The 128537-nt window shown below is 39.3% G+C and overlaps 6 protein-coding genes across 6 annotated transcripts in view; 3 read left to right on the plus strand and 3 right to left on the minus strand.

The window, feature by feature from the left end:
- Positions 1–1930, plus strand: part of LOC125228858 (polyprenol reductase) — a 6902-nt gene extending 4972 nt beyond the window's left edge. Inside the window, exons 4-5 of the mRNA XM_048133556.1 lie at positions 726–886; positions 1498–1930. Of these exons, the coding sequence (XP_047989513.1) occupies positions 726–886; positions 1498–1590 (254 nt within the window). The 3' untranslated portion in view covers positions 1591–1930. The remainder of the gene's footprint in view (positions 1–725; positions 887–1497) is intronic.
- A 6381-nt stretch (positions 1931–8311) lies between these two features.
- Positions 8312–16728, minus strand: LOC125229199 (tumor suppressor candidate 3). The gene is made up of 6 exons (XM_048133993.1): positions 16571–16728; positions 16214–16495; positions 15404–15544; positions 14079–14367; positions 8980–9172; positions 8312–8469 (listed from the first exon to the last, which is right to left on the minus strand). The coding sequence occupies exons 1-6, from the start codon at positions 16646–16648 to the stop codon at positions 8454–8456; spliced, it is 999 nt and encodes a 332-aa protein (XP_047989950.1). The 5' UTR covers positions 16649–16728; the 3' UTR covers positions 8312–8453.
- Positions 16729–16992: 264 nt separating this feature from the next.
- Positions 16993–18397, plus strand: LOC125229200. Its single transcript, XM_048133994.1, has 2 exons — positions 16993–17442; positions 17565–18397. Exons 1-2 carry the CDS (start codon positions 17155–17157, stop codon positions 17757–17759), a joined length of 483 nt encoding a protein of 160 aa, XP_047989951.1. The 5' UTR covers positions 16993–17154; the 3' UTR covers positions 17760–18397.
- An 8937-nt stretch (positions 18398–27334) lies between these two features.
- LOC125228842 (V-type proton ATPase 16 kDa proteolipid subunit c) lies at positions 27335–32734 on the minus strand. Its single transcript, XM_048133533.1, has 3 exons — positions 32536–32734; positions 30855–31047; positions 27335–28270 (listed from the first exon to the last, which is right to left on the minus strand). Exons 1-3 carry the CDS (start codon positions 32606–32608, stop codon positions 28063–28065), a joined length of 474 nt encoding a protein of 157 aa, XP_047989490.1. The 5' UTR covers positions 32609–32734; the 3' UTR covers positions 27335–28062.
- Positions 32735–38542: 5808 nt separating this feature from the next.
- On the plus strand, positions 38543–88046 carry LOC125228974 (periodic tryptophan protein 2 homolog). Its single transcript, XM_048133719.1, has 20 exons — positions 38543–38683; positions 38938–39050; positions 40094–40188; positions 40514–40642; positions 48860–49077; positions 49769–49981; positions 53965–54139; positions 55652–55730; positions 55900–55970; positions 56959–57062; positions 57637–57785; positions 63863–64010; positions 65466–65657; positions 74345–74490; positions 75280–75427; positions 76617–76760; positions 77290–77399; positions 78296–78444; positions 84433–84637; positions 87895–88046. Exons 1-20 carry the CDS (start codon positions 38666–38668, stop codon positions 88025–88027), a joined length of 2739 nt encoding a protein of 912 aa, XP_047989676.1. The 5' UTR covers positions 38543–38665; the 3' UTR covers positions 88028–88046.
- A 1037-nt stretch (positions 88047–89083) lies between these two features.
- On the minus strand, positions 89084–116358 carry LOC125228975 (sensory neuron membrane protein 2-like). The gene is made up of 10 exons (XM_048133720.1): positions 115935–116358; positions 105585–105742; positions 100251–100399; positions 96548–96712; positions 95646–95737; positions 93383–93597; positions 91347–91472; positions 90751–90937; positions 90259–90384; positions 89084–89320 (listed from the first exon to the last, which is right to left on the minus strand). Exons 1-10 carry the CDS (start codon positions 116046–116048, stop codon positions 89096–89098), a joined length of 1557 nt encoding a protein of 518 aa, XP_047989677.1. The 5' UTR covers positions 116049–116358; the 3' UTR covers positions 89084–89095.
- Between the last annotated feature and the right edge of the window lie 12179 nt (positions 116359–128537).

A 128537-nucleotide genomic window follows, 5' to 3' on the forward strand; every position in this document is an offset into this window, starting at 1 on the left:
GTTGCGCTTAAACCAATGTCGTGGCTGAGCCGTAATGCTCACCAATTTTTAGCTACTATTACAATCAGTATTCTGTTTTCAATTCTTTCTGCTTGTAATATAAGTTGTAAACTGGTCTAATATTATTTTTTTGGCAGACGAGACACTATTGACACCTAGTATCGAGTAGTGGTACTAGTGGTACTAATAATTCACGCTTTTTTGACGCGTGACGACTCGCATTTACCATCATTTACTGATGTATAGAGTTACAACTCTGCCCTTACTTATTCCTCTATGTCTTAAACAAAGGATACTATAGACTAGACAGCCAAATAATAATACCACTACCGAACGAGATGGTCACATACAAATTATAATAAGAGTGACAGAGAGCAAAATGCTATTTTTTGTCTTTGTCATAGTTTCACTTTTCCGCCGTTGCCACAAACGAGTTTGTGGCAAACAATAAGGACGTGACTTGTCAAGCTTATTATCCGCCCAAATTACGTAGGTTGTTTATGGTAAACTGTCAGCCATTTTTAAAGTGATTCTTAAATTCGCTCCATTATTCTATATCTGTCCCTTACGGGTGTACGCTTGCGTCAAGTCTATAGTATCCTTCGTCTGAGCTCTATGTTCATACTAACGAGCGATTTTTGCTCGGCCAGAGCCGACGTGCCTCTTTTATTTCAGTTATGGTGTTAAATAATTGTATTTCTATTCTATTTTATCCATAATTTCAGGCAAAGTAGTAACGGAGGACCACGGGATTCCGCACGGCAGAGCGTTCGAGCAGGTATCCAGCCCTCACCGCATGTGTGAGGTGATCATGTACACGGTGCTACTGCTCCTGGTGCCGACGAAAACATACTTCTGCATCTATCTGTGGGTGCTTGGCAATCAGGTCAGTTGTATGTTAGCAGACGGTTTGCAACTCGCCCTTAGCGTCCATTTAGAAGGCGAACTCGCATGCGATTTAGTTACACTGCGGACAGTTGAGGCTACATACGATTTGGCAAATCAAATACCGCAATGTAAGGAAGCTCACATGCGTGCTTTCGCATCATGTAAATGGGCCCTATACTTTGTATTACCTAAGCATTTTCTCAAGTACAAAACGGTTTTTTGTGCGGAAAAAATATGTAATCACTGAGTTCTCTCTAGTATTGATTATGTCTAAAAATCGGTTAGAAGCAGTTTCACATTTTCGGATTTTGCGGAATTTGTTATAATACTAGAAGTGCGTTTTGGATACTTAAATCGCTGATGTCTCTCACCGAGAAAAGCCTCAAAATTGGTAGTTTACTAATTTAAATGGTATTCAAATTCATAAAAGCCAGCAGCGGCTGGTCCATATAAGCCGATTCCCACCGGCTTGCCTAAAATTGATTACTAGTAACGTACCTAATGTTAAGTTAGGTAGTTAGGTTATGCTCAGTGTTGCCTACCAGAAATTTTCACCCGCCGCCACTGAAAAAGCACACTTGAAAATGAAAATATGTCTCTATTTTTCAGATTCAAACTGCGATCCAAGCCAACGAGTGGTACAAGACGACATTCAAAACATATCCAAAGGAGAGGAAAGCCATTTTCCCTTATGTATTCTAAGACTGAACCAATTCTGACTAATTATAAAAAGGCTAAACTAACCGCCGTGTAGGCTATAAGAAACGTACTCGAAACATTCGTAGTGTATAATTCGTTACTAACTCAAATATTTATTTAAATTATTTGAATTGGAACATTCCAATTACCTTAGCAAAGAATTATATTTAGTGAATACCTACTTAAGCATGTTATTCCGTCTTAATATGAGAAGCTACTTTAAAATTTTAATGTTGTTAGGTTAGGTAGTAAAAATATTATTTATGATTTATAATTTATTGTATAATTAAATTATTGTGCCTTGTTAAGAAATACATATACTGAAATAAATGACTGAGAACTACACGCGGTGTTATTAAAATCTATTTAATTTGGCGTACATGGATAAGTACACGCTTGAAAGGGTTTAGTCAATTTTCAGATAAAACTCGGATATCTGAAAACGGAAAATTGTGAATTTAATTACGAGGATACCACACCACGGACACTGGCGATCAAATATATGAAAGCGTTCCTAGCACACTTTCTAAGCTCGTGTAGGTGAACGCCTAATACCATGCTTGTGTGAGTGAGATATGACAGGTCGACTGTTCGCGTTTTTGACAGGCGGTAACTGTGAGGAATCCGAACGAGAGCGGATGGGGGGCACTTTCAGCGGGGAGCAGAAGTGGCCATACTGCACAATAATACTCTTTATTATACTGTGTTCATACCATGCACTTTTTAACACGTAGTAAGACAAATAAGTTTTGAAAAGACTGATGTAAAATCTTATTTTCATAATACTTATAACCTTTAGTTTAGACCATGAATAATGTTTTAATATAAAACGCAATAATACATTCTACAGCATACTGTGGCCACTGTGGCGTTCAAAAGATACGTAAAATAAAATAGAAGTTTGTATATAAGGGTGTAGAAAACATTAAGAATTAAAGTCAGTCGAATTAAACTTTGCACTCACTTGAACAAAATTGAAGAAATTATTTTACCTACTTCATATACACTTGGCTATTGCGAATGTCTGTTAGATTGGTCCGACTCGGTTTTGCTTAAGTTAATACTAAGATAATACAGTAAAATAAATACATTTTTGTGGAATACATAGTGCGCCTTTGTTACCATGCAACCCCGCTCGACGCAGCAATTAATTTAGAAACTGAAAAAAAAGTATCTTATTAGAGTTATTAGACCGGATAACGACAGACAGGTTATTTTGTCAATCAGCTTACTTGCATGTGGTGTCGGTTTAAGAATTTGAACCCCCTTTCCTCACGTCTGTGCCGTAGTAGTCGATTGTGGGATATGTGTTCAATTGTAGTGTAGGGGATTATCTAGCGGGTAACCTATCGATGTTTCGAAAATCCTTTGTCCGATTATCACTTGTCCGAAAACGGTTGACAGAATTTTTATAATCCAAATACATTGTTTACCATATTTCCAAAATGTCGCTAGTTTGCTATCCCACATTATCGTTTTCCCGAAACTAAATAACCAGAAGAACGGTTGCCAACTTTATCATTTGACAACCGATTTGTTACCCACCTTTTCATAAATCCGATGCTACGTGACATCGAAATGTCATTTTCCCTAATATCATTTTATAGAAACTCAATAACCAGAAGAACTGTTGCCAATCTTATCATTTGACGACCGTTTCTTTAACCACCTTTTCATAAATCCGATGCTACGCGACATCGAAATGTAATTTTACCTAATATCATTTTACAGAAAAATTAAAAATGGGTTAGGTTAGGTTAGAACTGCTACCATACAGAAAAAAACTTGTGCTAGAGAAGTGGGTTAGGTTAGTTTAGAACGGCGACGCTCACAGAAACATACATTTGCTATAAAAATGGGTTAGGTTAGGTTAGAACTGCGACCATACAGAACCAAAATTGTGCTAGAAAAGTGGGTTAGGTTAGGTTAGAACTGCGACTCTACAGAAACAAACATTTGCTAGAAAAGTGGGTTAGGTTAGGTTAGAACTGCGACCATACAGAAACAAACATTGGCTAGAAAAGTGGGTTAGGTTAGGTTAGAACTGCGATCCTCACGGAAACAAACATTTGCAAGTAAAGTGGGTTAGGTTAGGTTAGAACTGCGACCCTACAGAAATAAAACTTTGCCATAAACTCTTATGGCAAGGACTCTTAGGTCAAGTAAGAACTGCGACCGTGAGGGTCGGGAACAAACTTTTGTTAGAAAATTAAGGATTTATTGAACTTTTGATATAGCGGCTTATTAATATTTCGAATTATAAAACTATATTACGCCATACAACATAGCTGTCAAATGATACTTAGGAATTTTAATAAGTGTTCATTCGAATTTCGAACTTTTGATATAGCGGCTAAATAATATTTCGGAATAAAAACTTTACGCGATAAAAAGTAGTTGTCAAATGATTCTTAGGAATTTTAATAAGTGTTGATTCGAATCATAAGCGAAACAAAATTACAGGGAAATAAAAATGGGGAAAATAATAATAGGGGAAAAGTACTTTCGGGCAAATAAAACTTAGGCCAATTAATAAAATGGGAAGCGTTTTCGGGCTACTAATATTCGACATTGCAATTTTCGACTTTTTGATAGGTAACCTATCTAGCGACTTGCATTACCACAATTTCGTTCTCTTTCAACCACTTCATTGCTAATAATTTTTAAAAAAAAAAACCGCCTTTCTTTGGGGTTCTGGTGATAAATAGTTTCAAATGTTGGATTATGTTATCAATTCGTCTGTATATTTTTTAATGTTTGTTATTCGATATCTCCGTCGTGATTTCTGAACCAATTTTGAAACTTGGATGATTCTGAAGTACTTACAGATGAGATTGATTATCAGAACGGAACTCTAACCAGGGGCGGCTCACTTTTCATCAGCAGTTCCACTGCACCAAATGTCACTGTTCTGGACGTAAGTGCATGCTGTTCTTATAAAAATACCAAAGTCACTATAAGTGTGCCGTTCAGATTTGAGGAGTTCCGTTCTAACCATCATCAGCAGTTCCACTGCACCAAATGTCACTGTTCTGGACGTAAGTGTATGCTGTTCTTATAAAAATATCAAAGTCACTATAAGTGTGCCGTTCAGATTTGAGGAGTTCCATTCTGACCATCATCAGGAGTTCCACTGCACCAAATGTCACTGTTCCGTACGTAAATGCATGCTGTTCCTTTAAAAACATAAAAATCACCATATATATACCTTTCAGATTTGGGGAGTTCCCTCGATTTCTTCAGGATCCCACCACCAGAACTGAGTTCTGAGAAAAATGGGACCAATCTGTATGCATACACATTCAATCAAAAAAAAATTTTCAAAATCGGTCCAGTAACGACGGAGATATCGAGGAACAAACATTAAAAAAAAAAAAAAACATACAGACGAATTGAGAACCCCTTCCCTTGAGATTTGGAAGGCGGTTAAAAATGGCACTGAATCTGTCTAGGTACCTTTGCCGTAGCCGAATGGCATTTCTGCGACGAGAAACAAAAACGAAACGCCGCGAAAGGTGTTCTGGCTCTATCGCGCCAATACGCAAGAGCGATAGAGAGAGATATCTACGAGCGTTTCGTTTCGTGAGCGTTTGTGCCATACGGCTACGTATACCTAGGCGTGTGTATGCATATGCAATAAGTTAAGAAATATTTACCCATAAGGATACCATGGTCTCTTGATTCTAAACACAGCCACAATAACGGCGAAGGACGCAGTCGTCAGCCCGGATCCCGCCAGCATTAGTATATTCCGTCTCCTTTTACCGCTTCCGTCTCTTTCTGTCCTCACTCCACCTGCCCCTTCTATGGTCAGTATCATGCCTAGCACTGCAACGCAATCTGTTAGATGTGCCTAGTCAAGGAATCATTTATAGTTAATAAGAGCGTGTCAAAGTAATTCTGAACACCTCGTCCGTTTGGCAACTTCTACTGTAGATACATACTATGGTTGGCTCAGTCGGTAGTGACCCTGCCTGCTAAGCCGCGGTCTTGGGTTCGAATCCCGGTAAGGGCATTTATTTGTGTGATGAGGACAGATATTTGTTCCTGAGTCATGGATGTTTTCTATGTATATAAGTATGTATTTATCTATTTAAGTATGTATATCATCGCTTAGCACCCATAGTACAAGCTTTGCTTAGTTTGGGGATAAGTTGATCTGTGTAGGTAAGGTGTCCCCAATATTTATTTATTTATTGCTTCATCCCCGGCGCTGTGGTGGAATAATCTCGATCCTGATGCGCTCTCAAGAACAGCAATGAGGCGGAAACACCAGAGTGAGTTTAGTGGGTAAGGCAAGGCTAAGTGCAAATTGCAATTCCACTCTCTGTTAGTACCACAGAATATATTATAATAGTACAAGTACAGAAGGCTCACACCCTTGATGTTCACAATATGCCGCCATTCTAAATTCTTACCTACATTAACAAACGGACTGCACGCGAGCAGCCGACATTGAATTCTATTGCGCCGCGCGAAGGTCGTCACCGCTGAATGGGCCGCGAACTCGCGGCCGCCGGCATGTACTTGTAGCGCGGCGATAGAATCGCGGAGTGAGCCGCTCCTGGCCAAGTTCAAATTGCAGTCCCACTCTCTTATCTGTTAATACTACTTAATTGTAAAGCAAAATCAACAAATAAAGTCCAACAAAAGAAAAAGGATGCCGCGCTTATAAAGTATTTAAAGGATACTCAATACAGCCATAATATAACTCTCGGCCAAGTACTGCTTTTTCTGTCCATTACTAATAAGAACCGGGCCTTCGTTGGCCTCGTAGCAAAATATAGGTTTTCTCATCTTATTCCACATCTGGCCTGACATCATACTGAAACAGAGCAGCATCGCGACCACAGCCCAAGTGTCCTTCTTGTGGAGAAGGTACAGAATTTGACGGCGATAGTAATATGCTAGGAGAACAAGGGGAACCACTCCCCAGTATCGTAAAACCATTTTGTGAATCTGCAAAATATTGAAATGTATACTCAATAGGTATTTATTGCATTTCATGTGTTCACATAAGGTCTTAAGCTAAGTATAGTCTCAACATGAACCCTGTGAGGGCATAGTAACATAAACAATGTTTTAACATAGTCTTTAAAACTATAGTATTAGGAAGAAATGTTGGAAAACATGTTGATTTTTGAACAAACATGGTCAGTGCCGCAGAGAAGCGTGATGTTCAGAATTGATATCAATCAGCTAAAAACAGTCCGACACATAATCGTCATCGTTCTAATTTCAAAATTTGTTTAGTAGGTAAGTACTTACCAAGAATATAACGTCCATAACTACGTCCCACTTGTGATTATAGCTTTTAAAGGTATTTAATTATTTGATACCTATTATTCTAGAGTTCAAATAGTACCTATGTTGCTATACGATTGAACTGAGGCTATAAAAATGCGTAAATGAACGAATATTTAATGGTTATAAGAAAATTTAATGTTTTGTAACATAATTATAATATAGCCAGGTGTATTTCCTGTTTATTTAAGAAAAAGTAAAAAATCTCCTAGAATCCGTCTTTCCACTCAAATGTCGTCCCCGCTCTCCTCTTTGGATATTAACATGCCGTCTACAACGTTCATAATAGTACATTACGAGTACGATACAAGTGCGTAAAAAAGGAAGTTCGAAACGAGTGGCGATAATTAAAACACGACCGAAGGGAGTGTTTTAAATCGACACGAGTTACGAATTTCCTTTTCGCACTTCTATCGTACGACGTTTTTCAGTACAGATGGCCCTCCGAAGTTTCGACCTGGCATTTAATGAACCACTTCTCGCACTAGTGCGTAAAAAAACAACATCTGTACTGAAAAGGTTTTATAACTGGAAGTATTATCTAGATATGATGGGCTGGCTATTTTAAAAATAATAACATCAAATATTATACTGTTTTTTTTTTCCTTCTTTCATTATATCTCATCTCAAAGAACCTCAAACACTTGAGCACACGCTGCCGTAAACAGGTGACGACACCTTAATTATTGCCGGTTATAGAAATTACGCCCTAATATATATTCCATTAAAAACAAAAGAGCAGACCGCTGTTTAATATACCATCATCAAATCGAGTCGAACCGATTCCGTCCTTTCGATATGCAGGAGGAAACTGAGGATTATGTTTTAATTAATAGAAGTGACCAGCCCTTTTCCTCTTAATAATTGTGGTCGTTACAAACTTATACCAACCTGAACCGACAGCATGGTCGCGCGATAAACGATAAAACAGCAGGCCTTTCGCACTTACAAATAGTCGATAGGGACTGCCTTATACGCCTAGTCTGGTAGTCGGCGTTATACGAGAATTTTACCCTAACACAAGACGCCGATGGCCGATCATAGTACAGTACAATCTCGATAATCCGGCACTGTTCCTGACACGGAGGTGCCGATTAGTGGAAAATTTGGATTACTGCAAATTAGAGCAATTCCATATATTTTCATATTTTTTATGTATGTCGTATAAAAAGACTGTGGTAAAATAATAAGTTCAAAAAACAGTCGACTATTAGGTATCTGGTATTTAACCACTTTTGAAGTGAAGTCAGATGAAACTGATAATTTACGCATAGATGGTAAACTTGCACTTGAAATTATCACAAGTTGCATCTCTAATTTAGTGCCGGAGTACTGGACGTTTCTGACTTCGGTGCCGGACTGCCGGATTATCGAGTCTGTATTGTGCTTAATATGCTGGAGTTTAAATAAAACAATTAAGTATTATATTTCTATACACTGTATTTCATCACGACAAAGTCCCAATTTACATACTTAGATAAAGAAAATTGTTAAATAAAAAAACTTTTCACTCACATATTATTGCAATCGACTTGCGTTACTTAGCCTTCCTACTTGCCTTCTTACTTGAACAGGAAACTGAAACAATACAATTTTAAAATTTACCCAGTTTCACTAAAATTATATTAAATCCTGGGGTCCGCTTTGACAACTAATCCCAAGATTTGGCCTAGACACTATGTTCACTAAATCGACGGCCATCTGACCTTCCATCCCGAAGGGTAACTAGGCCTTATTGGAGTCCGGTTTCCTCACAATGTTTTCCTTCACCGAAAAGCGACTGGCAAATATCAAATGACATTTCGCGCAAGTTCCGAAAAATCGAACACTGAACTCGCGACCTCCGGATTGAAAGTCGCCTTTACCGCTAGGCCACCAGCGTTTTCTGAGGGGTAAAACTTTAAAATTCATGCACGAAAGAAAGTCTCTAAGGCCTAAAACTGTAACTGTAACCGACCCGAAGTCTGCAATCGCGACTAACACCTATAACCGCTCGTTACAGCTGCATAGGTCGATTTTTTCCCTATACATGCAATTTCTTAAATGGCTTGTGGCGTCCTCCGCCATGCCTTTTATAATAGGACTCACCTGTAGGGGTACCCTTGCGTCTTCGCTCTAAACACAGACAGCAGCAGAGAGAAGAACACGCACACCAGCACAAGCCCAACGACAGACTGGAACCGCCGCCGCTTCCCCTCCGCGGCCGTGCGCGCTGGCTCCGCGTTCTTCGCGCCCCCCGCCGCCTCTATCATGAGGATCATGCCCACTACTACTGCAGCATCTGGTTTATGAGTTAAGGATTTTATACACTAAGGGCCGGTTGCATCAAATCGTCTGTCACTGTTAAAGCGTTCGTTAAATTTTATTGTATCGCGAGTTCCATAGACGTCTGCTGCTGCGTGACGATGATGTGGCTGGCCCTAACACTGCGTGAATGGTCCCATACCGGAACCCTTGTTTTTGGCAACATTTTACATAAGAATGTTTTTGGTGGGGAAATAATTAAGAAATAAAATCTAACGGAAACTTTATAAAATGGTCCGTATGTATTGCCGTTTTTATTTGCTCGCAGAAGCGCGTTCGAACCCACAATAAGCTAGTTTCCTGTACTTAAAATAATTTTATGCAGTGCACGAAATAAAGCACCACATAATTAATTAGTAGAAAAATGTGGACAGTGGTTTTGTTTAAACATAATTTATATTTAATAAGTCACAGAGAAAGATATAAAGTAAATGAATTGACCGTGACGTCACTCCTCAGTATTTCATAGTAATTCCATATTAGCAAATCGTTTTGACAGTTCTTAATAAATTTAATAATTTTTAAGAAAAAAAAACCGCCTTCCTTTGGGATTCTGGTGATAAATAGTTTCAAATGTTGGATTATGTTATCAATTCGTCTGTATATTTTTTAATGTTTGTTATTCGATATCTCCGTCATTTCTGAACCAATTTTGCAATTTGGATGATTCTGAAGTACTTACAGATGAGAATGATTATCCGAACGGAACTCTAACCAGGGGCGGCTCACTCTCATCAGCAGTTCCACTGCACCAAATGTCACTGTTCTGGACGTAAGTTCATGCTGTTCTTATAAAAATACCAAAGTCACTATAAGTGTGCCGTTCAGATTTGAGGAGTTCCGTTCTGACCATCATCAGCAGTTCCACTGCACCAAATGTCACTGTTCTGGATGTAAGTGCATGCTGTTCTTATAAAAATACCAAAGTCACTATAAGTGTGCCGTTCAGATTTGAGGAGTTCCATTCTGACCACCATCAGGAGTTCCACTGCACCAAATGTCACTGTTCCGTACGTAAATGCATGCTGTTCCTATAAAAACACATAAATCACCATATGTATGCCTTTCAGATTTGAGGAGTTCCCTCGATTTCTCCAAGATCCCATCATCAGAACTGGGTTCTGAGAAAAATGGGACCAATCTGTATGCATATACATTCAATCAAAAAAAAAAATTTTACAAAATCGGTCCAGTAACGAGACGGAGATATCGAACAACAATCATTAAAAAAAAATAAAAAAAAAAAAAAAATACAGACGAATTGAGAACCCCTTCCCTTGAGATTTGGAAGGCGGTTAAAAGGAAACTAGCCTATTTATCCGTTTTTATTACGTTTACCTGAAGAGTCCGGATCTGCTAACTTTGATCCAAGTTTAAATGAACAAATTGAAAGGGAGTCTTTATAAATGTGACCATTTTCAATTAAAATACTGCACCACTTTGTCATTGCATTCCTTGTATTTCATTGAGAAGCTATTTGCTACAGCTGTATTTGCAGTTTTTGTGACGCTACAGCGGGATCTTTATCAAATACAAGGAAAGACTCACAATCCATGAAAATGAACTTGCTAGAGACCTACTAAATGAAAACAGTAACAACACAAGACTCAAAAGGTGGAAGATCTTGGAACTAGACCAGAGAGAATAACGCCCCCCTCTCTCCACATAAAATGAATGGTGGTTAATGGACCACCACCGGGAAAATGTTATTAATAGTACCATACAATCTGATTATGGCTAAGAAAGCCGATGGCAGATGAAACTTCAAAAAAAAAACTTTGTCATTGCAAATACCATACAAAATTAACTTCCGAATGTATAAATAGTAGTAAAAATTTGAGAAAAGTGCGTAGGCAACGTTGTAGGTTATATAGGTAAACCCGGGCTTGAAATCGACGTCATAAGTTTGGGCCTATTTATGCGTGATAGGTTGCGGCACTATTCCTGCCAACTTAACTCTACCAGAAAGTCTAGCAGGCCCTTTATGTTGCCGACGACTTCTGGGAGACACACCGGCGACCCAAGGTGTTGTGCCCGGTATTCGGCTGCGGCGTGACGGCTGTTTCTTCTGCCTGCATGCATGCTCTGCAGAGGGGCAAAGCTACATTACAATTGTTTACACTCCATAGCAAATGAAACGCAACAGATTCCGTGGCACTAATACTGAAGAAACTTTTTTTTAACCGCCGCCCCACATGAGAGGGGTTCTCAATACGTCTGTATTTTTTTTTAATGTTTGTTATTCGATATCTCCGTCGTTAGGTACTGGACCGTCGTTAGGTTTTGAATTATTTTTTTTTTGATTGAATGTATATACATACAGATTGGTCCCATTTTTATCAGGTTATTATCATTAAGCTCATATTTGCAACAATTCAATGTTCAGTTTTTTTTTTTTTTTTTTTTTTTTTTTTTTAATTGCTGTTTAACTATGTTTACAACAATTTAATGACCAGATAAATATATCTGCCTTAACCAAGGTAAGTATGTTTTTTTTTCATTTATTTTACATGACAATTAAATGTCCAGATTCAGTAATCTGCTGGTTCCACATATATCTATATTTATCCTCGTAAGGCTAAAGTCATGTCAAATTACTGACCAGATACATTTTATCTGCTTTGAATGAGCCGTGCACACTGTACAGGTCAGATCATTGTTATTCTGTTACCAGTAGGTTTTTTTTTCCATGACAATTTAATGTCCAGATTCGGTAATCTGCTGTATTAACTAGCTTAATAACCAGAATTTCTATTATCCAATTCACACACATGACAATTAAATGTCCAGATTCTGTAATCTGCTGGCAATTTAATGCCTTATTTTCAGCCACAAATGGCATAAAATTTCATAGTATTTAGATGCCATTTAAATGGTCGATACTAAACAATACAATTGAATGTACAGAGTGCACCTCCATGTGCTGTTTCCAAATTCGCAATTTAATGCCTTATTTTCAGCCACAAATGGCATAAAATTTCATAGTACTTAGGTGCCAATTAAATGTTCGATACAATTGAATGTACAGAGTTGCATATCCGTTTAATGCCTCTTTTTTTCTGCCGACTTTACTGACAAAGTAATTTAATACTTAGATGGAAACTGCTTATCATAAGTGCTTCAAAAATGTATTTTTTTTTGTTCTATACCGTGTTTTTTTTCGTTAAATTTGACACGTCGTTAGGTTCATTATCAGAACCATCCTGTATATCACTTTTAGGTAAATATGCAATAAAAAATGTTCATCCTTTTCATACATAATAAATTAATTTATTATTGTGAGAGACCCTTAAGAATAACATTCAGAGTCAAGTGATTGCATATGTCAAAACAAATAACATTAGGAATTGTTATATTCAGCACTTTTTTTAACTCGATAACCCAAGAATTACGACGCTAGTTTCATAGACAAATTAATTGTATTTGATTTAATGAATCTCTTTTTTTTTTTAAGTTTCGATATCTCCGTCGTTAGAAATTATTGTAATGATTCCGGGCTGTGATTTATGGAACCGTCGTTAGGTTTTGAATTATTTTTTTTTTTGATTGAATGTATATACATACAGATTGGTCCCATTTTTATCAGAACCCAGTTCTGGAGAAAACGAGGGAACTCCTCAAATCTTAAAGGCATAGGTACATATAGTGATTTTTAGGGTTCCGTAGTCAACTAGGAACCCTTATAGTTTCGCCATGTCTGTCTGTCCGTCCGTCCGTCCGTCCGTCCGTCCGCGATAATCTCAGTAACCGTTAGCACTAGAAAGCTGAAATTTGGTACCAATATGTATATCAATCACACCAACAAAGTGCAAAAATAAAAAATGGAAAAAAATGTTTTATTAGGGTACCCCCCCTACATGTAAAGTGGGGGCTGATATTTTTTTTCATTATAACCCCAACATGTGATATATTTTTGGATAGGTATTTAAAAATGAATCAAGGTTTACTAAGATCGTTTTTTGATAATATTGTATTAATATTTTCGGAAATAATCGCTCCTAAAGGAAAAAAAAGTGCTTCACCCCCCCTCTAACTTTTGAACCATGTGTTTAAAAAATATGGAAAAAATCACAAAAGTAGAACTTTATAAAGACTTTCTAGGAAAATTGTTGTGAACTTGATAGGTTCAGTAGTTTTTGAGAAAAATACTGAAAACTACGGAACCCTACACTGAGCGTGGCCCGACCCGACACGCTCTTGGCCGGTTTTATTGTGTTTTTATAAGAACAGCATCCATTTACGTTCGGAACAGTCAGCAGTTGCTGATGATGACCATGATGGTCAGATCGGAACTCCTCAAATTAATCTGAACGTCACACTTATAGTGTCTTTGGTATTTTTAATAGAAAACCAACAAAGCACTTACCTACATGAACTATTTGGCATTTGATGAAGTGGAACTTTTGGTGATGATCAGAACGAAACTCCTCAGCGACGCATAGCTCATGTTAAATAGGACATTTGTTATGTTTGCTAAGCATATTGAGTTTTCAAGACAAATTTTGTCAAGCTCGATCTCTTATGATTGGATATTGGATTCATGAGGAATTGAGGCAACTCCTCAAACCTCAACGGTATACGTATCGTATACTCATTTGTATTTCCATTAAATAATCAAATACATACATTAAAAGCAATTTTTTTTAAATACAAATTTCTACATATTTAATTCCACATTCGCAAGTAGGTTTCACCAGAACCCCAAAAGCGGCGGTTTTTTTTTTTTAATTATTAATGTCCTGATTGGCGATTGACCCTTTAGTCACACTTCATGGAAGAGAGGAAGACAAGAGTCTACGACGTGACTACTATACGCTATGGTGCCTGAACGATTGGCACGTTGGCCTAGCCACGACATCCAGGCATGACTTTAAAAAGGATACTCAAAATAGCTACAATATAGCTCTCCAACACAAACTGCCCATGCGATCCTCCATTAATGTACACCGGTCCATTCTTGCTCCTATGGAAGAACGGCGGGCCTCGGATCTGGTTCCACATCTGTCCAGACACCATGGCGAAGCAGAAGAACACAGCGGCGACCGCCCACATCTGCTTGTTGTATAGGAACTCAAGGTTGTTCCGCCTGAGGTACAGGAACCCGGCGACTAGGACAAACAACATGAGGAATGCGACCGCTCCAGAGTAGTTTGGTGGGCGGAACACGCGGATCTGTAATGATTTATTTAGATTATATAAGCAAAATGCCAAAGCGTTATGGCTCGTCGATTTTTAGTGACAAGATATTCTTGACTGTCTTTATTGTGTATTTATTTCCATTAAGCTTGTGTAGTACATGTACTAATAGTACATAAGAGACGATTCCCTTCACTGTACTAGACCAAACTACTCCCAAATGATTCTGCTCTCTAGTATGTACATTTAGTACACTCAAACACGCGCAGCAGAATGGAAGCGAAGAGCCGAGGAGTGACAATGACAGCAAAGCGATCCGTGTGACCGACCGTAACCGAACTAGAACCGACTGACTCGGACCGAGCGCGAAAACGGCCGATCAGCTCTCGGCTAGTACGAGCGAGCGTCACTGTACGCCATTATGCACAATTTGTCTCTCGCTCTCTCGGTGTACTCCTGTACTAAATGTCCTAAAAGAACGAACTAGTACACTTTGGAGATTGTACTATTGTAGTTGGGAGCGATCTTTTCAGTGAACGAGCAGGCACAACTCTAATTTCCATCTCCTCTAGTGTCACAGGTAATTGCTTGCCATGAGCACAGTATAAATAATAGTAAGGTGCAGTGGGGTAATTTCGAATCACAGAAATGCTTGGGTAATTTCGAAAGGGGAATCTTGATATGATGGAAGTAATGGTGATTTTTATCAAAATTACCTGACTGCACCTTACATACAGAAAGGCCACTTCATACAGAATCAATGTCAAAGAGCAGTTCATGGTCGAACTGTGTTGTCCTTCATGAATGGCACTATCCCTTTCGACTATTTAGGGTGATTAATAATCCATTAACTATTTAATCTGTGGTAGCATATGCAAAAGGATGTAAAGCTGTACTCTACATCCTTTTGCGAACTATACCAATACCCTACTGTACCCTAATAAATGATATGTAGCAATGAGACCTATATAGACCTTACAGGAATCACCCAATCGGGAGATTGTCCAACCACTACAAATGGGTTATCCATCTGCCCTTAAAATAAATTAAAAAATGAATAGTTAAGTGTTACCTGAACATCAGTCCTGTCTTGGATCCACTTGGCAATGGCCTCCGCATGTATGCCAGCCCTCTCGAAATCCATTGAGTCTGCAGGCTTGGGTTTCCCCTTGGCAGGGAAGTGCATGATGACAGGGGCTGTGTTAAGTCGTAACTGAAATATATGTTCAAGAGAATGTAGGTGAAAAAATATCAATAGCCTGGTCCAAACTGACTGAGCAGACTCGTAAGGTAATGCCTCACGCACAAAACGCCCATGCTTCATTTGAGCCAATTTGCTCAGTAAAAAAATTATCATGTTTGCATTTAGGGTCCCCCCACATCTAACGACTTGCGAGCGTCGCGTCGGGCCAACTGTATGGGCAAAGCCTGACATTTACTTGTTTTTTGTTAAACGATAAGGTCACATTTTCAATAATCAACATTGCCAATCTGCATTGCATACAAATGGTTAAGGTTATTCTTTCGATGGTAGCATTTAGACATGTATAGTATAATACAATTAACATATTACTGCCATCTCAATGCCTGGGGGCGTGGCCTAGGCTCAAACTTGTATAACAGTGAGTGTTAATAATGTTTAATACATGATGCTAGAACATTTTCACAAGACTAATATATGAGAACTGGAGTACAAAAATTATAAATATTTAATTCAATATGAAATGTTAAACTTTTTTCAATTATTCTCACCATTTCGTCATTACAACAACTATATAGGCACATATTAGTAGGATTATCTATATCAATCAATTCTTTAAAACCTAAATGTGATAAAAGTTGAAAAAATAACTGCCAAATGCCAATCAATTAATCAACTCACCATTTGGAAAATATCAGATCCTTCATCAAAATCAACCATTCCGAAGAACAGTTTGTTATTGTATGACGGCGAGAACCTGAAGGAGTTGGCGACGATCATGAACTCGTCGTAGACATGCTGGCAAATCGCACAGCGTCGTGAAGGGGCCATGGCAGTGAACATCACTATGAAAGAGTAATCCCTCGGAGGAGATCTCACGTAGTCTTTAAATTTGTTAACGTTCAAAGAAATAATAGACCGCTTTGCCGTCATATCAGTCAGCTGCTGCACCTTCTCTTCCAACTGGAAATAGAGGAAATTAAGTACTTAGTAACAATACAAGCCGGTTAAAATGTAAGTATCAAAAAAATTACCCACTCCTTTTGCCCGGGTCTGCGCCTCGCCCTGGTAATAAGTAAGTAATATCATGAAACATAATAATCCTTTATATTTCATTCTGAGTTTATATAAATATTCGAGTGTAGTCTAATTAAACTGCAGCCAGCCAACTCAAGAGTCAATAGAGCTGTCAAAAGTCAAATAAAATTAAACGTCAAAAAGTCTCTGACGTGTACTTGGCGTGCATTTATGAAGAGTGTTATTGTCATTTTTTTGCGTTATTGGAGGTTATTGGTATCACATTGGTATCTCGCTAAGAATATAGAGGAGTTAACACACGTCGTACAAAAACCCAGGTCTCTTTCTTGCTCTCATTTATGGATGACCAAGGACCAAAGTTTCTGACCAATTTCAGACTAGGCACGAGAAACCACAGAAAGCCGTTTTAGTATTCTATTCATTCTTAATTTCAAAAACCTCTCCTCTCTAGTAATATTCATTTGTTTGATTCTAAAGTTTAAAACAAAAATGTCAAATTAATATCAATCAAACCACTCCTGAACACCACCACCTACACAGCAAACTAAACCAAACATCTCAAAATTTTAGTCATTTAACATTTTATGTGTCTATCCAGATTATTCAGCGCTGCAAAGGTAGCGCTGCAAGGAGTTACACCAAGTTTTTTGACTTCTAAACGGAAGCCAGAGCCCCTGTTTCGGGTACCTGCTCGTCGAATTGGCGGCTTAATTCCTGAGAACCAGTATGAAAATAATAAAATACCGAAGAGGCTTCAACTCGGCTACGCAGCTCTACACTATTGGGAATGCATTCCACTGTTCTTTTGCGTGGCCTTTGATATGATCTGTGTCTTGGGCTATGTCGGATTATATGGAGGCATAATGCACAGGGTATGAATTGGTTTTATGTGTTAATCACCGTATCAGTATAATAGTAGATAAACCTAATAATCACGTCTTGTTCGTATTAGACCGGTAGACTAGACTTTAAACTTTACTTTCTTGCTCTTTAGGTAGATACCCAGTTTTCGAAGCACTGTTGGAACAATATCTCGCGAAATATGGATCTACGGAACCCATCAATCCACAAGTTCGTTGTCCTTTACCAACGCTACGAACCCTGGCCCGAGATGCAGAATGTCTTGGACAAAATGAAGCAGGCTGAGCACCGCAAGCAGGCGCGCCTGGACACCTGCGGAACCCCCTAGGCCTTAAAAACCTAGACTTTCTATATCCATCCTTTGCTGGGCGTTAAAAGGAAATTTCACTACTATCTGGCCCTATCGCTCTGCATAATTCAGTAGGGGCAAATCCTTCTGAAGCGAGAATGGTAAGAGATGGATATTTAAAAGGTGTAGTGATTCATATAAAAAAAGGAAAACGTAATTTTATAAGAAAACCTGTGATTCACTTTTTCCAATGTAGATAAGTGTAACTGTATGTCTATTTAGCATATTGGCATAAAATATTCGCTGTAGCATAGCAGTTCAAACTACTATGTCAACTTGCACTGTGCAGTGTTCTTTGATATGTATGTTTAGTACAAAAAACTTATTGTTTAATATAAATTTAATAAAGTTGTAGGTTTCATTGTACATTGGCTTAAAAAATAAAGCCTTCAAGGGCACAACTAAATTGCCAATCTACTTTGAACGGAACCATTGCCACGTTCCCCGTTTCTTCTAGGTACCGGAATTATATATGTATTTCATTTTGGAAAAAGAGTCAAGAATGTATTGGTTCCCTTAACTCTCATGTCATGACTCTTTTTCGCATAAACTTGTTGTTTCAGCAGTTCATTAAGATTCAACAGTTTTTAGATCGCAAATATATTTTTTTGCATGAAGTTTTTTATTTTATTTACTGGAAGATCAAATTTACACTAATACATATTATCGCTACGCTCAGGATTCAAATTACGCCCTCGCCGCAAATAACGTTGCTCATTGTGGCCACTTTCTACTGTTGTATCTCGAGCGTTAGCACCAGTCCCTCACTTCGCTCAGATTCCGGTTGGGGTGTTCCTAATACCCCTTCACTGGTCAGGATTTCATTTTAGGGGTTTGTTCCAGGTTCGTCGTATTCCTTTTTCGTCGTATTCCAGTTTCGTCGGATTCCTGATTCGTCGTATTGGTGTTTCATCGGAATAATCTATTAATATAATTATAAGTAAATTATATAGGTATATATTTAGAAACGGGGTTTTAACCATGTATAAAGTGTAATTATAGTAATTATATTTATAATTCCGACGAAACAGTAATACGACGAATCAGGAATCCGACGAAACTGGAATACGACGAACCTGGAACAAACCATTTTAGGCATAGCTGGGCATTAACTCGTTAATCCGTTAATTAACGAAGTTAACATTTCGATTAACGGATTAACTTTTAAGTTAACTTGAAAAAATGTTAACTTCCGTTACATTTCTCCGAGTCCGTTAATCGTTAATCTAGTAGGGCACAGGCGCCATCTGCGCTGCGAAAAACACGTTCTGAACGCTACTATAAAAGCCCTAGGTTTTAGGCTCCTCACAGACAGTCTTAAAAATTCATAATCTTAAAAAAAACTTGTATGCAATCTGACAGTTCAGATCTGTCAGTGTCTTGTCAGTGTCAGTTTGAACTGTCAGATTGCATACAAGTTTTTTTTAAGATTATGAATTTTTAAGACTGTCTGTGGGGAGCTTTACCGATGTCGATTGCTAAAAGTCCGAAATATTACCTAAAAAAGTATTCTTCACGTGGATTTGCTTTTACTAACTTTGATTCGGTGAATCCTAAGCTTTACCATGGCGACTGTTGTAGTGTAGTGATAGGGCAGCAAATTCGAGCCCTATTTACGAACGCATTCGCTTCCCTAGCCTCTACCGCCCAAAGTTCCACAACAGTCCCGTCACCGCCAGCATCTCTCCTGACACAGCTCTTGGCAGTAGCTCAGGCGATCACTGCCTTCCACGTGCAGCCTAGAGTTCAATAGGCTAGCTGTACTGCGGCCTTTTACGGAAATATAATACATTATAGTGGATACTGATGCAACTAAATATTTAAAGAAAAGTTCATTTTTTTTGAAGTGTTAACGAATTAACGATTAACTTTAACTTACGTTAAATTTGTCGAAATGTATCACTTTAACGATTAACGAAGTTAACTTTTTTAGTAACGGATTAGCGATTAACGAAGTTAACTATTTGATTAACGGTGCCCAGCTATGATTTTAGGGTACCAATAATAGAATAGTTTCATTCAGGATTCAGTCCTCGCAGTAAATTTATTTATTTATTTAAACTTTAATTATTGCACAAAAGACAAACTTAATGTACAAAAGGCGAACTTAATGCCATGTGGCATTCTCTACCAGTCAACCTTAAGGCAAAGCAGAGAAGATTGTAGGCGGTGCATTGAAAACAAAAGAACAGAAAAAGAAAATCAGAAATCTAAAACATACTTACATCAAATAATACATAAATACATATAATACATAAATATAATTTAATGATAAATAAATATACTCATATATACATAATTAATATATACATTTTAAACTTGTTAGATAGATACTTAATTCTACTTTGAACTACCAACTTGTACTATTTTATATTATGTGGAACTACCAGCAAAGAAATTACGCACAGATCTTTTGAATGTAGTCTTATTGGGTGCTTTCCTGATGCTAGGGGGAAGACCATTCCAGAGGCGGGCCACCTGAACAGCAAAGCAATTGGACATGAAGCCCGTACGATGAAGAGGGATTGAGAGAGAGAGATTGCCAGTGGAACGAAGATTACGATCACGAGAGGCACCAAAAAAGTGAAACAAGGACTTTAGATATTCAGGGGAGTGAGGGTCATTGAGAATGGAATAGAGTGTGCAGAGCATGCGAATATTCCGCCGTTGCCGAATAGGGACGAGCCAGCCGAGCTGTGTGCGAAATGAGGACACGTGGTCGTATTTCCGGAGGCAGAAGATAAAGCGAATACAATTATTAAGGAGCCGGTCCAAATTATTAAGAAGTTCTACGTTTAAGTCCAGGTAACACACATCACCATAATCGATAATGGGTAAAATCAAGGTGTTGACTAACAATATCTTGGTTTTTACTGGCAAGAAGTGTCTAAGCCGGTTGAGTGCATGAAGGGTGCCAGTAACCTTCCGACTAATCTCCGCAACCTGCGGTCTCCAACTCAGTGTGCAGTCCAAGTACACTCCCAGGTCCTTGACGCTCGGGCTAAAAGAAATAGGAGTGCCATTGAAGTGCACCGGCCTAACCGAATCTAGGTCCAGCTTGGCAAGTTGTCGCGAACTACCCAGGACAATAGCCTGACACTTTGCGGGATTCACAAATAAGCCAAACTTCTCCGACCATCGTTGAACATGTAGGAGATCCCCATTTAATTTATCAATGGCATTTGTTATGTCTGTTACATGGCATTTCTCGTAAAGTTGTAGATCATCCGCGTACAGATGGTATGCACAGCCTAACTCAGGGGTGATAAAGTTTATAAATGTAGAGAAGAGGAGAGAAGAGGAGAGGAGAGAGAATACCACCCTGAGGAACGCCGGTGACTAGGTCGCACCAGTCCGACAAGGACCGGTCAGCTCGGACGGCTTGCTTGCGTCCCCCAAGGTAGGCAGAAAACCATCTTAGAGCTTGGGGCGAAACATTTATATGGTTAAGAAGAGCAAGGAGAATGTCATGATCAACAGTATTAAATGCGTTAGAGAAATCAACTAAAATAAGGACTGTGACCATTTGATCCTCCATGCCCTGTCTTATGTCTTCAGTTACCTTAATCAAAGCACTACATGTACTATGGCTAGGTCGAAAACCAGACTGAAGCGGACTTAGCAATTTGTGTGTATGTATAAAGTTTGAGAGTTGTTTGTGGGCGACAGCTTCAGCGATCTTTGATAGGAAAGGAAGTATTGAAATTGGTCGAAAATTACTAAGCAAAGTGGGGTTTTTAGTTTTAGGAAGTGGGGAAGTTAGGAATTTAATGTTTTGCTTTCATAAAGTGCCCTCCACACCGCTTTTTCGGCCCGTGTCAAAGGAGACGCGAAGCTCGAACTTGCAAGGCTCCACGTTACACAGTAGGTATACTGCTCATGTGTGGAATGAAAATAATTATGATTTATACTGCACTAGATTTTGCCCGTAGCTTCGCTCGCGTTAGAAAGAGAAAAACTAGCCTATGTCACTCTCCATCCCTTCAACTATCTCCGCTTAAAAAATCACAACAATTCGTCGCTCCGTTTTGCCGTGAAGGACGGACAAACAAACAGACACACACACTTTCCCATTTATAATATTAGTAAGTATAAGTTTAGTATGGATTAGAATGTTATGTATGGAAAGATGTTAACGCAGACGCTGAAATAGCCAAAAATCGTGTATTATGGAGGAAAAGGACAAGAAAGGCCGACCCCACTTAAATGGGAAAAGGTCAAGGAAGAAGAAGAAGTTTAGTATGGATTAGGTGGCTTCTTTTTATGATTTAACCAAAGAGCATTGAATCACTACGTTTTAACAATAAAAACAAATGAAAAAAAAATTAAATTCAGTATGATGCCATCGCGCAGTCTGGAGCGGGCTTAAAGCGGGAAATACACACAAGCGACGTAAAGCTAGGAACATACTACGCGGACGTCCGTCGTAAAACGACCGCGACCGCGACCTATCAGTGTGCACGGAACAAAACATCCAGAGAGCCAGATTTCGATCGGACGTCCGTGCGCTCAAGGCCACGTCCGCGTCCGTCGACCGATAGTTTGCACGGTTATGTGTAATGTCATTGTCCAGATTCCCGTCCGCGGTCGATTCACGACGGACGTCCGCGTAGTGTGTTCCTAGCTTAAAGCAAGGAACACACTACGCGGACGTCCGTCGTGAATCGACCGCGGACGGGGATCTGGACAATGGAAATACACATAACCGTGCAAACTATCGGTCGACGAACGCGGACGTGGCCTTGAGCGCACGGACGTCCGATCGAAATCTGGCTCTCTGGATGTTTTGTTCCGTGCACACTGATAGGTCGCGGTCGTGGTCGTTTTACGACGGACGTCCGCGTAGTATGTTCCTAGCTTAAAACAAGTAACGGACGCGCTTGCGTGTGGGTCACGCCTTACCCTGGGCGCACACGGAGGCGACAGTTGCACGGCGACATTTTTTGTCTCTGTCGTTACTACATGCGTCCAAGACAGAGACAAAAAAAATTGTTTGTCTGTAAAGTCGGTTTACGGACGGTAGTTTAACGTGATAACGTCAAACATTACAGTAGTATAGACAGGGGCGGTCAGAGTATAGCAAAAGGGGCCCGATTCTGGGACTTTTTTCACGTTTTTTTATTTATTTATTTATTTATTAAAAATACACAAAAGTTAACAGTATTTCACCAAAGCACTTATGTGGTAATATAATTATGTACATGTTAAATTGACATAAATAAAAGCAAACACACTTAAAAGTTAAACTATGGTTATTACATTAATAACCTAAGGAGTGTAGAGTCTATGAACCTTAAGAGTTTTCTGTAAAACACACCAACACTATCAGCAAATATGTCAATATCGTCTGTCTCCAACATGATGCGGTTAAGAGCAGCTCGGGCTCGAGCGGTGCGCCGGCCGCCGCGAACAGGCGCCGCCGCCGCCGCGCCGGCACCGCGCCCGGCATGCCAACCACCACATTCGCTCTTGGCACTTGCAGCCCCATTCTCTCAAGCACGGATGCGTCATCTACTCTATGGTGAAACAGTTGGCGGTAATGCATAATATGCAGCAGTTTCCGTCTGGTTTCTAGAGTTTGAAGACCAACCATTCCTGTTACGAATAGAGATGGATACATATATGGGTAATATCCGTACAGTCGTTTGTAAATGTGCCTACAGAACTTCCTCTGCACTCTTTCTAGCATAGTGTCTTGTTCTTATTAGAAAGAATGCATTAAAATAAGCATCTTTTATAAATTAAAGTTTTTTTTAAAACCTACTAATTTAGGAGTTAGAGTGGTGCAAAGTTGCAAAATTTTCCCGTAGCATTACTAAGGCGCCAGAGACAGAAAGCGATATCGACGGAGCCCCGCTTATTACAGAAACTGCACAGAATAGGAGCCTTCGTCCGTTTGAAGATACCTAACGAACCTAACCTATACCTATATAAAAGTCGTCATTTTGTATCCTAGACCGTTTGCGAGACACGCGTTAATTTTATTAAAGTGCTAGTGCCATTTACTAATCTTAGAACCCTAATATCTCAGTAAATATTAATGGAGAAGAAAAAGTTTATATAACAAAACATCCTTATTTAAATTGGTTATATTGGTAAAAAAAATCTCTGGCGCCTTAGTAAATACTATGGGAAAATTCGCAACTTCGTACTGCTCTAACTCCTAAATAAGTAGGTTTTTCAAACAACTTCATTCTATAAAAGATGCTTATTTTAATGCAATCTTTCATGTTTTTAAATTACAAACACTCAAAAATAATAAACACGGGCGCGCCATCTGTCGCAGCTGTGGTGCTTTACTCAGGCCACACGCTACAACCATACCGACTTTTGTGTCAAAGTGACAGTCAGAAATGTCAGATTCCACATTGGTCATTAATTTTGGAATCAGCACCCCCTAAAACCTATTTTACGACACCCATGATGCCTTTTGTGTCAAAGTGACAGTCAGCAATGTCAGATTCCACATTGTTCATTAATTTTGGAATCAGCACCCTCTAAAACCCATTTTACGACACCCGTGACGACTTTTGTGTCAAAGTGACAGTCAGCAATGTCAGATTCCAAATTGGTTATTAATTTTGGAATCAGCACCCCTAAAACCTATTTTACGACACCCATGACGACTTTTGTGTCAAAGTGACAGTCAGCAATGTCAGATTCCACATTGTTCATTAATTTTGGAATCAGCACTCCCTAAAACCTATTTTACGACACCCATGACGACTTTTGTGTCAAAGTGACAGTCAGCAATGTCAGATTCCACATTGGTCATTAATTTTGTAATCAGCACCCCCTAAAACCTATTTTACGACACCCATGACGACTTTTGTGTCAAAGTGACAGTCAGCAATGTCAGATTCCACATTGTTCATTAATTTTGGAATCAGCACTCCCTAAAACCTATTTTACGACACCCATGACGACTTTTGTTGTAAAGTGACAGTCAGCAATGTCAGATTCCACATTGGTCATTCATTTTGGAATCAGCACCCCCTAAAACCTATTTTACGATACCCATGACGACTTTTGTGTCAAAGTGACAGTCAGCAATGTCAGATTCCAAATTGGTCATTAATTTTGGAATCAGCACCCCCTAAAACCTATTTTACGACACCCATGACGACTTTTGTGTCAAAGTGACAGTCAGCAATGTCAGATTCCACATTGTTCATTAATTTTGGAATCAGAACTCCCTAAAACCTATTTTACGACACCCATGACGACTTTTGTGTCAAAGTGACAGTCAGCAATGTCAGATTCCACATTGGTTATTCATTTTGGAATCAGCACCCCCTAAAACCTATTTTACGACACCCATGACGACTTTTGTGTCAAAGTGACAGTCAGCAATGTCAGATTCCAAATTGGTCATTAATTTTGGAATCAGCACCCCTAAAACCTATTTTACGACACCCATGATGACTTTTGTGTCAAAGTGACAGTCAGCAATCTGAGGTACTACATATTTGTAATCTGAAAGTAATCAAGTCAATAATTTCAGTTATTTTAAATCGACTATGATTCCGAATTATTGGTAATAGTAATTATTGTATAGATGATTAGTGATTCCTTTATATGTAATGGTAATTTACCGTTTCACTTGATTACATTACAAGTAATCTGACACCCAGTAGTGGATTACAAAGTAAAATCAAGTAATCGTGTAATCCGGAATCGATTACGATTTGCCCATCTCTGCGGCGCTGCTGCAAGTTTTGAGACAGAAGTATATGCTAGAAAGAGATGCAGATATTTGCCACTCACTCTTACCTATAGTTGCGTCTCAAAACTTGCAGCAATAACTTGCTTAACGAGAACAACACACGGGCGCGCCATCTGTCCCAGCTGTGGTGCTTTACTCAGGCCACACGCTATAACCATACCGAGCGCATCGATCAGCCGCTTAGTTCCAACGCGCGCCAATAGATGGCGCAAAAACTATATTGCGAAACGGGACAATGACGTCATCTTTTTCGTGCATGCTGCCCGTAGTAACGAGTTATTAGACGTTATCACGTCAAAATGTCGCCGTGCAACTGTCGCCTCCGTGTGCGCTCAGCCTGACGTATTGGCTAAGGGCCACTTGCACCAACCGCTTAACTCAAGGTTAGTGGGCAGTTAACTGTCAAATTCCATATATTAAAATGGTGGGTTAACCCTCCATTATCGACCCACTTGCACCTATTACTTAACTCGAGTGGGCTCTCATCTGTCAAATTCCATATAAAATGGAACGATGGTGGGTTAACCCTCCATTTTCGGTGTTGCAGGCCCTAAGGAGTTTACAAACACTGTTCTAAATCGGTAAAGATAAAATATTCTGATAACTTTGAAGCAGGCCACGTTTCCGACCAGACTGATTGCTCTTGTATCGATTATTTCATGCTCTCGTTTTAAAACATAGTGTCCCAAGAAAGCTTGGTTATTAGAGAGCACTGAACCTACTACCTACTAACTGTATAAATTAGGGATAGGCTAACCCCCTTATTCATAAACGTTCACTAAAGTTATCAAGCTGTATCAAGCCGATAAAGTTGGTTTGTCCTTTTCTATCACACCAATACGTCAGAAAGGGAAACAAACTTTTCACCACACCAACTGGTAAAGGCTTACTTTGCTATTCGAAAACAGAGCAAAATTGCATTTTATCCACAAGAGTGCAAAGTAATTTCATACAAATTTTAACTTGATATCTTGAGCTGGCTGGTATAATTTACGTGTAAATGATGATTTTCAATCATAAATATTGAATAAATTGATGGATTTGATTTAGTTTGACGTTTTAGTCTGTATTTTGTTCGTGTTGGTGGTGAAAAATTTTGTGTATCACTCGGTGGCAAAGTTTGTTTAACGTTCGTGCCTTGAAACCCTCGCAACGCTCAAGATTCCACTGTTGAACCACTCGCTATTATCGGCTTGATAACTAAATGTACGTTTATGAATAAGGGGGTAAGACTTCTTGAGAGGTGCAGGATTAATTGCATTTTACAGCGGAACCGTTCGACTTTTACAAGCTACTTTTCCGTTAGTTCTATTTCATTTCGCTACATTTCCAAATGAGAATGGGCGGCTCAGATTGGACTGGCCATTAAATATTTAAGAATTCAGTTTGTATAATTACGTCACGACTTATAAAAAGTTGTTATCAGAATATTGTGATCGTGTGTCATGTAAGAAACTAAAAACGGATTTAACAGAAACACTCCATTCATAATTTACAGTAGTTGTTTTCAAAATATTTTATTAACACAATTCATTCAATAACACCAAAGATTATAACATTCTTCTAACATGAACCTAAAATAAAATACAATTTCACCTAATCATATTTACTTACCAATTTATATCATTCAAACATCATTTTGACTATAAGGTATACAGAATAAATATCATATTTGAATGTTATTTCACATAAATTAGTCGTCAGAAGTGTATAATATTTTGCTAAATTTGATTATACGAGCAGCTAGTGTCATATTATATACCCTTCCTTATTCATTCGTTCGCGTAATAGAGAAAAGATCGAAAAGGAAAATAAAACACGTAAACAATTAAGTAGAAACAAAATAATATGGAATGTACAAATCATGTTTATTAACTGATTCCTGGCGTTACAATATTTGTGACTCGCTTTTGAATAAAATTGTCAGTGGTCACTCTCGAGTTAACAATGATAAGCCCAACAGTATAATATAAGGATACATAACACCCAGTATAACACTGAAAGCCAAGCAAGTTCCAAGCCAGGTTTAACCTTAACATTCTCAGCAGACGCGGTACACAGTACCTCGGGGGTTTTAACGGTTTATAAATTATTTTTAAGATAACTCGTTTGGACTTAAATTTCTATTCTAACTGTACATTAGTTTCGCCTTAACGCTAACATAATCTAAACTCGATATCGTCAGTGGAACCGTGATATCCCTAGGATGGTAGGACCGTTCGCGATGGAAGGAACGTGCAAATAATAGTTGATATGTCGAGTGGTGGAACGAAATTCTCCTGTCACCGAAATATAGATCGAGCCGGCAAAGAAATAAATTATATTGTCGTCGCGCGGTAGCGGGCTCCATGATTAACATTTAGATAGTTTCAAAAATATGAATAGAAAATACTGAAGAGTCCTCGTTCGAGGCGACGCAGCCGCAGCATCGGAGCCGCGCCGCCGGAACTATGCAGAGTGCCTCGGGGCTCTATGCTCCGTGCGCGCTACCGGCGACGACTCGCGCGACCAGCATAGCGCCTCGAAGCACGGGCGACGGGAGACGAGCGTGCAGATTTACTGTTTCGTGTAAAGGTAGATGGCTACGATGAGACCGTATAGACCCAACACTTCGGCGAAAATGAGGATGAGGATCATGCCGACGAATAATCTGGGCTGTTGCGCCGTGCCGCGGACACCGGCGTCACCCACGATGCCGATGGCGAAGCCGGCCGCCAGACCCGAGAAACCCACGGCCAGACCGGCGCCCAGGTGGATGAACCCTCTGTAAACAACAAAACACAACATTAATCAACCTGACATCATTTAATACTATTCAAGTTTTACAAACACTTGTTAGTGTTAACTCCTATCATTGCATAATATGATTTGATATGTTTGAATATTTTCATGTTTAAGAAGCCATATTTTACCGTTTAAGTTTAAAGCCTCCGCCACACAGTATAAAGCGTTTTGATAGCGTAGCGTTAGCGGAGCGCAATGATAGCGGTGCGCCGGACGAACGCTGGCGTTCTGCTCGCAATCCGCGCGCATTCCGCTCGCAATCCGCGCTGGTTAGTTCCCGCCGGCGTCCGCTGGGCGCAACGCCAGTGTTCGTCCAGCGCACTGCTATCATTGCGCTTCGCTCACGCTCTGCCAACGCTCTTAAAACGCGCATGTGTGGTCAAGCTTTAATGGTACTTTCTTTTAATACACCATGTTATCTTTGTCAACGTCTCTATGAGAATGTATAATACTACTACCACTATCGTAGGAAGACTTATTATTTCTCAGAATCCTATAAACACAATAACGAAACTTTATAATCCTGTGGTAAAATTATACAGTTGCTTATTGTTTACACAAATGTTATTGCACAGGGTGACCAATATACTGATGAATTCACATTAAATAAAAACAAACTATAAATAAATCTAGGGGAGATTATGTGGGTGAATCAATTTTTTCTTGTCTATTATTGCCATGGTTACGGATGTTACGGTCCCCTGCATGCAGTCCATGTTTGTAGGTGGCAAATTAAGGAAAGGGCTTGTTAACACCAGAAAAATGCATGTTTGCATAGTGTAAGTAGCATATTTTTGCATAAAACCGGCGTGACTCAGGAGACCGTAACCATGGCAATAACAGACAAGAAAAAGTTGATTCACCCATGTGACATTTTGAAGTACAATGTACGACACCATATGGATGAAATTTGCTTCTATATTTATTGAACATCCCTAAAGATATTTGTTATCACTTGTTCATTGATTGGCAGCTTATCAGAGCATTTGACAAGTGCCTGATATACTGAACATTTATATTAATAAAACCAAATGAATAAAAGTTTACAAAAATGACAAACTCAATAGAGGAGTGAAAAGATGTGTGGCACATTCATTAATTTGGATACTATGTATATGTAAAAAAATCTATTATTAAAAGTTGAAAATAATTTTAATTGCAAATTATTATTAAACTTGTTTTCGAGAAACTATGAACTCAGTTATAGTTATTATTATCGTTTATAAATGTGTTCCATTCATGCTAAGCAAGAATCTTGAATGATTGTTTAGATTTCATCATGGAAGCTTACGCACAGACTAGATTCACAAGATAACGGCAATTTACCGGTAATAGCATAAAAAGTGACCTTGAATTATGTCAGCCATAGTGGTTTGTCATGACCAAGGTCTCAGGATGTGAATGTGACATCAGACTCACTGAAGCATAGGAGTCGAGGGCACTTTAACTTTACATTTCCTTCTTACAGTAGATAAAAAGGTATTTCATATTTTTATGGACAAAGGAAAACAGAAATATTTGCATTTTTAACAGAATTTAAAAGAATGTGTTTAGAAGATAATTGTGTTATTTCTCTAAAGGCCACTTGCACCACCCTCTTAAAATCAAGGTTAGTGGGCTGTCAACTGTCAAATTCCATAGAAAATGGTAGGTTAACCTCGGGTTAACCCTCCATTTTCGGTGGTGCAAGTAAGACCATAAGATAACTTTCTAGGTAGCACCAATCACATTGATTTGGGACTCTGTAATAAGGTAGTGAAATTGACAACTGAAGAAACTTGTACTCAAAACTAATATTAATATTTAAAAATAAGTACTTTAAAATCTAACCCCCATATTCATAAAGTACTCTAAAGTTATCAAGCTGATAAAATTCGTTTGTCCCTTTCAGACATATTGGTGTGACAGAAAAGGACAAACGAACTTTATCGGCTTGATAACTTTAGAGTATGTTTATGAATAAGGGGGTAAAGGTTTACCAAGTATGCTGTACAAAATATATGGTACGTTTTCTGACATTAAGGCACAATTAAGTTTTATAATATCCGGTAGAATTTTTTTTTGTAGGTGGTTTGAATTTCATATATGAATGATATGCACTTATAGCTTGTTATTTAGGTTTGTTATTTTCCTCAATTCTATTTAAGTGAGAGAATATTTTATGTTTGGTATTTATTTTTTTATTATGATACACAGTATTTATTCTACTTTTCAATATCAGGTTGTAGAACAGTATAGTTTGGTGCTCATAGACATATTCAATCAATTTTGTCAACTTTAACAATATACCTGTATGTAAATTATGTTGTTGCCCTGAGACAGACATTTTGTCACTATTGAAATGCTTGGGCAAGCTTAAGTGCCATCTCAGTTTAAAAACTATCTGAATGTTACACAAGTAAAGTCAGACCTAGCTTACTCTGCATGTTAATTTTAATGACAAATTGTCATAAAAAATATGATTTTTTCTATAAAGTTGCACAAACTATGTTATGTCAAAGTTGATGCAGACAACTTAGCCAGACTCTTATTTACTCCTAATAAACTAAATAAACAGATCTTACTTGTAGAGGGTGTAACCCATTGTGGGAGACTCCAGGGAGCCAGCGATGAGCACAGCTACCACCAACCCGTAGATGGCAATGATACCCGCCATGACAACAGGAATGATGGACTTCATGATGAGCTCCGGCCTCATCACCGACATGGCGGCAATACCGGTTCCTGACTTGGCTGTGCCATAGGCAGCTCCCAGCGCTGGAATTAGACAAATAAATATTTCAGAACAAGTTTACTTTTCAGTCTTTTTCCTATTAGTTAATTCTCTCTCTGTCTCTTTGTCCTGCCCCTTCAAGAGTAAACAAACCCCTTTCAGTATGCACCACTTTACTGCAACCTGAAACCATTTCATCTCAGCAGTCCTATTGATTTCTAATTGGTGAATTTGACCAAATAATGCACTCATTATGTAAGAAAACATGATAATTCTAAATTTAAAGGTGTTCTTTGAATTCAAGATAAAACTATTAATCTGTTACTGGTATTAGAAACACCGTAATTCTAGATTAAGCTTCTTCACAGTAGTCTACACATGGAGGTTCATCCCTTAGTGCTTAACACTCCATTTCCAATGTTAAATTTACACACTGTACAAGTCCTTGTTAACAAATGTAACTGAGTAGGTACCTAATAAAATAGTCAATAAGTATTGACATGGCAAATTGATACCAATACAGTTGAAGTGAACAGTATCATATTGATATTGTTAAACTAGTAGAATGAATTAGGTATATGGTTCTGATTGGTTGATATAATTATTTCTGTAGTCACAAGACAACTACCTATCACCCTTGACAGCCTTATCAGACGGTATCACATGATGATAAACCATAAACTAAATTAAATATGTTAATGGTTATTATAAGCATTATAACTGTTATAAAGCTTATTGGACTATTGTAATAAGTCCATTAAGTTTATAGTTAACTTCATAAACATATGACTTGTCACATGACGTCCTTAAGTTAGGTCATGTGACATGGATGGTCACATTGTCCAGGATTTCAAGTCATGGGATTTCCTTAACATTAGTCATATGAGCATTAAGTAAGAACAGAATGATAAACAATAGTGTAGTCATTCAAGTACACTTTGAAAGAAAAATGGCTATTTAGTTTGAAATAAGTCATGTGCCTATTGTCCCTGCTGATAATCAAGTCTTATTTCCAAGAATAAAAGGTTGCATGACAAATTAACATTCATTAAGCAAACAGAAGTGATTTAACATGAGCTGGATAGTTGAAAGGAGGCTTTCCAGTCCTTGTACAATTTTGGTTATGTATGTACAGCTACCAACATGGCAAAACTTAATTGTCAATCACATGACCATACTTATGATTCATAATAATCATAACTTGTAATAAAGCAATGATACAATTAACTATTTCGGGAATACGCCCCTCGTTCGTTCCAGACATGCAACCCAGGCTGCGACACTCATCACGCATATTTTCGAATGTCTGTCTGTCGTATGGCACAAGGTGCGGCTATTCCTATAATTAGGACGCCTAAAATAACATCACTTCATATTTTTTATACTTAATCGGTATCTAGGACGGGTAACTATTGATGAGCCTTGTAAAGCATCCAATGATATCACCATGAGAAAGTAACACTTTTCGACAGATCGATAAAAACGAATCTAGACAACAGCCATTCTAAAACAAGTTACACAGAATCTCTTACCGCTAAAGATGATAGCGGACGCCGCCCCCATAACTCCAAAGAAGGGTCCATAGATGGGACTTTCAGCCGACATTTTGGATTAGTGTGGGAGTATTTACAGGTCCCAAAAACTGTGATGACTATCTGCACACACTCACTCCACGGAACTACTTTAGCACAGACAAATATGGCCCAAGCCTTACAGACTCGATAGAATGGGTCATATGACGATTGATGTTCAAGGCAGTGTTCGATATGCCCCAAGTTCTGATTGGCTTTCATACGTCATTTCCGAAATGCGCGTCCAATCCTGAGCTGAAGATTTTGCAGCGTTCTGACGTAGATCATCGATATGGATCGCTGGCCAGCAATATCCGTCTGCGCATGTACACTTTAACAAAATGCCATCTTTTTAAGTTATACACTATTCAATAGAAGCAAAATTTTTAACAAAAACCTATAAATAAAAAGAAAACTATATTTTAAATAGCATTTGTAATCAGAATAATAATTGAGAATATATTTTTAATTAATGAGATAATGTATTGAACTTAATGGTCTTACCATATAGAAATTGGCTACCATTTTGGTAGTTTTTTGGTGTTTCGAGTTTAGACTTGAAACCTAGTGTTTCGAGTCTAAGATAGAGTCTATAGGAGACTTTTGAGTCTAAATTAGAAGAACTCGATCCGTTTAAAAACGTAAGTTTTTAAACCTATGATGATAGCTTTAAATCAAATCCAATATCGTTTTATTAAATAAAATTGCAAGTTCTTTGAAAAGATCTTCGGATCTTCGGTCTCAATAGTCAAAATTATAATTTCAAAGATCTTCAGTCTCAACAGTCAAAATTATAATTTCTCTGTCTCTAAACAGAGTCCAGTCTTAAAAATAGTTAAAGACCCGAAGTGTCACACAATATTAGCAGTTACTGTACTATTCAAGTCAAGTCGTACAGTTAGCAGTTGGATATTATTCGGTCTTATAATGTCTTTGTACAAGATGGATTGAAGTAAACCGATTATTTAGGTAATTATTGAAGATATGATACGTGATGATTATTTTGAAATAAGTTATCAGAATTAGGTTCCCATGAAAGCTATAGCTACCCTTGTTTCGCTTTACCTGTTCCTTCGTTTGTTTTCTGTGCTCATGTTTTGCACAGTTTTATCAAAGTGTTGAAAATAAAAGACGATGAAGTGAATACCTAATTAAAAATACTAATTGACTTGTAAGCGTGAATGACGCTAATATGGATTATTGTAACATTAAGCGGGGGTTTGAATTTTCACTCTAATTTTCAGCCTGCAAATTTATATTAAGTAGGTAACTAAATAAACAATCTGTAGGGTTGTAAAACTATGAAAGATTTTGTATAATAATAATGAGGATGAATGAACTCCAAATATAAGGAAGTCTAATATAATCTAAAACGATTATACGTACATCTTCAGGAGTCCTTTTAATGCTGAGGATCCTGAGATCATGTCCTTCTATTGAATATCGGTTTCATGCTATGGGCTTTTGTTTCTCGCTATGCGCATGGCCTCGTGTTGTTTTAATTGCATAGGTGCAGTAATTTGAACACACCATCCAGCAGGGGAAGGGGGCTGAGGTCTCGTGCCTTCAATTTTGTCCGTCAGTATTATTCTTTCCAGGCAGGTTATCCGGTGGGTGACGTGAGAGGAGCCTGAACTGTGCAAGAAATTGGCCCTAGCATATTGTTTGACAACCGGCATTTTATGGGTAGCTCGTAGCTCCTCCAGTAAGATCAAAAAATCAAAATCAAAAATCAAAATAATTTATTCAGCAAATAGGCCACAGGGGCACTTTTACACGTCACATGTACATATTTAGAAAATATTTAAAATTGAATTGAAATTACAATTGATAGTTTAGTTTAGTTTAGTTTTATTTATTTCATAATGATAAATTACATTATAAATTATGCTATGTTAACCTATACGAATTTACATTATGATCGTCAATATAATTATTTCACATGCATTCATTCAATTGTATAATATCAATAATAATAATCAAAACAAAAGGAGTTAACATAAAATCGAATTCAAACTAAAAAAATTAATACATAATGGAATACATTTCAAATGAACAAATCTAATAGGTGGGTATAGATATCTCATAATAATGATCGTCATATTAAAACTAAGAGCATTAATTAAGAAAATCACAATGTCGAATAATATAAATTTGACATAACATAGGTAGTACTGTCAGTTAATACAGTTTTAATTATAAATTCATGTAATCATTCACTGAATATAACGGATTATTCAATAAAAAGTTCCTCAATTGACGTTCAAATGCTTCGTCAGATATTTCAGTTCGTATTTCGGCGGGTAGGCGTTCATAATAAGTTGGGCCTATTACACGGGGATTCTTACATGAAAGTGCCATGCGACGCGGCACTGTCCGCAGTCTTCCCGTCGATCTGATTTGTTTGCCCATAACTTCAACACGCTTGAACATAGGCAAGTTTTTTCTGACAAACATCAAGACTTGGAACATGTATAGCGAAAAGTGCGTCATTATACCAAACTTTTTAAAAAGTTCTTTACAGTGGTGCATTTGTTTTACCCCAGCCAGTAAACGGATTGCACGTTTTTGTAGAATCAGTACTCGCCCGGCATCTGTGGAATTTCCCCAAATCAATGTACCGTATGACATCAAGGAGTGAAAATGCGAAAAATAAACAGTTTTAAGTGACTTCCCTGATATCAGAGGTTGTAGTTTTTTCAATGCAAATATGGAACTACTTAACCTGTTACAGAGCTGATCGACATGGCACTTCCAATTCAGATTTGAGTCAAGTATAAAACCCAGAAATTTTGTTTCCTTACATAATGGCATTGGAACACTACTGATCCACGGCGGTATTGAGGTGCTGCGACCAGAGAACATCATCACATTGGATTTAGATATATTTAACAGTAGGCCATTTGACGAAAACCATGTCTTTAATTGGTCACAAGCTTCATGTATTTTCTCAGCTAACTGCTCGTGTGTTTTTGCCCTAACAACAACAGTGGTGTCGTCTGCAAATAACACCGATAGCCCATTTGTGATGGCAGAGGGTAGATCGTTGACAAACAATAAAAAGAGTGTATTTCCAGCTGCTGACCCTTGAGGGATACCTAAATTGATATTGCCAGTATCTGAAATATGTTTTTGGCCATTTAGTGACATTTGAACCACTTGTCGACGACCAGACAAGAATGATGCAAACAATCTGTGCGCGGACCCATTTATGCCATACATACTTAATTTATTCAAGAGCAGATTATGGCTAATGATGTCAAAAGCCTTAGACAAATCGCACAGTATGGCAGCCATCTTGTACCTATCATCTAGACCAGTCAAAATGCAGTCGACGATTTTGTGTGCTGCAGTAGTAGTGGAGCGTTTTTGTCTATAGGCATACTGGTTGTCGGTGAGTAAATCGTTCTGTTCTAAGTAGGTCATTAGGGACGATGACAAAATGGACTCCACAATTTTCGAAACCGTAGGTACGATAGTTATGGGCCTGTAGTTGTTTACGTCACTCCTATCACCCTTTCCTTTATAGACCGGACACACACGTGTATTTTTAAGCACATTCGGGTATATTCCAATTTGAAAAATGTCATTAACTAAAACTACTAATATGTCAGATAAAATAGGCCAAACACTTATTAAGATGTTTAAAGACATGTCATATATATCCAATGTGGTACTGGTCCTTAATATTGATTTTATAGTGTTATCCAGAAGCTCACGTGTAACAATAGGGAGTGCGAATGACGGCATATCAGTGCTGCCCAAGTGCCCACCGACGTACTGCTTGGACAAGTACTCATCACTGCTTATTGCATGTTTCTTAGCGATGTTCAAAAAGTGTCTATTGAATGCATTTGGAACCTCGCCATAGGACATATAAGTATCATCGTATTGATTTTTTATGCATACCGGCTGAGAAGTTGATTTTTTGCCTATCTCCTCATTTACAATCCTCCACAGTTCTTTTGAAGGGTTCGTGCTTTCTGCCAGTCTGGTTTCGATATGATTTTGACGGGCGCGGAGAGTCTCAGACTTAATGAGCCGAGAGTAATGGTCTATACAGTCCGATATGATTGTATTATTTGGATACTGACGTCGCAGTTCGTGAAGGTCACGGTGTTTTTGCATGTATTCAAACAGCTCGTCAGTTGCCCACGGAACAGGAGATTTATTTTTGGATCTTAATTTTTTAATAGGAAAATGCAAATCTATATAATAAGTCAACACATTAAATAATTTGTCAAATTTAGAATTAATGTCAATATTGCAATCATAAATAAAATTAAAATTATAATAAGAAATGTCCGTATAGAATGAATAAATAGATTCGGTATTAAATAATCGACGTTCAAATATTTGATTTGCTTCGGATTTTTGAACCTCACTTTCTAAAGTAAACACAAACCGCTGCGCGTTGTGATCGCTGATAGCAGTGTCCACTGGCGATACGGTTAGGCAGTCGCGCGCATAGTTCGCTAATCCGCAGTCGATGGATGACGCACTTTCGTCCGTTACGCGAGTGGGAAAAGTTACAGTGTTCAAACATCCAAAACAACCAAGTATATCGTCAACCTGCCGTTTTGAACTATTGTCAGATAAGTAATCCACATTTTGATCTCCGACTATGAGGAACTTTTTATTTTCGTCAGTTATCTTACTTAATAAAAATTCAAGTTTTTCCAAATAAATGTCGAAGTCGCCATTACATGTCCTATATAATACAATAATAATCAAACGGTAACAAGGTATTTCAACAGCAGTAAATTCTATGTGGTATGGGACACAAATACTATGAAGGTCGTTGCGAGGTATAAAGTGAACATCGTCCCGTAAGAAAACAGCTACCCCGCCGTGCGCAGCTGCGCGAGCGCGGCAGTAGCTGTTTGCGAGCGTGTACCCACTTAACTTAATGAATTCTAAATCACATTTACGACACCAAATTTCACTTAATCCAAGAACGTCTGGATTTTGATTACAACATAATATAACATATGTTTTCTACAAATCGATCGAACATTCTGGTGAATAATAGTAAAGTGCATGTTCTGGCGCGTTTACACGATGTTAAAATACGTACTCCAACCCCCGTCGATCGAACATTCTGGCACATCCAGACGGAACGATAGTAAATGACTACCAGCTGTTGTATACTAATTCTAAGATACTATTATATACTAATTCTAAGTTTTAACTAAAGTTAACTCTATACAATTAATTAGAGATGTAGAAGGTCTCTAAATGTCGAATTACAACCAAGAACTAATATAAAAAGTACAAATACAAAAAAAAGTCTAAAATTACTTTAGAGGTGCAAATGACTCTAAATGTTACAACTAAAGATAAAATGTATACTTACTTAATCTAATTCTCCTTAGAGATGTATATGGTCTCCAAGAGTCAAAATCATATATTTAAAATATTCACTAAAAGAAAGGAAACAAACGAGAACCGAACAGTGTCCTAATTTAATAAAAATTAGAATTAAAGTTACTAAGTTATAATAGCCCCAGTAAACTTAAACAGACCGGTCTTCACAGACGGCACCCGTTCACGAGTATAAGAACTAATTGGTACGTGTTGGTAAAAGCCGGCGCCAGCACCATATTTGAAACACGTTTACCTTAAATGTTTTAATTTATTTGACTATTTATAAGTACTTACAGAAAGAATAATCTTGCTTGTACTGAATTTTTACTTTATTTTAAGAGTTCCATTGCCAGTTTTGTCGTTGACTAAACTGGCACTGGCATTATTCGTTTATTAATAAATATGGTACTTTAATTAATTAATTTTAATCATTTTAATCAATCATGATCCTCCTTACGTTATCCCGGCATTTTGCCTCGTCTCATGGGAGCATGGGGTCCGCTTTGACAACTAATCCAATTTTAATTCAATGAGTATGAAATATTGAAATTAGTAGTTTTTGCTATTTTTTTCTGGCTACACTAACCACGTGCGTTTGACGACTGTCAACACTGACAGATGACAGCTCAAAAACATTGAATAGAACATGCTGCTTTTGCCGCATTTTAGCAAAACTTATGATTAAATGTTTATTTAATAACACAGAAAATATATCGAATACGAAATGAAATTTAATTACAAGGTTGGTTACTTTATTCTATCTCTTAACTTACAATTTGCTGGTAAACATTTAATGTTATACTTGTATTCTGTGTATTTGTTTTGACAAATCTACAAATATAGAGGACCCCATTTAGCTATTGATTATATTGGACTAATATTGGGTCATAATTTCATATATTTTTTAGCTACTCTCTCCCATGTAACTATAAAAACTCATGATTTATTTATTGGTAAACAAGACCATAACATAACCTATAATCTTTTTCATTTTAGTTTCAAAACCTTCTGGGCACGGTGTACCGGCGCGGCGACATCCTTTTCATGAACAATGGCAACTGTGTTGTCAGCCCAGTGGGAAACAAAATAACTATATACAACCTTGTACAGTAAGTATTGACTGATCAATTTTTAACCCCGACGCAAAAACGAAGGGGTGTTATAAGTTTGACGTGTCTGTCTGTCTGTCCGTCTGTCTGTCTGTCTGTCTGTCTGTCTGTTTGTCTGAAACGGAAGAACCGATTTAGATTTTGTTTTTTTTTGTCTGAAAGCTGAGTTACGGGAGTAACATGTTTCATGAAAATCGGTCCACTATGTTGAGGTCGGGGTTTTTTCAAAATTTTAATTTTTACAAATATACCCCAATGCATGCTGGTTTTTAACCCCCGACGCAAAAACGACGGGGTGTTATTAACAACCATGATGAATTTTGGTTTCCCATGCTAAATGATTACTGTGACTAGTACTGTAGCTTATTTTTTTGATATGTTTTTGTTTTGATTATATGTGACAAAATGTTGCTGTTGGAATTTAAGATGTACTCAAACACCCTTATTCCAGATAAAAAAACAGATAGTGGAACCAAGTGGATAGTGGAAACTGAAACTGATGAACTGTTATTATCGGACCTCATCAGTAGTTAGTAACTACTTCTTTTTTATTTTAGAAAAATGTTAGTATCAGTTCAAACTCCATTCTATTAGATATCTCAGACCTTTTTTTTAAACATTGGGGAAATGCATTTACGCCTGCCATCCAGTCCGGGACCAGGGGCGATGACGGACTAACCAGGAGGACTACCGTCTAAAACCACCAACAAATTCCATCTCCGCTCTTGGGTGGAGTGTCGCAGGGTCACTATAAGCATTCCATCACATACACCATGGGGGGCGGCCGCATTGTAGTTTGGGCGCCAGTTGGGCAGGCACCCCCATTCGCGTGGGCGTTTAGGCACGGGTTCTGCCCCGGAGCACCACGCAGCCCGTTACGGTGGAGGCATCAGGTGCGCATATGCGTGCGCCTGGCTCTGCCGTCGACGGCGGAGTGGGTGCGCGTCAGGGTCGTCTCAGACCTAGGAAATAAACCCGAAATTCACACCTGATTGTTTTAACATTTAATTCTTACTAAAGCAGAATGCTTTACTTTTTTACAGAAATAAAAGTGTGACCCTGCCCGTAGAGAGTCACTACAACTACACAGCATTAGATGTTTCTCCCAATGGTGCTATATTGTTGGCAGTTAATGAACGTAAGTTATCACTTATCAATAAAATTATATATCCTATGGCTATACAGGGTGGAACATTACAATGTACTATCCCTGAAATGGGATATAGTGTAGCCTTAGGACTACATTTTTCCACTGTAAACTATGCAATTTAGTTTAACTATTTTAAAGTTACAGCCTTTTTAAATGTATGGAAAAAAGAACTAGGTGCTATTTGGGTTAGCACTCAGTCCTATTTTATAAAGCTAAGCAAAAACAAACGTTCTTTTTACTAATGATTCAAATTCAATTGAAGATTGATGTATACTACAAGTACATAAATATATTATAAGCTGTTTTTTTTCAGAGGGTGAAGCACAAATGATAAGTCTTCAAACCTGCAATGTGGTACAAAGATACAAGTTTAAGCAAGAAGTTGCCGCAGTGCGGTTCAGCCCGGACGGGAAGTACTTTGCTGCTTGTTGTGCTGACACTGGTATGGTTTTTACTTTTAATTAACTTTTATGTATGTATTTATAAATCTATTCTAGTTATTGCGGATTCATTAAAACACATAAAGGGCCATCAACCACAGTTAACAGACACGTCAACATGTATAAATGAACTCCGCGGACAATAAACAATATTCAACAAAATAATTAATTTGACTTAACTGTGGAATGTTGTTCTATCTTTTTTACATGTAGAAGTGTTAGAAGACTTGCCAAACCACTTTATGCTGTAAGAGACCATTGTTTGCAACCAAAATTGATTATTTAAGATTTTTTCCCGAGCGGACACGGACACTGTTAGCGGGTCGTATACTTGGGCGCTACTGATCGGTGTCGCACGCGTTCAAACTTTTATAAACCTGATTTGTCGTATGCTTGGTGACCGCGAGTCGCCCTGTAAGGGCCATCTTGTTGTATTGATCTGTGCGTCAACATCATGCAGCATAAGTCTATGGAAATTCCCATATAAACAATCTGCGAATGCTTAATTTTTTATGGATTGGCAACTCACAGTACTCACAGTAAGTATTATTTTCCGATAAAGACAATATAAATTTCCAGTCATAAAGGTCAAGATGAATAATCACTATAAGAAATCAAAATGGTTAACAAAAGGAATACGTAAGTCTTGTAGTATTAAGAGAAATTTGTACTTGCGATATAAATTGTCAAAAACAAACAAATTATATAATAGAACTCAATTCAAAAATTATAGCAATGTATTAAAAAAATGTATTATTAAGTCACAAAAAATCAGCAACACGAATTATATATCTTGTAATAAAAATAAATGTAAGGCTACATGGGACATAATATCGGCCTTATCGAGTGCAAAAAGTCATAATGAAATTGACTCTTTGAATTTTAATAATATGACATTTAATAATCCAAAAGATATTTGTAATTTAATTAATGATTATTTTATTAACATCACCACAACAAAATCTAATGTGAATAGAAAGGCATTAAATGTAACTAATAATATTAATAATTATTCCTCTTCAATATTTTTAATACCTACTGATGCCAATGAAGTATTTAAAATCATACTGTCACTTAAAAGTAGTAGAAGTTCTGGGTATGATGACATTACAACATATATCCTTAAGCTGATTGCACCATGGATATGTCACCCTATGGCACATATTATTAATCTTTCATTCGAACAAGCGGTTTTTCCTGAGCAGCTTAAGCTGTCCGTAGTAAAGCCCCTATTTAAAAAAGGAGACCGTAAAGACCCAAATAATTATAGACCAATAACAATTGTTCCAGTTATTTCCAAAATAATTGAGAAAGCAATGTGTAAAAGACTAACTGGATTTTTAGAAAAAAACGGTCTAATACAGGCAGAACAATATGGCTTTAGAAGAGGACTCTCCACTGAGTTAGCTTGCTTTAATTTAGTCAAATATATATCTGAAAGTTTGAATAGCAAATGTCCAATATTGTCAATATTCTTAGACTTAAGCAAAGCGTTTGACTGTGTTGAACATGGTAAGCTCCTTGCAAAGCTTGAATGCTATGGGATCAGAGGCGTTGCACTCGAATGGATAAAAAGTTATTTATCACAAAGGAAACAGTGTACTGAAATAGTCAAATTAGAAAAAGTAGGTAGGAGTTATGTTAAAACCAAATACCGGTCAGATTTTCTTGATGTAAAACTGGGCGTCCCCCAGGGGAGTAACTTAGGTCCTCTATTGTTTTTGGTCTACATCAATGATTTGCCTCAAGCTATCTCGCATAAGTGTATACTATTTGCCGATGATACAACTTTATTAATAAAATAAATAATTAAAAAATTAAAAACACGACTGCGGTTTTAAAGCGAACTGAAAAGATGAAAATAATCTTTAGATATGCTGGTCAGTTAACTTGATTAATATAAATTAGAATAATGAGTGTTTAGTCAGGTACATAAATAGCTAAAGCAAAAGTTAATGCCCATGGAGGATATCGTGACCGTACCTGGATATTTTATTTCGATTGCAGTCGGGGGACAATGGACAAAAACCTAACAAGAAGGTCCCCCGACTGCAATCGAAATAAAATATCTAGGTACGGTCACGATATCCTCCATGAGCATTAACTTTTTCTTTAGCTTATTTATGTACCTGACTAAACACTCATTATTCTAATTTATATTAATCAAGTTAACTGACCAGCATATCTAAAGATTATTTTCATCTTTTCAGTTCGCTTTAAAACCGCAGTCGTGTTTTTAATTTTTTAATTATTTATTTTATTTCTTACATTTTAGTGACTACACAAACGAACCATAATTATTTTATTTAGGTCATAGTGTTGGCTCTTGATATTTTAGCATGAAAGGGTGTAGGTAACTTTATTTAACGGCATTCGCTTTTAGACGCTTGTACTTTTGTTCTGTGCTTTAAGCACTGACAACATACCTATTGCATAGCCATAAATCGGCTACGGAGGACAGAGAGAATGGCACACCGTAACAACAACACTCTTTCCCACACAAACAGATCCTTCACTTGCCCGCAAAACTACAAATACTTACGCTTTATTTAACTAATACCTAGTTACCACGTAAAACTCAGCAGAATAGTAGTGACGCAGCCCTGGCCCGGCGTTGGACCGCGTACTTGACCTCACTCGACTCTAACTATAAGGCCTTCAACCACGTGCGTCGGGCTTCGCCCGACTCTATGTATGAGGGCGGCTTGGGCGCGCGGCCTTCAACCGAGTGCGTCGGGCTTCGTCCGACTCTACGTATGAGCCTTGGGCGCCCGGCCTTCAACCGAGTGCATCGGGCTTCGTCCGACTCTACGTATGAGCCTTGGGCGCCCGGCCTTCAACCGAGTGCGTCGGGCTTCGTCCGACTCTACGTATGAGCCTTGGGCGCCCGGCCTTCAACCGAGTGCGTCGGGCTTCGTCCGACTCTACGTATGAGCCTTGGGCGCCCGGCCTTCAACCGAGTGCGTCGGGCTTCGCCCGACTCTATATATGAGGGCGCCTTGGGCGCTCGGCCTTCAACCGCGTGCGTCGGGCTTCGCCCGACTCTATATATGAGGGCGCCTTGGGCGCTCGACCTTCAACTGCGTGTGTTAGTTATAGTAAAAATAATAAGCTATAAAGTATAAATTATTGAAAGATGTTAAATGATAAATAAAAATAAAGTAATTATTATTGTGGTTTTATTGAAAATAAACATATGGGTATGTTTTTAAATTCGTATAACTGTATTTGTACCACCTTTGTACATAAAAACATTAACAATATTAACAACATGTCAAACATGTATACACCTGGTTCAACACAAATCAAAATAACGTAAACAAAGTAAATATATGAATATTCTTTAAAATAGTCTGATGGAAAGAGGATATAACAAAAACCAGGTTTATACACCTTAATTTATAAAATATCTCAATAAGCAGAATTACATTAATATTAAGCAACATTTAAATATTATTATTTTCTTTACTAAGCAATAAACCAATATGTTAATAAATAGCAAATCAATATCTACTATAAGAATAATTTCATTTCATTTAAATCACAGCAATATAGAAATCAATAAAATGAAGCATGATCGTACCTCTTGTTGTCTTGTCGCTTAACCAGAACAAAGTCTGCCCGAGAACCGAGCTACCTGGCCTTTTAAAGCCTTTAGAACAAGGAGCAACCATGCTAGTATGACCAGTTATCACTGTTATCAGTTAACCATCTTTTAAATTGATGGACAATACATTATGATCACAATTATCATCTTTACGAAACTTCAAATCACATAAGATATTTGTTTTCTTAGATTACATTACAGTAAAATACAATTAAATTATAGATAGGAATAATAAACACTAAACTGAAACATCAACGTCCAAGTAACCAAATTGTGATACTAATAATGAGGGTAGTTTACAATTCTGAAATGTTACTATGACACAATCTTTAAACATAATGAGGTTTTATAAATCTGTAAGTATGTGTAGGTGTTTGTATTGTATTGTATTATATTAGATAGAAAGCTATTGCAAATATAATCTATCACGTGCATCGGGCTTCGCCTGAATCTATGTATGAGAGCGCCTTGGGCGGCCGGCTCTTAACCGAGTGCGTCGGGCTTCGCCCGACTCTATATATGAGGGCGCCTTCGACCGCGTGCGTCGGGCTTCGCTCGACTCTATGTATGAGGGCGCCTATGGCGCCCGGCCTTCAACCGCGTGCGTCGGGCTTCGCCCGACTCTATGTATAAGGGCGCCTTGGGCGCCCGGCCTTCAACCGCGTGCGTCGGGCTTCGTCCGACTCTATGTATGAGAGCGCCTTGGGCGCCCGGCCTTCAACCACGTGCGTCGGGATTCGCCCGACTCTATGTATGAGGGCGCTTTGGGCGCCCGGCCTTCAACCGAGTGCTACGGGCTTCGTCCGACTCTATGTATCAGGGCGCCTTGGGCGCCCGGCCTTCAACCGCGTGCATCGGGCTTCGCCTGAATCTATGTGTGAGAGCGCCTTGGGCGGCCGGCTCTTAACCGAGTGCGTCGGGCTTCGCCCGACTCTATATATGAGGGCGCCTTCGACCGCGTGCGTCGGGCTTCGCTCGACTCTATGTATGAGGGGGCCTATGGCGCCCGGCCTTCAACCGCGTGCGTCGGGCTTCGCCCGACTCTATGTATAAGGGCGCCTTGGGCGCCCGGCCTTCAACCGCGTGCGTCGGGCTTCGCCCGACTCTATGTATAAGGGCGCCTTGGGCGCCCGGCCTTCAACCGCGTGCGTCGGGCTTCGTCCGACTCTATGTATGAGAGCGCCTTGGGCGCCCGGCCTTCAACCACGTGCGTCGGGATTCGCCCGATTCTATGTATGAGGGCGCTTTGGGCGCCCGGCCTTCAACCGAGTGCTACGGGCTTCGTCCGACTCTATGTATCAGGGCGCCTTGGGCGCCCGGCCTTCAACCGCGTGCGTCGGGCTTCGCCTGACTCTATGTATGAGAGCGTCTTGGGCGGCCGGCTCTTAACCGAGTACGTCGGGCTTCGCCCGACTCTATATATGAGGGCGCCTTCGACCGCGTGCGTCGGGCTTCGCCCGACTCTATGTATGAGGGCGCCTTGGTCGCCCGGCCTTCAACCGAGTGCGTCAGGCTTCGCCCGACTCTATGTATGAGGCGGCTTGGGCGCCCGGCCTTCAACCGAGTGCGTCAGGCTTCGCCCGACTCTATGTATGAGGGCGGCTTGGTCGCCCGGCCTTCAACCGAGTGCGTCAGGCTTCGCCCGACTCTATGTATGAGGGCGCCTTGGTCGCCCGGCCTTCAACCGAGTGCGTCAGGCTTCGCCCGACTCTATGTATGAGGGCGGCTTGGGCGCCCGGCCTTCAACCGCGTGCGTCGGGCTTCGCCCGATTCTATGTATGAGGGCGGCTTGGGCGCCCGGCCTTCAACCGCGTGCGTCGGGCTTCGCCCGATTCTATGTATGAGGGCGCCTTGGTCGCCCGGCCTTCAACCGCGTGCGTCGGGCTTCGCCCGACTCTATGTATGAGGGCGCCTTGGGCGCCCGGCCTTCAACCGCGTGCGTCGGACTTCGTCCGACTCTATGTATGAGGATGCCTTCAGCGCCCGGCCATGGACCGCGTGCGTCGGGCGTCGCCTGATTCTAAGTATGAGGGCGCCTTCGGCACCCGGTCTTGGACCTCGTCCGTCAGGCTGCGCTCGACTCTAAGTATGTGGGCGCCTTCCGGCCTTCGGCCTCATGAAATTGGTCAATATGCTATCTCAGGCTCGGAATAAATAGCTTTGAATAGGTAACTGTCAGATATATACAAACTTTTAAAAAAAGTTGAATCTATACACCAAATTATACGCGAGTCCCAGAAAACTACCAGTACCTAATGCCAAATGATCTACAACTACAGATGAATATTATACTATGCGTAATGAGATTCTTCTAATCGTTATTCGGCCAAAGAAGCCGTCGGCGAATCGCTGTTGGCGTGCCGAAAATGATTGTATTTTTTCTCGGAAAATCAGTCGGGCACCTGCTTTGATCTGTAAATCGACGCAGATTTCTTTTGTGTCTTTATGATCGTATTGCCTAATAAACAGACGTAAATGTACCTAGATTAAATTTTAACGTTTTCAACCCTATTTGCGCGATTCTTAGTCTATTAACTATTAGGTCCCCGAATAACACCTACTGTTATTCCGAATACCTATATTTTCTATTATCCTCTATCTAAAGTCTTTATTTTAATGTCTCATTCAATAATATTTGTTTTTATTAGATTTGTTTAAGTTACATATTTTGAAAACTCTTAATCTCTCAAAACAAGACATAAACGCATATAATGTGTATATATTATTAATCGCCTTTAAAAGCTCTTCATTTTGATACCCCACTCGATAGGTTTGCAAAAAATTGTTTTCTAAAGTTTGCGCATTATGACGTAATACGCCCGCCATATTGAATTTTAAGTGACGTCACATATCCTATGTTCATTGGGGTGACGTAAGGATTCCAATGATACATCATTCATTTAAATCGGTTAAGGCATACAGAAGTTATGGTGGAACAAAGAAACTCACATACATACATACTTACATACTTACAAACATGAACGCTGAAAACAATACACTCTTTTTTTTGGGGCAGTCGTGTAATAAGGGGTGATAACGCTGATACATACGAAACCGTCGTAAATAATGCATTAGTTGACATTAACAATTGGACATGTAAAAATAATTTAAATATCAATATGGCAAAGACATTTTTTATTCAATTCTACTCATATAATAGTGATCCAATTAAATTAAATATCAATTATAATAATTTATCAATATCCAAATGTGATAATATTAAGTTTTTAGGTTTATTCATTGACCAGCATCTCAACTGGAAGGTACATGTAAATGCTGTGTGTAGTAGACTAGATAGGTTTGTCTTTGCGCTAAGAAAATTAAGAAATACAGTAAATTTTGAAGCAGCGGTCACAGCCTATCACGGCGTGGTATCTTCAGTTCTAAATTATGGACTATTACTGTGGGGAAATTCTGTTGATTTCGAACGAGCATTTATATTGCAAAAGAAATGTGTCCGTGCAATAATGAAAGCCTGGGTAATGGATACCTGCCGGCCACTATTTCAGAAATTAAAAATATTACCACTGCCTTGCATGTATATTAAAAAAGCACTGTTGCTTGTAAAAAGCCGTCCAGACTTATTCCATATGAGATCGGAGTATTTCTCAAGCCAAAGAACCCAATACCAAAACCTTCTATACCAACCTCGGTGCAACTTGGATATATATAAGAAGAATGCGTACAACATGTGCATAGTTATTTATAATAGTCTTCCCGATACTATTAAGACACTAAATGCTCTAGAGTATAAGAAGAAAGTCACCAGTTTTCTTCTAGAACACTGTTTTTACAGCGTGAAAGAATATTTAGAATATGATAGTTGATAGAATTAGAATAATTAAAATTAAAATATTAAGCATGTATTACGTTGTGAATCTTTTATTATGAATTATGTTGTTGAAATGGAATTGTATAAATTTTGATGATTAAACATTGTTAGATGTTTGTGTTGTTAGACTCCTCTTTCACAAGCAGCCTGTTGATGCCTTCGTGCGTTCCGGTGACTACTGCGTTAGTCAGCAATGTTGGTTACAGTATACTTGTATTAGTGGTGCTTTGAAATCAAATAGAGCGATTGCTACGGCAGAAGGGTCAAGGAACTACCAAAAAAAGGAACAAATGAAAGTCTACGACATTTATCCCGTTGTAGTGCATAATCAACATTCAAGATCATACATGACTATTATGACTTACCTGAACTTAAGGACGTGTTTGTTATGAGTAAAAATCACCGTCTTAGAGGCCACAGCTTGAAAATTACTCGCGTTCCCAGCACAAGCAATCCTAGAAAGCACTTCCTATCAAACCGTGTCGTACGCGAGTGGAATAAACTACCAGAAACAGTGATAAGTGCTCCCTCAGTGAACAGTTTCAAAAACAGACTTGATAAACATTTAAAACTAAAATATAAACATTAACTATAGAACAACAAGTGCAGTGATATACACGCATCAGGTTAGGTTTTTTTATAATGTGTTTATATGTTTTTTTATATTGTTTTGTATGTGTTTTTGTATTTTACTTTTATATCCATATTATAAACAGCCTAGCCTAAGAAAGAAAATAAATACTGAGAATAATAATCATAAAATGTGTTTATATATTCCAGTGTTCATCATGACGGCCCCTTGCCACTTCACCGGCGAGTTCCGTTCGTTCGTGATGAAGCGAGTATTCCGGCACGCCCGGGACGACGTGACGTGTCTCGACTGGTCGGCGTGTTCTCGCCTTCTCGCCGTCGGCTCCAAAGATACCTCTACTAAAATATACACTGTGGATTACTTGGATAATCTGAATATGTACTCAATGGGCGGACATACAGACAAGGTACATTTTTGAAATTCCATAATCCATCCTGTATCAAACTTTATGTAAGGCCAGGGTAATGTGACGCGTCTGGAACGATCGGCGTGCTCCCGCCTTCTCGCCGTCGGCTCCAAAGATACCTCTACTAAGATATACCTGATATACACTTGATTACTTGGATAATCTGAATATGTACTCCATGGGTGGACACACAGGAAATGTACGTTTTTGAAATCCTATAATCCATCCTGTATCAAACTTTACGTAAGGCCAGGGTAATGTGACGCGTCTGGAATGATCGGCTTGCTCACGCCTTCTCGTCGGCTCTAAAGATATTTCCACTAAGTACATATTGAGGTCTCGTGTCGTATACATTTTTCCGTGACATATACGCTTTCGAGTGTTTTAAAACGTCTACAACTCACGGTAAGGGTTCTTATTTACACGTGTAACACGTGTACTTACGCGGTACCGCACTATTTACCATGTAACATGCAATTATAATATTTTAGGAGTGGAGTGTTAAGCCGGGTACTCACTAGCGAGCCTAGCTAGTAATTGACATACATACATACAATCACGCCTGTATCCCATGAAGGGGTAGGCAGAGCACATGAAACTACTCAAGTTTCAGTGCCACTCATGGCTAGTAACTTATACTTGTTAAAGTGAGTGTTTAAATAATAGGTGCTTATTTTTGTTTTAATTTCAGATAGTGGGTGTGTTTTTCGAAAAGAAAAGCCTGGACCTAATAACAGTGAGTCGCAACGGCCAAGTGTGCCTCTGGGAGGCGAATATAGACATGGATGACCTCCACACCTCCGATGTACAGATCTCGCATACGAAGAGAAGGAAGTTGGAGGATAGCGACGGAGAGGATGACGTGGACCGGGAGAAGATTGTTGAGAAAGATGACAAGGACCAGGTAAATAAGTTTAAACCTTATTGAGTAGTCGTGACCACAAGTAGTGGCACGTAAGTACTTAACGTACGTACGTAGTAAGTAGCGGCGCTGAGTGACATGTGGAGGAGATAGCTGCGCATGGGGACGCATGTAATCAATCAGAAGATTCCAGGTTCGAATTCTGGCAGTGTCGCCATGTAGCCGCGGAGTATCAATAAAATACGGGGAGCTCGATTACATGTGTTTATTGTTCAAACCCGACTTACAGACTACTCAATACATGGATGATACATGACATATATATCTATAGATACACTTATTACTTAGATTACGGGGAGACGGGCCTCGTTAGCATTGTGCTGCAATTCGTCTAGGAGAAGGAATACTCCAAAATATAACCCGGGGAGATGGCCTCGTCAGCATCGTGCTGCAACCTATCTAGGAGAAGGAAAACTCTGAAATAAAACCCCCAATCCAAGGTGTAAACCGACCCGTGCCGAGGGATGCGTGGCCAGAGGGAGTCTGGTTTATAACGGAGGGTGTCTGTGTTGGCGGTCACAGGACACTAGGTATACCCGCCTTACCTTAGTATAGGGCTCTGCTGGGGTGGACTTGTTATCCCTACTACTCGTGGGAACGCAATGGAGATTTTGAAAAACAATAATCATCCGCATGGCGGCGATGCGGTACGCCACCCATCACGTCTCGTTTCTTACGAGGGCGAGAAGCGGCTCACGGAGAGCCGTTTTGCTACATTGAATGTTGGAGGAGGAATGAATGAGAAATGTAATGAGGTTTTGCAGATGATGGAAGAAAGAAGGATCGATGTCCTTTGTGTGAATGAGACAAAGCGGAAGGGATGTGACACCACCACACATGGGGCTTACACGGCGTACTGGTCGGGGGTGCCAAGCTCAGATCGAGCCAGTAAGGGAGTCGGTGTCATACTCTCCGCTAGGATGGCTGAATGTGTAAATGAGTTTGAGTGCGTAAGTCCCAGGTTGATATGGATTAGAATGAAAGTGGGCATGATAAGGATATTTGTGCTCGGGGTTTACGCTCCTGTAGATCAGGGAGCGGGAAACTCCCAGCATACACAGGATGAAAGGCGAATGTTTTGGGACGAAGTGAGAGACGTTTTAAGAGTGTGCAAGGATAATGAGAGGATAATAATGTTAGGTGATTTTAATAGTTGGGTAGGAGTCAAGAGAGTTGGGTGTGAAAGGGTTCTAGGTATGCATGGCGACGATAGAGTGAATGAGAATGGAAGGAACTTGTTAGAGATTTGCCTCGAGTGGAACCTTTGTGTGGCAAACACAATGTTTTCTCACAAATGGATACATTTGTACACTCGAGAGGCAGTGAACGTGAGGAAAAGTATGATTGATTTTATAATCGTGGATGATAGAATGAAGAAGAATGTTCTGGACGCTAGGGTGTATCGTGGGTCAGGTATCCATACTGACCACTTCCTGGTAATGTGCCGAATAAGTGGTCTGTTCAAAGGGTGGCGATCACGACCTCGTGCGGCCCCTAGCGTTTTAGACCGAATAAAAGTGGAATGTTTGCAAGAAGAAAGCGCAAGTGAAGAGTACGTCAGTAAATTGAAGAATGAGTTTGAAAGTTTGGATGATATAGATGAGATTGATGAATTATGGAGCAACTTTAAAAATAAAGTTGTAAGTGTGGCTAGGGTAGTGTGTGGTGTGAGTAAAAGGAACAAAGGAGGAAAGGTGAAGAATGTGTGGTTCGATAAGGAAGTGCAAGAGGCGGTATGTGAGAAGAAGAAGCTATGGCGGGATTGGTTAGCAGCACGAGCTAATCAAAGAGCCCATAAAGCCTCTTTTGATGAGGTGAATGTAGCGAAGGATAACTATAGAAGTATGAAAGTGCGTGTGAAAGAATTAGTTAAAAGAAAGAAAGATGAACTTAATGATCAAATGGATGAAAGATTGTCGCAAGATTTTCAGACGAACATAAAGTTCTTCTGGAAATCCGTTCGCCTAGCCAGAGGTAAGAGTTCAGACTCTGAGCTAAAATCGGTGAAAGATTCGAATGGAAGTTTGCTGAATGGGGAAGAATGTATTCTAAAGAGATGGCAGGAGTATTTTGAAAGCTTGTTTGAAAGGGAGGAAGCAAATATGCTAACCTCAGGTTTGAATGGAAACTTATCAATGGATGAAATTAGCATGGATGAGATTGTGAAAGCATTGAAAGGTATGAAATCAGGTAAGGCTGCAGGATATGACAAGGTCTCCGCCGAGATGCTTAAGGCTGGACAGGGCATTGTAGCGAGTCAGTTGTATCGCCTTTTCAATTTGTGCTTCAGTACCGGCCGGGTACCTAAGGACTGGTGCAAGGCCGTCATCGTTCCTCTTTACAAGGGAAAAGGCTCACGACTGGACTGCAAAAACTACAGGGGCATTAGCTTACTCAGCATCGTCGGAAAACTGTATGCGAAAGTGTTGATTGAGAGAGTAGTGAGAGTAACCGACGAGAAAGTATGGGATGCACAGGCGGGATTTAGAAAGGGTATGGGATGTTCGGATCAAGTCTTTTCCTTACGATGCATAGCCGAAAAGTTTTTGGCCAAAGGTCAAAAGGTCTATTGCGCTTTCGTGGACTTGGAAAAGGCGTATGATAGAGTGATGAGGAATGAATTGTGGTCGGTAGTGTCCATGTATGGAGTAGGCAGTCAACTCGTTCAAGCACTGAAATCTCTTTATGAGGATTCCAGTGCTTGCGTGAGAATAAACGGGTCATACACTGAGTGGTTTAGCATCGAAAAGGGTGTTAGACAGGGATGTGTAGCGTCGCCGTGGCTGTTTAATTTATTCATGGATAGTTGTTTGCAAGATCTGAAAGATTATGATTGTGGGTTGAGAATGGAAGGGTTACTGGTCAAATGTCTCCTATATGCCGATGACCTAGTATTACTTGCGTCGTCGGCCGAGGAGTTACAACTGATGGTAACAAGAGTGCATGCATCCTTCGAGAGGAAAGGAATGAGAATGAATGTCAGTAAGACGAAAGTAATGGTATTTGAAAGAGATGAGATTATGACAGATTGCGAAATTGAGATCGATAATGAAAGTTTGGAACAAGTGAAAGAGTTTGTGTATTTGGGAACGTTGTTTACAAGGGACGGTAAACATGGAAAAGATATTGAAAGGAGAGTGAATACTGGGAATAGAGTGAATGGAGCACTAAACGCTTTTATGGGCAGCCAGAAAGTGTCGCAAAAAGCACGTCTGGCGGTGCATAGAGGAGTTTTGGTGCCTACACTTATGTATGGTAGTGAAAGTTGGGTGTGGGAGAAAAGACTTCAAAGTCAAGTGAATGCCGTAGAAATGCCGCCCCTCTGGGAAACAGGCGTGATTGTATGTATGTATGTAGATACACTTATACGCTACAGCCCCTTGTAATCCCCTGAGATACCTACCTGTTTTTGATTTCTGTGCAATAACGGTCAGCGCTAACCTTACGTGTACACTGACTATTATGGTACGGCTACACCATTAGCCGAATATTCGCGAATACTTCGGCACTTCACCCGAAGCCGCTGGCTCTTCGCCCGTTGTCGGTAATTTGCGCACATCAAAGGCGTATTTTAGTGCTCCGCTATGCAGCATTTCAGTGTGGCATGCACATTCGCCATTCGTTGGTCAGGGAGGAAGTTTTATCATGATAATTCTATAGCGATGTGTATAGCTCTGCCTTCTAATCTAGATTTTTGTACACCAACAATGGTTACACGAGTTATTGAAGTATTATTTTAAAACAATTTCTTGATTATTAAAACAGGATAATTAAGAAATTAGCGTTTCGCCATAAGGCGGGTTATACACGCGTGTGTTTTCCTCGGCAGAGCGTGGCCAAAGTACATACATACAAAGTACATTGGGTATTTGCTTGGGAATCGTCTAGGGATGCTGCTCGCTTTGTGTGGACCGTGTTTTTACTATAGTGCTTAGTTATATACTGATCGATGTTTGTCATTACAGGAAAGCGACAAAGACGAAGAAATGGAAGAGAAGGCAAAGAGCAACACATATGAAAAGCGGCTGCTATACAAGAAGCTAGGCCGGCACTACATCGGGGACGCCATCCGCAGCGCGCACCACAAAGTCAAGCTCTCCGCCGCACAATACCACAAGGAGAACAAACTGCTCGTCACAGGTAACTTACTAACCTATCTATTGTTGGTTTAAACAAAGAGCAACACATATGAAAAGCGGCTGCTATACAAGGAGCTAGGCCGGCACTACATCGAGGACGCCATCCGCAGCGCACACCACAAAGTCAAGCTCTCCGCCGCGCAGTACCACAAGGAGAACAAACTGCTCGTCACAGGTAACTTATTAACCTATCTATTGTTGGTTTAAACAAAGAGCAACACATATGAAAAGCGGCTGCTATACAAGGAGCTAGGCTGGCACTACATCAGGGACGCCATCCGCAGCGCACACCACAAAGTCAAGCTCTCCGCCGCGCAGTACCACAAGGAGAACAAACTGCTCGTCACAGGTAACTTATTAACCTATCTATTGTTGGTTTAAACAAAGAGCAACACATTTGAAAAGCGGCTGCTACACAAGGAGCTAGGCCGGCACTACATCGGGGACGCCATCCGCAGCGCACACCACAAAGTCAAGCTCTCCGCCGCGCAGTACCACAAGGAGAACAAACTGCTAGTCACAGGTAACTTATTAATCTATCTATTGTTGGTTTAAACAAAGAGCAACACACATAAAAAGCGGCTGCTATACAAGAAGCTAGGCCGGCACTACACCGGGGACGCCATCCGCAGCGCGCACCACAAAGTCAAGCTCTCCGCCGCACAATACCACAAGGAGAACAAACTGCTCGTCACAGGTAACTTACTAACCTATCTATTGTTTGTTTAAACAAAGAGCAACACATGAAAAGCGGCTGCTACACAAGGAGCTAGGCCGGCACTACATCGGGGACGCCATCCGCAGCGCACACCACAAAGTCAAGCTCTCCGCCGCGCAGTACCACAAGGAGAACAAACTGCTAGTCACAGGTAACTTATTAACCTATCTATTGTTGGTTTAAACAAAGAGCAACACACATGAAAAGCGGCTGCTAAGCTGCTATACAAGAAGCTAGGTCGGCACTACATCGGGGACGCCATCCGCAGCGCGCACCACAAAGTCAAGCTCTCCGCCGCAAGGAGAACAAACTGCTTGTCACAGGTAACTATTAGCAAATCAAAAACTACAAATCATTTATTCAGCAAAATGGCCACAGGGGCATACACGACAGCGTCGCCATTACACAAAAATATTAACAACTGAATATATTAGTTCTAAGCAAAGTGATACATCTCGTCTATCACATAAGTGTTTGTTAACATATAAAAACGTAACCAATGCAAAACTTCTATTAATGACTGGGCCGTCATTTGCAATAGTGGCAGTTACTACTTACCTTGACAGATTTTGTACTTTATCTTGCATAGTGAATACGGCTCGCAATACAGGCAATAGCCGAGCTGATCTCATGCCCTAGAACATAAAAGTTGATTTATGTCGCTTATACTAAGATTTAATGTCAATTTTCTGACCATCAGAAGCGAGATTAAAATCTTACATTGCCTACCCGTAGCCCTACCCAGGCTTAAGAAATATTAAGAGAAGATAAACCCTTATTGTTGTTGTTTGATAGGTTTCACAAACGGCGTGTTCTTCCTCCACGAGATGCCAGACCTGATCCACACGCTCAGCATATCGGAGCACAGAATAAGCAGCGTGGCCATATCTACACCGGGCGACTGATCCTAACATCGGCCAGCTGCTCGCTCAGACATATCAGAGACAGATGATCACAGAATCGGAGCACAGAATAAGCAGCGTGGCTGGCATCTTGCCCTAACACGGCCAGCTGCTCGCGACTAGAGGGTCGCTCAGCATATTCAGCGTGGCCATCTCTACACCTGGCGACTGGGTCGCTAACATCGGCCAGCTGCTCGTCTGGGAGTGGCAGAGTGAGTGACATATAGAGTGACAGAGACAGATGACACGCTCAGACGGGATGATACACCGGGCGACGCTCAGCCCTAACATCGGCCATCAGAGGAGCACAGAGAATGAAACAGCTGATCCAGCACGGGACGGCTGCGGGCGAGTATAACATCGCCAGCTGCTCGTCTGGGAGTGGCAGAGTGAGTGACATATTGAGGGACAGAGACAGATGATACACGCTCAGCATATCGGAGCACAGAATAAACAGCTGACCGTTGCAGAGTATCACGCGCCCTTTTTAGACCGTTTGCCTTAAAGGCACTATTCTATAAATTGCTGTCTACAGTATAGGAATAATAAAATACGAACAACGGATGGATCAAAAACAGAATTGTTTCGTAATATTGTCTTCGGTTACCGCGATAGTTACTCATGAAATAAAACTATGGAAACGGATTAAATCGCGTATAATGAATTTAAAATACATCCCGACGTTTCGAACTCTTTACAGCGTTCGTGGTCAATGGGTGACTGAGGAAAAATTACAATGTGCAAAAGCTACCCACATAGAAGAAATATTAACGAACCATGACCACAAATAATATAGATTTCTAAGGCAGGTTCACACACTATTAATAAAGCTAGTTATACAATATTCAAAAAATGTATCATTACTATGTTAAAAAATAATTAACCAATTAATCTACACAAAATTGACAAAGAACAAACTGCAAATGTCCAACACCATACAACACAAGAACAAGAATTCTATATTATTTGTGGTCATGGTTCGTTAATATTTCTTCTATGTGGGTAGCTTTTGCACATTGTAATTTTTCCTCAGTCACCCGTTGACCACGAACGCTGTAAAGAGTTCGAAACGTCGGGATGTATTTTAAATTCATTATACGCGATTTAATCCGTTTCCATAGTTTTATTTCAGAATTGTTTCGGCTTGGTTGCGCGATTTCTGGTCCATCTAAATGACAGTAACTTACATTGACATTGCAGGTGAACAATACGTGATGAAGCAGCAAGGACACTCCTTGGACATGACCTGTCTCGCTTACTCTCCCGACGGCCTGTACATAGTCACTGGCGGTTATGATGGAAAGGTATACAATAAATTTCATTTTTGGTGCAAGCTTCAATCACTCCCTGTACTTATTTTTCCACAGGTAATTCTAAAAATCTGAAACACATTTCCTTTACGTTGTCTTATCTGTCAAACATATAACGCCCCGTCGTTTTTGCGTCCTGGGTTAAAAACTAAGTCCTTGTGGTTCTGAATAGAAAGAAATATAACGTTCTGATAGAAAAGGTATTACTCTTTGATAGGTTATTCGTATACGAACATATAACGTCCTTATGGTAAATTACAATGTGGCACCTTTTACTTGAGAACGTCAACGCATTATAGCCTAGCGGTGCCATATGGCACCCAATTTTGTTTGGACAAATAAAAAAATGATAGAGCTTCAAATGAACTAAAATTCATTCAGGAAAAATATGATGATTCTTTTACAAATCCGAGACCTAAAAAAATTCGGGTTATAATGGATTAATTAATGGGTTGGTGGGGTGAGTTAATAATTTCGAAACATCTTATGTACGCATTTAGATAGCAGTTTATCACCCCACCAACGGAGCGGCAGCTGACGTCCACATTACAGTGACATTGCATTCCAGGTAAAAGTATGGAACACAACAACCGGGTTCTGTTTCGTCACGTTCAGTGAGCACACGTCGTCGGTGACGGGCATCGTGTTCAGCGCCAACAAGAAGTTCTTCGTGTCGAGCTCGCTCGACGGCACCGTACGCTGTTACGACCTCACCAGGTAACACTCGCACTTTTATTCAGCCTAGCATTTTCCCGGCGGCCGCTTTCCTGCTCAGGCTTCTCCACTTCGCCCGGACATCCTTACGGCCCAGCCACGATATTGGTCTAAGCGCGACAGCGGTGAGCGGCAGATGAAAAGTGTGTCTCGCTCCAATGTATGGCCGCCGCTTACCGCTGTCGCGCTTAGACCTATGTCGTGGCTGAGCCGTTAGCTGTGAGGTTGTTATCATATTTTTCGCTTTTTCTAATCTAACTAATAAAAAATTATATCAAAGTTCTGGAGTGGGGGCTTGTGACGTCACTTCTAAGTAAAAATTGTACCTAGGCGAGACGTCACGCGAAACTTTAACGCACTGTACCGTCGTCATTTTTCGTTTACGAGAAAAAAGAAAAAATATAATAATTTTACCTTCCAATAACATTGTTATTATTTTGCCTGGTATATCCGAGGTCTTTATAGAGAGTACGTCGTAGACGTCGCATCGGACCGGTAGATGGCGCCATCGTTCGTTGTAAGTCGCTCCGGCGTCACACCGCCGCGATGTTGGTAGTCCCGTTTTTCCCCACCTGCAACACAAGGCTCCCCGCGCCCCGACCCGCCACCAGCCACCCTCATTGTTGAGGAGAAGTGCCGACGGTATATTAAGCCTACCAGGAAGGCATCACTCAGACCTCGGATATACCAGGCAAAATAATAACAATTTTATTGGAAGGTAAAATTATTATATTATTTGTGCCGTTTGTATATCCGAGGTCTTTATAGAGACCTGTTTATTATCTCCTGGTGGCGAGTCAGCTGGCGCGCAAGCCTTTGGTAGCCCTATTGGCATAGCATAGAAGAATAAGTGAATCAGTTGTTGAACCGATTTGACAGATGTATCAGTCGAAATAGCCTTCGATCCGCGAATATCTCGGTGCCAGAAACGCCTAAAGAGATTTTCATGATGACGTTTAGCTTTAGTCAGCGAATAGTTAGAGAAATGACATTATTATACATCGCAGATCAAAACCAAAAAAGATGTAGGCGAGGCTGACTTGAACAAGATACAAAAACCTTAGATACACTATTATTATTAACAGACACGTTATTTTATCAGGTTATAAACCCAATTTCAGACACAGAGTGTGGAAATTAACTGTAAAAGTAGTGTAACTATCTGTACTGTAGCAGGGTAACGTAATTGATACTGCTTTTGTCAACCCTTCGTAAAAATTATCTAAATCAATATTAGCTTTGATATGACTATTTAAAGTCCAACGTCTTACGTCCATATCAAACACAGAAAAAGGTCATCACTCACGCGCCCAAGGGCTATTTGTTACAATACTGGTATTTTCGATCAGACTATTTCGCGTCAAGCGAGCGCGGTTGCAAGCGAGACTCCTGAACTCTGAGCTCTTTTTAGTGAGGGCATTTGAGGATACCGATCGCTCGGTAAAACTAGCCTAGAAGATGAAAAGTACGAGCGCTGTCGATTGCTACTACACTGGACGGAGGTATCAGTCGATTTCTTCAAGTCAGTCATTGACTCTTAGGGTAATCCATTACCTAATCCAAAACCCGATGCGACGGATTTCTACTTCGTGCAATGAAGGTCGACAGAGTAGACTGAGAGGTGGAGACGTCCGTGTCGCATCGCTGGTGGTTGCTGAACACGTCGTGGTAGCAGGTCAAGGGGTGAATTAAAACACCGCCACACATGCGCGCTTTAAGAGCGTAGGCGGAGCGCAATAATGGCGGTGCACCGCACAAACGCTGGCGTTGCGCCCAGTGGGCGCTAGCGGGAACTAACGAGCGCTGATTGCGAGCGCAACGCGCGCGGGACGCGAGCGGAATGCACGCGCATTCAGCGCGCTGATAGCGTAGCATTAGCGCTATGTGTGGCGGAGGCTTAATACGTACCGTTGTACGACGTAATGCAGGGCTCTCGCAGACGAAGAGGTACGATGACGGGCGAAGCAGAAGAAGGCGAGGTCACCGAAGGTCACTTACTTGGCTCCCAGGGGGTGCATACTGACCTCGTACGACAGTCTGTTGGAGTCAGCAGTTACTGTCGTAGTTACTCGTAACAGAAGAGATGTAATCCTGCCATCGTACAGCATAACATAACATACAACCGAACTGTGCATAGCATATAGTGCTATGCGAACCTTAATCCGGCTGCATGTCACTTCAGTCGCTAGCGCCACCGCCTGTTGAAGATTATTTTCCATCGGAAGAGCTTTACTTCGTACAATGTTCCGATTATTGAAGGTCTTATCGGGCTGCAGATACAAGCAAAACAGGGGCGATTGGCCTACAGCTATCGGCAGCTGTACGAGGTAATGCTGGAAACTGCAGCGGTGCAACCTTCCTCTGTAGACTACGAAAGTTGTGAAATTGATGAAATCAGGTTCAACGATCGAATCAAGCACTATATTAATTCAGTATAGTCGAGCCAGATGATAACTACTGAAGTCCTCCTGAGTTCCTGGCCCCTTTCGCTTTGAGCTGGAATCTCAAGTTCACTAAGGCGAAGCGGGTTTATTTTTCCCAATTTGTTTATTAGAGGCTCGGCGAATAAGTTAATCTCTCGAATGGACAGTGGGCGCCACAAGCCTCCGGGAAATCGTCGTGTACTTGGAACCCCCGCGGCCAGATTACCGATCGGTTTTGGTGTCCACCCGGTAAACAGACGCACGCTCAGGATGCAGGACGCTGGCTCGAATTCAGATCTGGACATTCTGAAAGAGTTTTTTTTTTAATTCCGCAAACCTTTACGATGTTTTTGACCTACACAATGAGCGATGTACAGGAATCACAGGGTCGTCTCGCGAGGCGCCTCTCCGATTAGATAGCTCGCGAACATCGTCAGGACACCCTCGCAGCAGTGCGGCTCCTCGTCCGGTTATTGACGTCTTACCTCGTTCAACTATGGGTGTCCAAACCACGTTAGGACGTAGCATCTTTAGAATTTATCTGTTCTCACTTCGGCGACGGAGGAGTCCTTGGTCAAAATAGAGTGTAAATACTGTCGTACTTCACGGGAACTGGAAAGAGAAGAGTGGATACCATAGTGTACGGGATGTCAGCTGATAGCGGCGCCCGGCGTCACATTGGAGGGTAGTATCAGCCTGGTCAGCAGCGATACCGTAGCAGACGGAGCCTGGATAGTCGTGGTCGTAGCACCATTGTAGGGGAAGACAGTGTTCGCGGTGAGCGTGACATCTTAGGCGCGACGGGCGTTATCAGCGTGGCGGCTAGCAGCACCAAGGGCCCACATCAGCAATCTTACCAGCTTGTCACTGCAGCAGACGCTGTTATGTTCGGCGGTGAGATTGAGACGGCCGTCGTCAGCTCGAAAGGCGTCTCGATGCCCTGTCGCGTCACGCAGTATCGTGCTCAGTGGCCCTCTCGAGGTCGCCGCCGTCAGCGCGGGAGGCACCGGCGCCAGCGTGGCAGTCAGCTACATCGGTGAACAGCATCAACAGAGTTCGCGGCGTCGTCACGGCAAACGCGGCAGGAAAATTAGCGACGCCTTCGCGGCAGCCGCAGTATTGCGCTCGGTGGCGCGATGAAGGTCGCCGCGTCTGCAATCTTACCTCGTGCGATCGAGGCGACATCAAGGCGCCAGCATCAGCGTGGCGGCCGACGACACCGGTGGAAAACTTCAAGTAGCTTGCGGCGTTGTCACGGCAGACGCAGCAGAAGGATTGCGACGCCTGTGCAGCGGTTAACAGTATTACGCTCCGCATCACCACTGAAGCGCCAGCATAAGCGTGGCGCCCAGCAATACTGGTGGACAGCTTCAGCAGGATCGCGGCGTTGTCATGGCAGATGAGCTCGCTGCATCACCATCGAGGCGCCAGCATAAGCGTGGCGGCCAGCGATACTGGTGGACAGTCAGCAGGATCGCGGCGTTGTCACGGCAGACGAACGCTCTGCATCACCATCGAGGCGCCAGCATAAGCGTGGCGGCCAGCGATACTGGTGGACAGCTACAGCAGGTGGACAGTCAGCAGGATCGCGGCGTTGTCACGGCAGACGAACGCTCTGCATCACCATCGAGGCGCCAGCATAAGCGTGGCGGCCAGCGATATTGGTGGACAGCTTCAGCAGGATCGCGGCGTTGTCAAGGCAGACGCACGCTCTGCATCACCATCGAGGCGCCAGCATAAGCGTGGCGGCCAGCGATACTGGTGGACAGCTTCAGCAGGATCGCGGCGTTGTCACGGCAGACGAACGCTCTGCATCACCATCGAGGCGCCAGCATAAGCGTGGCGGCCAGCGATATTGGTGGACAGCTTCAGCAGGCTCGCGGCGTTGTCAAGGCAGACGCACGCTCTGCATCACCATCGAGGCGCCAGCATAAGCGTGGCGGCCAGCGATACTGGTGGACAGCTTCAGCAGGATCGCGGCGTTGTCACGGCAGACGAACGCTCTGCATCACCATCGAGGCGCCAGCATAAGCGTGGCGGCCAGCGATACTGGTGGACAGCTTCAGCAGGATCGCGGCGTTGTCACGGCAGACGAACGCTCTGCATCACCATCGAGGCGCCAGCATAAGCGTGGCGGCCAGCGATACTGGTGGACAGCTTCAGCAGGATCGCGGCGTTGTCACGGCAGACGAACGCTCTGCATCACCATCGAGGCGCCAGCATAAGCGTGGCGGCCAGCGATACTGGTGGACAGCTTCAGCAGGATCGCGGCGTTGTCACGGCAGACGAACGCTCTGCATCACCATCGAGGCGCCAGCATAAGCGTGGCGGCCAGCGATATTGGTGGACAGCTTCAGCAGGCTCGCGGCGTTGTGGCGGGGGCAGAAGGTGGCCGCGCTGGTAGCCTGCGTATTGACGACTGATCACTAACGGCACGGCGCTCGCGTCGGGGCAGCAGCAGACATACTTACAGCGTCGCACGCGGCGCCTATGCGGCGGCCACAACGTTGTTCGGCGGCACCGCAGAGATGGCCATCGTTAACGAGGAGGCAACTTCTACGCAACCTCGGCGGCGCCGACGCGGCGGACAACACTGCCGCGGTCAGCGGCGCTATCGCAGCGCTACAGTAAGTTTCGGCGCCGACACGTGGCTTGGGGTCTCCGCACCGAATCGGAAACCGAACATGTTCTTTCTAAAATAATATGAATCTGCTCACCCATTCGTCGGAGAAATTCAAACCTCCTCGGAGCGCGGTATTCCTCCACCGCGCCCGCCGCCGCCGCCGCCGCAGCCCGCAGGTCGCGCAGCCCGCGGTCGCGAAGCACGTAGTCCCCGGAGCACGTGGTCCCAGGCGGAGCAACTTACCTACGTTACCGCTTATATTCTAGCGCGAAACTTTTAATACGCGGATAACACTTCCTACTTTAGTCTCGGAAATGCGAATAGTTTAAAAAGAAAACTGATTAACGGTAACGATTTTTGCAGCATGGAACTTTCTTACAAAAAAGTGGGTAGAATCATAAAGCACCGCTCGTTCATTTCTATAGTGAGAACCTCGAAAGACGAATAATGATCGCTAGCGAGGCATAATATATCTCATTATTCAAGACGAACGAGCGTAAATTAAAAGGGAAGAAAGAATTGACGGATGAAATTGAAAAATTTCATAATTCCGAAACGTTATAAGCCACTTTTTTAAATAAAAACACGAATAACTCTGGTTTGACCAGAAATAGAAACTAAAAGATTAATTTCGAGACACCATGCTGTAAAAATGTTCGAACGGAATACGCGACAACCGGTCACTTCGGCGTTCGACGAAACAATGTGGGTGGCTGGTGGCGGGTCGGGGCGCGGGGAGCCTTGTGTTGCAGGTGGGGAAAAACGGGACTACCAACATCGCGGCGGTGTGACGCCGGAGCGACTTACAACGAACGATGGCGCCATCTACCGGTCCGATGCGACGTCTACGACGTACTCTCTATAAAGACCTCGGATATACAAACGGCACAAATAATACGTGTTTAAAATTCTTTGATAATCTAACTGACGGACCAATTAGTTTTTTTTAGTCGTCTCGCCTATTGTTGGATCGGCGCATCTGATGTATTACCTAAATTGATTTTAAGCACTAACCAAATGAAATCTATTTTCAGATACCGAAATTTCCGCACACTGACGTCTCCTAGTCTTGTGCAGTTCAGCTGCGTTGCGTTGGACTCGAGTGGCGAGTTGTGCGCGGCCGGCGGTCAAGATGTCTTCGAGATATTCCTGTGGTCGGTCAAGTTTGGGAAACTGTTAGACGTAAGTATTTGATTTAATTCTTAATGAAATAGATCCGAAAAAATGCAATTACCGCACACTGACGTCTCCTAGTCTTGTGCAGTTCAGCTGCGTTGCGTTGGACTCGAGTAGCGAGTTGTGCGCGGCCGGCGGTGAAGATGTCTTCGAGATATTCCTGTGGTCGGTCAAGTTTGGGAAACTGTTAGACGTAAGTATTTGATTTAACTCTTAATGAAATAGATCCGAAAAAATGCAATTTCCGTACACTGACGTGTCCTTGCCTCGTGGAGTTCAGTTGCGTTGCGTTGGACTCCAGTAGGGAGTTGTGCGCGGCCGGCGGTCAAGATGTCTTCGAGATATTCCTGTGGTCGTGGGAAACTGTTAGACTTAAGTAGGTATTTGATTTAATTCTTAATGAAATAGTTCCGAAAAAATGCAATTTCCGCGCACTGACGTGTCTTAGCCCTCGTGGTGTTCAGTTGCGTTGCGCGTTGCGTTGGACTCGAGTAGCGAGTTGTGCACGGGCGGCGGTCAAGATGTCTTCGAGATATTCCTGTGGTCGGTCAAGTTTGGGAAACTGTTAGACGTAAGTATTTGATTTAATTCTTAATGAAATAGATCCGAAAAAATGCAATTTCCGCACACTGACGTCTCCTAGTCTTGTGCAGTTCAGCTGCGTTGCGTTGGACTCGAGTAGCGAGTTGTGCGCGGCCGGCGGTCAAGATGTCTTCGAGATATTCCTGTGGTCGGTCAAGTTTGGGAAACTGTTAGACGTAAGTATTTGATTTAATTCTTAATGAAATAGATCCGAAAAAATGCAATTTCTGCACACTGACGTCTCCTAGTCTTGTGCAGTTCAGCTGCGTTGCGTTGGACTCGAGTAGCGAGTTGTGCGCGGCCAGTGGTCAAGATGTCTTCGAGATATTCCTGTGGTCGGTCAAATTTGTGAAGCTGTTGGATGTAAGTAAAGTTTTTTGACGTTTTTGTTTAACCGTTGCACAAGGCAAGGCTATCAAAATCACTGTCAATTTAGCTTAGTATGTCTCTAGAAGTGTTTTTACCCGATATATATTGTGTTATTCTGTGCCCCACGTTGTGACGGGTTAGGAATTTCACTACCCCCTTTCTTCCCGTGGGTGTCGTAGAATTCGACTGTGGGATATGGGTTACATTGTGGCGTAGGCGAGAGGCTGGCAACCTGTCACTGCAATGTCACAATTTGGATTTCTTTCAACCTCTTTTTGCCAAGAGTGGCACTGAAACTTAGTAGTTCATGTGATCTGCTTACCCCTCTATGGGATACAGGCGTGATTATATGTATGTATGTATATATTGTACGCTTGTTTGTGTTTATATTTATATCGGTATCAGAAGGCGAATGATCAAAATGAAATGCAGATCCTCAAACTGTGTTTCAAGCATTTCCCTATGTTCTTGTTGCTTGGCCTATTTCACTAAAATAAAATTGTTCATCAGGTACTAGGAGGCCACGAGGCCCCCGTGTCGAGTCTGGCCTTCAACCCGGCGCTGGCCAGCTCCCGGCTCGCGTCGGCCAGCTGGGACAAGACCGTGCGCCTCTGGAACTGCATAGAGAACAGCTCCGACAGCGAAACTATACAGATGACTTCTGATGCACTACAAGTGGTGTTCAGACCTGACGGGGAACAGGTAAGGGAATTCAGATTTTATGTAACAGGCTAGTTTCCTACTAGTCAAATCAGCTTCTTTTTATGAACTGTCAAAACGATTTGCTAATATGGCATTACTATGAAATACTGAGGAGTGACGTCACGGTCAATTAATTTACTTTGTATTTCTTTCTTTGACTTATTAAATATAAATTATATTTAAACATAACTACTGTCCATATTTTTCTTCTAATTAGGCGGTGCTTTATTTGTGCAGGTGGCATTGTGATCGTTCGTCCAATTAGAAAATGTGCTGGACATAGAGGAATGAGATCGGAAGGATCTGAAGAAAGAGGAGTGAGAGGTCGAGAGTTAAGTATGCCCTCAATTTGAATTAAGGTTGAATTCATATTTTCGTAATCTAAATTAGTCATAGATAGAACGCGTTTTAAATGATGTTTCAAGGACTTGACTGACCCTTCCACGAGCCCGTTAAAATTTGGACTATAAGCTGGGGCGAATCTGAATTTGATTTCGTTTTGTGCAGAGTAGGTAGTTATGTCTTTACTATTTTCTTTTAAAAATTTAGCTAGTTCATTACATGATCCTACGTACTGAGTACCATTATCGGAAAATAATATTGCCGGCTTACCTCTGCGGGCAATAAATCGATTTAAAGCGGCAATGAAACCTTGAGACGTCAGATCGGTGACGAGCTCGAGGTGTACTGCTCTCACTGCCAGGCATACGAACACAACTATGTATGCCTTTATTAGTATAGCACCACGGCCTTTTCTGTTCGATATCAGGATAGGACCGGCATAATCTGTGGCTGTGTGTGTGAAAGGGTGATCAGCGTGCAACCTCTGCGCAGGAAGAGGGCTCATGATAGGCTGGTATGTACGACCTGAGAAACGAAGACAAGTTAAGCACTCATGTGTTGTCTTCCGGCAAAGGTTGCGACCGCTTATTATCCAGAACTTATGACGTAACGTAGATAATAGCAATTGGGGTCCTGCATGTAAGTATACAATGTGATAGTATCGAACTAATGTTTTAGTTATATAGTGAGATGCATGTAGCAAGATAGGATGTTTTGTATCATAATCATAGTTAGAGTTGGATAGACGACCTCCAACTCTGATAAGATTATCCTGGTCAATAAATGGATTTAATTTGATTAGTTTATCTTTTGGTGTGAGTGTGCCCTTAATGAGCAATGAAATTTGTTTATTGAACATTTCTGATTGTACCTTTTTACATAAGAAAATCAACGCTAATCTTAATTCTGAGATGCTTAATGGACCAACGTGTTTGTTTGCATTTTGACAATTATATTTGAATCTGTACATGTACGCTATGATGCGTAGCATTTTGCCAAAGTTTGAAAACTTATCAGTGAAATCGCTTTCACGTACATCTACAGCTGCTGCTGAAACATGACAATGAGATTTAATTTCAGGCAAATCAGAAATGTCCACACTTAGTGGCTGCAAGGGCCACTGAACGTCCCTTTGGTGTAGGAAATGAGGGCCTTGCCACCATAAAGTTGAATCTTTGAGTTGTGAAGCATTTAGACCTCTAGACCCTATGTCAGCAGGGTTCATATCTGTGGGAACATAGTGCCATGCTGATGGGTCAAAAGTGTTGGTGATTTCATTAACTCTATTGTGTACAAACTGTTTGAGTTGCTTTTTGCACGTTTTTAACCAACCAAGCACAATGGTTGAGTCACAGTGAAAATATAGTGAATCTACTTTTAGGCGTAATGAATTGACAACCCTTTTCATTAATTGTGTAGCTAATAGACTGCCACACAATTCCAATTTTGGAATACTTAGCCGCTGCCTCAGTGGGGCCAGTTTGCTTTTTGCAACGAGTAGATGTACACTTACATCACCGCTATTTGACTCAGTGCGTAAATATACGCAAGCAGCGTAAGCTTTCATAGATGCATCACTGAACGCATGCAATTGAACATTCACGTAATCGTCGCACAATGCTCTACGAGGAATTTCAATTTGAGATATATCTGGCAAATATTTGACAAACTGGTCCCATTGTGACTCAATTTCGGCTGGCAATTGAGAGTCCCATGGAATATTCTGAGACCAGAGAGATTGGAGAATGAGTTTTGCCTGTAACATGCAAGGGTTTATTAAGCCCAGAGGGTCAAACACTTGTGCTATAGTGGACAAAATTGTGCGTTTTGTTTTAGCTTGTTGTGTAGTGTTTGGCAATGAAAACAATAATGTGTCTCGTTTGCAAGCCCAGAGTAGGCCTAAAGTTTTGGCATAATCATCATCATTAAGATTTAGCAACTCATCATCATTGTTGTTTTCATTTGTGATCTGTGTCAGAATGGATGGTTTGTTAGAACGCCATTTACGTAAATGGAAATGAGCGGGTTCTAGCTCGTGAATGACCTTTTGACATGTATGTATTAGTGTTTGTTCATCATCATGACCAGTGATGTAGTCATCAACGTAAAAGTCATGCAAAATAGTTTCGCGTGCAAGTTCGTCCTTGCACTCTATACCTATCTGTTTGAGTGTTCTTGTCGCAAGCCAGGGAGCCGAGGCCGTGCCGTATGTAACTGTATTTAGTTTGTACTGTTTAATTTGTTGTGTCGGATCAGGCCGCCATAGAATTTGCTGCAAACTTCGTTGATCTTCTGTTACATAAATTTGCCTATACATTTTGGCTACATCGGAAGTTGCAACAAATCTATGTTGCCTGAATCTAATAAGGATACTTAACAAATCGTCTTGAACAACCGGGCCTATGTGCTGAATGTCATTGTATGACTTTCCTGAGCTCGTGGCAGCTGATCCGTCAAAGACAGATCTCAATTTCGTAGTGAGACTTTCTCTCAAAATTGCATGATGTGGGAGAAAGTATGAAAACTTATCATTTTCGGGGGTTGTATTCTCTGACATATGACCTAATTGGATGTATTCATTGATAAATTTAGTATATTGATCTTTGAATTCCGGTTCCCGTTTAAACTTGCGCTCTAATGAATGAAATCTGGTCAAAGCCTGTTCTTTAGAGTTACCTAATACCTCGGGGGATTCTTTAAGTGGTACTGTGACTATGAACTTGCCGTCCGAGTGTCGTGTGGTGGTGCTGGTAAAGATTCGTTCACATTCGCTATCAGATTTAGATTTAGTGGAAACCTTTTCAATGGTAGAGAAACCGTCGTTATCAAAAAAATAGTTTAGTTTGTGATCTAACTCAGCGTTAGAGAAATGACAGTGGACTGTATTTTGTTTAGTTTTGTTATTGTTTGGTAATTTAACTACTAGCCAACCTAGTCGTGATTCAACTAATAATGGTCGATTTTTGCCGAGGGATATCTTGTTCATGATAAGTACATCCCAAAATAAGTCGGCGCTCAGCAGCATCTGCACCTCTGACGGATCAGCAAATGAGGGGTCCGCGAGGTGGATGTGAGAGGGAATTTCGAATGAATTGCGATTGATATGGTCAGTGTGTATGACATCGGTGATCCGAGATAGTACAAAGCAGTCAACATCGGTTGTATAACTGCGATCGTATAGTGATGATATAGTGACGTCACATCTTTGTGTAGACGTTGATGATTTGTCCTCTAGTAATTTAACTGAGGTGAATGCGGGATAACTGGGTAACCCTAATTGGTTTCGTAATGATTCTGTGATGAATGAAATAGTGGATCCGTTATCCAGTAGAACACGGACCTTGTGTGTTTGACCAGTGTGGTCTTGAATATTGATTATAGCAGTGGAAAGAAGTGTTTGGCTGCGGCTCCGGCTGCGGTGTATAGAGTTTAGTGTGATATTGTCTTGTACAGGTTTAGATAGGTCCTGCACATGTGCGTTAGAAGTGCTAGCCAGAGGCTCTGTAGATTGAGTGTCAATGTGTAACATAGTGTTGTGACGTTTGGTACATAAACGACATGAACTAAGTCGACAGCGTTGTTCGTCATGCCCTGCACGAAGACAATTAGTACACAGATTCAACTGTTTAATTTTATCAATGCGAGATTCTATAGGTAACGCTTTGAACTTTGGACATTGGTATATTGTGTGATAGTTGGTGCATACAGGACATTTATGTTGTTTTTGTTTGTGTGAATCATTTGCAATAAATGTTCTTGGGCGGTTGTGCGTGACGTCACTGTGCCTGCGAGGAACCTTAAATTGCGTTTGAGCCTCCTCCATGGTTTCAAGCAGGTCAGCACGACCCTTTAAGAAAGTTATAAAGTCACTATACGTGGGAATACCTACAATTTTGTTACGTTCGGTTTCCCAATCGCGCATTGAGACTGAGTCAAGCTTGCTAGACATCATATGGATGATTAAAATATCCCAGTGTTCAGTAGGTAATTTTAATGTTTTTAAGGCTCTCAAGTTCTTATTTACCCAGTCTATCATACTACGCAAGGCTTTAGAAGACTCTTGAGTCACTGGCTTTATACTGAACAAAGCTTGAATATGGTTATTTACTAAAATACGATTGTTATTGAAACGCTCGCACAACAAATCCCAAGCAACGTCATAATTCTCAGTTGAAAACTCTAATGATTTAATAATTAATGACGCGCTGTCTTTTAAAGAATTCCTTAGATAGTGGAACTTATGAATTTTAGGTATGGATGTGTTATCGTGTATTAGTGACTTATAAGTGTCATGGTACTCTAGCCAATCCTGATATCGACCAGAGAAAGTTGGGAGATGGATAGTTGGAAGCTTAATGTTTGGCTTACTTGAGAATACAGCATCACCTGATCCCGTCACCGATCCGCTGTCGTGCACCGCAGAGGCAGGGCCGGCGGGCGCTGCATGCCTGCTGAGCAGGTCCTGCGCAGCAGCCATGACGCCGAAGTACCGGTTCTCGAAGGAAGTCCGTTCTGCGTATTCGTCATCTGGAATTTCCGTCATACTCTCTATATCGTTTTGTATGGAATCGAAATCGTTATACATTTCTGACATTTTTGCATGTCGCATGGTAAGCTCGTGCATTTGTATGCTATTAAGCTCACTGCTAGGCAATAAAGCATTTAAATAATCGTTAAAAACTGTCAGCTTTGCTTTAAAACTGGCTCGAGTTTTCTTTAGTGATTTTAAATTTTCCATTGTGAAGTTTAAATTAAAGAAAATTAATTATTTGATCAAGAAATATCAATGGAAATGATTGAAACTATCTTTAGATGATGTTCGAATGTGTGAACAAAAACGAAATCAATCTCAAACTGCCTTACAGCTGCAAAAAAAAAATGTTAAACACGCGAGAAAAATGAAATTAAAACTTTGCAATAAGTGAAAACTATTGGAACTATACTTAAATTTAATGCGAAGCGTGATTAAGCAGGCAGAAGAACAGTCAAGCAAACGTGCGAACAAGCCACGCCCGAGTGCAGGTAGGTGCTTGACACAGCGAGCGGTCACGTACACAGGCGGCCGGTAGCGGACTTTGACCCCGCCGGTTCTGGAATGTTCGAATAAAAATTAGCAAAATTTACAATTTTAATTCTGTATTGGCTCAAATTAGGGACAATACAGCACTCTAGACCTCTGAAAAGAAAAGGTTGAAGCTAATTTTGTGATAGTTTAGAAAGAAAAGATCGATTTGGTAACTTTCGATTGTAAAAGAAAGAAAATATTGACTAAAATGCAGGAGTTGACGGAAATAAATATAGCACTTAAAATGGGAGTTTTAGAAATTGAAACCTTTAGATAGTGGTTTCTTTGGAAAAGAGCACAACACTTTGTATGAGAGGAACATTTACTTTGTATGAGAGGAAAATATTGGAACGAACTTACACAAATGCCACTGTTACCCTTTTCCTGGTATATTTCGATGAAATCTTGTATATAGTGTAGACTCAGGTGTAGACGTGTCGAAATCCAAGAATATGTCGACTCCTTTGTTCAACTTCGACCGCGCCCATGGATTCCTTTGTTCTCCTTTTGTTCAGATCGTGGATTCCATCCGGCTCGAACTTGTTGGCGCAGGTTCTTCGGAAAATGATGAAGACGACAACTTGGATTTTAACAACTATTTAATGATTTGTAAGAAAATACATATTTATGGACGCGCGAGCTATCGTGGTGTCGGCGTCGAGTACGATCGGTGAGTGATGGCGGGGCGGGCTGCCGCCGGCCGCGGCCCCGCGGGTGTCGTGTCGATGTGTGCGCGGCGGCGCTCACGCACACATGGAAGGTGCGTTAACAAGATTCTAATTGAGTTAGGTCTAATTGAGATCATGCATTACATTACAGTTTCAAAGTTAGTATTATAATAATATACTTACATTTTAACTACATTTATGTCAATTCAGAGATTAGGTAGATTGTTCAGCAACATACTTTTATATGACTTTACTATTTGCTTATCTGTTCTATTTTCTATGATTGAATCATATGGAAATCTATTCAAAGCGCGTGGCAAGACACTTGTCCATACTCTTTTGCCATACTCATTTGTGCTGGTTGGTAATACAAAAGTTGGAATATTAGCTAAATTTCTCAGGTTTTCTGGTCTGCTTCTTTTTGTTAATTCAGGAAGTTTCCAAATATATTGATTTACAATAGCTAGGTTGACCTTGTCATAGACAGGTAAGACTCTGCAATATTTGAATAGATTTTCATATTTATTTCTATACTGGAATTTTATTTTTAAAGGTACAATGGTTTTTAACAATCTTATTTGTATTTTATATATATTGTCAAGGTATGATTTAAATGTCCTACCATAACTTGACAGGCCATAACTTATGATAGAGTCTGCAAGCGACATATAAAGCATTCTAAGTGTACTATAGGGCAACTTTGGCTTTAGTATAGATAATTTTGACAGAAGTGATCTTAGTTTGTTAGTTACATGGTTTAACTGTTGGCTCCAATTAAATTTGTTATCAATTATAAGTCCTAAATAAGTGTGATCAGTTACTATATCAAGACAGACACAATTGCAATGGGTAGTACTCGTGTGCATGCAATGATGGTCGTGTGCAATTACACTTGGGATGACAGGGGTTTTTATGTAAGGTGATCGGATATGCATTAATTTAGTCTTTTTGTAGTTAATCGACAACCCTACATCATGTGCCCACTTACACAATAGGTCAAAGTTATGCTGCATCATGTTTTGTGCTGTCAGTATATCTCTATGGGCCACTATTAGACAAGTATCATCAGCAAATTGGTACACAGAGCCCTGCTTGAATATGTTACACATGTCGTTGACATATATCAGATACTCAGTCGGCCCGAGTATCGATCCTGGGCGGTGCCATATATTGTGGGATTCATATTGCTCAGTTCACCGGCTATACTAACTGCATTATATCTATTATTGTGGTAATTTTTGAGTAAGTCCAGAGCCGGGCCCTGTATGCCATTCTGCCACATTTTTTTGAAAAGTGTGTCATAATTTAGAGTATCAAACGCTTTACTGAAATCTATGAATACCACTAAAACATGCTTCCTATTATTTAGGTGTTCATTAATTTCATCTGTGAATGAAGACAACAGCATCGAGGTACTTTTATTCCTTTGAAAACCAAACTGTTTTTCATGGATAATATTATTGTTGGATAAAAAGGTATTTATTACGTCACCCAGATATCTTTCTATTATTTTGTCTATACATGAAAAGATGGTAATCGGCCTATAATTGTTAGTATCAGAGTAACTCCCTTTTTTGTGTATGGGTCTTACAATACCTACTTTTAATTTATCTGGGTATTTGGACTGAGAAATGCATAGGTTGATAAGGTGCATTAGTACTGGAGTCATATATTCAGAGATGAATTTAATGTCTTTGGCTCTAACTTTATCATATCCGGGGCTTTTTTTGTCATCTATTTTTGAAATGATCTTATAAAGTGTATCTTCGTTAATTTTTTTTAAACGTAAAGTTACCCTAGGGGTGTTATTGTAAGTTTGATCACTAAGTAATGGCCTGTCACAAGTCACAAATACATTCTTAACATTATTTTCAAAGTCGCTAGCAAATTTGTCCGACAATTCCTTTGCCTTTAGTCTGAAGGACTTAAGGAGTACCTGTCAATCTGTTAATAATAGCCCACATTTTTTTAGGGTTTTTAAAATTATCACAAATTTCTTTTTTTGTGGATATGTTTTTGGCTTTACTTATCATTTTATTTGTCTTGTTCCTGGGTGCGTAGCCGAATGGCACTAACGCTCACGAAACGCTCACGAAACGAAACGCTAGTAGATATCTATCCCTGTCGCTCTTGCGTATTGGCGCGACAGAGCCGGACATTCGGCTACGTGCACTGCTTAAAATATTTTATTTTAAGTAGTATGTTCAGAAACTAAGTTGTCTGATATCCAGGTACTGACTTGCCATACCACTTGTCAATAATAAAGGTTAGCTTTTAGCTTTATATTGAAAAAGTACATTACGCTTCATACCACGGGTTAGCTTAGCAAAAGTACATTCGCTTCGGCCAGCCCTACTAGATTAGGAACACTGCGAAACTATACACATGACACTTTTCTGTTATTGTTCATTTATGAAATCGAAATGCATCAATTAGGCCGAAAGTACACTATCATATATATGATCATAAGTCTTCATGCCTCCCTTTTTCTCGAACGTGAAGAAAAAAGACAGCATGTTGCCTATGGTCATATTTCTAGTGTAATATCGGCCTAAGAAACAATCGCCCCGCAAAACGCGATCATACCTCATTTAACATAACGTTTATTTCAGATAGCGGTATCAACGCTCGACGGCAACATCACGTTCTTCGACGCGACGACTTGCGAGCAGACGGGCAGCGTCGAGGGCCGCGTGGACCTGGCGTCCGGCCGCGGCGACCGCGACCTGGTCACACCGCAGCAAATGCTGAAAACCAAGTTAGTAGCTTACATGGTTACCCTGGTTACCCGGTCCGCACTTTGTAATGACGTACTGTGTAGAATCTCGATTTTTATGAAAAAATCGCATGGTTTTGGCTACGTATACTTCGTATGAAAGTGCAAAGCGCGATAGTTGGCGCCATGGCACGATAACAAAATAGATCACTGACTGTCCTATAAAGCCTATGACGGACGATTCTATCGAAGCTTAATTTAGGGCACTTTCAAAAAAGACCACCCTGTATGACTATCTTTTTGTATTTTTTTCTTGTTCAGAATTTTTAGGACTACAGGATGGCGATGAGGTTTGAACTCACGATTTTTTTGAGTCTTGCCCGTTAAACCCCTTGCCCGTTTTTAACTTACCCTTAAGGTTACGCCGCCGATCGCTTTGAAAACGCTCGCAATCTGCTCCGTCCGGCGCACCGCCATCGTTGCGCTACGCTAATGCTGCGCTTTCAAAATGCGGATGTGTGGCCGAGCTTTTAGATATTTCAATATCAGCGTAATACAGCGTAACCGAATAAGCATAGAAATAGTTTTCTGACTAGGCCGGCCCTCACACAGCCATCAGCGTTCGCGCGTAATTGGACAATGTAGAATTGTAGATGTGCCTCTGCAGTGTCATCACGCCCGTTTTTACGGCCAATTTGCCTCGCGATGGCTGCCTCGAGAGGCATGGTCGCCCTGTGTGGAGCCACCTCAGCATCAGCATAAAGCGAACTTATTAGAGCATACGGTTTCGTAGTCCTCTGATAAGTGTTTGAGAAATATCTTACATTTCAGGGCGTTCACAACAATCTGCTATTCCGCGGACGGTTCCTGCGTCCTCGGTGCGGGCAACGCGAAGTACGTGTGTCTCTACAGCGTGAAGGAATCCATCCTCATTAGGAAGTTTACCATCACGCAGAACAGATCACTGGATGCGATCAATGTAAGTGCTTTTATTTACCACTACTGGTAAATGCTCTCTTGATTATCTAAAACTGATGAGAAAGTTGCAATTTATCTTTTTATACCATACGGGGTAAAGTATTCTGTCTGAATTTCGAGTTGTTGTCTTATGTTGGTAAGTAGAAGGGTTTGAATGACACGAACGGCAAGACCGTCACTTATCATAAACTAGCGTTTTCCTGCGGTTTCACTCGCGTTAAATTCGAAAATTGTGGAATGCTCCATATAAACTTTCACCCCCTATTTTACGGAAGTGGAGCGTTAGAAAGAGACAAAAGTAGCCTATGTCACTCTCCATCCCTTCAACTATATCCACTTAAAAAATCACGTCAATTCGTCGCTCCGTTTTGCCATGAAAGACGGACCAACAAACAGACACACACACTTTCCCATTTATAATATTAGTATGGATTAAAGGAAACAAAAAACTACGCGGCTGCTATAGCAGTCAACGTGTATGATATTTGTTGATATCCATTTGTAATTGTTAGATTGGTTTTATATTATAGAAACAGTATTTTAAAGAGCACGCAACTTTACTTTGCGCAACTTTTATTCGCGATCGGATCAATCCGCGGCAAGAGTAACACGAGTCACGATTTTACGGCATGTTCCATTTATTCATAATGCAAGTTCAAGTGATAATCTATCTGTAAATAAGTGTTACTTTCCCGATATAAGCATAGATCCTTTCATTTGCAGCTGTAGTTCAAATAAACACCCAATGAAGTAGTGACTCACGTTACTTTTACGTGGATTCACCCGATCCATTTTTTGTGAAAATATTGATGATTACACTGACTGTATTCTGAACTTATGGGCATTTTCAGAATTTGGGACCCCCCGGGAATCAGCGTAAGTTGTTAAATAAATTTACTCACTGTCAGTTTTGTGACGATAAGTATGAAATTTCAATAAAAAAATATTTTTGTGTTAATTACATAAAGTTTAAGCGATAATCTACATTCAGAATGTAAATATTTAGATAGATTTTATGCTTAATAATTGTCGTCACAAAACTGACAGCGAGTTAATTTTTGTTAACAATTTTTGCTAATTGAGGGACCCAAATTCTGAAAATGCTCTTATAAGTCACAATATATGCTCGATTTTGAATGCTTTCTTTTTCTGTTTGTGCCATATGTTATCCATAATTTGATTTTTATCAGGATTATATCAACCGGCGCCACCTGACAGAGTTCGGCAACATGGCGCTGGTGGAAGATCGGACGCAGCTCGAAGGAGGCGATGTTAACATCCGACTGCCGGGCGTCAAAGAGGGCGACATGGCCGACAGAAACGTCAAACCCGAGGTAACGTTACAGTGTATTCGTGATAACTGTCGTCAATGTCTACACAACAAGATAGAGGAATCCCAAAAGAGACGCATATATTTCTAGTTGATGGCTGGCAGTTTAAGGTGTCCCCAATAAAATAAAAAATGCGGACAAAGACTCTTTCCATTTAACACTTTCCGTTAAAAGCCATCAACGATTAAACCTGCACAGCGGCGCTTTTTCGCTTCAAGCGGTCGGCACTTACGTTGAAATATCAACTGAGGAGTGTCTTTCTAAAAGGGGTAGTAGAGGTCTTTATAAGAGGTTTTTTTTATATGGTTAACACACAGAACCAAGCCCGTTTGAAAATACTTCAACTAGTGTTTTAGTAATTGCCCGTCGCATTCGTACACTCGTTTTATAGCCGAGCGCCAAACTATCGAAACTACTTGTTTCACATTGCTCGCTAACTACTATGGATTAGCAAAGAAATATTACAAATTAACGAAATATCAATGTGTGATGTTGTGTTATATCGTATAGAATTGTTTTATATTTTCACCAGGTGCGCGTCCACTGCCTGCGATTCTCGCCTACTGGCGAGAGTTTTGCCTGCGCGGCCACTGAGGGCTTGTTCCTGTATAGTCAGAATGCCGGCATTGACGGAACTTTCAGGTTAGTAATCGAGTGAGGTGCACAGGCATATTTTCGACTAGGGGATTAAATTTCAATAATAGTTTAAACCGTGGGAAATAGAGTGCCATATGTGTCCACTGGTCACATATAGCGCGCCTGTTCAGTATACACACACGACTCTCTAGTTAATAGTTTAAAATATGGTAAACTAGCTGTTGCCTGCGGCTTCGCTCGCGTTAGAAACAGACAAAAAGTAGCCTATGTCACTCTCCATCCCTTCAACTATCTCCACCTAAAAAATCACGGCAATTTGTCGCTCCGTTTTGCCGTGAAAGACGGACAAACAAACAGACACGCACACTTTCCCATTTATAATATTAGTATGGATAAAATATATCGATTCGTTTTAGTGTCACGTGGACCGATCCGCATCAGACTACTATGTGCTATGTTAACTTCAGGGAGCGTTTTAAGCTGAGTTTAGACGTGCAAGTTTTTGCTGCAAGTTTTGAGACGCAACTATAGGATAAGAGTGAGTGGCAAATATCTTCATCTCTTTCTTGCATATAATTCTGTCTCAAAAGTTGCAGCAATAACTTGCACGTCTAAACTCAGCTTTAGAGTAAAGCGGATGGGTCCGCGCGAACGACAACATCAACTTCGTCCAAATTAGTCGTGCGGATCGGTCCGGAGCCAGCCTAAAACCTGACATAAAAAATCCCCATCATTTCTAATTTCGGGCTTATATGTCAGGTTATACATATTTAAAGTCACATACAGGTCGAACGCGATTAATTAACATTATTTTACCTTTTTTCCCAGGGAAAAAAGGTAAAATCGCGTTCGACCTGTATGTGACTTTAAATAAACAAAGCGCGAGAACTTAAAGTGTTATGTGAATGTCAGGTTATTATTGTGAATATATTTTTTTTTAGGCCATACCGGTTAGAAGCGGACTCGACGCCCGGCGCCGTGAAGCAGAAGCTGTGCGAGCGCTCGTGGGGCGCGGCGCTCGCGGGCGCGCTGCAGCTCAACGAGCACGGCCTCCTCCGCGAGTGTGTGGAGGCCGTGCCCGCCAGCGACAGTGAGTCTGCCCTTTACTCTTCTATTTTATTTATTGTCACTTAGCAACTATCCTTACAGGTAACCCTAATACAACAGTGCCTATTCATAGTAATTTACTTTTCACTACAGATGGTGTTTTTTTTACGCACTAGTGCGAGAAGTGGTTCATTATATGCTAGGTCGAAACTTTGGAAGCTCATCTGTACTGAAAAACGTCGTACGATACACGTGCGAAAAGGAACTTCCTTTTTTACGCACTTGTATCGTAATGTACTATAACCATCAGCAAACCTTATATAACAATTACATTATATTATAACACTTTTACAAATTCGGACATTGGACAACTAAACAAGTCAATCTGATCAGCCACTAAATTTGTTTCAAATATATTAGTTAACCAAAGTAGGAGTCAAAAGTTTGGATTTTTAATTGGACCAACATCATAACATCATAAGACAGTAACCAAAGAGGATCGAGTATTATAGAGAGTTACTGTCAAAGTAAAATGTGTAATCACAGTGCATAGACTGCCATCTCTCGACACAAGCTGAAAACTTGTGAACCTCAGTTTTGACAATTTGGCCCATATTCTTAGCTCGACATGTGTTAAAATGTCAAATATTAATATTAGCGCCATCTAGCCGATCGTCCTCCAAAGGTGTAACGCCATCTATAGCAGGGGGAAATTAGCTAAAATTACGGCATAATTAATGGAAGGTTTTTTTAAATTGAAATATGTACGTTATAGACCGAAGTTATTTTTCATCAACCCTCCCCACTCCTCCCTCCTCTGCGTCACCCCTCTACCCTCCCTTAAAGCGCCAAAAATGCGGTTTTTCTCGATTTCTGACAAAACTGTTGAAGATACAGAAAAAGCGCGTAGGAACGAAGTAATCCTTAATAAATTTACTACAAATCATTCATTAACACTTTGGTTCTAGCACTTATAGTTTACGCGTGATCCGTCACGAAAGTTGGTCCTTTGCTGCAATCTTCTTTAGTGAATGTTAAGGTGGCTCGCTTTCCATACAAAAAACATCTACCATTTATTTAGTCACCGCACACTACAACTAAATAAAAATATGCGCATACATCTACTATACATTATCCGTCGTCGCGGTAGTGAATGAAATACATTGTTTCATACAGAAATCATGGACAAATCCTTGTGAATTTTTATTAATTTTACGTAAATGTGCGTGCCAAATTTTGTGTACAGACACAGAGCCGTCATATTTCGCGCATTTTTAGTTGACATTGTCATCAGTGACATTTGGCTCTTGACAAGTAATTATTTAAAGATATTGGTTTAGTTAACTCAAGTAGACTCAGAAATAATGACGCATTTTGTCAACAAAGATACATATCGTGTATTTCGACACTGCTAATGTAAATCGAAATGGCGTCTCGGTCAAACGACTGACTATGATGCAGAAGATCGTGGGTTCGAATCCGAAGTTTTTTTTAATCATTTGAACTTTTATGGATTTATTAAGTATTTTTTATTTTTTTAATGGAATATTTGACTATTACTATATTGCTTTCCTATTTTTTATTTTCATACAAAAATACAATACAATCCTTTATTATGCCTTTTCTCAAACATGCAATGAAATATTGTCTTTACGTTCCTTAAAATGGGCTGGGAAGTATCGCTTTTTGGGCGCAACAACTCGAGAGGACTGTAAAGGGATTTCATATTATTTTTTAGGCCTAGGCCTGCAAAGTAACTTTTTTTCATAAAATATTGTCCTTTAGAGCATTTTTTTTTTATTTCATTGTATGTTTGAGAAAAGCACTATACATGCCTCGGCGTGAAAACGGATTCCCGGCCTCGTATCCCTATCCGGCCTCGCTCGCACGCTCGCTCGACCGTATATACCCACTTGGCCGGAAATCCTCATTTTCCCGGCCTCTGATGTAATGTACTATTGTTGATAAAATAAAATATTACACGTCTGGTATAATACATTATACATAGGTCATAGTGTGGGCATAGTATTAGTAAAGTATTGCATTTACTGAGCTGGTTGACCTATGTTATTGTTGTGTGAATGTTTTTCTTCAACAACTAAATGGTTATATACAAGAATATGGGTAGCTTTTGCACATTGTAATTTTTCCTCAGTCACCCGTTGACCACGAACGCTGTAAAGTGTTTGAAACATTGGGATGAATTTTAAACTCATTATACGCGATTTAATCCGTTTTCATAGTTTTTATTTCATGAGTAACTATCGCGGTAACTGAAGACAATATTAACTAAATGGTTACAAATAATAATTATCATCAATATAATCTGGTCCAGGCAGGCAATTATGGTCGCGTGATAAATGATAAAACATCTGGCCGTCCCTATAATCGCACTTACTAATAGTGCGACAGGGACGGCCTGATATTTTATCGTCTATCGCGCGACCATGCTACCCGTGCTGTACTAGCTTTTGCCCGCGGCTTCGCTTGCGTTAGAAAGAGACAAAAGTAGCATATGTCACTCTCCATCCCTTCAACTATCTCCACTTAAAAAACATGTCAATCCGTCGCTCCGTTTGGCCGTGAAAGACGGACAAACAAACAAACACACATTATCTTTGGTGAAACAACGAATTCCTCCACTTTAGATTATAGAGTAACCAGCTTTATACCGCTTTATACAGCTTTATACCGCTTTTGATAAACTAGCTTTTGACCGCGGCTTCGCTCACGTAAGAAAGAGATAAAAAGTAGCCTATGTCACTCTCCATCCCTTCAACTAAATCCCCTTAAATAATCACGTCAATTCGTCGCTCCGGTTTTGCCGTGAAAGACGGACAAACAAACAGACACACACCATTTCCCATTTGTAATATTAGTATGGATTTGACATTATTATTTATATTTAATTAATTATATATGTATAGCCCAATTTCGTCGGGAACAGCGTGTTATGTAATGGCGTCGTTGGTGTACAGTCGTCTGTCACGCCGTGAAGGTGCGTTCGATTCCCAGGATTCTATTAACTTTTTGTATTTTTTTGGATATAAATTTCGTATTTTTTATTGACCGAGCAAGAATGGAGAGCCGAAGGTATCAATTTTATCTTAGAGAACCTATTGATATTTTTATTGTCATTTTGATTTTCTATTTATTAAGTTGAGATATAAAACACAACTTTTAATACCCTCGCTAAATATAATATTTTATCGAAATTACTCCTTAGATAAAAAAAGTCCACTTGAGTTTTTAAAGCATTACGTTACTCAGTTAACTATTGCATTTTCATTTACTAATTTAAGATTTCAAAAGCGATTTGAATACCCTTGCTCCATCGAAAATAAACAATTAGAAAAAAAAAATCATTCGAATCGTAGTTTAGAAACTAAAATTTATCTATACTTTTTTGGAATTTAAAAAAAATATCAGATTAGGATAATTATGTTAGAAATTCTGAGATCGACGAACCCAAAAATTATTACCATGTAAGAGAATAGGTTTTTAATTTTTTTTGTGGTTAACGCTCAGTAACTACTGTACGAGTACATATACATTTATGTATAATAATAAAACAAAAAATAGTGTCTCATAGTGTTGTGTTCCTGCCGGTGAGTAAGGCTGCCAGAGCTCAACGAGGGTGTGGGGTGCTGACGACGGGAGGACTTACGGAACTAATTTGTTCCGTCTATTGTCCTTTGAGTCGTCGGCAACCCAAACCCTCCTTTGAACTTGTACACTCCTTTTTGCTGTGCACACGCAGCAAAGGGGAGTGTACAAGTTTCTAATGGGGCGGCAACGCGCATGCGACACTCTTTGAGTTGCAGGCGTCCATAGGTTACGGTGACCGCTTTCCATTAGGCGGACCGTATGCTTATTTGCCACCGACGTAGTATTAAAAAAAAAAGAGAAAAAGTCCTGGATTCGAACCCAGTACTTCCATGCAAATCATGCGATGGCACGTATTTACCGCAAGGCTATTTAAACAAGCTGTCGCCGCGTGAAATTATCGACTAGAAGGAATACAAAAACTCTGTTTGTATGTGTGAGTGGTACTTAGAAATAGTGTAAAATAGTAAATTTATCTACATTAAGGGGATTAATGTTACAATGAGAAGTTGAATGTTTGTTGTAATACGTCAATTTTAATATTAAATGTTCGCGAAGCATAATTGAAAGTATATAAATGCCTGTACGACTCCACAAAAAAAATAAGACTGGTAATTTGAAGATTAACGCCATCTAACGCAGCCTGAGCTTCGGGTAACCTAAGCGAGCCACCTTAAGTTTTCGCCCAAAATGCATACGAAATCGTCGAAATTTGTTTGATATAACTAAAATATTGTAACTCATGACTAAAATAAAATTAAGGGGGGAAAATCACTACCATGGGTGGAATTTCCAATATGTCTTGGAATTCCAGTAACTATTTAAGACGTAATATTTTCACGGTAGTAGTCGCTAGGAGTACCATTGATCTATATAGTGTATCTATAGACTGGGGATGAGCTTTTGGTAGCTGTTGGTAGAGCCCTGGAGTATCAATCCAGTAGCCGTGAGTTCAAGTCCCACCCATGGTAGTGATTTTTCCCCCTGAAATTCATTTTCAGTTTATAATATTTTAGTAATATCAAACAGATTTCGTAAGCAATTTGGGAGAAAACTTAACATTCACTAAAGAAAATTGCAGTAAAGGACCAACTTTCGTGATGGATCACGCGAAACCTATAAGTGCTAGAACCAAAGTGTCAATGAACGATTTGTAGTAAATATATCAAGGATTACTTTTTTCCTACACGCTTTTTCTGTATCTACAACGGTTTTGTCAGAAATCGCGAAAAACCGCATTTTCGGCTATTTAAGGGGGGGAAGAGGGGTGACGCAGAGGGGGGAGGGATGAGGAGGGTTGATGAAAAATAACTTCGGTCTGTAATGTACATATCCCAATCAAAAAAAATCTTCCATTAATTATGCCAACATTTTCATACATAACTTTCCAGAAGAAACGGACTACTAGGTCACCGTACCTTTTTCTGTATGGTTTTGAGGTACGTTTTTTTCTTAGACTTTAGCTGTCTATACAGAGTTACATAATATGTCTTTGCAGTAACTTTGACCTTATCAAGTACAGTAGTCGCAAACTTGGATTTTCATTGAACCAACGTCATAAATAAGTATGAAAAAGATCATAACTACCTGATTCGACGCAAGCCAGTAACTCGATTAGCAATTATTATAAATCCTACACTCAGTTCAGGCTTACTTGTCCAATATAGTAAACAAACACTGCTGGAAAACATTAACTCAATTTTCTCTGGAATTACACATTAACCATCACTTAAATGTTATTATACACTTAAATAAACTCACAAAGTATTGAAATCAATCAAAAAACCACTGAATAATATCATTTCTAGAACGATTTTCATCAATAATTGTAATTACGAACGGATGACATAAAAAACTCCTGACATTACGAAGTCTAGATTGTCTATGAGTCGCAATGTTGGGATGACAACTTATCGTTATGAACGATCGATATTAACGTTAGAGTTTGTATAGCTTGGAAAAAATGCGTTGATATTAACTACAATTATTTATCAGATTTTTAACCGACTTCTTTACGTAGAAGGAGGTGGTTCTGTATTCAGTTTCGTATTTATGTATATAAAAATATGTACTTATGTTCATCGATGACTCCGAGAGCCATGATCCGATTTTTTAATCATGTTTCTGAAGAAAGCGAAAGTGAGACAAGCCTTTTTCACAGGATTATTGCAAATGTGACGAAAAAGAATTAAATTTTGGTTTTAACATAGATATTGTGTGACGTAAAATTGAAAATCCTCTGATGACGTCAGCAGCGAAATTATCGTTAATACATCATTTTATCGACACTTCCAATCCCTAGTAATTGTCTTTGACCATATTTGACGTTTTGTTTGTTTACTATATTGGACAAGTAAGGCTGAACTGACTTTTACAGCATGACGATAAATGCATATAAAAATAAAACTATTCTTTTTCCGTACAGTCGAACTGACAGTGACGTCACTGGACGAGGACTACGCACACCGCCTCACTACCTCAATAGCGCGCCTCATCGAAGAGAGTCCACATCTGGAACACCTCTTAATATGGACCAAGTGTATCCTGACCGACAAGAGCAAATTCCCGCAGAGCGCACTACTGGCTCTTGAGAAGGCGCTGACTGTCAAATACTCTCAACTGAGCAAAATGTAAGTACATATACAGTTTTATTTAGGTCGTATAGTGCCCTACAGTTGAACGAAATGTGACGTCACTTATTGAAGAGCAAATTCCCTCAGAGCGCACTACTGGCTCTTGAGAAGGCGCTGACGGACGGTCAAGTACTCGCAACTGAGCAAAATGTAAGTACACAGTTTATTTAACTCTCATATCTACTGTATGACCTATTTTCAAACTGACAATAACACTACTTATCGAAGAGAACCCGCATCTTTAACACCAGCTAATATGGACCAAGTGTATCCTGACCGACAAGAGCAAATTCCCACAGAGCGCACTACTGGCTCTTGAGAAGGCGCTGACGGTCAAGTACTCGCAACTGAGCAAAATGTAAGTTTTATTTTGGTCTTATCCTCGTAAGGCCCACCATAGTTAGTTTCCCCATTTTGAATTTGAACCTTATTTTATAAGTAAATTGGTAAGAATTTCGTTTGATTTAAAAATCAACGTAACAATAGAAATTCTACTTTATTTGGTTCATGGAAGATTCAAATTAGATTTGTAGGGCCTCGTAAGGCCCAATGTACATTGTAATGTACATTGGGCCTTACGAGGTTATATCTATTTTGTTCTATAGTCGAATTGACAGTGACATCAGTTATGAAATAAAACTATGGAAATGGATTTTCAATACATCCCGACGTTTCGCACACTTTATAGCGTTCGTGCGAAAAGGGAATTCGTAACTATGGTCGATTTAAAACAATTTTTCCCCTCACTAGCTCGGAAACACGTGTTTTGTCCTTTAATACCAGCGGGTAAAAACGCATTTTATCCACTAGTGGGTAAAGTAATTTGACCTTGAATAAAGCCAAATTAACTGCTTTAAAATTGATAAAAGTAGGTGAATCTATTAATAAAAATGATTTACCACCTGCGGAACTACTGCAAGCAGTGATAAACGCATTTTTTGCGTTGTACTTTCCTCGCTATAGTGAGGGGAAAAGTTTTGTGTTACACTTGGGTGCAAATGTATTTTACTTCTCGTGTGTTAAAAAACTCGCAAGTTCAGGATTCTATTCTCGAACCACTCGCTTCGCTCGTGGTTCAACTATAGAATCCTTTCACTTGCTTGTTTTTCAATTCCACACTCGGCGTTAAAATACAACTTTGCCCCCTTGTATAACAAATAACTATTAATTTATCGCCACTCGTTTCGAATTCCCTCTTGGCCGCACTTGTATCGCAATGAACTATTGTGCAAAAATGAGCCACTTTAGGTATACATTTCTTCTTTTTTTTTTTTTATACTACGGGCGTGGTGGCAAACAAGCATACGGTCCGCCTGATGTAAAGCGGTCACCGTAACCTATGGACGCCAACCCATTAGAAACTTGTACAGTCCCTTTTGCTGTGTTACGTACACAGCAAAATGGAGTGTACAAGTTCCAAGAAGGGTTCGGGTTCCGACGACTCAAAGAACAATAGACGGAACAAGTTAGTTCCGTAGATCCTTCCGTCGCCATCACACCGCACACCCTCGTTGAGCTCTGGCAGCCTTACTCACCGGCAGGAACACAACACTATGAGTAGGGTCTAGTGCTATTTGGCTGCGGTCTTCTGTAAGGCGGAGATACTTCCCCAGTTGGGCTCTGCTCTAGATTCGAGCGAGATAATATCCGCTGTGCTGTGCCCTACCACACAAAGCGGAATATTATTCGCTACCTCCTAGCAACAGCATTTCTATAAATATGTGACCATCATTGAACCTAAATATATATTTGTACACTTTGGTGACCTAGTATAAATTCCTACGGTCGACGGAGATGAGACACAGTTCGTTATCGGGCATTATCAAGATGTACTTATCATTTGATTGATCGAGCACGCTATCAGTTGCCAAGGTTGAGGCATACCCGGTGAGGTGTGACTTAACTGGCCGGTTGGCGTGACAACGTTATATAATATAACTATTACAATTATTACATGGATACTAAAATTTGCACTGTTTCGTGTAGGTATAGTTTCTACACGTACACATAAATATGTAATATTTATCACGGGACTGTATGTCGTTTTCAACCAGTATCAATAAGATTGTTTTCATATTGAAGCTATTTTGGAAATAGCGCCTTATCATTATTGACAGCGGACAAGTAACGTATTTTTCAGTTCAGATGGTGTTTTTTTTACTCACTTGTGCGAGAAGTGGTTCATTATATGCCAGGTCGAAACTTCGGAGGGCCATCTGTACTGAAATCTGTATGAAAATCCCTTCGGTCGTGTTTTAATTTATCGCCACTCGTTTCGAACTTCCTTTTTTACGCACTTGTATCGTAATGTACTATATTACTACTATTAGATTTATAGATGACAATTATGAACCCAACAGACTTTAATAATAATACGGCTACCTATAATAGTATACGATACGTACAACAAAAGTAAACTCGTTTTGAATACAATTGTATGTGTAACTTGTTTTTGTTCCTTGTCACTAATACTCGTAAATAACGGATGGTGGAATCATTATACCAGATCTCGTATACCAGATCTCACCGTTTCAGACATTTAAAATTGCTTTGATGAAGTCATATATTATTTTATTACCTACTCGGACGCAGCGTAATTACATCACGACACGTCAGAAAATTTACATGAACTGGAAATACGATTTGAAAGTACCGACAGCACATCACTTCTTTGCCTTTGACTAGTCTGTGGCCAGGCTGTTAAAATTAAAAAAAAAAACATAAGTCATGACATATCTTCATGTGTAAAATCTCAGACCTCCTTTTCAGAATCCTTTTGAGCGTGGGCAAACTTGATTATCATTTAATTTAATAACGAAAACTATAAAATTAAAATTATGATTTTCCAAGTGTTATACCGTCATCTTATTGAAATACTATACTACCATTGACAATGTCAATTCACGCATTATTTCAAAAATCTGCTTAGTCTTATTCTCATCTCGGTTTGATAATACGAGTACGTTCTAATTCATCACGTGACTATACAACACGTCAATCGAATATGAGTCGTTAAGAGTTCGCGATTTCAACTTCGTAGAAGAAGACTTCAATTTCAAAGAAGGAACAGGCTCTGTAGTCGGTTTGATGTTTTTTTTTGTTGTAGCATTACTTTAGCATTACTTTGCCTACCTATCTTATACGCGTATAGCTCTTAGTGTAAGTCTTAGTTTTAGTACGTTTATCCCATAGTTTTAGTATGTATACCTTTATTTTTATACAGATGTTCTTCAATATGTATTTATTTCTTCCAGATGTGACTTCAACAAATACACAATCCGCTGCATAAAAACCGTAGGCGAGATCACCGCTAAACAAGAGGCTGAGATGGAGGTTGATAACGAAGATAACTCAAGCGGCCGCGGGTCGCTCTCTGATTCTGATTAGTAATACATACGTTTTTATAACATGACAATATCTTTTATTTTTCACCTTCAGCCCTAGCAAAGCGTGGAATTGTTGACGCGCCGTGTCGTATTTTTCTCTTTAGTTCTTTCGTGTTGACGCGACAAAGCTAATTGGCTACTTGCCTCCTAGTCAAATCAGCTTCTTTTTAAGAACTGTCAGAACGATTTTGAACGACTTCCTAATATGGACTTAATATGAAATCGAATTGAGTGACATCACGGTCAACTGATTTACTTTATATATTTCTATCTGATTTATAAAATATAAATTGGAGTTAAAAATAACTTCCGTCCCTGTTTTTCTTATAATTATCTTTCGTGCATGGTATAAAATATTTTAAGTACAGTCAAGTTGCCTAATTGCGTATAGTTCGTCACGGGGCGTCAACGATTGATCGTTACACTAAAGTACGTGTACCGTACGTGTATGATTACCGTTGCCTGTAATCAAATCTTGCAATTTTTTAACCTACTTCATGGTTTCCGATGAAGTTGAAGCTGATATTCATATAGGTGACAATGAAGTAATATTTGCCTAATGCAAATTGAAAACTTTGGATCTTGCATTAGGTATATGTATTATAACTGTGCACATATGACAAATGGGACAGCGCGGTAAAAACTACTGAAATTCATGATGTCCTTATTATCTTATCTGATCATGATGGCTAGCCCGGACTCAGAGACCGAGAGATCTTGATGTTATTGTACGTAACGTTTAGATGCCCCTTTTCTACTAATGAAAACCATTGTCAGGTTGCCTTGTGAGCCTAGGTGGAAATTTGGCCCTGCATGGTGGCAGCAAAGGTTTTTTTTATGAAATAGGTAGCAAACGAGCAGACGAGCCGCCTGATGGGAAGCAGTCATCGCCGCCCATGGATATAAGCAACATCAGGGGTCACTTATGCGTTGCCGACCTTTGAGAACCCTAAAAACCTGCTTCTTGAAGAACCCCATGTCATAGCGCAAGGGGGACACCTCAGAAGGTAGCCCATTCCACAACTTGCATGTTCAAAGGTAAAGAAAACAAACCAAATCTACCACACCCTCAACGCAATTTATTCCCATTACCATTCGCCGACAGCACGAAACTGACAGAGTTAGTATGTTGGCCGCACATCGGCAGCGCGCCGCTCCTCGCTAGCTTGAACAGGCTGGCTAGCAACACTAATATGGCTATGGAGAGCATGATCCAACGACCCATCTCCACGTATCCTAGCAACGTGTGGGACTGCTTCAGCTCCTGTTGGATTTCTGGCGGCAATTCTGCACCCTGCAAAGAAAAAAATCCGCTGTAAGTTGTACGCCATAGAGATAAAAACCGGCCAAGAGCGTGTCGGGCCACGCTCAGTGTAGGGTTCCGTAGTTTTCCGTATTTTTCTCAAAAACTACTGAACCTATCAAGTTCAAAACAATTTTCCAAGAAAGTCTTTATAAAGTTCTACTTTTGTGATTTTTTTCATATTTTTTAAACACATGGTTCAAAAGTTAGAGGGGGTGGACACACTTTTTTTTCCTTTAGAAGCGATTATCTCCGAAAATATTAATATTGTCAAAAAACGATTTTAGTAAACCCCTATTCATTTTTAAATACCTATCCAATAATGTATCTCACGTTGAGGTTGGAATGAAAAAAAAAAACAGTCCACACTTTACATGTAGGGGGGAGTACCCTAACAAAACATTTTTTTCCTCTTTTTATTTTACCACTTTGTCGGCGTGATTGATATACATATTGGTACCAAATTTCAGCTTTCTAGTGCTAACGGTCACTGAGATTATCCGCGGACGGACGGACAGACAGACATGGCGAAACTATAAGGGTTCCTAGTTGACTACGGAACCCTAAAAAAAGAAGAATTAGGTATCTCCTGCTAACCAACCAGAATTGGTTTGCGCTGGATGCCGAGTTTTTATCGTGTGTCTACACTCTACCTACAGTATGTGGTTGTTTAGAGAAGTAAAGGATCTACAGGTTTTTAAAGGGTCAGCAACGCGCTAGTAACACCGTTTTACTTTGGAGTTGCAGGCGTCCATATGCCGAATACGTTTTTGCCACAGATGTGGCATTAAATAAAGGTACGACACCGTACGTGATCCTAATGGAGGCTCCTCACACTCACAACCTACTTATCCCAGTTATCCCCACGTTCGTGTTTATTGTTTGGTGTTCGCTGTTTTCCAAGCCAAGTGCTATGAAACATGACTCACCTCGTCAATCCAAAGCAGCGGGAAAACGCCCGTGCGCACGTTTTCCAGCTGTGGGATCCCCTTTATTTGCCGGAGCTCAATGTTGAACTGCAGCCGTCTGACGCCTTTCAACACGACACCGGTTATCTGGAAATAAAAACAAATATTCGTCGTCACTTCTCTTACTTCTTTATTGAACCAATACGGAAGAACCATAAAGGATACCTACGCAACGAAGCGTGATCGATTTGCAACTAGTCTAAAATCTACTCTGATCTGACTGGCAAAATACTCCAGCAGTTCTTCAGAAGCTAGGTAACAGCGCGGCAACGTCGCATACTGTGTTAAACATTCAAGGAAAGACCACGGGGTAAGGTGCACGACAGTGTTGTGCTTTTGTTTATCTGATGGACAGACACCTCCAGCTGAATATTCCAGCAGTTCTTCGGAGGCTAGATAGAAGTGCTGCAACGTCGCCTGCTGGGTTAAACATTCAAGAAAAGCAAGACTCACCGGGTCTAGGTACACATAAGTGTTGTGCTTCTCTTTATCTGGATTAACGCCTCCGGCGAAATACTCCAACAATTCTTCGGAGGCTAGGTAAAAGTGTGGCAACGTCGCTAGCGCCGGCGCGTTCTGACATGGCTCTAGGTTTAGCACACCCATGAGTAGGCAGCCATCATGGTTAGCGCTCCAGTTCCTGAAACGACAGTGAATACTTGTATATATCTACTAAATTTATGAAAGACTGGTATTGTAGCATGGGTATTTAGGCAGTGAGGTTCGTATCGTATTCTTTCAAAGGTGGCTCATGTATTACCAGTTCGCTTACGAAGTTAGTCACATAAGGTAAATGGCGAATAACTGACAGAATCAGTGAGTCCCTTTCAATTGTTTACTTGTAACTTAGCTTTTATTTTTTCTAAAAGCTTCATATAATATGATAATTTTTTTTTTGTGGAATGAAGTGCCACGAACTGCTCATCTCAGCATGTTGCTGGTGACTGCCAGCGCTGATCTTCTGATGATGGTATTTTAACTGTCACGTTGTCATGAATCATTATTTATATCATAAAATCCTAAAACAATGAAATATATTAGATACATACTTCCGACAGAAGCACTTGTTATCCCGGTTCGCAGTTTTAGCTGCCAGGGCGTCTTCGCCGATTTCGTAGTAGATCGCTTTCATATCGAACAAGGTGTCCGGGCCGACTAGGTTGGCATACAGTGATCTGAGAAAAAAAAATAAGTTCACATGGATGAAAAATTGTGGCACGAGTCTCACGACTGTCACGAGGAAGCAATTGAATCGTTAACGAAGCAAAGGAGTCTATAATTGAATGCTAAAGTGTTAACGCCCAAGGCGGAAATTATCCCCCCCCCTTCACTAGCTCGGAAACACGTGTTTTATCCTTTAATACTAGCGGGTAAAAACACATTCTATCGCCTGTATTTCCAAACGAGGTAGTCAGAGCACCTGAAACGGCTCAGATTTCAATGGCACTCTTGGCAATGAAGGGGTTGAAAGATTGTGATATTGCCAGCCCATCGCCCTTCCTTACCACAATGGCACCCATATCCTACAGTGGGTGGACTTCTACGACACCCACGCCACAGAGGGTAGAGGAGTATTTTTATTTTTTCCCCTCACTAGCTCGGAAACACGTGTTTTATCCTTTAATACCAGCGGGTAAAAACACATTCTATCCAGTAGTGGATAAAGTAATTTGACCTTGAATATAGTAAAATTTTCTGCTTTAAAATTGATAAAAGTGGGTGAATCTAGTGATGATGATGATTTACCACCTGTGGCATTACTGGAAGCAGTGATAAACGCGTTTTTTGCCGTGTACTTTCCTTCGCTATTGTGAGGGGAAAAGTTTTGTGTTGCACACGGGTGCAAATATAGCCACTTGACAGTCCTACGATAGCATAGTATCCAAAAAAAAAATTCCGGTAGACAGTCCTACGATACCTTACTATCCAAAAGAGGGGATGGAGACACAGTTGATTAAAGTGACATCTAGCGAAATATTGCGGCATTATTTACTTATTCTCTTGATACAATAACGTAGCCTAACTACATTGTTTGCTACAAAAAGTATAGATGGCAGTGTACGCTCGTTACTTAGTGAATGAAAAAATAAATTCGGCAGTACCTTGTCAAACTCCGCGTGTTTGTGTTTGATTTTGAATTTGTTTAATTTTTTTTGGATATCTTCATGAGAACTGTATGTGTTGGTTGTGGTATCATTATAAAGGTAAAATAGTATATTTCTCTAATACGTAATAAAAAAGAGGGTCATCGCTCAAAATTTCCTGTAATTTAAGTAATAGTCAAATAAAAAATTTCTTCATTTTTTTTCGATTACATAAGTTTAACCTTGATTTATAGTATATGATCATACATATTTTACTATCACTATAATTTTATTTCAAGTACTGTACGTTCATTTATACCGAAGTATTTTTTTTTTAACTATACCTTGTGTAGTTTAGAAGATACAGACGTTTTTGTAAAAAGTTGTGAATGCGCAGCGCGCTGCGCGCGTCGCTTAAAAACCCGGACGGTTGACCGGAATATGGTCGCGCGGGCTGGACTGTCAAGTGGGTATTTTACTTCTCGTGTGTTGAAAAACTCGCCAAGTTCAGGGTTTTATTCTATAACCACTCGCTTCGCTCGTGGTTCAACTATAGAATCCTTTCACTTGCTCGTTTTTCAATTCCACACTCGGCGTTTAAAATACAACTTTGCACCCTTGTATAACAAATAACTATTGATAGATTGATACTATGTGACACTTGTTTTTCATAAAATACGAGGAAATTATTATGTTCCAAAATATAATAATAGAAAATGTACAATAGTACGCACATAATCGACAAATTACCTGTAAGTAATCGATTATATTATTGTGTTGCGTTAATATTTTATACTGGCAACAAAAAGTCCCAAAGAAAAGTCCCATTTACCACCCTTAACGAATAACTGAAAAGTAATACGTAAGACGAGGTGTTTGATTCAAGAAAAGGTTTGTTTTTTCACCTTGTCAACTCAAATAAAGGACTAAAACGCTTAAAGAGGGTTCACCAAATTCGACAGTACATTATGAGCTTACTATCTCATTCCATATTTATTTACCTGCATACTTCAGGTTCAAAGGTGTACAGCCGTTGAGGAGGGGCGCCCTCTACCGGCGGAAAGACGGACGCGTCAGAACCGTTCAGCTGGTTACAGTACGGGTCCTTCCATTTATTCATTTGTTTCTTGCCTTTGTACGAAACTATGTGCCCGAGCTCCTGGAGGTCTTTTGTACCGCGTATCATCTGGTATGGCCCGGTTTGTGTTAAATTCATCTGAAAAAGAAGTTAATGTCAATGAGGAGGCACACTCGAAGGTTATGGCAGATGGCGCCACCCTATTAGTCCATTGCACAGATAAAGAATTTCATAAGTGAGAGCGAGAAGATTTTTTTTCTCTCTCTTACATATGAATGACAGTGACATGCCTAGACACTGCACAGGCGCCGCCTGACGGGATAAAATGTCAGTGTGCCTCCTCATTGAATACTACTTACTCGTAAAAACTCCCGAAGAAAAAAAAAATGTATTTTTAAGAGTCGACCATATGTGACTATGTGTTCAATTGTGGTAATAAGCTAGCGACCGGTCACTGCAATATCACATTTTCTTATTTTTTCAATGCCTTACCTAATTGCTAAAAGTGGCACTGAAACTTGAGTTATACATTATATATATATTATAAAAAAAAACTTTCCTTAAATTCTCAAGGCTGATTTTTATATTAGTATGTGTTAAAAAGACTAAGCATTTGATACTCATCATTTCCTGGCCATTTCCGGCGGCCGTAACTTTTACAAGTCCAATCTGTTTATTACACAGTCATCTTTAATTTAGATTTTGTTTTTCCAACTATACCATTTCTTCGAATTCCATTAAATTATCTAGGTTCCAATTCCGATGGTTTTAGACTCTTTTTAATTTTTGGATTGATTTTCCTTTCTATTCATACCAGCCGGCGTATCATGCTTACAGTTTTATCACTTGTCCACGTGGATAAGACAACTGTCACTCTCACACTGACATACTTGCCAAAGCGTGACGGATGCTTTATCCACGTGGATAAGTGATAAAATTGGAATCATAATACTGGCCTGCTAAGCCGAGTGGCGCTATCTCAAAACCAAATGATTTTGAAAATGGAACTGTCAGTTATGAAAGTCTCTCTAACAGATTACCTACCCCAATTTCTCAAGCTACTTTATAAGTTAGCTATGGATTTTCGTTTGAGATAGCAAGCTCAAATGGTTAGGAAATGATGATTATCAAATCCTTACAGTTACAGTTAATGGAAAAAATTGCACAATTCATTGTTCCTAAGTAGGTATTCTTTTTTTTATTGATTTAGAGTAGGTATTAATAACTGAATGGGAAAAAAAATTCAATGCAGTTTTTTTCTTAAAACAATAAAGAACAAAGGAACCTAGCTTTAGGGGCGGGGCGTCCAATGTTCAGCGTCCATTAATTGCGCGACCGGATTTTGACGATTTTTTCACGTTCTTGAATTCCGTAAGACGACAAAAATATCACATGGTAGAGAGGTAGGACCGTCCGGTCTTTTATCTTTTAAGACATTTTTTCTCGGGAACGAGTCTTGCTCAGCATCATGGACTCTATCAGCCTATCAATTTTTATCAAAATCGGAGACGTGATCCAAATGTACAAACTTTTCGGGAATTGCTGAGTTACAGTCCCTTATGGCTGTGTTTTACAAGGGGGCTAATTTGTTGTTCAACCGCACGTGTCGATGTTGATATCTGGGCAAGCGAAAGATTCCAATGTTGAACCGTGAGCGTAGCGAGTGGGTCAAAATGTGGAGCCATTAGTGTTCCGAGGGTTTCAACTGTTTCAAGGCTGGTGGGTTGTCACTAAGTGAAAGTAAAGGTTTTTCACCGCACCAACACTAGGAAAACATTAACTGCAAAACATCAAATTAAATTAATTCCATCAATTTACTTAATTTCATATTTGTGACCCAAAATCATCATTTAAAACGTCAATTCTGACAGCCTTCAAACATCAGCATCGGACATGAAGTTGAAATGTGTATGAAATTACTTTACACTCATGTGGACAAAACGTGACTTTTTATCCGGTTTTAAAGTATCACTTTAACAGTTGGGGTGGTGAAAAAAAAGTACTTGCCGTCGACCTCGATCTTATTAGGTACTTTGGTAGATAATATCTTCTATACACAAACAGGAAAAAAGACATTGCCGGTTCCTTTAATTTAGTATCATGTGGTATCAAGTGAATACGGACGACGTTTTTGAGCGGTGACCTTCCGCGTTAAGATGACTTGTAAGTAACGTTTTTGTACTTACATGACTAAACATGGAGAAGTAAAATCCGTTTCCGTCTTCAGAGGGGCGCATTGTGGGTGGCTTCTCAGATTTCAGTTTTCCGCATACGAGACCTGAAAAAAAATTCAAAAATATGAAGACACCATAAACCTCACTCTACCGATACTGTGACTGTCAGTGATATTTTATATTAAAGTCGGTTTTACCCTTGGCTTGGCACCGAATTTCAACATATTAGCTGCTAGCGCATATAAAACCCGTTTTATAACGCTATATTTCCGGGAAGGTCTATATTATTAAATCAATCTGTATATAATTTTAAGATGACATGTAAAATTTGAATTTGAATTTGAGGTGATGAAATTCTTAACCCCGTCCCCACCACATGTCGCGACAAAAAGGTAAATGATGAAAGTAAAGGTTAATTAAAATTAACATCGGGATGTCGTGACATGTGGTGGGGACGGGGTTAAGAATTTCATCACCTCAAATTCAAATTCAAATTTTACATGTCATCTTAAAATTATATACAGATTGATTTAATACTATAGACCTTCCCGGAAATATAGCGTTATATAAGTGCTAGAGAGTAGATTAGTAAAGGTTAGAATAATAAATTAAACAAAAAATAAAAATACTCCTCTACCCTCTGTGGCGTGGGTGTCGTAGAAGTCCACCCACTGTATTAGGATATAGGTGCCATTGTGGTAAGGAAGGGCGATGGGCTGGCAATATCACAATCTTTCAACCCCTTCATTGCCAAGAGTGCCATTGAAATCTGAGCCGTTTCGGGTGCTCTGACTACCTCGTTTGGAAATACAGCTGTGAGTTTATGTGTGCATGTACTTTGTTAAAGATTTTTAAAAATTTAAAGAGAGACCCAAATGATTGGTTTTTAATGCTGACAGCAGCTTCATGCTCACCTAAGGCTGAGTTTTCTCCCACACAGTTAAGGTGGATCCCATCGAAGAAGAGGTCTTTGACCTTGACGCGAAGGAACGGGTCCGTCAGGTTGGTGAACATCTCTTCAAGCGCCCCGTTGATCATCCCCACCAGACCTGGCATCAGCTCTTGGACTTGGAGCAAAGCTGCCTGAAATATACCGTGGTTTACATTTAGAGAACACTGTACCACTCTAGTTTCTTTTGAGCGTCGGTTTCGTGATAGTGCTACGGAAAATGGTGTTGCTGTGCAGTTGCACCAACTTTGTACCGATTTTTTTTATGAAATAGGCAGCAAACAAGCAGACGAGCCGCCTGATGGGAAGCAGTCATCGCCACCAATGAACATAAGCAACATCAGGAGAGTCACTTATGCGTTACCGACCTTTGAGAACCCTAAATACCTGCTTGCGGACCTGGGGCGTATATTTACACCATGTATTTGTATATAGCTGACTGGGCGCCGACGTTTGGGAAGTGCTAGTACTACCTATGTGGAAGGCCTGAGAGGACGCTCAGTGCGGAGCGTACCGTGGGGCGGGCGAGCGTGCATACAATCTGTGCAGCGTCGACTCAGGACACTCGCATGAGCTTCAATTGTTTGACATGCACGCCGCACGCCCCGCCCAGCGGAACGCCGAATATGAGCGTGCACTCAGGGGCCCGTTTCTCGAAAGGTACGTCTTGTATTACAAGTGTGTTTCCATGGAAACCCATACGATTTGACAGTTCGCGCACTTGTAATACAAGGCTTGTACGTTTCGAGAATGGGCCCCAGGCCTTACACTAAGAACACCCGCTATTTTTGCTTCATACATTGCTCCATATCTTAAAAAATATTTATCTTAGACAAAAGTTTTCTTAAAAAATCTTGTAGATCATTCAAATACCTTTGATAATATGTGTACACATGCTTCTGGGTCATGTACCGTTGAATAATTATACGACTTTAAAACGAAATGAAACAACAAATGTATGTGATAAACGTGTAAAATATGTAAATATGTATTTCATGAACATGATTGTATTACGATGCTGTATAAATTCATTCACACAACAGGTAACAATACAATTAGCTGTACATAAAGGCCTTGTCATACCCACATCTACCACTACTACAATCTGTAGTGCACCGGCAAAATATTAACTTCAGTATTTCTTCCGGAGCAGCTGGTACTTTGGTTTGTACAGGAATCAGTAAGTTGCTTTCGTTCCGTGCCCATCCCCATTCATCATCCTCCTTGCGTTATCCCGGCACTTTCCACAGCTCATGGGAGCCTGGGGTCCACTTTGACAACTAATCCCAAGATTTGGCGTAGGCACTAGTTTTACGAAAGCGACTGCCATCTGACTTTCCAACTCGAAGGGTAACTAGGACTCATTGGAATTAGTCCGGTTTCCTCACGATGTTTTCCTTCACCGAAAAGCGACTGGCAAATATCAAATGACATTTCGCACATAAGTTCAGAAAAAAGTCATTGGTACGAGCCGGGTTCGAACCCGCAACCTCCGGATCGAAAGTCAACGACACCCCCAGGATAGAGGAAGACACTGATGATAACGGCGGGGAGGATATTGTCTAAGATACAGTTGTCTCATGAGTCTCATCTGATCCAGATGACATGGAAGAAACAGTTTCAATTTGTTTGATTTATTTGGGACAACAAACACAGTAACACACAAGGTTAGAGAATTGCAGTGTTGATAGTAGTAAGGTGTGAGACCGACAGCATTTCAAACAAATAAAGAAGACCGATTAGTATCATCCCGCCCAAAGAGGCAGCGAGTAAATTAAAACACGTGTAAGTTATATCCATACCTCCTAAGGATACTGAGGCAAGTGCAAACTCATGATTTTGCAGAGGAGAGCCGCTCAAAGGTACAAAGTAACATAACTAACATATTTGTTCACGTAATAACATAAAAATTCGGATTTGTTTTAACGAAATCATTTCTGCATTCATGAGAATTTCAAATTTATAACAGTTTATGATCTAAGAGTAGGTACTTGGTCCAGTATACGAGTATTTTAGCGCACTTGGTCCAGTATTCGTCAAGTAGAAACCTTTTTTTTACGTTAAAATTTGATTTAAAGTAGAATAGTAGTAGAAAACTTTTAAGAGTTAGGACATAATTGTAACTTAAGCTGTTTTTACCTCCGAAACTAAGTTCGTTAGTTGTATTAGTATTCCACACTTTTTTTACCTCCCTCGCTAATATACCAATGACTTTTTTCTGAACTTATGTGCGAAATGTCATTTGATATTTGCCAGTCGCTTTTCGGTGAAGGAAAACATCGTGAGGAAACCGGACTAATTCCAATAAGTCCTAGTTACCCTTCGGGTTGGAAAGTAAGAAGGCAGTCGCTTTCGTAAAACTAGTGCCTACGCCAAATCTTGGGATTAGTTGTCAAAGTGGACCCCAGGCTCCCATGAGCCGTGGCAAATGCCGGGATAACGCAAGGAGGATGATGAATGGGGATGGCACGGAACGAAAGCAACTTACTGATTCCTGTGCAAACCAAAGTACCAGCTGCTCCGGAAGAAATACTGAAGTCAATATTTTGCCGGTGCACCACAGATTGTAGTAGTGGTGGATGGTAGATGTGTACAGCTAATTGTATAGTTACCTGTTGTATGTGAATGCATTTATACAGCATCATAATACAATCATGTTCATCAAATACATATTTTACACGTTTATCACATACATTTGTTGTTTCATTTCGTTTTAAAGTCGTATAATTATTCAACGGTACATGACCCAGAAGCATATGTACACATATTATGAAAGGTATTTGAATGATCTACAAGATTTTTTGAGAAAACTTTTGTCTAAGATAAATATTTTTCAAGATATGGAGCAATGTATGAAGCAAAAAGTGGGGGGGAAAACGATTTTTAAAAAATTAACAGTTTTTAGGAGCTCATACCTAGATAATGGTTGAGAATAGAAAAAAAGGTTCTAGATCAAAGTTATAGAGAATTTTATAAGCTTTCAAGGTGTAGTAAACCAAAATTTCGTATGACGCATAGTTTTTGAAATATGAGCAAAAAACCAAAAAATGGGACCTTTTTTCATCCCCCCCTCTTCGAGCTCACGTCCAAAGTCCGAGGACTTTTAGTATGTATGTCTACTGACTACCCCTAACAACATCCCGAAGTGAAACTTTCTGCTTTCGGCCATTCCACCTAGACCCCCCTTTTGAGCATTCATTGACTGATCTACTGTGTATCCACGCTAGGGAATGCAATAACCGACCAAATTTCATAACCGGTTACGGTTACGGTTATGCCCGAAAAATAACCGATAACCGGTTATAATCGGTTACGGTTTTTTTCGACAAAAAGTATAAAAGTCATCTGTGCTTTTTTAAATAAAAATAGAAAATTACTGAAAATGATAATTAAGGTCTTTGACGTGATACAATATTTAATCAAAATCGTCCACAAGTAAGGGAAGAAAGTTATATTTTCGTTACTAAAGTATACAAATGATAGTTACATCCATAAAAGGAGTTTTGAGTCACTAAAGGTCCAATTCATCGAATTTTTGTCACAAAAAAATAACCGATAATAACCGTAACCGGTTATTTGAATTTCCAAATAATCGGTTATGAAAATTTGTTATAACCGGTTATAACCGATTATTTCGGTTACGGTTATAACCGGTTTGCATTCCGTGCCCTTACCATAGGTGAAGTTGATGACAGTAACTTCGTCGTCCTCGGACAGGGAGCCGGTCGCCTTCTGGTCGAAGACGAAGGTCTTCTTCAGCATGTACTCCACCGTGTCGTTTTCTCCGTAGCTGAGGTTTAACCTTTCTCTGTATTGCCTGAAAAATAGTTTTCATAAAACATACCATACTTAACGGATAGAGTTAGCGCAGAAAGGAGAGAATCATTAAGTCCGTTTTATTATCCGATATCGAATGTCGGAAGGATTTCAATGGAAAAAATCCAAGATGGCGTCTGTAATGTATGGGATATCGGTCCTACAATATCGGATCGGATAATCTGAAAACGCACTTAACATGTAGGTATGCTACACGAACTCTCTCCCAATACGGGTAGGCAGAGCACGTCTTTAGTCTCAGTACCACTTTTGATAATAGGCGAGATGACTAAAAAAACTAATTGGCCCGTCAGTTAGATTATCAAAGAATTTTAGACACGTAAGGTAACTGTACACTATTCCGGGATAGTAAAATGTGGTACATTATTCCGGGATACTTTGGTTTTTGTCGCAAAATTAGGAAACTATCAGTAAAATCTTAATTTAAGGCAGTATTTTATTAACTATAGATCAAATAGAACCGAAAAAGTCGATTTTCGAATATCTATCATATCTTTTGAAGCCGTGAGGTATCTCCAAACGCGTCAGTCGCAACCACGCAGTGGTTTCTATGGGCGTGTTTGACGGTGAGCTTAACGCGGCAGCGGAACTTCTTAAGGGTTTACTGTGATGCGGGTAAGTTTATTTATATTAAATTTGTATCATAATTGTCTTATAGTTATTAAAAGACATATCATCTTTTCAAATTAATTTAAAGCATATTTTAATTAAAATACCCGCTCCCGGAATAATGTACACCATTTTGACGCGGTGTACATAATTGCGGGAGTATCCCGGAATAACGGAAACACAGTCCGCAATGTTTTTATGTTTTATTACTATTTGCGGTGAAGTATATTTATATATTTGATGTAAATTTATTGAGTAAAGATTACAGATTATAGTGACATAATTACGGTACATATATTTTTTAGATTTTAGTCTCATAATTGAGTACGAAATGTATACTCGTTGAGTAATCCGTGCGAAATATTGGAGTGTGGCATCGACATTAAATTTGTTTTATTTCACAAAATTAAAGCACAAAGGTTACTTACTTATTTCGATGTTTTGAGTATAATTGTTATATAATCTTCCAATGTACTAAGAAAAAAATCTTGTTTGTCTTTTAATATAGCCTTCGTTTTGACTGCCGTAATTAAGTACACGACTTTATATGAGTGTATCTTATTCCGGTATGCCTATATAAAGTATATTAAAATATAAAAACACAAAATAAGGTATAGAGACCCGACTATTATGTTTTTAAACTTCCTTAGTTAGAAATCGAAATAAGATGTCATATATTAAAGAAAAACCGGCCAAGAGCGTGTCGGGCCACGCTCAGTGTAGGGTTCCGTAGTTTTTCGTATTTTTCTCAAAAACTACTGAACCTATCAAGTTCAAAACAATTTTCCTAGAAAGTCTTTACAAAGTTCTACTTTGGTGATTTTTTTCATATTTTTTAAACATATGGTTCAAAAGTTAGAGGGGGGGGACGCACTTTTTTTCCTTTAAGAGCGATTATTTCCGAAACTATTAATATTATCAAAAAATGATTTTAGTAAATCCTTATTAATTTTTAAATACCTATCCAACAATATATCACACGTTGGGGTTGAAATGAAAAAAAATATCAGCCCCCACTTTGCATGTAGGGGGGGTACCCTAATAAAACATTTTTTCCCATTTTTTATTTTTGTACTTTGTTGGCGGGATTGATATACATATTGGTACCAAATTTCAGCTTTCTAGTGCTTACGGTTACTGAGATTATCCGCGGACGGACGGACGGACGGACGGACGGACGGACGGACGGACGGACGGACGGACAGACAGACATGGCGAAACTATAAGGGTTCCTAGTTGACTACGGAACCCTAAAAATGACCTTACCTTACCTTACCTTACCTTACCTTACCTTACCTCCTCCTCCTTACCTTATTTCTCTTCTACTCTACTTTTAAAAAAAACTTGTAAGTATCTTTGTCTGTCAATGAAAAGAAAATTGTAGTAAGTATGTATGGAATGCATATAGACTTACTGCGTTTTAACTTTGAGGAGAAGCATGAGATACGAGATTTTTTAAAAGTAGTGACGTTTTTTTTTCTTTTTTCTCGTAAACGAAAAATGACGACGGTACAGTGCATTGAAGTTTCGCGTGACGTCACGCCTAGGTACAATTTTTACTTAGAAGTGACGTCACAAGCCCCCACTCCGGAACTTTGATGGTATGTGAATGCGAAAAATATGTGTTCAGTATTATTGGACGATCTAACTGACGGACTAAAAAGAATGCCATTTTCTTATGTAGTCGTCATCCCTATTAAAGGGTAGATATTGCAGTGACAGGTTGCTAGCCCATTTCGTTCACAACGCAAATGAACCCATATCCCACAGCCACTTTGACACCCACGGGAGGAATGGTGGTAGTGAAATTCTTACCCAGTCACCAAGCTCCACATCAGTACTCTGGTGTAGGTTCGTTTAATATTACTTTCTGTGGCTTTTCTGTTTCCGTTTGAACTTTGCAATACTTATAGTTATGTACATACTTACCTACACCAAGAAGTGCATAATAATTTTCCATCGTGATTTCTCGGAAACATCGATCTATGGGTAGAATGGGTGAAACATGCGTATTTGTCGTGCTAGTTCGCTTAACATTAGTACTTCTTATATTGAGACTTGAGACCACATACCACTGTGATTGAGACTGATTGAAATAACATGACATGACACGTCTCGTTCACGTGAAAACACGAAGGAAAAGCATTTCGCACTACATCTGTAGTACCTTCATAACGGCCCAGCCACGACATTGGTCTAAGCGCGACAGCGGTGAGCGGCAGCCATACGTGCGAATGGAAAGTCCCATCGCTGTGTCTCACTCCAATGTATGGCCGCCGCTCACCGCTGTCGCGCTTAGACCAATGTCGTGGCTGAGCCGTAAAGGAGTCATAAGTGGTCTTAATCTTTACGTTTGTATTTGTTATTTGAGTCACGTATAATACAGTGTGTGGCCCGGAACCGGGGAGAAAAAATTAAATGGGGATTCATTAAGACATAATCATAATCAGACTTTCACAGGAATCTAATTTTCCAATCTAATTTTTTTTTGTATTATTATCCCCGGTTCCGGGCCACACACTGTATACTATCTATATTTGGCAGAGTTTACGTAGTAACTAATTATTAAACTGGCATTTGGCGTACCATTGGCAAAGGGTTAAGTTAGCAGCACCATTCACTGATTCGATAATTAACTTAGTCAGTAACTACAGTTATTTCGTGTAAATAAATGAAAAATCTATCAACCTTGACATTTTCCGTAATGTCGTCAATTAAGGTTTGATATATTGATATTACACGAAACATTTCATTTGATAAAAATAATAAAATCACTCAATGCCCCACTGGTTCCAGCGATTAGGCTCCAACGGTTATGTACAAGGTCATGTAGTAATGATAGCTACAATTATATATTTATTATTGTGTCGCTGAATCGTAATGGGTTTTATTTTTAAAACATGTCGCTTACTCTAAATTGCCAATATTTGTATAATACTTATATTTCTTTTAGTAGCTTATACGTCCTTCGGATGTACGTAGGCGTTGTCTAAAATGAGAGCTCACGACCGTCCCTTTCATTGGCCAGGTGCCGTAGCCGAATGGCATTTCTGCGACGCGACGAAAACGGAAAGGTAGTCTGGCTCTGTCGCGCCAATACGCAAGAGCGATAGAGATAGGTATCGAGCGTTTGTGCCATTCGGCTACGGGGCCAGTACTAGGTACAAACTGATTCGCCGAGGCCGAAACCGGCCGGGACAGGATGATGATGATGAAGCGACGTTAAACTTTTTAATTTTACGCTCATTCCTATTCAACTTAAATACGGATAAAAAACATTCAGTCGAATTGAGAACCTCCTCCTTTTTTTGAAGTCGGTTAAAAATAGGTCATATGTAGACATGTTTGTTATACACCGTGTTTTTTTTGTTTTCCGTTAAATTCGACACGTTGTTAGGTTCATTATCAGGATTATCAGGAACTATCCTGTATATACTTTTAATTAAATTCGCAAAAAAAAAAAATCTTATTAGTGTGAGAGACACTTAAGAATTACATACATTCAAGTGATTGACGGTTATAATAAATAAATAAAAAATCATACACTTAAATTAAAGTTATGCGTCCTATTAGTCATATTACCCATTTAGATTTATTACGTTGTAAATATGTATGTAATGGAATTTATGGAATTACATTTTCATACATATTTATGTATCACTGCGCTATTTAATCGTGTATATTTTATTGTGTCTCGCGGTAAACACTTGCTATATTCTCGCACCGCTCGGATCCCATTATCGTTAAGAATATTTTATTTAAAATAGTTGGTTGCGACCGTCGCGACTTCATGGGATAATTGTGATCGAGCAATGAAATTTTTTAGTAAGTAACTCACTTACCTACTCAAAATATTTCGATTAGTTGAATTGTCTACTAGTCGAAATTGACCCCGACACCTTGGAGTCATCTCAAGACAGAGTTTAAGCCGCAAACACAGGCCTGATTTAGACGGCGTGCGAACTCGCATGCGATTTTAGTTACATTGCGGGCTGTTGAGGTTAAGTACATACAATTTTGCACAGCCATCAAATACCGCAATGTAATAAAACTCGTATGCGAGTTCTCGTACCGTCTAAATGGGCCCTAACGCTCTTCGAAGTATTGTCGCACAATTATTATAGATGAGTGACAGAAAGACAGCGTTTCGTGACTTAACAGGTAGTTTACAAATAGGCATAACGCCCGATTTCTTCCAGCTTGGGCTTTGCGCCAATCTCCCCGGCTCTGCTAGGATGGCTCGATGTGAAATTTTTTTATTTTCTTGTAGACACAGAGGGACGTTGTTCCGGCTCACAGGCTTGGCGCCGGCGCTGGTGTCATAGAACAAGTAGACCTTGAACCTGAGTGACCTAGGTAGTGCCGTGGCGTGCTGTCGAACATCTGCTAAGATAGACGTAGGGCACCATCTCTTCAAGTTCAGGCTTGGCGCCTGAGCTGATCTCCTCGGCGTTGGTGACATTGAACACGTAGTGAACCTGAGTGACCTAGACAGTTTCCGCCACCTGTCAACATCTGAGAGGACGGCTGGATCTATACATCAAATAGTTCCTTACTGATAGACGTAGGGCCCGATCTCCTCAAGTTCAGGCTTGGCGCCTGAGCTGATCTCCTCAGCGTTGGTGACATTAAATACGTAGACCTTGAAGGTGAGCGGCATCGGTAGCTTCCGCCACTTGTCGAACATCTGAGAGGACGGGTCAATCTGTACATTCTGAAACAATACAAAACAATGATTACTCTTTGCGACAGACACAGAAAATATATATGTGTTCCTTAACTTCCTATAACCATATCAGGGTGGCTAGCCGAATGGCACAATCGCTCACGAAACGCTCACGAAACGAAGCGCTAGTAGATATCTATCTCTATCGCGCTTGCGTATTGGCGCGACAGAGATAGATATCTACTAGCGCTTCGTTTCGTGAGCGTTTCGTGAGCGATTGTGCCATTCGGCTAGCCACCCAGGCCCCGCTTCGTTTCGTGAGCGATTGTGCCATTCGGCTAGCCACCCTGGTGAGCTTTTTGTGATAGCGTGTGTTTTTCAACGCCTTTTTGCGAGGTGAAAATAGGTAGTAATGATAGAAAATGGTTTGACGACCGGTCGGACCCTGCTTGCTAAGCCGCGGTCCTGGCTTCGAATCCCGGTAAGGGCATTTATTAGTGTTATGAGCAGCGCAGATATTTGTTCCTGAATTATGGATGTTTTTTTTTCTATGTACATAAGTATTTGAAAATTATATATATCGTTGTCTGAGTACTCACAACACAAGCCTTCTTAGGCTTACCGTGGGACTCAGTCAATCTGTGTAAGAATGTCCTATAATATATATTTATTTATTTAGTATACCTATAAGATAAGTAACACATTTAACATGGGACCTATTTAGCCTGAGTCTTGAACATTTTGTCGCTCCCACGCACCTATAGCTACTTGTGTGTACCTACTTACGTTGTATAAACGGCCAGTTTGAAGCTTGCCGTGTAGGAATGCATGTTTATATTATTTATACGGGTCACACGTTGCACCTTAAATTTGACCCACTTGCCGAATTCCCATGAAGCTGAAAATTGGCTCATGTAAATCAAATCAATCAATGCGCGATGACAATTCGCAATATAAGTATGACGTGGAACTGATCTGGCGATGGAGACACCGAGACAGGAGCTGACCTAATTCAATATAAGTACATAGATAAGGTCAATTCACCATTACTTGTCCAATCATGTAAACAAACACTGCTGTTTCCACACTTTTTACAATCATCATTAAGTATGGGAATATTTTTTGCAATTTATTCTAAACTTAATAAAACCTTAATAAAACTAAATAAGTAGGTAATTTTAACAAAACAATTTATTTGTAGAGATGTAACCTAGGCTTATGATTTAAGAGTCTATCTTTTGAATCGTGTCACCTTTAGTTTCAGCTGTTTAATGCTTGCAAATGTTGATTGATAACAATAAATGAGGCTAAAACAGATGATATGAAAGGATATTACGTAACTAAAGTAACTATGAAATAACTGAGGCGACCCTCAGTCGGTAGTGACCCGCGGTCCTGGGTTCGAATCCCGGTAAGGGCATTTATTTTTGTGATGAGCACAGATATTTGTTCTTGAGTCATGGGTGTATAATTATGTATTTTTCTATGTATATAATTATGTATTTATCTTTATAAGTATTTATATCGTCGCCTAGCACCAAGATTTGCTTAGTTTGGGGCTAGGTTGATCTGTGTAAGGTGTCCCCAATATTTATTTATTTATTTAATTTAAATACAATGTATGTTTCGGTTGACGTTTTCTATTATCGATTATCATAGTGGCAAGACCCCAGGAAAACTTTACGGTAATAATTATTCACTTTATCTTGCTGACATTTTGCATGTCAAGGCATGCAAGCATGACTTGTGTGACGCTACACTTACTACCTACAAACATAATGACGTGGTTCATGACCTTCTGATTGTCATAAACGTTTTTTTAAGGTCATAGGCTAATGATTACACGAGGATGACAATTGTTGTTTTTGGGGTTTTCTATAGGTGTGGGTAACTATTTTTGCTTACAGACACAAAAAGTAGTTGACATGTTACTTTATTTTAAATGTGACAGACCCTAATGGGGTCAATTTAATTCCGTTTTAAATAATAGGCCTAACGTTTTGCAACAAAAAAGCAAGTTTAGTCAAAATTCAACAACTTAAACTACATACGGCATTTGTCGTTAGACAAATAACTAATCACATCACAGAAATCCTGTTTATCAGAAACATAAATATGTACTTATCTACGGCTAAAACTCAATATTTAAATTTTGTAATACTGTAGAGTGTGTACAATTTTGTAATACAAAAGCGGCAACTTTACTTTTAAAGTAATTTCCAAAGTAACTAAAGTACGAAGTATTATAAATAACTATAGGTTTCTATGAGCTATTCATCTTCAACTATGGCAACTTTACCTCCGATGGTAAAGTTGCCACTGAAGGTTCCACGCTTCACCATATACGTATTATTGCGACATAGTACGAAAGCAAGTGAATGATGAGATGACGGGCGATAGAGGTATGGAAGAGAAAGATATGCTGCGCCGACCGACTCCAAACGACTGGGGTAAGGGCAAGCATGAGCATTTATTTTGACATGTGCCGTTAGATACTTGACACTAACTTTTATGTTATTCTTAAAGTTCTCTCACACTTTTTAATCTATTTATTATGTATGAAAACGAAACAAAAATATATTTTCATAAATTAACAAAAAGCGATACAAGTGGTTATACCGGTAACAAAGTGTCGAACTTAACGGAAAAAAAAATTAAATAAACATAATATTATTCACCTAAAACAAAGACCTATAACAACGAGTAGAGTCAACAAATAGGGTAGACCGGGGACAATAGAAACACGTTACGGTTGAAACAAGCCAAATTTCTCGAAAACTACAACACCTACGTGGAATACGCAATACTCAGTGTAATGTCACGCTATTACACTATATACATCGGGTTGGCTCGCCAATACACACCGCACGTCCGTGCTCCATCGCACTCGGACACCGACTGCCATATGTACTCGAGACACCTATACACTACATCCCTTTCTTGTTTTAATTTTTTTTTTTATAAATATTTAAATAATAGGTCAATTCAAATACTTGCCATGCTGTGCCGTGTATCTTTTTTTTTCTTTTTAATGAACTACGTTTCTTCTAATTGTCTGCCCACTTTCGTCATTCCTAACTTGATCATCTCCGTCTTTACCACTTAGTACTGTATGTGAAGTAGTTATTATTAGGGATTAATTTTCTATCTTTAGTCATATGTTTAGGACATTCCGGTCTGAGGGTTGACTCAGAGCGGACGCTGCACCACCACCTGCAGTGTATACTCAAACATACTTGTGTGTTTTATTAACTACAATTCCTAGATGTCAGTCTCACTCCTTCTTCTTTAAATTTGTTACCTTTTTCAATTCAGACTGTTTTGAAAACTAGATTAGTACATTTTTTTTTATATACATATATGATTGTTTTTTTTTTTCTTTCTTTAATAGCATACAATATAATTGTACAATGCAAGCATCGCACATTTCTCGCGTCAGCATTAAAATTAATATAATTATGACTTGATTAGAATTGCTTTGCATTGCTTGATTGCATTTAGTTATGTTTTATTGCAGATAAATAATGATTGATTGGTTGATTGATCGCTGTATTTGCGATTACGCTATACATCGATTTATGCATTAGTTTATGTTTATACGTGCTCCTAGCTAGTACTCAGTATACCTTGGTTATCAATAAATTTATAAGTGTATCAAAAATCAGTGTTTCTATCAAGACTACCATCAACCATCAAGAATCATATCATCTAAGATGTACGGCTCGTACAATAATATTTCACTAATTTCATACCTTTTCATGATTTACATTTTTTTTTTTTTTAATAGGTCGCTTGTCAGGCGTCTAATGTATATTAGGTAATTATTGATGATAACATTGATAACTGATTGTATCGGCCCTATACTTCATTATATGCACCTATTATTGCTAGTAACTAGTAAATAGTACATATAAGTATTTAGTTATAGAACCTAATGTATCTGGAGCCTCGTCTGCCGACAAACCATACTCTGGTTTGGCAGAAGATAAATTTAGTTGTAGGTTTAGTTTTTGAATAAACATTTATTTCATTTTATTTCATTTTTCATTTCATCTAATGCAATTCATAATACTTACGGATATTATAATGTTTAGTTAGATCTACTCATAAATTTAATTATAAATTGCAGTGCATAGTTATTAAAACTTTTACTGTCTACTGTTTTTTTTTTCTGGATCGAAAGGGCTCGTGATTCATTGCATTGTAATACATAGAGATACTATATAGAATATGCATTAAAATCCTATTCAGGGTCACGTATCCACTTTATCGTTTTATTGATTTTGTTTCATCATGATCAGCTTTCTTTCTCGTAGATACTTTGGCTGATTGGCGATTGACCATAGTCACACCCGATGGAAGGTGAAGATATAGTCGAAGATGGAGCTCACCGATTCAGTAATACTTAGCATATTCACTTTTATCTTAAAGAGACCGAGGTCGTATTTTTCTGGGAACATCTATGGTGGGAGTGCATTCCATTCCTTTGATAAAATATTATCTAAATTATTACCCAAATATTATCTCCTTCATTTACTTTCTTTGCGCTGTTAACCGAACAAATCAGCATGCCCATTTACAAGGCATCAAGTCATACTGAAATTGACCGGAGTAACAGGAGTAACAGAATACTTATACAGCTCACCGAACTACGAGGTAACTACCTCGTAGTAGGTAAGCACAGTGTTTCTCCCCAGGTACCACGATTTGAATTTGTTTTTGCAGCTGTGTCTTTAAATTCCTTCAGGAGATGTTATATCTTGACAGACTCAGCGTTTATTTATGTGTCACACGGAGAGAAAAACAACTAGATTTAATGTTCGTTCAACATTTCTATTTTATTTTTTTGTTAAAATTGCGCCTACGTGTTCTTTCATTCCAACTACAAGTTTGATGTTGTTAAGTGTAGTTACACTTCCTTCTACATTTTTTTTTATACCACGTCGGTGGCAAACAGTTATAGGGCCTCCTAACTGAAAGCGGTCACCGCAACCTATGGACGCCCGCAACCCAAGGGGCGCCACATGCGCGTCGTCGACCCATTAGAAACTTGTATACTCCTTTTTTTTTTTTAGAACCCCATACTGTAGTTCATCGGGGAATACCTTGACATAGCTCATTCCACAGCCGGAGCGTTCGTGGGAGGAAATATTATTGTTTTTTTTTTTTTTTTTTTTTGAACCAATCTTTTATTTAAACCAACAAGTCGATTTTGTAAAAGCACATGTCACATATTGATTTAAACATATGTTTGGCTGATTCAATAAAATATATTTTAACAAGTTTGACCTTGTTGTTTGGTTCGTATAAATTCGACTTGTATCATCAATATTGTGATTTATTCCCTTTACTAAAATACTATTGTTTCAAACAGATAAACACGCAACAAGACGAGTTTGTTAGATTCACAAGGCAAATTTCTCTCAGTTGTACCCTTAACTTCACATCCGTCTATCAATCCATTTATATATAGAATAGAATCATGTTCCCTAACTTCTAAATAATGTGTATTGTAAGTAGTTAGGTACCTAGATAATTGACGTGAAGCATTGAAATCTGTGATTATTTAACATTTTACAATCACTACAGACAAAGCCGATTCAGTCGCTGATTGTTGTCCTTTTGTTCATTTTCTTGACCAGACGAAATAAGGTCACTAGTGAGATTTATTATATAAATTTACAAACTTAGGTTACTAGTTCGCTTGGAAAATCTTATACAAATTTAATATGTATTCACGAAAAAGAGACCACATTTCAATATCCTCCCGTGAAATTACGCAAACAAGTTCAGCATTTTTATTTCTTATTTTTTTTTTCTATATTAGTTCAATAGAGGCTCACAGATCCATTAGTTTATTTGTTTTAACTGGACACCTGACTTGTATGAGATTCACCTACATGAATCTCTGCAGTATGTACCTATTACCCTAACTGATAACGAGTACCTTCAGTACCAATATATTTTTGTAATGATTTTCAACTGACGTAGATTGTCTTTGAAAATCTATCATAGATCAACTTAAATAGGCATGTCTTTCTCTTGAGGTCACCCATACTGACAAAGCCTTGTTGACGGTAAGCAGAGTTAGCAACTTCTTTTTTTTTCCGCGTTGTTGAAATGTATCAAGCGTTCGCTTAATTTTATTCAATTCAGCTGCACCACTACGTGTTTTTTTTTTTTTATATACAATGCAATGTCAAACCAATGAACTGTCTTTATTTATTTATTTTTTTCACTCTTTTCACTCTGATTGACGTTAGCGGCATCTAGGTATATAAAGAGTGCTCTTTTCCAGCGCTCCCACCGAACTCCTACTGATGTAGGATCACCTTCGCTGTCAAATGCCTCCAACGACAATTAAGAAGCCATACTGGACTTTCTTGGGGCAACCTGTACCCAATCAATTTAATGATTCTAACTAACACAAGTCAAAATATATTATATTGAAAATATTTCAACTTATGCTATCTCAAAGTACTCAGTCATTGTACTTGAGTATTTTACTGGGGTAGTTGTCTCAGACTCTCAGGCACTGGATGCCTTGGTATTTTTTCTTTCATATGTGTAATTTATTTCGGTTTCAATTTAATGATATTTATTGACCGACGTCAATCTACTATTATGACAATTGAAGGCTCAGATAGCATTTATCATCTGATCTAAGCGTCATTTAAGCGCACGTTCAACCAGTATAACCGTAATTTACTTCGTGTTTAGGTTATTATCATTAAGCTCATATTTGCAACAATTCAATGTTCAGTTTTTTTTTTTTTTTTTTTTTTAATTGCTGTTTAACTATGTTTACAACAATTTAATGACCAGATAAATATATCTGCCTTAACCAAGGTAAGTATGTTTTTTTTTTCATTTATTTTACATGACAATTAAATGTCCAGATTCAGTAGGTAATCTGCTGGTTCCACATATATCTATATTTATCCTCGTAAGGCTAAAGTCATGTCAAATTAATGACCAGATACATTTTATCTGCTTTGAATGAGCCGTGCACACTGTACAGGTCAGGTCATTGTTATTCTGTTACCAGTAGGTTTTTTTTCCATGACAATTTAATGTCCAGATTCGGTAATCTGCTGTATTAACTAGCTTAATAACCAGAATTTCTGTTATCCAATTCATACACATGACAATTAAATGTCCAGATTCTGTAATCTGCTGTTTCCAAATTCGCAATTTAATGCCTTATTTTCAGCCACAAATGGCATAAAATTTCATAGTATTTAGATGCCATTTAAATGGTCGATACTAAACAATACAATTGAATGTACAGAGTGCACCTCCATGTGCTGTTTCCAAATTCGCAATTTAATGCCTTATTTTCAGCCACAAATGGCATAAAATTTCATAGTACTTAGGTGCCAATTAAATGTTCGATACAATTGAATGTACAGAGTTGCATATCCGTTTAATGCCTCTTTTTTTTCTGCCGACTTTACTGACAAAGTAATTTAATACTTAGATGGAAACTGCTTATCATAAGTGCTTCAAAAATGTATTTTTTTTGTTCTATACCGTGTTTTTTTTCGTTAAATTTGACACGTCGTTAGGTTCATTATCAAGAACCATCCTGTATATCACTTTTAGGTAAATATGCAATAAAAAATGTTCATCCTTTTCATACATAATAAATTAATTTATTATTGTGAGAGACCCTTAAGAATAACATTCAAGTTAGAGTCAAGTGATTGACGGCATATGTCAAAACAAATAACATTAGGAATTGTTGTGTTCAGCACATTTTTTTTTAACTCGATAACCGCAAGAATTACGACGCTAGTTTCATAGATAAATTAATTGTATTTGATGTAATGAATCTCTCTTTTTTTTTAAGTTAACGTAATCCAATAACAACAGGGTGTATATTTCTTTATTTATTATAAGTAGGTATATTTAGCACTTAATGTGAACCCATCTGGTTTTCTGGTTTTTAAGTAATTAAATACTCAGATAAAACTGCTCGAAATCGGCGTTAGGAATGTTTACGTAAGTCAATCCGCGACAAGAGTATTAGTCACGATTTTATGGTATGTTCAATCAATTCAAAAGATTCACATTCAAGTGATAATCTATCTCTAAATAAGTGTTACTTTCCCGACATATGCATAGATCCTTTCATTTGCAGCTGTAGTTCAAATAACCACTTAATGAAGTCGTGACTTACGTTACTTTTACGTAAATTCACCCCTGTAAGGAAGTATACTTAGGTAAGTATTTATCTAGTTTGTTTTGGTTTTCACCTTACTCTCAAACATCGACTAATGCTACCATAGGACATTTAAGTGTGATGGTTGTACAACATTTTATCATTCAAGTAAATGCCTTATTTAGGTAAATAGCTTAACCATTCATAAATTTAGCAACATCACATAATTTTGTGTATTAAACCAACCAACAGGTAGATGGTAACTTCACTAATTAAAAATAAATATCATTTCTTTTGGTTGGACGGAAATTATTGTAATGGTTCCGGGCTGTGATTTATGTAAATAATAAATCAATTTTATAAACCCACTACACATAAACTCAAATAACATTTTGGTACCTAAAAACATTTGGCAATCTAGGTAGGTAACCAAACCGTTTACTAGGTAGGTAGGAGCCACACACCGACACCTGTATAGGCATGACAATCTAGGAAGGCTGGCCGTATACATGTTGTGAATTGCCTCAAACATTTTATTAATTGCATCGTTCGGTTACCTGCTTAAGGTTTATATTCGCACGGTTGAAAGAAATAACATTTCATTTATTTTTATTTGGTTTTGACTTAATTCTTGAAAAACTACTCAGGCCACGGGGTAGACCATTTTGCAAGTTTGAACCAATAACGATCGGGAACGCGAGTGACGTGGCAGTGTCAGGGAGCCGATGAAAATTTTCGACCAAAAAAGTAACTATTGGTGCTCTCGTATATTTTTGTCTAATTTTGTGTACCCGTGTAGTATGAAAATTTTAATTCGCTAAGTGATATGAGTGTGGATTCTACAATATTTTAAGTGCCATGAAACAGTGATGGAGTGTTATTAATTGGTAAATAATTGACTTTGAAATCAAACATGTGTTGTGGGGACAATAGAAACAACGTCCTTGTGGACGATTGAAACGTTTCAAACGTCCCTGTGTTTTAATCGTCCCCACAAGTAACCAACTAACAATGAAATGGGGTTCTGTTTTTGTAAGTATAACAGCGTGTAAATTCCACGAATGAAAGCAGCAATATCTACGTTTAACTCTGGCCTGAAAACAGAAGCATGTGACCAACAGATCTTCAAAAATGTCTACATACACTGCACACCGTTGTTCTACGGACTGGTTATGATTGAAACAAGTTGAGTTGAGTATGATTAAGTATAAATTGTTTCAGTTGTCCCCGGTCTACCCTACTGACAACAGACAATTGACTAACTAGTATCATTAAGATCTAAATTTCGGGTGTTATAATCTTACACCTTTAGAACATTCGAGCGATAGAGGCGAGTAAAAAAAAATTAACATTTATGTCGACAAACGCTAAACGAAAAAGACTAAAGAAGAAGATACGAAGTCATTTAATTATTTTATGATATATGACTCAAACGAGCCGACGGAGAAGTTGGAAGTATATACGTTGCCGGTCATTGAGATAGGAGAAGGCATGTGGTGGAAGTATGTTAATACCTTAAATACGTTTTGATTTTCTTTATATGTATAAGATCGATGGTCATATTGGTTCGTACTTATTTACTCCTGAAAATCCTAAAATAAAATTTACATTTTCAGTACATTTTCAAACGAAAAACTGGCATCCAATGTTTAGTTAGTGTTTTCACTCACTTTTATTTTACGATAAATTTTTGTATACGCTTACGTTTATTCATCAGATCAGATTCTAAACCCGCGAGTCGCGTGTCAGTGAAGCTTATGAAAAAAATATTGGTGGACATCTTACACAAATATACTTATGAAAGTAGGTACATAAAAAACAACAGTGACTTAGGACAGTATTTATGCGTCATTTCACAAATAAATGCTATTACAGGATTTACAGGGTATCAAACCCCGGACTTTCGGATTGGCAGGTAGAGTCACTACCCAGCCAGACCCACTGGGCTAGAATGATCGTCAAAATCATTACTGTATTATGATATAAATACTGCACTCTTTTAGATTAGGTATTAATTTATTACAGACAAAATTGTTTTAATTCACTTTGGAAATAATAATGAAAATAGTTTCTTACCTTTTGTATTTGGCTTCTGACAATCTTTGGTATGCCCCAGGTCGCAAGTAAAATCGCCAACATCAGCCCACATAGCGATATCAAAAAAAATAAACGCGATTGTTTTCCAATCATTGTTCTCCACTATTCGAGCACTTTACTAAAATCAAGCAAGAACTAATGACCTAATTTTCGCACTAATTCAGAAAATCAACTATTTAAACAAAAAAAGTAAAAAAAACATTTTTTTTTTTAATTTTAAAATTTGTTTCAACTATTACCCGGCGCAGTCAGGCTTTGACTGGCTTCTCACGAATCGGAAACTATTATAGTTTGATTATAGCTTGTCGCTTAGCATTTTCCTCTTATTTAATCTTCATACGATGACAATTAAGTAAGCGTGTGTTGACATTGAAGGTGGTTTGTATTGTATAAGGGAAAACATCAATGCCGAATTTTGAGTTAAAGAATTGTGTTTAGCGTCGCTGTAAAATTAATAATTCAGTTTTAGCAGAAAATTCTTTGTCGTGTCATCTGCTAATTGTGCTATTGTTATAAACAGGTTTCACCGAGTTCAGTCTCGACCTTCACAGGAACAAATAAATGAGTGTCTGAATAATATTGTAAATATTGAACAGACATATTTACACTCAAAATTAGTTTGTTTATTCCTTTTTCCCGGAAATTTTTATTTGATACTTATTAAATTCAAATTTAGGTACTCGTACTTCTTATAACAGACATAAATAATATCTTTTTTTATGATCATGATAGCCACACTTCTTACAGTGGTCTAAATTTTCCCCTTTGAAGTGGAGCCGCCCATTTAAATTACGTATCCGAGTCAAAATAACCATATTCAGAAAACAAAAGTAAAACTTAGGGGTGCGTATCGATCGATATAACTTTTTTGGATATATTTTTAGTCGTTATAACGATCATTTGATATAATTATTGAATCATATAACAACAAATAATATACTAACAAATTGTATAATTCTTATTTAATATAATGATCATTTTATCGAATAACATTTCTTATAACATACTTTGAGTATAATGCTTGTTTCCGATAATAAATAAATTGTATAACAAAAATTATTTCTAAAGCACAGTTAGAATAACAAAAAATGTACAATAAATTAAATCCATCACTTACCAGAAAAGTAAATTAGGTTACAATTGTGACCCCTACACACAACGCGCTGCTACCAGAAAAATAGGTTAGGTTAGGTTAGAACTGTGACCCTTAAACATAGGTACTGCTATCAGAAAAGTAGGTTAGGTTAGGTTAGGACTGTGATCCCTTCAAAAAAGAATAAAATTAATTCATGAAATGCTTTATACTGTTTGCTTGTTATATTATACTAGTCGTACGTCAATAGATAGTTATACCATGTAACGGTTATTATAAATAAGTGTTATACGAAATAATGATTATACAAAATAAAAGTAGATATTTTGTGGTTATACAAAATGTTAATTATGTCAAATGAGTAATTATATCCTTTAAATATATACCAAATGTTGTTATATCAAATGTTACTATACCAAAAAAGTTATACCAATCATTACACACCCAAAACTTAGATGTGAAACTTAAAGTAAAGTGAATCATTTATTTTTATATTTAGATATAATTTTATTTTTGGAACAAAGGTGAGATGTTACATTAAACTGCAGAAAACATTAAAATAATAATGGTTTGTTATTATAACGAGAGGTAGACGTTATTTATTGTTTTTATTTATATTGTTAAAATACATATTTATATAGAATTATTAGTTGTATTATGTTGATAATTAACTGCAGAATATGTTTGTCAACATATTTATATAGAATTATTAGTTGTATTATGTTGATAATTAAGAAATATGTTTGTCAACTCGGGCGAACTTAGACAAAACTTAATCGACATTATAGTAATTTTCCTAACGTAACAATACATTAATCTAACTTATAAGGTAATAAAACACTGCAGTGCGAAAAACAATTAATTTTTACACTGTATCGATTAAAGTGAATTCATGCAGCCCAAGGCACGATAGACACGCCACTGTCATGGTTAATTAGGCAGTATCATTTATAATTGACAATATGTCAGTTAGAGACAAGGATAAAATACAGACCACTAGTCTTGAATTCTTTATACAAACAATCATTGTTTAAAACAGCAGTGGGTAAACTTTGCTCATGGGGGTCGTAAAATTTACAACTTTTCAGAAAATGGTTTCAGAATTCCTGTATAACGGTTTCTCGGAGGCGTGCACTAGGCAGAGACCACAGTTTTCTACTAGCTACGAAACCTGATATACCTCTTTTGTTTCCTTCACTTTCATAACATTTTAAATCGCCGCAGGTGCCAGGTGTTCCTAGTCTGGATTTTTTTCAATATTAAAAAGATCTGCTCTGAAAGTTCACCGTGGTCTGATGATGGAGCCAGAAGGTGGTCACCAGTACCAATGAACCATATGACTATCCACTTCGTGTTTGGGCTCATTGGGATCGTCTTAACAAGACCTTTGACAAGAGGTGGTACTCAGGGTCTGATGATGGAGACAGATGGTGGTCACCAGTACCAATGCACCATGGAACTAAACCACGTCGTGTGTAGGCTCGATGGAATCGTCTCAACAAGACCTTTGACAAGAGGTGGTACTTAGGGTCTGATGATGGAGCCAAATGGTGGTCACCAGTACCAATGAACCATATGACTATACCACTTCGTGTTGAGGCTCATTGGGTTCGTCTCAACAAGACCTTTGACAAGAGGTGGTACTCAGGGTCTGATGATGGAGCCAGATGGTGGTCACCAGTACCAATGAACCATATGACTAAACCGCTTCGTGTTTAGGCTCATTGGGATCGTCTCAACAAGACCTTTAACAAGAGGTGGTACTCAGGGTCTGATGATGGATCCAGATGGTGGTCACCAGTACCAATAAACCATGGAACTAAACCACTTCGTGTGTAGGCTCATTGGAATCGTCTCAACAAGACCTTTGACAGGAGGTGGTACTTAAAGTCTGATGATGGAGCCAGATGGTGGTCACCGGTACCAATGACCCATGTAACTGAACCACTTCGGGTTTTTTATGTTATTCACATATGCGAGTTGATTTTTTGGTGACCACCATCTGGCTCCATCATCAGACCCTGAGTACCACCACCTCTTGTCAAAGGTCTTGTTGAGACGAATCCAAAGAGCCTTAAACACGGAGTGGTTTAGTTACATGGTTCATTGGTAATGGTGACCACCATCTGGCTCCATCATCAGACCCTGAGTACCACCTGTTGACAAAAATCTTGTTGAGACGAACCCAATGAGCCGAAACACGAAGTGGTATAGTCATATGGTTCATTGGTACTGGTGACCACCATCTGTCTCCATCATCAGACCCTGAGTACCACCTCTTGTCAAAGGTCTTGTTGAGACGATTTCAATGAGCCTAAACACGAAGTGGTTTAGTCATATGGTTCATTGGTACTGGTGACCACCATCTGTCTCCATCATCAAACCCTGAGTACCACCTCTTGTCAAAGGTCTTGTTGAGACGAATCCAAAGAGCCTTAAACACGGAGTGGTTTAGTTACATGGTTCATTGGTAGTGGTGACCACCATCTGGCTCCATCATCAGACCCTGAGTATCACCTGTTGACAAAAATCTTGTTGAGACGAACCCAATGAGCCGAAACACGAAGTGGTATAGTCATATGGTTCATTGGTACTGGTGACCACCATCTGTCTCCATCATCAGACCCTGAGTACCACCTCTTGTCAAAGGTCTTGTTGAGACGATTTTAATGAGCCTAAACACGAAGTGGTTTAGTCATATGGTTCATTGGTACTGGTGACCACCATCTGTCTCCATCATCAAACCCTGAGTACCACCTCTTGTCAAAGGTCTTATTGAGACGATTCCAATGAGCCTACACACGAAGTGATTTAGTTCCATGGTTCATTGGTACTGGTGACCACTATCTGGCTCCATCATCAGACCCTGAGTACCACCTCTTGTCAAAGGTCTTGTTGAGACGATTCCAATGAGCCTACACACGAAGTGGTTTAGTTCCATGGTTCATTGGTACTGGTGACCACCATCTGGCTCCATCATCAGACCCTGAATGCCACCTCTTGTCAAAGGTCTTATTGAGACGAACAAAATGAGCCTAAACACGAAGTGGTTTAGTCATATGGTTCATTGGTACTAGTGACCACCTTCTAGCTCCATCATCAGACCCTGAGTACCATCTTGATGTAATTAGAATTGTATTTGACTTATTTTATCATCATATTAATATAAATATACTTTACTCTAATACTTATAATAATACTTATCATATAACAAAAGCAAATACTTGGGATGGGATCTACTTAAATATGATCACAGTTTATAATTATTACTTTAAATTTTTAAATAAATTTTAACATAATTAATATTATTTTGCGCTATATTCTAGTATTTTCGTACAAAATAATGTTTATTAGAAATCAAAAGTTTATATTGAGATTGATTGTGGTTGTTATCATAATTCCATAGGAAGGATCAAGATTGTTTTGTCATTATTGTAGTGCGAGCGGGTGGAAAGACGTGCTAGAAAGGGTCGGCATATTGGGCTCGCGCGGCGGGTAAAATACCTAATTTCGCCCGACGCCGAAATGTTATAACGCTCTTCACCTACTTTTATCAATTTTAAAGCAGTTAATTTGACTTTATTCAAGGTCAAATTACTTTACCCACTAGTGGATAAATGCGTTTTTACCCGCTGGTATTAAATGACAAAACACGTGTTTCCGAGCTAGTGAGGGGAAAAATAATTATAAAAGCCTGTATGCATTTGTATGGCTTGACAGACTTTACAATTGGCTAGTCTCCCCTACCCACATAATTTCCCTCAATGGCCGTGTTATCTAGAATATCGTCATCTAGATTAATCTGCAGGGAATTAAACTACATTAACTGAATTGTTGTGGAAGTGGATTGGGATATTACGTGCAGAAGCCGGAAAGTAGCTATTTACCGGAAATTATTTAATAATGACCGATCAAACGACGTTTGTTGGTTTATGTATTTTTGGAAATGTCATTATTATAAGAGGGCTCTATGGTAGTTCTTAGGCGATATCTTTATGTTTATGTTTTCTATAGGCCATCTCCGTGGGTACCGTCGACAGTGGCAACATTCCCATCTGTGGTAACTTTACCTTAGAAGGTACAGTTGTCATATTTGAAGCCTACACTAACAGAGTAGGTACCTTGTAATGGCGGAATCTTACAAACATTTCCGTTAATATCACAGATGTCGTTAATAATGTTAATATACACGTGACTTGTTATTTTGAAGCCGTAAATTAATTTTTCTTTTTCAATTATCTTGGCTGGCATATTTTGATATTCCCAATTAATAACTTAAAAAAAATACAACATACATATCGCGTGTAGGGGAAGTATAGGTGCATTGGACTCTTTTTAACCCCCGACGCAAAAATGACGCGGTGTTACAATTTTGACGTGTCTGTCTATCTGTTTGTCTATCTGTGTATGTGTCTGTCTGTGGCATCGTAGCTCCCGAACGGATGAACCGATTTAGATTTAGTTTTTTGGTTTGAAAGCTATAGTTGGGAGTGTTTTTAGCCATGTTTCATGAAAATCGGTCCACTATGTTTAATGTTTTAATTTTATTTTCTGGTTAGGTTATTAGGTACAGAACCCTTTTTTAACATAACGATTTTTTTATTTCGTGTTTCAATTATAGCACCATATATAAACAATCGGTCTCAATATGACACGGGATTTTATGAAGGCTGTCAAACAAAAGTACCCAAAACTAGTATATTTGACACAGTTCGTGATTTCCGCGATTCGGTTCGAAGGACCATTGTTACTATATGGTTAGGTAGGTAACATAGTACATTACGATACAAGTGCGTAAAAAAGGAAGTTCAAAACGAGATGCAATAAATTAAAACACGACCGTAGGGAGTGTTTTAAATCGACATGAGTTACGCAAGTATATAGGTACTTGTATAATGATTGAGTAGGTACAAGTGGTTACAACACTTTTTTGTTTCAGGAAAACGGTTTGTGTCTGTATGCGTAGTTCCTTGATTCTGAGACAAGGATTTTTTTTTCTAATTCAACGTTGCAATAAGCTATTGTTGTTGAGTTTTTCAAGCATTACTGAAACTTAATTACTCGTAGTATAATAAGATAAGTACCTATACTGTAAGGTGAGGGTTCGGAGTAGAGTGGAAACGACTGTTTAGATTAAATGATGATTTAATACTACTCTCATACATGAGTAATTGGTCCTTATATATAACTTATCAGCTACGTACATAACTATACATAGTATACACTACACCATCCATCGCATATTAAAAATAAAAATAATAAACATTTTATTTTTATTTTTGTTTAATATTACCTTCTTACAATAATAATATTTTCTCCAATTTTATTTATAGTTTATAGTAAAATGATGCTAAGACATAAAAAAAAACTTATAAAATACAAGGTTTGGTGCGATTTTTATGCACGACATCTTCTTTTCCATTTTTAAGTATTTTCACATTACATCCTAAATCCTCTAAAACTAAATAAGGTCCTACATAAATGCTTTGCATTTTATTATCTGATACATTTCTTAACCATAAGTAACTACTTTTGCTATGCTAACAGGCTTTGAATGGGAATCATATTTCTCCTTCCTTTTAAGTTTGCTGTTTATTAAATGAGTACGCGCATCTGCCTGTGCCAGCTCTAATCTATACTTTAATTCTAAAGGATAACTACCATGATTATATAAGGGATTAACGTTACTATTTCTTAAATTGCTAGGAAGCATGCATAACTTACCGAAAACTAATTCATGGGGTGTGTACTTCGTCTCCGTGTGCACGGTGTTGTTATACGTAAAGCACCAGTAAGGCAACCAGTCACTCCAAGAATTCGGTTTATTTTCGCATTGTATTCTTAAATAAGCTCCCATGGTTTTATGCGAATTCTCTAGAGCACCGATTGACTCATGGTGATACGCTGTGGAGGGTAAATGAGTAATTTTTAATAAATCACATACCTCTTTCATCGTGTTACTGATGAACTCGGTTCCTCGATCAGTGGCTATTTCCAATGGAATTCCATACCGCAGTACAAAGTTCTCAACAAATGATCGAGCTACAGTAACTGTATCTTTGGAACGTAATGGATATGCTTCCACAAACTTTGACAGTTCACACTGTAGAGTTAGCACGTAACAATAACCATGTTCATCTTTTGGCAAGGGTCCTACTGTGTCTAAATAAATCTTTTCTAACGCGCTATTGGCTGTAGTTGTTATTTCCATCGGCTGTTTAGTTGGTGCGCAATATTTTTGTTTTTGACATTGGGTGCATTTTGATACAAAATCTCGTATGTCTTTTTCCATACTAGGCCAATAATAGTGCTTTTTTATGTTATTAGACATCCTCCTAATCCCCGCGTGGCCACTTGTGGGGAGTAGGTGAAAGTCATTAATTATTACGCGTCTATCATGTAAATCATTTATTCTTTGTACATTACTTAACACACATATTCGTGGTCCGGACCAAACGTCATAGCTATTTATTTCTTGTATTAAGCCCGCAATAAAATCTTTATTGAATTCATTTCTTATGACGCATAATTCTTTTATATTTATTTTCTTGCAAATTGCATCCAAATCTCTCGCTAATTCGGCTCGCGATAGTAGCGATTGAGATGTTGGATTAAAATAAATACACGATTTGCTGGGCACGTAATTAAAATATTTAGACGTCTCTTTTACGAAATTTCTCTCTCATATTTGACTTTATTCAAGGTTTTTTTTATAATCTCTACATGGCGTAGTACACAACTCAGTAAAATTTTCCGGTTTTTTAATGATATCCACAATTCTTGGGTGATCAAGCCTCGAATTAGTAGGTATATTAAGAACCGAAGAACTTGTACTGTCTGTACCTTGCATACTCTCGATCTTTCGTCTTTGCGCTCGTGTCATCACATTTATAACTTGCTCATTTATTTGTTTCAAATCCTCTGACGTAATATTTATGCGAGACAGAGCGTCTGCCACGGAATTCTGAGAACCTTTTAAGTATTCAACTGTAAAGTTATACTCCTCCAATTGTAAACGGAACTTTAATAACCTACTGGTAGGGTCTCTCATAGTAAACAAATACACTAGTGGTCGGTGGTCCGTTTGTACTTTAAACTTTCTACCATATAAATAGGGTCTAAAGTAGCGAATGCTCCATACTAACGCTAATAACTCTTTTTCAACTGTAGGGTAATTTAATTCTGCCTTGTTAAGACTTCGACTAGCGTAAGCGACTGGTCGACCATCACCGTTACACAAAACTGAACCTAAAGCTTTTCCTGACGCATCACATTGTAAAAGAAATTGGTTTTCCGCCGAAAAATTTGGATATTGCAGTACCGGTGGTTTAACTAGTGCAGATTTTAATGTTTGAAATGACTGTTCACACTCTTGGGTCCATATAAATGGTACATCTTTACAACACAATTTATTGAGTGGATAAGCTTTATCTGCGAAATTGACAATAAATTTACGATAGTAACTTGCAAATGCCACGAAACGTTTAACTTCGTCAACTGTCTGAGGAGTCGGATAATTATTTAGAACTTTGGTTTTTTCGGGATCTGGCAAAATGCCCTTTTCTGAAACAACATGACCCAAATATAATATTTCTTTTCGTAAAAATTGACACTTGGCAGGGTTAAGCTTTAAATTTACTTTCCTTAATCTACTGAAAACGTCTAATAAATTTTGATTGTGTATGGCTAAACTTCTTCCGAAAACAACTAAATCATCCTGATATACCAAACACTGCTCATAATTGAGGCCTGACATGGCCACAGTCATCATGCGTGAAAAAGCGTTAGGTGAAGTTTTACAGCCTTGGGGAAGTCTGGTCATTTGATATTGATTTTTACTTGTTTGAAATGCTGTGAGTGGTCGGCTTGATTTATCTAAATTTATTTGATAAAATCCTTGATATAAGTCTAGATGCGAAAAATATATAGAACCTGATAAGGAGTCTAAAACCTCAGTTATATTTGGAAGTGGGAATTTATCATCTTTAATTTGATTATTTAACTTTCTATAGTCGATGACCACGCGCCATTTCTTTTGTTTTGAAGCATCTAACTTTTTAGGAACCAATAATAACGGACTCGACCACGCACTTCTTGCCTCTTCAATTATTCCATCATCTAGCATTCCTTTAATTTGCCTATCAATTTCAGCCTTTTGCGAGTGTGGCAATCTGTAAGGTTTGACATAAACTGGTGAACTACCCGGTTTTAATTCTATCGTCTGGTTGTAAAGCATTGTAGTGGTCAATTTATCGCCCGGTAGGAAAAAGACATCCGGATATTTTGCGCATATATTCTCAATTGATTTCTGTTCCTCTTCGTTTAATTTACTCAAATCTAATGCAGAAAACAACGATTTTACCCTTTCGGCGTTCATAGTTGGCTTGCTAAATTCACAAATAAAGAAATCACTCAATCTACTCTTATTAATTGTGAAACGGCTTAAATTTACGTCACTATCCCTTGTGTTTAATATTTTAATGGGTATTTTACCTTGAATCGGTTTGACTATAGCACTCGCAACGTATATTCCGTCGCATAATTCCTGACTATTTACTACAAAATCCTCCGTAATACTAGTATCCATGTAATGTATGATTTCACTACGCGCGGGTATAGTAAGGTAACTATTTACCATTTCTGATGAGCTTCTAAAATCTATGTTAACTACTTGTCCGTGTCGTGATAATAGTCGTAACGTGTTTGTTTCAAAATTAATATTTGCTTTATGCTTTTCAAAGAAATCCTGCCCTAAAATACCATCCGCGTTACATGATAAATTTTTAAAAACAAAAAATGAATGTTCGAATTCGCTACCGTTGTAATTTAATTTCAATATAACATATCCGTTAGATGTGACTTGTCCTTGTATGCCTGTGACATATATTTTCTTATCATGGAACGGAATGTCCCAATTTTGTATAATTTCATACTTTATCGCGCACAAAGATGCTCCCGTATCCAATAACCAGTTATAAGCGGTTTTTCCTATATTTAAGGTTGCTCTATTTAAATCATTGCAGGTGTAAATGACATCAGTCTCGAAAAAAATGATTCAGCGATTCCGTATTTGGTGCACTCGGGTGTTGACCGGTCGAGCCATTCTCGCTGTGCGATATCACGTGCAGGCTGCCACGAGCGTTGACCCCTCGGGCACGGGACCCGAAATACGAACCCCCTCGTGCCGGCCTGCGTCGTGATTTGTTTCCACGGCCACCTCCTCGCGAGTTTCCTTGCGCGGTTTGGGATTGAGTATATCGACCATAAGAAAACTGTTGCGGACCCCTTTGATTACGATAACGATGACCTCTGTGCGAGTTGTGAGCGAATCCTCTGTGGTACCTGTTAAAAGAGTTATGTGAGCGGTACATACCCATGATCTCCGGCTGGCTGGACGTTGTCGGTCTCGATATTTCTTCGTCCTGCGCTGCCTGTATCGCGTCCTTCAGGCTGCTGAAGTTACGCGCTGCAATGATAGTGCTGAGCCTTGGGTCCTTCAAACCATCTGTGAACTTTTTAATACACATTTTTTCGTTCAACGGCTTTAGCACATCATAACTCGCCGAATTACCTTCTGCCTGAATTATAGTTAACTCGGAAAAAAGTTTTTCTATCTCGGATCCATACTGATCTATACTACGCCAACCCTGACTTATATTCTGAAGCCGGGAATGGATTGCTGTAAAGACTTTTTAGGCAAAAGCGAGTTACGTAAATCACTTATAAGTTGCTCTACGGTCAAATAAGTAGCTGACACACGCAGTTTCGCACTTTCAGATAACCTTCCTTTTAACACAAATGTAATAAGAGACTTTTTGCCTATCTCGTTCAACATACCCGAATACATATCAACAGCATCGATCAATCTCTTTGTTGTTTCCTCAGTACCATCCATGAGAGGTATAAGACTACAAGCTGACTTTAAATCGAACTCCATGGTGTCACATTCACTATATTCGCTATCGCTACTTGTACTCGTATTTTCCTCTACCTCAGGCTTTGAACATAACTCTAAAATTTCTTTATGCAGAGTAGTAATTTTAATGTACAATTTATTGGTCTCCTCGATAACTCCTGAGTTTACGTCCTTTAACAGGGAAAATTGGGAGATAATATTGTTACACCTATTTATAATATCATTCACTTTTGACAGTTGATTTTTTGTTATGTTACCCTCAAACCTTGATTTCCCTTTTTTAACTAAATATTTTTTTATGACAATTAACTCGTTGTAACATTTCAATAATTCATCTGCCATCACAAAATTATATCTAAGTACCTAATTTAATACATACCTATTTTAACTTACATTGACGTCACATTATTGTCCTTAACTTACTTCACGCGAAATGATTGTTCACTGTATCACTTACTCGTAGTAATAGTTCATTTACTGTCCGTTGAAACCACAGAGAACCTCCTATAGAGTGGCAGTCTTGTATATTTGGTTCGCGATACGAGTCACCAGTGTTTGGGGTGCGAGGAGCGGGCGGGGAATGTGTTAAGCGCGCTGTGATTGGCCGTTTCAAGGACGGCGGGCAGTCGCGCCAGATGAAAAGGGACAGAAGTATGACTGTCCCTCTACTGACGCGTAAGTGGCCAATGTAAGTTGACCTATGCCGGCTCTGAATAAATTATAAATATGACTTATTTGTGGAATGTAATGCCGTCTGTTTTTAAATTTGAGCTTCTTGTTACCTTTCCACACCATTTCACACTACAGGTGGACATCTTTAAGGCATCAAAATACCCTTTTCCAATTTTTTTGTGCGAAAAACACGCGCTGCTTTCGGGTCTGTTACTTGGTCGATACTGATCGGGCACGGCGAGCGCCCGCGCTTATATCAGTGCAAATACTAGGAAGGCTGGCAACCGCGAGTCGTCTTGTAATAGATGTCTATAGGGGTTGGTCTGTGGTTGAAACACTGGCACCAAAAAAAAAACGAAACGCACATTACACAATTTCCGTTAACACTTCAATCAAACACTTATCGGAGCCGTACGAGCAGCACGCTGCAGCTCAGCTAGAGCGACCTCCTGGCGCATCCATTTTTTGTAGGTTTTCTTACACTTTCTGTACAGGGCGTAGCCTCCTCCGATGACGATTATGACGAGCAATATACCCAAGATAATATTAGTGACACTTGCGTGGAATCGAAGTTCGTCGGTGCTCGCAGAAGCCTTATTGTCACCTCCGGCCGCAGTTTGTGCAATAATTACCTCTTCTTTTGATTTTGTAGCCCCCATAGTGAAACTTTTTAAATCAGAAAACCTTAACTGCGAGAAAAAGACATCACGTTATTTACTTTTGTTCTAATTGTCCATTTGAGTTATGTTAACATGGTAATGAACTGCGCTCTCAATACCGATCGGTGACTGACCGCACGCGCGACACCGTATATGGCAGGATCGCCATGTAAGGTGAGGGTTCGGAGTAGAGTGGAAACGACTGTTTAGATTAAATGATGATTTAATACTACTCTCATACA

Source organism: Leguminivora glycinivorella, chromosome 8 (assembly GCF_023078275.1).
Source record: "Leguminivora glycinivorella isolate SPB_JAAS2020 chromosome 8, LegGlyc_1.1, whole genome shotgun sequence".
NCBI classification, from domain to species: domain Eukaryota; kingdom Metazoa; phylum Arthropoda; class Insecta; order Lepidoptera; family Tortricidae; genus Leguminivora; species Leguminivora glycinivorella.

Coding starts and splice junctions, on each gene's coding strand:
- LOC125229199 (XM_048133993.1), bottom strand. CDS start 16,648: ATGAAATATAAAGGATTATTATGTTTCATGATATTACTTACTTATTAC. Junction 16,496..16,570: donor CGCAGACCCGGGCAAAAGGA/GTGGGTAATTTT, acceptor CTCTATTTCCAG/TTGGAAGAGAAGGTGCAGCA. Junction 15,545..16,213: donor GATCTGATATTTTCCAAATG/GTGAGTTGATTA, acceptor CATATATTTCAG/TTACGACTTAACACAGCCCC.
- LOC125229200 (XM_048133994.1), top strand. CDS start 17,155: ATGTGTCTATCCAGATTATTCAGCGCTGCAAAGGTAGCGCTGCAAGGA. Junction 17,443..17,564: donor ATGGAGGCATAATGCACAGG/GTATGAATTGGT, acceptor CTTGCTCTTTAG/GTAGATACCCAGTTTTCGAA.
- LOC125228842 (XM_048133533.1), bottom strand. CDS start 32,608: ATGTCGGCTGAAAGTCCCATCTATGGACCCTTCTTTGGAGTTATGGGG. Junction 31,048..32,535: donor GTCCGCTATCATCTTTAGCG/GTAAGAGATTCT, acceptor GTCTAATTCCAG/CGCTGGGAGCTGCCTATGGC. Junction 28,271..30,854: donor ATGGGTTACACCCTCTACAA/GTAAGATCTGTT, acceptor TGTTGTTTACAG/AGGGTTCATCCACCTGGGCG.
- LOC125228974 (XM_048133719.1), top strand. Junction 57,063..57,636: donor CTGGCGGTTATGATGGAAAG/GTATACAATAAA, acceptor ATTGCATTCCAG/GTAAAAGTATGGAACACAAC. Junction 64,011..65,465: donor AGTTTGGGAAACTGTTAGAC/GTAAGTATTTGA, acceptor ATTGTTCATCAG/GTACTAGGAGGCCACGAGGC.
- LOC125228975 (XM_048133720.1), bottom strand. CDS start 116,048: ATGATTGGAAAACAATCGCGTTTATTTTTTTTGATATCGCTATGTGGG. Junction 105,743..115,934: donor TCAGAAGCCAAATACAAAAG/GTAAGAAACTAT, acceptor GTATTGTTTCAG/AATGTACAGATTGACCCGTC. Junction 95,738..96,547: donor GGGAGAAAACTCAGCCTTAG/GTGAGCATGAAG, acceptor ATTTTTTTTCAG/GTCTCGTATGCGGAAAACTG.